Source organism: Narcine bancroftii, chromosome 7 (assembly GCF_036971445.1).
Source record: "Narcine bancroftii isolate sNarBan1 chromosome 7, sNarBan1.hap1, whole genome shotgun sequence".
Classification (NCBI taxonomy): Eukaryota; Metazoa; Chordata; class Chondrichthyes; order Torpediniformes; family Narcinidae; genus Narcine; species Narcine bancroftii.
In genome coordinates this window covers 65,907,798-66,051,976 of record NC_091475.1, presented here as the reverse complement: position 1 = coordinate 66,051,976, position 144,179 = coordinate 65,907,798, and positions in this window count along the sequence as shown.

The following is a 144,179-nucleotide window of genomic DNA, read 5'->3' as shown; positions in this document are numbered from 1 at the left end:
TATCCTGAGTTCAATTTTGAAAAGAATAATATAAATGGTAAAATGAAATGACAAACATCAAAATAAATGCCTTTTTGAGAAATGTTTGAAGCTGGTTTCACATCTATGAAACAGCACATGTAAAAAGAGTAGTTTTCTCCAGGAAAGCAAAAGAATAATATAAATGTTAAAATGAAACTACAAACATAAAAATAAATGCATTTTTGAGAAATGTTTAAAGATAGTTTCACATCTATGAATTTTTGTGTTTATATATTAAGACCACTTGTAAAAAGTTTAAAGAAGTTGGAAAATATACTTTACACACAGAAAGCAAAATGTAGATAAATAAATTCGCATTTAAATTTCCATCTCAAAACATATAAATAAATGCTAATATGAAGCTAGAAACATTGAATTAAATGCATTTTAGGAAAAAATTAAACAGTTTTCTCATCTATGAACTTCCTTGTTAATGCATAAACAGTACATGAAAAACGTTTTTCTGAGGTTGGAAAATACTTTTATACAAGCAACTAAAATGTAGACTGAAAATTCACATCCAGAGTTCAATTTTGAAAAGAATAATATAAATGGTAAAATGAAATGACAAACATCAAAATAAATGCTTTTTTGAGAAATGTTTAAAGATGGTTTCACATCTATTTAACAGCACATGTAAAAAAAAGTAGTTTTCTCCAAGACAGCAAAAGAATAATATAAATGTTAAAATGAAACTACAAACATAAAAATAAATGCATTTTTGAGAAATGTTTAAACATAGTTTCACATCTATGAATTTTCGTGTTTAAATATTAAGACCACTTGTAAAAAGTTTAAAGAAGTTGGAAAATGTACTTTACACACAGAAAGCAAAATGTAGATAAATAAATTCGCATTTAAATTTCCATCTCAAAACATATAAATAATTGCTAATATGATCCAAGAAACATTGAAATAAATGCATTTTATGAAAAGATTAAACATAGATTTCACATCTATGATCTTCCTTGTTAATATATAAACAGTACATGTAAAACGTTTTTCTGAGGTTGGAAAGTACTTTTCTACAACCAACTTAAATGTAGACTGGAAATTCATATCCAGAGTTCAATTTTGAAAAGAATAATATAAATGGTAAAATGAAATGACAAACATCAAAATAAATGCCTTTTTGAGAAATGTTTGAAGCTGGTTTCACATCTATGAAACAGCACATGTAAAAAGAGTAGTTTTCTCCAGGAAAGCAAAAGAATAACATAAATGTTAAAATGAAACTACAAACATAACAATAAATGCATTTTTGAGAAATGTTTAAACATAGTATCAGATCTATGAATTTTTGTGTTTATATATTAAGACCACTTGTAAAAAGTTTAAAGAAGTTGGAAAATATAGTTTACACACAGAAAGCAAAATGTAGATAAATAAATTCGCATTTAAATTTCCATCTCAAAACATATAAATAATTGCTAATATGATCCAAGAAACATTGAAATAAATGCATTTTAGGAAAAGATTAAACATAGTTTTCACATCTATGAACTTCCTTGTTAATGCATAAACAGTACATGTAAAACGTTTTTCTGAGGTTGGAAAGTACTTTTCTACAAGCAACTAAAATGTAGACTGGAAATTCATATCCTGAGTTCAATTTTGAAAAGAATAATATAAATGGTAAAATGAAATGACAAACATAAATGCTTTTTTGAGAAATGTTTAAAGCTGGTTTCACATCTATGAAACAGCACATGTAAAAAAAGTAGTTTTCTCCAGGAAAGCAAAAGAATAACATAAATGTTATAATGAAACTACCAACATAAAAATAAATGCATTTTTCAGAAATTTTTAAACATAGTATCAGATCTATGAATTATTGTGTTTATATATTAAGACCACTTGTAAAAAGTTTAAAGAAGTTGGAAAATATACTTTACACACAGAAAGCAAAATGTAGATAAATAAATTCGCATTTAAATTTCCATCTCAAAACATATAAATAAATGCTAATATGAAGCTAGAAACATTGAATTAAATGCATTTTAGGAAAAAATTAAACAGTTTTCTCATCTATGAACTTCCTTGTTAATGCATAAACAGTACATGAAAAACGTTTTTCTGAGGTTGGAAAGTACTTTTATACAAGCAACTAAAATGTAGACTGAAAATTCACATCCAGAGTTCAATTTTGAAAAGAATAATATAAATGGTAAAATGAAATGACAAACATCAAAATAAATGCTTTTTTGAGATATGTTTAAAGATGGTTTCACATCTATTTAACAGCACATGTAAAAAAAGTAGTTTTCTCCAAGACAGCAAAAGAATAATATAAATGTTAAAATGAAACTACAAACATAAAAATAAATGCATTTTTGAGAAATGTTTAAACATAGTTTCACATCTATGAATTTTCGTGTTTAAATATTAAGACCACTTGTAAAAAGTTTAAAGAAGTTGGAAAATGTACTTTACACACAGAAAGCAAAATGTAGATAAATAAATTCGCATTTAAATTTCCATCTCAAAACATATAAATAATTGCTAATATGATCCAAGAAACATTGAAATAAATGCATTTTATGAAAAGATTAAACATAGATTTCACATCTATGATCTTCCTTGTTAATATATAAACAGTACATGTAAAACGTTTTTCTGAGGTTGCAAAGTACTTTTATACAAGCAACTAAAATGTAGACTGAAAATTCACATCCAGAGTTCAATTTGGAAAAGAATAATATAAATGGTAAAATGAAATGACAAACATAAATGCTTTTTTGAGAAATGTTTAAAGCTGGTTTCACATCTATGAAACAGCACATGTAAAAAGAGTAGTTTTCTCCAGGAAAGCAAAAGAATAACATAAATGTTAAAATGAAACTACAAACATAACAATAAATGCATTTTTGAGAAATGTTTAAACATAGTATCAGATCTATGAATTTTTGTGTTTATATATTAAGACCACTTGTAAAAAGTTTAAAGAAGTTGGAAAATATAGTTTACACTCAGAAAGCAAAATGTAGATAAATAAATTCGCATTTAAATTTCCATCTCAAAACATATAAATAAATGCTAATATGAAGCTAGAAACATTGAATTAAATGCATTTTAGGAAAAAATTAAACATAGTTTTCTCATCTATGAACTTCCTTGTTAATATATAAACAGTACATGTAAAACGTTTTTCTCAGGCTGGAAAGTACTTTTCTACAAGCAACTAAAATGTAGACTGGAAATTCATATCCTGAGTTCAATTTTGAAAAGAATAATATAAATGGTAAAATGAAATGAGAAACATCAAAATAAATGCTTTTTTGAGAAATGTTTAAAGATGGTTTCACATCTATTTAACAGCACATGTTAAAAAAGTAGTTTTCTCCAAGACAGCAAAAGAATAATATAAATGTTAAAATGAAACTACAAACATAAAAATAAATGCATTTTTGAGAAATGTTTAAACATAGTATCAGATCTATGAATTTTTGTGTTTATATATTAAGACAACTTGTAAAAATTTTAGAGATGTTGGAAAATGTACTTTACACGCAGAAAGTAAAATGTAGATAAAGAAATTCGCATTTCAATTTCCATCTCAAAACATATAAATAATTGATACTATGAACATAGATACATTGAAATAAATGCATTTTAGGAAAAGATTAAACATAGTTTTCACATCTATGAACTTCCTTGTTAATGCATAAACAGTACATGTAAAACGTTTTTCTGAGGTTGCAAAGTACTTTTATACAAGCAACTAAAATGTAGACTGAAAATTCACATCCAGAGTTCAATTTTGAAAAGAATAATATAAATGGTAAAATGAAATGACAAACATAAATGCTTTTTTGAGAAATGTTTAAAGCTGGTTTCACATCTATGAAACTGCACATGTTAAAAAAAAGTAGTTTTCTCCAAGACAGCAAAAGAATAATATTAATGTTAAAATGAAACTACAAACATAAAAATAAATGCATTTTTGAGAAATGTTTAAACATAGTTTCACATCTATGAATTTTCGTGTTTAAATATTAAGACCACTTGTAAAAAGTTTAAAGAAGTTGGAAAATGTACTTTACACACAGAAAGCAAAATGTAGATAAATAAATTCGCATTTAAATTTCCATCTCAAAACATATAAATAATTGCTAATATCATCCAAGAAACATTGAAATAAATGCATTTTATGAAAAGATTAAACATAGATTTCACATCTATGAACTTCCTTGTTAATATATAAACAGTACATGTAAAACGTTTTTCTGAGGTTGGAAAGTACTTTTCTACAACCAACTAAAATGTAGACTGGAAATTCATATCCAGAGTTCAATTTTGAAAAGAATAATATAAATGGTAAAATGAAATGACAAACATCAAAATAAATGCCTTTTTGAGAAATGTTTGAAGCTGGTTTCACATCTATGAAACAGCACATGTAAAAAGAGTAGTTTTCTCCAGGAAAGCAAAAGAATAACATAAATGTTAAAATGAAACTACAAACATAACAATAAATGCATTTTTGAGAAATGTTTAAACATAGTATCAGATCTATGAATTTTTGTGTTTATATATTAAGACCACTTGTAAAAAGTTTAAAGAAGTTGGAAAATATAGTTTACACACAGAAAGCAAAATGTAGATAAATAAATTCGCATTTAAATTTCCATCTCAAAACATATAAATAAATGCTAATATGAAGCTAGAAACATTGAATTAAATGCATTTTAGGAAAAAATTAAACATAGTTTTCTCATCTATGAACTTCCTTGTTAATATATAAACAGTACATGTAAAACGTTTTTCTGAGGTTGCAAAGTACTTTTATACAAGCAACTAAAATGTAGACTGAAAATTCACATCCAGAGTTCAATTTTGAAAAGAATAATATAAATGGTAAAATGAAATGACAAACATAAATGCTTTTTTGAGAAATGTTTAAAGCTGGTTTCACATCTATGAAACTGCACATGTAAAAAAAAGTAGTTTTCTCCAAGACAGCAAAAGAATAATATAAATGTTAAAATGAAACTACAAACATAAAAATAAATGCATTTTTGAGAAATGTTTAAACATAGTTTCACATCTATGAATTTTCGTGTTTAAATATTAAGACCACTTGTAAAAAGTTTAAAGAAGTTGGAAAATGTACTTTACACACAGAAAGCAAAATGTAGATAAATAAATTCACATTTAAATTTCCATCTCAAAACATATAAATAATTGCTAATATGATCCAAGAAACATTGAAATAAATGCATTTTATGAAAAGATTAAACATAGATTTCACATCTATGATCTTCCTTGTTAATATATAAACAGTACATGTAAAACGTTTTTCTGAGGTTGGAAAGTACTTTTCTACAACCAACTTAAATGTAGACTGGAAATTGATATCCAGAGTTCAATTTTGAAAAGAATAATATAAATGGTAAAATGAAATGACAAACATCAAAATAAATGCCTTTTTGAGAAATGTTTGAAGCTGGTTTCACATCTATGAAACAGCACATGTAAAAAGAGTAGTTTTCTCCAGGAAAGCAAAAGAATAATATAAATGTTAAAATGAAACTACAAACATAAAAATAAATGCATTTTTGAGAAATGTTTAAAGATAGTTTCACATCTATGAATTTTTGTGTTTATATATTAAGACCACTTGTAAAAAGTTTAAAGAAGTTGGAAAATATACTTTACACACAGAAAGCAAAATGTAGATAAATAAATTCGCATTTAAATTTCCATCTCAAAACATATAAATAAATGCTAATATGAAGCTAGAAACATTGAATTAAATGCATTTTAGGAAAAAATTAAACAGTTTTCTCATCTATGAACTTCCTTGTTAATGCATAAACAGTACATGAAAAACGTTTTTCTGAGGTTGGAAAATACTTTTATACAAGCAACTAAAATGTAGACTGAAAATTCACATCCAGAGTTCAATTTTGAAAAGAATAATATAAATGGTAAAATGAAATGACAAACATCAAAATAAATGCTTTTTTGAGAAATGTTTAAAGATGGTTTCACATCTATTTAACAGCACATGTAAAAAAAAGTAGTTTTCTCCAAGACAGCAAAAGAATAATATAAATGTTAAAATGAAACTACAAACATAACAATAAATGCATTTTTGAGAAATGTTTAAACATAGTATCAGATCTATGAATTTTTGTGTTTATATATTAAGACCACTTGTAAAAAGTTTAAAGAAGTTGGAAAATATAGTTTACACACAGAAAGCAAAATGTAGATAAATAAATTCGCATTTAAATTTCCATCTCAAAACATATAAATAATTGCTAATATGATCCAAGAAACATTGAAATAAATGCATTTTATGAAAAGATTAAACATAGATTTCACATCTATGATCTTCCTTGTTAATATATAAACAGTACATGTAAAACGTTTTTCTGAGGTTGGAAAGTACTTTTCTACAACCAACTTAAATGTAGACTGGAAATTCATATCCAGAGTTCAATTTTGAAAAGAATAATATAAATGGTAAAATGAAATGACAAACATCAAAATAAATGCCTTTTTGAGAAATGTTTGAAGCTGGTTTCACATCTATGAAACAGCACATGTAAAAAGAGTAGTTTTCTCCAGGAAAGCAAAAGAATAATATAAATGTTAAAATGAAACTACAAACATAAAAATAAATGCATTTCTGAGAAATGTTTAAAGATAGTTTCACATCTATGAATTTTTGTGTTTATATATTAAGACCACTTGTAAAAAGTTTAAAGAAGTTGGAAAATATACTTTACACACAGAAAGCAAAATGTAGATAAATAAATTCGCATTTAAATTTCCATCTCAAAACATATAAATAAATGCTAATATGAAGCTAGAAACATTGAATTAAATGCATTTTAGGAAAAAATTAAACAGTTTTCTCATCTATGAACTTCCTTGTTAATGCATAAACAGTACATGAAAAACGTTTTTCTGAGGTTGGAAAATACTTTTATACAAGCAACTAAAATGTAGACTGAAAATTCACATCCAGAGTTCAATTTTGAAAAGAATAATATAAATGGTAAAATGAAATGACAAACATCAAAATAAATGCTTTTTTGAGATATGTTTAAAGATGGTTTCACATCTATTTAACAGCACATGTAAAAAAAGTAGTTTTCTCCAAGACAGCAAAAGAATAATATAAATGTTAAAATGAAACTACAAACATAAAAATAAATGCATTTTTGAGAAATGTTTAAACATAGTTTCACATCTATGAATTTTCGTGTTTAAATATTAAGACCACTTGTAAAAAGTTTAAAGAAGTTGGAAAATGTACTTTACACACAGAAAGCAAAATGTAGATAAATAAATTCGCATTTAAATTTCCATCTCAAAACATATAAATAATTGCTAATATGATCCAAGAAACATTGAAATAAATGCATTTTATGAAAAGATTAAACATAGATTTCACATCTATGATCTTCCTTGTTAATATATAAACAGTACATGTAAAACGTTTTTCTGAGGTTGCAAAGTACTTTTATACAAGCAACTAAAATGTAGACTGAAAATTCACATCCAGAGTTCAATTTGGAAAAGAATAATATAAATGGTAAAATGAAATGACAAACATAAATGCTTTTTTGAGAAATGTTTAAAGCTGGTTTCACATCTATGAAACAGCACATGTAAAAAGAGTAGTTTTCTCCAGGAAAGCAAAAGAATAACATAAATGTTAAAATGAAACTACAAACATAACAATAAATGCATTTTTGAGAAATGTTTAAACATAGTATCAGATCTATGAATTTTTGTGTTTATATATTAAGACCACTTGTAAAAAGTTTAAAGAAGTTGGAAAATATAGTTTACACTCAGAAAGCAAAATGTAGATAAATAAATTCGCATTTAAATTTCCATCTCAAAACATATAAATAAATGCTAATATGAAGCTAGAAACATTGAATTAAATGCATTTTAGGAAAAAATTAAACATAGTTTTCTCATCTATGAACTTCCTTGTTAATATATAAACAGTACATGTAAAACGTTTTTCTCAGGCTGGAAAGTACTTTTCTACAAGCAACTAAAATGTAGACTGGAAATTCATATCCTGAGTTCAATTTTGAAAAGAATAATATAAATGGTAAAATGAAATGAGAAACATCAAAATAAATGCTTTTTTGAGAAATGTTTAAAGATGGTTTCACATCTATTTAACAGCACATGTTAAAAAAGTAGTTTTCTCCAAGACAGCAAAAGAATAATATAAATGTTAAAATGAAACTACAAACATAAAAATAAATGCATTTTTGAGAAATGTTTAAACATAGTATCAGATCTATGAATTTTTGTGTTTATATATTAAGACAACTTGTAAAAATTTTAGAGATGTTGGAAAATGTACTTTACACGCAGAAAGTAAAATGTAGATAAAGAAATTCGCATTTCAATTTCCATCTCAAAACATATAAATAATTGATACTATGAACATAGATACATTGAAATAAATGCATTTTAGGAAAAGATTAAACATAGTTTTCACATCTATGAACTTCCTTGTTAATGCATAAACAGTACATGTAAAACGTTTTTCTGAGGTTGCAAAGTACTTTTATACAAGCAACTAAAATGTAGACTGAAAATTCACATCCAGAGTTCAATTTTGAAAAGAATAATATAAATGGTAAAATGAAATGACAAACATAAATGCTTTTTTGAGAAATGTTTAAAGCTGGTTTCACATCTATGAAACTGCACATGTTAAAAAAAAGTAGTTTTCTCCAAGACAGCAAAAGAATAATATTAATGTTAAAATGAAACTACAAACATAAAAATAAATGCATTTTTGAGAAATGTTTAAACATAGTTTCACATCTATGAATTTTCGTGTTTAAATATTAAGACCACTTGTAAAAAGTTTAAAGAAGTTGGAAAATGTACTTTACACACAGAAAGCAAAATGTAGATAAATAAATTCGCATTTAAATTTCCATCTCAAAACATATAAATAATTGCTAATATCATCCAAGAAACATTGAAATAAATGCATTTTATGAAAAGATTAAACATAGATTTCACATCTATGAACTTCCTTGTTAATATATAAACAGTACATGTAAAACGTTTTTCTGAGGTTGGAAAGTACTTTTCTACAACCAACTAAAATGTAGACTGGAAATTCATATCCAGAGTTCAATTTTGAAAAGAATAATATAAATGGTAAAATGAAATGACAAACATCAAAATAAATGCCTTTTTGAGAAATGTTTGAAGCTGGTTTCACATCTATGAAACAGCACATGTAAAAAGAGTAGTTTTCTCCAGGAAAGCAAAAGAATAACATAAATGTTAAAATGAAACTACAAACATAACAATAAATGCATTTTTGAGAAATGTTTAAACATAGTATCAGATCTATGAATTTTTGTGTTTATATATTAAGACCACTTGTAAAAAGTTTAAAGAAGTTGGAAAATATAGTTTACACACAGAAAGCAAAATGTAGATAAATAAATTCGCATTTAAATTTCCATCTCAAAACATATAAATAAATGCTAATATGAAGCTAGAAACATTGAATTAAATGCATTTTAGGAAAAAATTAAACATAGTTTTCTCATCTATGAACTTCCTTGTTAATATATAAACAGTACATGTAAAACGTTTTTCTGAGGTTGCAAAGTACTTTTATACAAGCAACTAAAATGTAGACTGAAAATTCACATCCAGAGTTCAATTTTGAAAAGAATAATATAAATGGTAAAATGAAATGACAAACATAAATGCTTTTTTGAGAAATGTTTAAAGCTGGTTTCACATCTATGAAACTGCACATGTAAAAAAAAGTAGTTTTCTCCAAGACAGCAAAAGAATAATATAAATGTTAAAATGAAACTACAAACATAAAAATAAATGCATTTTTGAGAAATGTTTAAACATAGTTTCACATCTATGAATTTTCGTGTTTAAATATTAAGACCACTTGTAAAAAGTTTAAAGAAGTTGGAAAATGTACTTTACACACAGAAAGCAAAATGTAGATAAATAAATTCACATTTAAATTTCCATCTCAAAACATATAAATAATTGCTAATATGATCCAAGAAACATTGAAATAAATGCATTTTATGAAAAGATTAAACATAGATTTCACATCTATGATCTTCCTTGTTAATATATAAACAGTACATGTAAAACGTTTTTCTGAGGTTGGAAAGTACTTTTCTACAACCAACTTAAATGTAGACTGGAAATTGATATCCAGAGTTCAATTTTGAAAAGAATAATATAAATGGTAAAATGAAATGACAAACATCAAAATAAATGCCTTTTTGAGAAATGTTTGAAGCTGGTTTCACATCTATGAAACAGCACATGTAAAAAGAGTAGTTTTCTCCAGGAAAGCAAAAGAATAATATAAATGTTAAAATGAAACTACAAACATAAAAATAAATGCATTTTTGAGAAATGTTTAAAGATAGTTTCACATCTATGAATTTTTGTGTTTATATATTAAGACCACTTGTAAAAAGTTTAAAGAAGTTGGAAAATATACTTTACACACAGAAAGCAAAATGTAGATAAATAAATTCGCATTTAAATTTCCATCTCAAAACATATAAATAAATGCTAATATGAAGCTAGAAACATTGAATTAAATGCATTTTAGGAAAAAATTAAACAGTTTTCTCATCTATGAACTTCCTTGTTAATGCATAAACAGTACATGAAAAACGTTTTTCTGAGGTTGGAAAATACTTTTATACAAGCAACTAAAATGTAGACTGAAAATTCACATCCAGAGTTCAATTTTGAAAAGAATAATATAAATGGTAAAATGAAATGACAAACATCAAAATAAATGCTTTTTTGAGAAATGTTTAAAGATGGTTTCACATCTATTTAACAGCACATGTAAAAAAAAGTAGTTTTCTCCAAGACAGCAAAAGAATAATATAAATGTTAAAATGAAACTACAAACATAACAATAAATGCATTTTTGAGAAATGTTTAAACATAGTATCAGATCTATGAATTTTTGTGTTTATATATTAAGACCACTTGTAAAAAGTTTAAAGAAGTTGGAAAATATAGTTTACACACAGAAAGCAAAATGTAGATAAATAAATTCGCATTTAAATTTCCATCTCAAAACATATAAATAATTGCTAATATGATCCAAGAAACATTGAAATAAATGCATTTTATGAAAAGATTAAACATAGATTTCACATCTATGATCTTCCTTGTTAATATATAAACAGTACATGTAAAACGTTTTTCTGAGGTTGGAAAGTACTTTTCTACAACCAACTTAAATGTAGACTGGAAATTCATATCCAGAGTTCAATTTTGAAAAGAATAATATAAATGGTAAAATGAAATGACAAACATCAAAATAAATGCCTTTTTGAGAAATGTTTGAAGCTGGTTTCACATCTATGAAACAGCACATGTAAAAAGAGTAGTTTTCTCCAGGAAAGCAAAAGAATAATATAAATGTTAAAATGAAACTACAAACATAAAAATAAATGCATTTCTGAGAAATGTTTAAAGATAGTTTCACATCTATGAATTTTTGTGTTTATATATTAAGACCACTTGTAAAAAGTTTAAAGAAGTTGGAAAATATACTTTACACACAGAAAGCAAAATGTAGATAAATAAATTCGCATTTAAATTTCCATCTCAAAACATATAAATAAATGCTAATATGAAGCTAGAAACATTGAATTAAATGCATTTTAGGAAAAAATTAAACAGTTTTCTCATCTATGAACTTCCTTGTTAATGCATAAACAGTACATGAAAAACGTTTTTCTGAGGTTGGAAAATACTTTTATACAAGCAACTAAAATGTAGACTGAAAATTCACATCCAGAGTTCAATTTTGAAAAGAATAATATAAATGGTAAAATGAAATGACAAACATCAAAATAAATGCTTTTTTGAGAAATGTTTAAAGATGGTTTCACATCTATTTAACAGCACATGTAAAAAAAAGTAGTTTTCTCCAAGACAGCAAAAGAATAATATAAATGTTAAAATGAAACTACAAACATAAAAATAAATGCATTTTTGAGAAATGTTTAAACATAGTTTCACATCTATGAATTTTCGTGTTTAAATATTAAGACCACTTGTAAAAAGTTTAAAGAAGTTGGAAAATGTACTTTACACACAGAAAGCAAAATGTAGATAAATAAATTCGCATTTAAATTTCCATCTCAAAACATATAAATAATTGCTAATATGATCCAAGAAACATTGAAATAAATACATTTTATGAAAAGATTAAACATAGATTTCACATCTATGATCTTCCTTGTTAATATATAAACAATACATGTAAAACGTTTTTCTGAGGTTGGAAAGTACTTTTCTACAACCAACTTAAATGTAGACTGGAAATTCATATCCAGAGTTCAATTTTGAAAAGAATAATATAAATGGTAAAATGAAATGACAAACATCAAAATAAATGCCTTTTTGAGAAATGTTTGAAGCTGGTTTCACATCTATGAAACAGCACATGTAAAAAGAGTAGTTTTCTCCAGGAAAGCAAAAGAATAACATAAATGTTAAAATGAAACTACAAACATAACAATAAATGCATTTTTGAGAAATGTTTAAACATAGTATCAGATCTATGAATTTTTGTGTTTATATATTAAGACCACTTGTAAAAAGTTTAAAGAAGTTGGAAAATATAGTTTACACACAGAAAGCAAAATGTAGATAAATAAATTCGCATTTAAATTTCCATCTCAAAACATATAAATAATTGATAATATGATCCAAGAAACATTGAAATAAATGCATTTTAGGAAAAGATTAAACATAGTTTTCACATCTATGAACTTCCTTGTTAATGCATAAACAGTACATGTAAAACGTTTTTCTGAGGTTGGAAAGTACTTTTCTACAAGCAACTAAAATGTAGACTGGAAATTCATATCCTGAGTTCAATTTTGAAAAGAATAATATAAATGGTAAAATGAAATGACAAACATCAAAATAAATGCCTTTTTGAGAAATGTTTGAAGCTGGTTTCACATCTATGAAACAGCACATGTAAAAAGAGTAGTTTTCTCCAGGAAAGCAAAAGAATAATATAAATGTTAAAATGAAACTACAAACATAAAAATAAATGCATTTTTGAGAAATGTTTAAAGATAGTTTCACATCTATGAATTTTTGTGTTTATATATTAAGACCACTTGTAAAAAGTTTAAAGAAGTTGGAAAATATACTTTACACACAGAAAGCAAAATGTAGATAAATAAATTCGCATTTAAATTTCCATCTCAAAACATATAAATAAATGCTAATATGAAGCTAGAAACATTGAATTAAATGCATTTTAGGAAAAAATTAAACAGTTTTCTCATCTATGAACTTCCTTGTTAATGCATAAACAGTACATGAAAAACGTTTTTCTGAGGTTGGAAAATACTTTTATACAAGCAACTAAAATGTAGACTGAAAATTCACATCCAGAGTTCAATTTTGAAAAGAATAATATAAATGGTAAAATGAAATGACAAACATCAAAATAAATGCTTTTTTGAGAAATGTTTAAAGATGGTTTCACATCTATTTAACAGCACATGTAAAAAAAAGTAGTTTTCTCCAAGACAGCAAAAGAATAATATAAATGTTAAAATGAAACTACAAACATAAAAATAAATGCATTTTTGAGAAATGTTTAAACATAGTTTCACATCTATGAATTTTCGTGTTTAAATATTAAGACCACTTGTAAAAAGTTTAAAGAAGTTGGAAAATGTACTTTACACACAGAAAGCAAAATGTAGATAAATAAATTCGCATTTAAATTTCCATCTCAAAACATATAAATAATTGCTAATATGATCCAAGAAACATTGAAATAAATGCATTTTATGAAAAGATTAAACATAGATTTCACATCTATGATCTTCCTTGTTAATATATAAACAGTACATGTAAAACGTTTTTCTGAGGTTGGAAAGTACTTTTCTACAACCAACTTAAATGTAGACTGGAAATTCATATCCAGAGTTCAATTTTGAAAAGAATAATATAAATGGTAAAATGAAATGACAAACATCAAAATAAATGCCTTTTTGAGAAATGTTTGAAGCTGGTTTCACATCTATGAAACAGCACATGTAAAAAGAGTAGTTTTCTCCAGGAAAGCAAAAGAATAACATAAATGTTAAAATGAAACTACAAACATAACAATAAATGCATTTTTGAGAAATGTTTAAACATAGTATCAGATCTATGAATTTTTGTGTTTATATATTAAGACCACTTGTAAAAAGTTTAAAGAAGTTGGAAAATATAGTTTACACTCAGAAAGCAAAATGTAGATAAATAAATTCGCATTTAAATTTCCATCTCAAAACATATAAATAAATGCTAATATGAAGCTAGAAACATTGAATTAAATGCATTTTAGGAAAAAATTAAACATAGTTTTCTCATCTATGAACTTCCTTGTTAATATATAAACAGTACATGTAAAACGTTTTTCTCAGGCTGGAAAGTACTTTTCTACAAGCAACTAAAATGTAGACTGGAAATTCATATCCTGAGTTCAATTTTGAAAAGAATAATATAAATGGTAAAATGAAATGAGAAACATCAAAATAAATGCTTTTTTGAGAAATGTTTAAAGATGGTTTCACATCTATTTAACAGCACATGTTAAAAAAGTAGTTTTCTCCAAGACAGCAAAAGAATAATATAAATGTTAAAATGAAACTACAAACATAAAAATAAATGCATTTTTGAGAAATGTTTAAACATAGTATCAGATCTATGAATTTTTGTGTTTATATATTAAGACAACTTGTAAAAATTTTAGAGATGTTGGAAAATGTACTTTACACGCAGAAAGTAAAATGTAGATAAAGAAATTCGCATTTCAATTTCCATCTCAAAACATATAAATAATTGATACTATGAACATAGATACATTGAAATAAATGCATTTTAGGAAAAGATTAAACATAGTTTTCACATCTATGAACTTCCTTGTTAATGCATAAACAGTACATGTAAAACGTTTTTCTGAGGTTGCAAAGTACTTTTATACAAGCAACTAAAATGTAGACTGAAAATTCACATCCAGAGTTCAATTTTGAAAAGAATAATATAAATGGTAAAATGAAATGACAAACATAAATGCTTTTTTGAGAAATGTTTAAAGCTGGTTTCACATCTATGAAACTGCACATGTTAAAAAAAAGTAGTTTTCTCCAAGACAGCAAAAGAATAATATTAATGTTAAAATGAAACTACAAACATAAAAATAAATGCATTTTTGAGAAATGTTTAAACATAGTTTCACATCTATGAATTTTCGTGTTTAAATATTAAGACCACTTGTAAAAAGTTTAAAGAAGTTGGAAAATGTACTTTACACACAGAAAGCAAAATGTAGATAAATAAATTCGCATTTAAATTTCCATCTCAAAACATATAAATAATTGATAATATCATCCAAGAAACATTGAAATAAATGCATTTTATGAAAAGATTAAACATAGATTTCACATCTATGAACTTCCTTGTTAATATATAAACAGTACATGTAAAACGTTTTTCTGAGGTTGGAAAGTACTTTTCTACAACCAACTAAAATGTAGACTGGAAATTCATATCCAGAGTTCAATTTTGAAAAGAATAATATAAATGGTAAAATGAAATGACAAACATCAAAATAAATGCCTTTTTGAGAAATGTTTGAAGCTGGTTTCACATCTATGAAACAGCACATGTAAAAAGAGTAGTTTTCTCCAGGAAAGCAAAAGAATAACATAAATGTTAAAATGAAACTACAAACATAACAATAAATGCATTTTTGAGAAATGTTTAAACATAGTATCAGATCTATGAATTTTTGTGTTTATATATTAAGACCACTTGTAAAAAGTTTAAAGAAGTTGGAAAATATAGTTTACACACAGAAAGCAAAATGTAGATAAATAAATTCGCATTTAAATTTCCATCTCAAAACATATAAATAAATGCTAATATGAAGCTAGAAACATTGAATTAAATGCATTTTAGGAAAAAATTAAACATAGTTTTCTCATCTATGAACTTCCTTGTTAATATATAAACAGTACATGTAAAACGTTTTTCTGAGGTTGCAAAGTACTTTTATACAAGCAACTAAAATGTAGACTGAAAATTCACATCCAGAGTTCAATTTTGAAAAGAATAATATAAATGGTAAAATGAAATGACAAACATAAATGCTTTTTTGAGAAATGTTTAAAGCTGGTTTCACATCTATGAAACTGCACATGTAAAAAAAAGTAGTTTTCTCCAAGACAGCAAAAGAATAATATAAATGTTAAAATGAAACTACAAACATAAAAATAAATGCATTTTTGAGAAATGTTTAAACATAGTTTCACATCTATGAATTTTCGTGTTTAAATATTAAGACCACTTGTAAAAAGTTTAAAGAAGTTGGAAAATGTACTTTACACACAGAAAGCAAAATGTAGATAAATAAATTCACATTTAAATTTCCATCTCAAAACATATAAATAATTGCTAATATGATCCAAGAAACATTGAAATAAATGCATTTTATGAAAAGATTAAACATAGATTTCACATCTATGATCTTCCTTGTTAATATATAAACAGTACATGTAAAACGTTTTTCTGAGGTTGGAAAGTACTTTTCTACAACCAACTTAATTGTAGACTGGAAATTGATATCCAGAGTTCAATTTTGAAAAGAATAATATAAATGGTAAAATGAAATGACAAACATCAAAATAAATGCCTTTTTGAGAAATGTTTGAAGCTGGTTTCACATCTATGAAACAGCACATGTAAAAAGAGTAGTTTTCTCCAGGAAAGCAAAAGAATAATATAAATGTTAAAATGAAACTACAAACATAAAAATAAATGCATTTTTGAGAAATGTTTAAAGATAGTTTCACATCTATGAATTTTTGTGTTTATATATTAAGACCACTTGTAAAAAGTTTAAAGAAGTTGGAAAATATACTTTACACACAGAAAGCAAAATGTAGATAAATAAATTCGCATTTAAATTTCCATCTCAAAACATATAAATAAATGCTAATATGAAGCTAGAAACATTGAATTAAATGCATTTTAGGAAAAAATTAAACAGTTTTCTCATCTATGAACTTCCTTGTTAATGCATAAACAGTACATGAAAAACGTTTTTCTGAGGTTGGAAAATACTTTTATACAAGCAACTAAAATGTAGACTGAAAATTCACATCCAGAGTTCAATTTTGAAAAGAATAATATAAATGGTAAAATGAAATGACAAACATCAAAATAAATGCTTTTTTGAGAAATGTTTAAAGATGGTTTCACATCTATTTAACAGCACATGTAAAAAAAAGTAGTTTTCTCCAAGACAGCAAAAGAATAATATAAATGTTAAAATGAAACTACAAACATAACAATAAATGCATTTTTGAGAAATGTTTAAACATAGTATCAGATCTATGAATTTTTGTGTTTATATATTAAGACCACTTGTAAAAAGTTTAAAGAAGTTGGAAAATATAGTTTACACACAGAAAGCAAAATGTAGATAAATAAATTCGCATTTAAATTTCCATCTCAAAACATATAAATAATTGCTAATATGATCCAAGAAACATTGAAATAAATGCATTTTATGAAAAGATTAAACATAGATTTCACATCTATGATCTTCCTTGTTAATATATAAACAGTACATGTAAAACGTTTTTCTGAGGTTGGAAAGTACTTTTCTACAACCAACTTAAATGTAGACTGGAAATTCATATCCAGAGTTCAATTTTGAAAAGAATAATATAAATGGTAAAATGAAATGACAAACATCAAAATAAATGCCTTTTTGAGAAATGTTTGAAGCTGGTTTCACATCTATGAAACAGCACATGTAAAAAGAGTAGTTTTCTCCAGGAAAGCAAAAGAATAATATAAATGTTAAAATGAAACTACAAACATAAAAATAAATGCATTTCTGAGAAATGTTTAAAGATAGTTTCACATCTATGAATTTTTGTGTTTATATATTAAGACCACTTGTAAAAAGTTTAAAGAAGTTGGAAAATATACTTTACACACAGAAAGCAAAATGTAGATAAATAAATTCGCATTTAAATTTCCATCTCAAAACATATAAATAAATGCTAATATGAAGCTAGAAACATTGAATTAAATGCATTTTAGGAAAAAATTAAACAGTTTTCTCATCTATGAACTTCCTTGTTAATGCATAAACAGTACATGAAAAACGTTTTTCTGAGGTTGGAAAATACTTTTATACAAGCAACTAAAATGTAGACTGAAAATTCACATCCAGAGTTCAATTTTGAAAAGAATAATATAAATGGTAAAATGAAATGACAAACATCAAAATAAATGCTTTTTTGAGAAATGTTTAAAGATGGTTTCACATCTATTTAACAGCACATGTAAAAAAAAGTAGTTTTCTCCAAGACAGCAAAAGAATAATATAAATGTTAAAATGAAACTACAAACATAAAAATAAATGCATTTTTGAGAAATGTTTAAACATAGTTTCACATCTATGAATTTTCGTGTTTAAATATTAAGACCACTTGTAAAAAGTTTAAAGAAGTTGGAAAATGTACTTTACACACAGAAAGCAAAATGTAGATAAATAAATTCGCATTTAAATTTCCATCTCAAAACATATAAATAATTGCTAATATGATCCAAGAAACATTGAAATAAATACATTTTATGAAAAGATTAAACATAGATTTCACATCTATGATCTTCCTTGTTAATATATAAACAATACATGTAAAACGTTTTTCTGAGGTTGGAAAGTACTTTTCTACAACCAACTTAAATGTAGACTGGAAATTCATATCCAGAGTTCAATTTTGAAAAGAATAATATAAATGGTAAAATGAAATGACAAACATCAAAATAAATGCCTTTTTGAGAAATGTTTGAAGCTGGTTTCACATCTATGAAACAGCACATGTAAAAAGAGTAGTTTTCTCCAGGAAAGCAAAAGAATAACATAAATGTTAAAATGAAACTACAAACATAACAATAAATGCATTTTTGAGAAATGTTTAAACATAGTATCAGATCTATGAATTTTTGTGTTTATATATTAAGACCACTTGTAAAAAGTTTAAAGAAGTTGGAAAATATAGTTTACACACAGAAAGCAAAATGTAGATAAATAAATTCGCATTTAAATTTCCATCTCAAAACATATAAATAATTGATAATATGATCCAAGAAACATTGAAATAAATGCATTTTAGGAAAAGATTAAACATAGTTTTCACATCTATGAACTTCCTTGTTAATGCATAAACAGTACATGTAAAACGTTTTTCTGAGGTTGGAAAGTACTTTTCTACAAGCAACTAAAATGTAGACTGGAAATTCATATCCTGAGTTCAATTTTGAAAAGAATAATATAAATGGTAAAATGAAATGACAAACATCAAAATAAATGCCTTTTTGAGAAATGTTTGAAGCTGGTTTCACATCTATGAAACAGCACATGTAAAAAGAGTAGTTTTCTCCAGGAAAGCAAAAGAATAATATAAATGTTAAAATGAAACTACAAACATAAAAATAAATGCATTTTTGAGAAATGTTTAAAGATAGTTTCACATCTATGAATTTTTGTGTTTATATATTAAGACCACTTGTAAAAAGTTTAAAGAAGTTGGAAAATATACTTTACACACAGAAAGCAAAATGTAGATAAATAAATTCGCATTTAAATTTCCATCTCAAAACATATAAATAAATGCTAATATGAAGCTAGAAACATTGAATTAAATGCATTTTAGGAAAAAATTAAACAGTTTTCTCATCTATGAACTTCCTTGTTAATGCATAAACAGTACATGAAAAACGTTTTTCTGAGGTTGGAAAATACTTTTATACAAGCAACTAAAATGTAGACTGAAAATTCACATCCAGAGTTCAATTTTGAAAAGAATAATATAAATGGTAAAATGAAATGACAAACATCAAAATAAATGCTTTTTTGAGAAATGTTTAAAGATGGTTTCACATCTATTTAACAGCACATGTAAAAAAAAGTAGTTTTCTCCAAGACAGCAAAAGAATAATATAAATGTTAAAATGAAACTACAAACATAAAAATAAATGCATTTTTGAGAAATGTTTAAACATAGTTTCACATCTATGAATTTTCGTGTTTAAATATTAAGACCACTTGTAAAAAGTTTAAAGAAGTTGGAAAATGTACTTTACACACAGAAAGCAAAATGTAGATAAATAAATTCGCATTTAAATTTCCATCTCAAAACATATAAATAATTGCTAATATGATCCAAGAAACATTGAAATAAATGCATTTTATGAAAAGATTAAACATAGATTTCACATCTATGATCTTCCTTGTTAATATATAAACAGTACATGTAAAACGTTTTTCTGAGGTTGGAAAGTACTTTTCTACAACCAACTTAAATGTAGACTGGAAATTCATATCCAGAGTTCAATTTTGAAAAGAATAATATAAATGGTAAAATGAAATGACAAACATCAAAATAAATGCCTTTTTGAGAAATGTTTGAAGCTGGTTTCACATCTATGAAACAGCACATGTAAAAAGAGTAGTTTTCTCCAGGAAAGCAAAAGAATAACATAAATGTTAAAATGAAACTACAAACATAACAATAAATGCATTTTTGAGAAATGTTTAAACATAGTATCAGATCTATGAATTTTTGTGTTTATATATTAAGACCACTTGTAAAAAGTTTAAAGAAGTTGGAAAATATAGTTTACACACAGAAAGCAAAATGTAGATAAATAAATTCGCATTTAAATTTCCATCTCAAAACATATAAATAATTGCTAATATGATCCAAGAAACATTGAAATAAATGCATTTTAGGAAAAGATTAAACATAGTTTTCACATCTATGAACTTCCTTGTTAATGCATAAACAGTACATGTAAAACGTTTTTCTGAGGTTGGAAAGTACTTTTCTACAAGCAACTAAAATGTAGACTGGAAATTCATATCCTGAGTTCAATTTTGAAAAGAATAATATAAATGGTAAAATGAAATGACAAACATAAATGCTTTTTTGAGAAATGTTTAAAGCTGGTTTCACATCTATGAAACAGCACATGTAAAAAAAGTAGTTTTCTCCAGGAAAGCAAAAGAATAACATAAATGTTATAATGAAACTACCAACATAAAAATAAATGCATTTTTCAGAAATTTTTAAACATAGTATCAGATCTATGAATTATTGTGTTTATATATTAAGACCACTTGTAAAAAGTTTAAAGAAGTTGGAAAATATACTTTACACACAGAAAGCAAAATGTAGATAAATAAATTCGCATTTAAATTTCCATCTCAAAACATATAAATAAATGCTAATATGAAGCTAGAAACATTGAATTAAATGCATTTTAGGAAAAAATTAAACAGTTTTCTCATCTATGAACTTCCTTGTTAATGCATAAACAGTACATGAAAAACGTTTTTCTGAGGTTGGAAAGTACTTTTATACAAGCAACTAAAATGTAGACTGAAAATTCACATCCAGAGTTCAATTTTGAAAAGAATAATATAAATGGTAAAATGAAATGACAAACATCAAAATAAATGCTTTTTTGAGATATGTTTAAAGATGGTTTCACATCTATTTAACAGCACATGTAAAAAAAGTAGTTTTCTCCAAGACAGCAAAAGAATAATATAAATGTTAAAATGAAACTACAAACATAAAAATAAATGCATTTTTGAGAAATGTTTAAACATAGTTTCACATCTATGAATTTTCGTGTTTAAATATTAAGACCACTTGTAAAAAGTTTAAAGAAGTTGGAAAATGTACTTTACACACAGAAAGCAAAATGTAGATAAATAAATTCGCATTTAAATTTCCATCTCAAAACATATAAATAATTGCTAATATGATCCAAGAAACATTGAAATAAATGCATTTTATGAAAAGATTAAACATAGATTTCACATCTATGATCTTCCTTGTTAATATATAAACAGTACATGTAAAACGTTTTTCTGAGGTTGCAAAGTACTTTTATACAAGCAACTAAAATGTAGACTGAAAATTCACATCCAGAGTTCAATTTGGAAAAGAATAATATAAATGGTAAAATGAAATGACAAACATAAATGCTTTTTTGAGAAATGTTTAAAGCTGGTTTCACATCTATGAAACAGCACATGTAAAAAGAGTAGTTTTCTCCAGGAAAGCAAAAGAATAACATAAATGTTAAAATGAAACTACAAACATAACAATAAATGCATTTTTGAGAAATGTTTAAACATAGTATCAGATCTATGAATTTTTGTGTTTATATATTAAGACCACTTGTAAAAAGTTTAAAGAAGTTGGAAAATATAGTTTACACTCAGAAAGCAAAATGTAGATAAATAAATTCGCATTTAAATTTCCATCTCAAAACATATAAATAAATGCTAATATGAAGCTAGAAACATTGAATTAAATGCATTTTAGGAAAAAATTAAACATAGTTTTCTCATCTATGAACTTCCTTGTTAATATATAAACAGTACATGTAAAACGTTTTTCTCAGGCTGGAAAGTACTTTTCTACAAGCAACTAAAATGTAGACTGGAAATTCATATCCTGAGTTCAATTTTGAAAAGAATAATATAAATGGTAAAATGAAATGAGAAACATCAAAATAAATGCTTTTTTGAGAAATGTTTAAAGATGGTTTCACATCTATTTAACAGCACATGTTAAAAAAGTAGTTTTCTCCAAGACAGCAAAAGAATAATATAAATGTTAAAATGAAACTACAAACATAAAAATAAATGCATTTTTGAGAAATGTTTAAACATAGTATCAGATCTATGAATTTTTGTGTTTATATATTAAGACAACTTGTAAAAATTTTAGAGATGTTGGAAAATGTACTTTACACGCAGAAAGTAAAATGTAGATAAAGAAATTCGCATTTCAATTTCCATCTCAAAACATATAAATAATTGATACTATGAACATAGATACATTGAAATAAATGCATTTTAGGAAAAGATTAAACATAGTTTTCACATCTATGAACTTCCTTGTTAATGCATAAACAGTACATGTAAAACGTTTTTCTGAGGTTGCAAAGTACTTTTATACAAGCAACTAAAATGTAGACTGAAAATTCACATCCAGAGTTCAATTTTGAAAAGAATAATATAAATGGTAAAATGAAATGACAAACATAAATGCTTTTTTGAGAAATGTTTAAAGCTGGTTTCACATCTATGAAACTGCACATGTTAAAAAAAAGTAGTTTTCTCCAAGACAGCAAAAGAATAATATTAATGTTAAAATGAAACTACAAACATAAAAATAAATGCATTTTTGAGAAATGTTTAAACATAGTTTCACATCTATGAATTTTCGTGTTTAAATATTAAGACCACTTGTAAAAAGTTTAAAGAAGTTGGAAAATGTACTTTACACACAGAAAGCAAAATGTAGATAAATAAATTCGCATTTAAATTTCCATCTCAAAACATATAAATAATTGCTAATATCATCCAAGAAACATTGAAATAAATGCATTTTATGAAAAGATTAAACATAGATTTCACATCTATGAACTTCCTTGTTAATATATAAACAGTACATGTAAAACGTTTTTCTGAGGTTGGAAAGTACTTTTCTACAACCAACTAAAATGTAGACTGGAAATTCATATCCAGAGTTCAATTTTGAAAAGAATAATATAAATGGTAAAATGAAATGACAAACATCAAAATAAATGCCTTTTTGAGAAATGTTTGAAGCTGGTTTCACATCTATGAAACAGCACATGTAAAAAGAGTAGTTTTCTCCAGGAAAGCAAAAGAATAACATAAATGTTAAAATGAAACTACAAACATAACAATAAATGCATTTTTGAGAAATGTTTAAACATAGTATCAGATCTATGAATTTTTGTGTTTATATATTAAGACCACTTGTAAAAAGTTTAAAGAAGTTGGAAAATATAGTTTACACACAGAAAGCAAAATGTAGATAAATAAATTCGCATTTAAATTTCCATCTCAAAACATATAAATAAATGCTAATATGAAGCTAGAAACATTGAATTAAATGCATTTTAGGAAAAAATTAAACATAGTTTTCTCATCTATGAACTTCCTTGTTAATATATAAACAGTACATGTAAAACGTTTTTCTGAGGTTGCAAAGTACTTTTATACAAGCAACTAAAATGTAGACTGAAAATTCACATCCAGAGTTCAATTTTGAAAAGAATAATATAAATGGTAAAATGAAATGACAAACATAAATGCTTTTTTGAGAAATGTTTAAAGCTGGTTTCACATCTATGAAACTGCACATGTAAAAAAAAGTAGTTTTCTCCAAGACAGCAAAAGAATAATATAAATGTTAAAATGAAACTACAAACATAAAAATAAATGCATTTTTGAGAAATGTTTAAACATAGTTTCACATCTATGAATTTTCGTGTTTAAATATTAAGACCACTTGTAAAAAGTTTAAAGAAGTTGGAAAATGTACTTTACACACAGAAAGCAAAATGTAGATAAATAAATTCACATTTAAATTTCCATCTCAAAACATATAAATAATTGCTAATATGATCCAAGAAACATTGAAATAAATGCATTTTATGAAAAGATTAAACATAGATTTCACATCTATGATCTTCCTTGTTAATATATAAACAGTACATGTAAAACGTTTTTCTGAGGTTGGAAAGTACTTTTCTACAACCAACTTAAATGTAGACTGGAAATTGATATCCAGAGTTCAATTTTGAAAAGAATAATATAAATGGTAAAATGAAATGACAAACATCAAAATAAATGCCTTTTTGAGAAATGTTTGAAGCTGGTTTCACATCTATGAAACAGCACATGTAAAAAGAGTAGTTTTCTCCAGGAAAGCAAAAGAATAATATAAATGTTAAAATGAAACTACAAACATAAAAATAAATGCATTTTTGAGAAATGTTTAAACATAGTTTCACATCTATGAATTTTTGTGTTTATATATTAAGACCACTTGTAAAAAGTTTAAAGAAGTTGGAAAATATACTTTACACACAGAAAGCAAAATGTAGATAAATAAATTCGCATTTAAATTTCCATCTCAAAACATATAAATAAATGCTAATATGAAGCTAGAAACATTGAATTAAATGCATTTTAGGAAAAAATTAAACAGTTTTCTCATCTATGAACTTCCTTGTTAATGCATAAACAGTACATGAAAAACGTTTTTCTGAGGTTGGAAAATACTTTTATACAAGCAACTAAAATGTAGACTGAAAATTCACATCCAGAGTTCAATTTTGAAAAGAATAATATAAATGGTAAAATGAAATGACAAACATCAAAATAAATGCTTTTTTGAGAAATGTTTAAAGATGGTTTCACATCTATTTAACAGCACATGTAAAAAAAAGTAGTTTTCTCCAAGACAGCAAAAGAATAATATAAATGTTAAAATGAAACTACAAACATAACAATAAATGCATTTTTGAGAAATGTTTAAACATAGTATCAGATCTATGAATTTTTGTGTTTATATATTAAGACCACTTGTAAAAAGTTTAAAGAAGTTGGAAAATATAGTTTACACACAGAAAGCAAAATGTAGATAAATAAATTCGCATTTAAATTTCCATCTCAAAACATATAAATAAATGCTAATATGAAGCTAGAAACATTGAATTAAATGCATTTTAGGAAAAAATTAAACATAGTTTTCTCATCTATGAACTTCCTTGTTAATATATAAACAGTACATGTAAAACGTTTTTCTGAGGTTGGAAAGTACTTTTCTACAAGCAACCAAAATGTAGACTGGAAATTCCTATCCTGAGTTCAATTTTGAAAAGAATAATATAAATGGTAAAATGAAATGACAAACATCAAAATAAATACTTTTTTGAGAAATGTTTAAAGATGGTTTCACATCTATTTAACAGCACATGTAAAAAAAGTAGTTTTCTCCAAGACAGCAAAAGAATAATATAAATGTTAAAATGAAACTACAAACATAAAAATAAATGCATTTTTGAGAAATGTTTAAACATAGTTTCACATCTATGAATTTTCGTGTTTAAATATTAAGACCACTTGTAAAAAGTTTAAAGAAGTTGGAAAATGTACTTTACACACAGAAAGCAAAATGTAGATAAATAAATTCGCATTTAAATTTCCATCTCAAAACATATAAATAATTGCTAATATGATCCAAGAAACATTGAAATAAATGCATTTTATGAAAAGATTAAACATAGATTTCACATCTATGATCTTCCTTGTTAATATATAAACAGTACATGTAAAACGTTTTTCTGAGGTTGGAAAGTACTTTTCTACAACCAACTTAAATGTAGACTGGAAATTCATATCCAGAGTTCAATTTTGAAAAGAATAATATAAATGGTAAAATGAAATGACAAACATAAATGCTTTTTTGAGAAATGTTTAAAGCTGGTTTCACATCTATGAAACTGCACATGTAAAAAAAAGTAGTTTTCTCCAAGACAGCAAAAGAATAATATAAATGTTAAAATGAAACTACAAACATAAAAATAAATGCATTTTTGAGAAATGTTTAAACATAGTTTCACATCTATGAATTTTCGTGTTTAAATATTAAGACCACTTGTAAAAAGTTTAAAGAAGTTGGAAAATGTACTTTACACACAGAAAGCAAAATGTAGATAAATAAATTCGCATTTAAATTTCCATCTCAAAACATATAAATAAATGCTAATATGAAGCTAGAAACATTGAATTAAATGCATTTTAGGAAAAAATTAAACATAGTTTTCTCATCTATGAACTTCCTTGTTAATATATAAACAGTACATGTAAAACGTTTTTCTCAGGCTGGAAAGTACTTTTCTACAAGCAACTAAAATGTAGACTGGAAATTCATATCCTGAGTTCAATTTTGAAAAGAATAATATAAATGGTAAAATGAAATGAGAAACATCAAAATAAATGCTTTTTTGAGAAATGTTTAAAGATGGTTTCACATCTATTTAACAGCACATGTTAAAAAAGTAGTTTTCTCCAAGACAGCAAAAGAATAATATAAATGTTAAAATGAAACTACAAACATAAAAATAAATGCATTTTTGAGAAATGTTTAAACATAGTATCAGATCTATGAATTTTTGTGTTTATATATTAAGACAACATGTAAAAATTTTAGAGATGTTGGAAAATGTACTTTACACGCAGAAAGTAAAATGTAGATAAAGAAATTCGCATTTCAATTTCCATCTCAAAACATATAAATAATTGATACTATGAACATAGATACATTGAAATAAATGCATTTTAGGAAAAGATTAAACATAGTTTTCACATCTATGAACTTCCTTGTTAATGCATAAACAGTACATGTAAAACGTTTTTCTGAGGTTGCAAAGTACTTTTATACAAGCAACTAAAATGTAGACTGAAAATTCACATCCAGAGTTCAATTTTGAAAAGAATAATATAAATGGTAAAATGAAATGACAAACATAAATGCTTTTTTGAGAAATGTTTAAAGCTGGTTTCACATCTATGAAACTGCACATGTTAAAAAAAAGTAGTTTTCTCCAAGACAGCAAAAGAATAATATTAATGTTAAAATGAAACTACAAACATAAAAATAAATGCATTTTTGAGAAATGTTTAAACATAGTTTCACATCTATGAATTTTCGTGTTTAAATATTAAGACCACTTGTAAAAAGTTTAAAGAAGTTGGAAAATGTACTTTACACACAGAAAGCAAAATGTAGATAAATAAATTCGCATTTAAATTTCCATCTCAAAACATATAAATAATTGCTAATATCATCCAAGAAACATTGAAATAAATGCATTTTATGAAAAGATTAAACATAGATTTCACATCTATGAACTTCCTTGTTAATATATAAACAGTACATGTAAAACGTTTTTCTGAGGTTGGAAAGTACTTTTCTACAACCAACTAAAATGTAGACTGGAAATTCATATCCAGAGTTCAATTTTGAAAAGAATAATATAAATGGTAAAATGAAATGACAAACATCAAAATAAATGCCTTTTTGAGAAATGTTTGAAGCTGGTTTCACATCTATGAAACAGCACATGTAAAAAGAGTAGTTTTCTCCAGGAAAGCAAAAGAATAACATAAATGTTAAAATGAAACTACAAACATAACAATAAATGCATTTTTGAGAAATGTTTAAACATAGTATCAGATCTATGAATTTTTGTGTTTATATATTAAGACCACTTGTAAAAAGTTTAAAGAAGTTGGAAAATATAGTTTACACACAGAAAGCAAAATGTAGATAAATAAATTCGCATTTAAATTTCCATCTCAAAACATATAAATAAATGCTAATATGAAGCTAGAAACATTGAATTAAATGCATTTTAGGAAAAAATTAAACATAGTTTTCTCATCTATGAACTTCCTTGTTAATATATAAACAGTACATGTAAAACGTTTTTCTGAGGTTGCAAAGTACTTTTATACAAGCAACTAAAATGTAGACTGAAAATTCACATCCAGAGTTCAATTTTGAAAAGAATAATATAAATGGTAAAATGAAATGACAAACATAAATGCTTTTTTGAGAAATGTTTAAAGCTGGTTTCACATCTATGAAACTGCACATGTAAAAAAAAGTAGTTTTCTCCAAGACAGCAAAAGAATAATATAAATGTTAAAATGAAACTACAAACATAAAAATAAATGCATTTTTGAGAAATGTTTAAACATAGTTTCACATCTATGAATTTTCGTGTTTAAATATTAAGACCACTTGTAAAAAGTTTAAAGAAGTTGGAAAATGTACTTTACACACAGAAAGCAAAATGTAGATAAATAAATTCACATTTAAATTTCCATCTCAAAACATATAAATAATTGCTAATATGATCCAAGAAACATTGAAATAAATGCATTTTATGAAAAGATTAAACATAGATTTCACATCTATGATCTTCCTTGTTAATATATAAACAGTACATGTAAAACGTTTTTCTGAGGTTGGAAAGTACTTTTCTACAACCAACTTAAATGTAGACTGGAAATTGATATCCAGAGTTCAATTTTGAAAAGAATAATATAAATGGTAAAATGAAATGACAAACATCAAAATAAATGCCTTTTTGAGAAATGTTTGAAGCTGGTTTCACATCTATGAAACAGCACATGTAAAAAGAGTAGTTTTCTCCAGGAAAGCAAAAGAATAATATAAATGTTAAAATGAAACTACAAACATAAAAATAAATGCATTTTTGAGAAATGTTTAAACATAGTTTCACATCTATGAATTTTTGTGTTTATATATTAAGACCACTTGTAAAAAGTTTAAAGAAGTTGGAAAATATACTTTACACACAGAAAGCAAAATGTAGATAAATAAATTCGCATTTAAATTTCCATCTCAAAACATATAAATAAATGCTAATATGAAGCTAGAAACATTGAATTAAATGCATTTTAGGAAAAAATTAAACAGTTTTCTCATCTATGAACTTCCTTGTTAATGCATAAACAGTACATGAAAAACGTTTTTCTGAGGTTGGAAAATACTTTTATACAAGCAACTAAAATGTAGACTGAAAATTCACATCCAGAGTTCAATTTTGAAAAGAATAATATAAATGGTAAAATGAAATGACAAACATCAAAATAAATGCTTTTTTGAGAAATGTTTAAAGATGGTTTCACATCTATTTAACAGCACATGTAAAAAAAAGTAGTTTTCTCCAAGACAGCAAAAGAATAATATAAATGTTAAAATGAAACTACAAACATAACAATAAATGCATTTTTGAGAAATGTTTAAACATAGTATCAGATCTATGAATTTTTGTGTTTATATATTAAGACCACTTGTAAAAAGTTTAAAGAAGTTGGAAAATATAGTTTACACACAGAAAGCAAAATGTAGATAAATAAATTCGCATTTAAATTTCCATCTCAAAACATATAAATAAATGCTAATATGAAGCTAGAAACATTGAATTAAATGCATTTTAGGAAAAAATTAAACATAGTTTTCTCATCTATGAACTTCCTTGTTAATATATAAACAGTACATGTAAAACGTTTTTCTGAGGTTGGAAAGTACTTTTCTACAAGCAACCAAAATGTAGACTGGAAATTCCTATCCTGAGTTCAATTTTGAAAAGAATAATATAAATGGTAAAATGAAATGACAAACATCAAAATAAATACTTTTTTGAGAAATGTTTAAAGATGGTTTCACATCTATTTAACAGCACATGTAAAAAAAGTAGTTTTCTCCAAGACAGCAAAAGAATAATATAAATGTTAAAATGAAACTACAAACATAAAAATAAATGCATTTTTGAGAAATGTTTAAACATAGTTTCACATCTATGAATTTTCGTGTTTAAATATTAAGACCACTTGTAAAAAGTTTAAAGAAGTTGGAAAATGTACTTTACACACAGAAAGCAAAATGTAGATAAATAAATTCGCATTTAAATTTCCATCTCAAAACATATAAATAATTGCTAATATGATCCAAGAAACATTGAAATAAATGCATTTTATGAAAAGATTAAACATAGATTTCACATCTATGATCTTCCTTGTTAATATATAAACAGTACATGTAAAACGTTTTTCTGAGGTTGGAAAGTACTTTTCTACAACCAACTTAAATGTAGACTGGAAATTCATATCCAGAGTTCAATTTTGAAAAGAATAATATAAATGGTAAAATGAAATGACAAACATAAATGCTTTTTTGAGAAATGTTTAAAGCTGGTTTCACATCTATGAAACTGCACATGTAAAAAAAAGTAGTTTTCTCCAAGACAGCAAAAGAATAATATAAATGTTAAAATGAAACTACAAACATAAAAATAAATGCATTTTTGAGAAATGTTTAAACATAGTTTCACATCTATGAATTTTCGTGTTTAAATATTAAGACCACTTGTAAAAAGTTTAAAGAAGTTGGAAAATGTACTTTACACACAGAAAGCAAAATGTAGATAAATAAATTCGCATTTAAATTTCCATCTCAAAACATATAAATAAATGCTAATATGAAGCTAGAAACATTGAATTAAATGCATTTTAGGAAAAAATTAAACATAGTTTTCTGATCTATGAACTTCCTTGTTAATATATAAACAGTACATGTAAAACGTTTTTCTGAGGTTGGAAAGTACTTTTCTACAAGCAACTAAAATGTAGACTGGAAATTCATATCCTGAGTTCAATTTTGAAAAGAATAATATAAATGGTAAAATGAAATGAGAAACATCAAAATAAATGCTTTTTTGAGAAATGTTTAAAGATGGTTTCACATCTATTTAACAGCACATGTAAAAAAAGTAGTTTTCTCCAAGACAGCAAAAGAATAATATAAATGTTAAAATGAAACTACAAACATAAAAATAAATGCATTTTTGAGAAATGTTTAAACATAGTATCAGATCTATGAATTTTTGTGTTTATATATTAAGACCACTTGTAAAAATTTTAGAGATGTTGGAAAATGTACTTTACACGCAGAAAGTAAAATGTAGATAAAGAAATTCGCATTTCAATTTCCATCTCAAAACATATAAATAATTGATACTATGAACATAGATACATTGAAATAAATGCATTTTAGGAAAAGATTAAACATAGTTTTCACATCTATGAACTTCCTTGTTAATGCATAAACAGTACATGTAAAACGTTTTTCTGAGGTTGCAAAGTACTTTTATACAAGCAACTAAAATGTAGACTGGAAATTCATATCCAGAGTTCAATTTTGAAAAGAATAATATAAATGGTAAAATGAAATGACAAACATAAATGCTTTTTTGAGAAATGTTTAAAGCTGGTTTCACATCTATGTAAAAAAAGTAGTTTTCTCCAGGAAAGCAAAAGAATAACATAAATGTTATAATGAAACTACAAACATAAAAATAAATGCATTTTTGAGAAATGTTTAAACATAGTATCAGATCTATGAATTTTTGTTTATATATTAAGACCACTTGTAAAAAGATTAAAGAAGTTGGAAAATATACTTTACACACAGAAAGCAAAATGTAGATAAATAAATTCGCATTTAAATTTCCATCTCAAAACATATAAATAAATGCTAATATGAAGCTAGAAACATTGAATTAAATGCATTTAAGGAAAAAATTAAACAGTTTTCTCATCTATGAACTTCCTTGTTAATATATAAACAGTACATGAAAAACGTTTTTCTGAGATTGGAAAGTACTTTTCTACAAGCAACTAAAATGTAGAATGAAAATTCACATTCAGATTTCAATTTTGAAAAGAATAATATAAATTGTAAAATGAAATGACAAACATCAAAATAAATGCTTTATTGATAAATGTTTAAACATAGTTTCACATCTATGAATTTTTGTGTTTAAATATTAAGACCACTTGTAAAAAGTTTAAAGAAGTTGGAAAATGTACTTTACACACAGAAAGCAAAATGTAGATAAATAAATTCGCATTTAAATTTCCATCTCAAAACATATAAATAATTGCTAATATGATCCAAGAAACATTGAAATAAATGCATTATATGAAAAGATTAAACATAGATTTCACATCTATGATCTTCCTTGTTAATATATAAACAGTACATGTAAAACGTTTTTCTGAGGTTGGAAAGTACTTTTCTACAACCAACTAAAATGTAGACTGGAAATTCATATCCAGAATTCAATTTTGAAAAGAATAATATAAATGGTAAAATGAAATGACAAACATCAAAATAAATGCCTTTTTGAGAAATGTTTGAAGCTGGTTTCACATCTATGAAACAGCACATGTAAAAAGAGTAGTTTTCTCCAGGAAAGCAAAAGAATAACATAAATGTTAAAATGAAACTACAAACATAACAATAAATGCATTTTTGAGAAATGTTTAAACATAGTATCAGATCTATGAATTTTTGTGTTTATATATTAAGACCACTTGTAAAAAGTTTAAAGAAGTTGGAAAATATAGTTTACACTCAGAAAGCAAAATGTAGATAAATAAATTCGCATTTAAATTTCCATCTCAAAACATATAAATAAATGCTAATATGAAGCTAGAAACATTGAATTAAATGCATTTTAGGAAAAAATTAAACATAGTTTTCTCATCTATGAACTTCCTTGTTAATATATAAACAGTACATTTAAAACGTTTTTCTCAGGTTGGAAAGTACTTTTCTACAAGCAACTAAAATGGAGACTGGAAATTCATATCCTGAGTTCAATTTTGAAAAGAATAATATAAATGGTAAAATGAAATGAGAAACATCAAAATAAATGCTTTTTTGAGAAATGTTTAAAGATGGTTTCACATCTATTTAACAGCACATGTAAAAAAAGTAGTTTTCTCCAAGACAGCAAAAGAATAATATAAATGTTAAAATGAAACTACAAACATAAAAATAAATGCATTTTTGAGAAATGTTTAAACATAGTATCAGATCTATGAATTTTTGTGTTTATATATTAAGACCACTTGTAAAAATTTTAGAGATGTTGGAAAATGTACTTTACACGCAGAAAGTAAAATGTAGATAAAGAAATTCGCATTTCAATTTCCATCTCAAAACATATAAATAATTGATACTATGAACATAGATACATTGAAATAAATGCATTTTAGGAAAAGATTAAACATAGTTTTCACATCTATGATCTTCCTTGTTAATGCATAAACAGTACATGTAAAACGTTTTTCTGAGGTTGCAAAGTACTTTTATACAAGCAACTAAAATGTAGACTGGAAATTCATATCCAGAGTTCAATTTTGAAAAGAATAATATAAATGGTAAAATGAAATGACAAACATAAATGCTTTTTTGAGAAATGTTTAAAGCTGGTTTCACATCTATGAAACAGCACATGTAAAAAAAGTAGTTTTCTCCAGGAAAGCAAAAGAATAACATAAATGTTATAATGAAACTACAAACATAAAAATAAATGCATTTTTGAGAAATGTTTAAACATAGTATCAGATCTATGAATTTTTGTGTTTATATATTAAGACCACTTGTAAAAAGTTTAAAGAAGTTGGAAAATATAGTTTACACTCAGAAAGCAAAATGTAGATAAATAAATTCGCATTTAAATTTCCATCTCAAAACATATAAATAAATGCTAATATGAAGCTAGAAACATTGAATTAAATGCATTTTAGGAAAAAATTAAACATAGTTTTCTCATCTATGAACTTCCTTGTTAATATATAAACAGTACATGTAAAACGTTTTTCTCAGGCTGGAAAGTACTTTTCTACAAGCAACTAAAATGTAGACTGAAAATTCACATCCAGAGTTCAATTTTGAAAAGAATAATATAAATGGTAAAATGAAATGACAAACATCAAAATAAATGCTTTTTTGAGAAATGTTTAAAGATGGTTTCACATCTATTTAACAGCACATGTAAAAAAAGTAGTTTTCTCCAAGACAGCAAAAGAATAATATAAATGTTAAAATGAAACTACAAACATAAAAATAAATGCATTTTTGAGAAATGTTTAAACATAGTTTCACATCTATGAATTTTCGTGTTTAAATATTAAGACCACTTGTAAAAAGTTTAAAGAAGTTGGAAAATGTACTTTACACACAGAAAGCAAAATGTAGATAAATAAATTCGCATTTAAATTTCCATCTCAAAACATATAAATAATTGCTAATATGATCCAAGAAACATTGAAATAAATGCATTTTATGAAAAGATTAAACATAGATTTCACATCTATGATCTTCCTTGTTAATATATAAACAGTACATGTAAAACTTTTTTCTGAGGTTGCAAAGTACTTTTATACAAGCAACTAAAATGTAGACTGAAAATTCACATCCAGAGTTCAATTTGGAAAAGAATAATATAAATGGTAAAATGAAATGACAAACATAAATGCTTTTTTGAGAAATGTTTAAAGCTGGTTTCACATCTATGAAACAGCACATGTAAAAAGAGTAGTTTTCTCCAGGAAAGCAAAAGAATAACATAAATGTTAAAATGAAACTACAAACATAACAATAAATGCATTTTTGAGAAATGTTTAAACATAGTATCAGATCTATGAATTTTTGTGTTTATATATTAAGACCACTTGTAAAAAGTTTAAAGAAGTTGGAAAATATAGTTTACACTCAGAAAGCAAAATGTAGATAAATAAATTCGCATTTAAATTTCCATCTCAAAACATATAAATAAATGCTAATATGAAGCTAGAAACATTGAATTAAATGCATTTTAGGAAAAAATTAAACATAGTTTTCTCATCTATGAACTTCCTTGTTAATATATAAACAGTACATGTAAAACGTTTTTCTCAGGCTGGAAAGTACTTTTCTACAAGCAACTAAAATGTAGACTGGAAATTCATATCCTGAGTTCAATTTTGAAAAGAATAATATAAATGGTAAAATGAAATGAGAAACATCAAAATAAATGCTTTTTTGAGAAATGTTTAAAGATGGTTTCACATCTATTTAACAGCACATGTTAAAAAAGTAGTTTTCTCCAAGACAGCAAAAGAATAATATAAATGTTAAAATGAAACTACAAACATAAAAATAAATGCATTTTTGAGAAATGTTTAAACATAGTATCAGATCTATGAATTTTTGTGTTTATATATTAAGACAACTTGTAAAAATTTTAGAGATGTTGGTAAATGTACTTTACACGCAGAAAGTAAAATGTAGATAAAGAAATTCGCATTTCAATTTCCATCTCAAAACATATAAATAATTGATACTATGAACATAGATACATTGAAATAAATGCATTTTAGGAAAAGATTAAACATAGTTTTCACATCTATGAACTTCCTTGTTAATGCATAAACAGTACATGTAAAACGTTTTTCTGAGGTTGCAAAGTACTTTTATACAAGCAACTAAAATGTAGACTGAAAATTCACATCCAGAGTTCAATTTTGAAAAGAATAATATAAATGGTAAAATGAAATGACAAACATAAATGCTTTTTTGAGAAATGTTTAAAGCTGGTTTCACATCTATGAAACTGCACATGTTAAAAAAAAGTAGTTTTCTCCAAGACAGCAAAAGAATAATATTAATGTTAAAATGAAACTACAAACATAAAAATAAATGCATTTTTGAGAAATGTTTAAACATAGTTTCACATCTATGAATTTTCGTGTTTAAATATTAAGACCACTTGTAAAAAGTTTAAAGAAGTTGGAAAATGTACTTTACACACAGAAAGCAAAATGTAGATAAATAAATTCGCATTTAAATTTCCATCTCAAAACATATAAATAATTGCTAATATCATCCAAGAAACATTGAAATAAATGCATTTTATGAAAAGATTAAACATAGATTTCACATCTATGAACTTCCTTGTTAATATATAAACAGTACATGTAAAACGTTTTTCTGAGGTTGGAAAGTACTTTTCTACAACCAACTAAAATGTAGACTGGAAATTCATATCCAGAGTTCAATTTTGAAAAGAATAATATAAATGGTAAAATGAAATGACAAACATCAAAATAAATGCCTTTTTGAGAAATGTTTGAAGCTGGTTTCACATCTATGAAACAGCACATGTAAAAAGAGTAGTTTTCTCCAGGAAAGCAAAAGAATAACATAAATGTTAAAATGAAACTACAAACATAACAATAAATGCATTTTTGAGAAATGTTTAAACATAGTATCAGATCTATGAATTTTTGTGTTTATATATTAAGACCACTTGTAAAAAGTTTAAAGAAGTTGGAAAATATAGTTTACACACAGAAAGCAAAATGTAGATAAATAAATTCGCATTTAAATTTCCATCTCAAAACATATAAATAAATGCTAATATGAAGCTAGAAACATTGAATTAAATGCATTTTAGGAAAAAATTAAACATAGTTTTCTCATCTATGAACTTCCTTGTTAATATATAAACAGTACATGTAAAACGTTTTTCTGAGGTTGCAAAGTACTTTTATACAAGCAACTAAAATGTAGACTGAAAATTCACATCCAGAGTTCAATTTTGAAAAGAATAATATAAATGGTAAAATGAAATGACAAACATAAATGCTTTTTTGAGAAATGTTTAAAGCTGGTTTCACATCTATGAAACTGCACATGTAAAAAAAAGTAGTTTTCTCCAAGACAGCAAAAGAATAATATAAATGTTAAAATGAAACTACAAACATAAAAATAAATGCATTTTTGAGAAATGTTTAAACATAGTTTCACATCTATGAATTTTCGTGTTTAAATATTAAGACCACTTGTAAAAAGTTTAAAGAAGTTGGAAAATGTACTTTACACACAGAAAGCAAAATGTAGATAAATAAATTCGCATTTAAATTTCCATCTCAAAACATATAAATAATTGCTAATATGATCCAAGAAACATTGAAATAAATGCATTTTATGAAAAGATTAAACATAGATTTCACATCTATGATCTTCCTTGTTAATATATAAACAGTACATGTAAAACGTTTTTCTGAGGTTGGAAAGTACTTTTCTACAACCAACTTAAATGTAGACTGGAAATTGATATCCAGAGTTCAATTTTGAAAAGAATAATATAAATGGTAAAATGAAATGACAAACATCAAAATAAATGCCTTTTTGAGAAATGTTTGAAGCTGGTTTCACATCTATGAAACAGCACATGTAAAAAGAGTAGTTTTCTCCAGGAAAGCAAAAGAATAATATAAATGTTAAAATGAAACTACAAACATAAAAATAAATGCATTTTTGAGAAATGTTTAAACATAGTTTCACATCTATGAATTTTTGTGTTTATATATTAAGACCACTTGTAAAAAGTTTAAAGAAGTTGGAAAATATACTTTACACACAGAAAGCAAAATGTAGATAAATAAATTCGCATTTAAATTTCCATCTCAAAACATATAAATAAATGCTAATATGAAGCTAGAAACATTGAATTAAATGCATTTTAGGAAAAAATTAAACAGTTTTCTCATCTATGAACTTCCTTGTTAATGCATAAACAGTACATGAAAAACGTTTTTCTGAGGTTGGAAAATACTTTTATACAAGCAACTAAAATGTAGACTGAAAATTCACATCCAGAGTTCAATTTTGAAAAGAATAATATAAATGGTAAAATGAAATGACAAACATCAAAATAAATGCTTTTTTGAGAAATGTTTAAAGATGGTTTCACATCTATTTAACAGCACATGTAAAAAAAAGTAGTTTTCTCCAAGACAGCAAAAGAATAATATAAATGTTAAAATGAAACTACAAACATAACAATAAATGCATTTTTGAGAAATGTTTAAACATAGTATCAGATCTATGAATTTTTGTGTTTATATATTAAGACCACTTGTAAAAAGTTTAAAGAAGTTGGAAAATATAGTTTACACACAGAAAGCAAAATGTAGATAAATAAATTCGCATTTAAATTTCCATCTCAAAACATATAAATAAATGCTAATATGAAGCTAGAAACATTGAATTAAATGCATTTTAGGAAAAAATTAAACATAGTTTTCTCATCTATGAACTTCCTTGTTAATATATAAACAGTACATGTAAAACGTTTTTCTGAGGTTGGAAAGTACTTTTCTACAAGCAACCAAAATGTAGACTGGAAATTCCTATCCTGAGTTCAATTTTGAAAAGAATAATATAAATGGTAAAATGAAATGACAAACATCAAAATAAATACTTTTTTGAGAAATGTTTAAAGATGGTTTCACATCTATTTAACAGCACATGTAAAAAAATTAGTTTTCTCCAAGACAGCAAAAGAATAATATAAATGTTAAAATGAAACTACAAACATAAAAATAAATGCATTTTTGAGAAATGTTTAAACATAGTTTCACATCTATGAATTTTCGTGTTTAAATATTAAGACCACTTGTAAAAAGTTTAAAGAAGTTGGAAAATGTACTTTACACACAGAAAGCAAAATGTAGATAAATAAATTCGCATTTAAATTTCCATCTCAAAACATATAAATAATTGCTAATATGATCCAAGAAACATTGAAATAAATGCATTTTATGAAAAGATTAAACATAGATTTCACATCTATGATCTTCCTTGTTAATATATAAACAGTACATGTAAAACGTTTTTCTGAGGTTGGAAAGTACTTTTCTACAACCAACTTAAATGTAGACTGGAAATTCACATCCAGAGTTCAATTTGGAAAAGAATAATATAAATGGTAAAATGAAATGACAAACATAAATGCTTTTTTGAGAAATGTTTAAAGCTGGTTTCACATCTATGAAACAGCACATGTAAAAAGAGTAGTTTTCTCCAGGAAAGCAAAAGAATAACATAAATGTTAAAATGAAACTACAAACATAACAATAAATGCATTTTTGAGAAATGTTTAAACATAGTATCAGATCTATGAATTTTTGTGTTTATATATTAAGACCACTTGTAAAAAGTTTAAAGAAGTTGGAAAATATAGTTTACACTCAGAAAGCAAAATGTAGATAAATAAATTCGCATTTAAATTTCCATCTCAAAACATATAAATAAATGCTAATATGAAGCTAGAAACATTGAATTAAATGCATTTTAGGAAAAAATTAAACATAGTTTTCTCATCTATGAACTTCCTTGTTAATATATAAACAGTACATGTAAAACGTTTTTCTCAGGCTGGAAAGTACTTTTCTACAAGCAACTAAAATGTAGACTGGAAATTCATATCCTGAGTTCAATTTTGAAAAGAATAATATAAATGGTAAAATGAAATGAGAAACATCAAAATAAATGCTTTTTTGAGAAATGTTTAAAGATGGTTTCACATCTATTTAACAGCACATGTTAAAAAAGTAGTTTTCTCCAAGACAGCAAAAGAATAATATAAATGTTAAAATGAAACTACAAACATAAAAATAAATGCATTTTTGAGAAATGTTTAAACATAGTATCAGATCTATGAATTTTTGTGTTTATATATTAAGACAACTTGTAAAAATTTTAGAGATGTTGGAAAATGTACTTTACACGCAGAAAGTAAAATGTAGATAAAGAAATTCGCATTTCAATTTCCATCTCAAAACATATAAATAATTGATACTATGAACATAGATACATTGAAATAAATGCATTTTAGGAAAAGATTAAACATAGTTTTCACATCTATGAACTTCCTTGTTAATGCATAAACAGTACATGTAAAACGTTTTTCTGAGGTTGCAAAGTACTTTTATACAAGCAACTAAAATGTAGACTGAAAATTCACATCCAGAGTTCAATTTTGAAAAGAATAATATAAATGGTAAAATGAAATGACAAACATAAATGCTTTTTTGAGAAATGTTTAAAGCTGGTTTCACATCTATGAAACTGCACATGTTAAAAAAAAGTAGTTTTCTCCAAGACAGCAAAAGAATAATATTAATGTTAAAATGAAACTACAAACATAAAAATAAATGCATTTTTGAGAAATGTTTAAACATAGTTTCACATCTATGAATTTTCGTGTTTAAATATTAAGACCACTTGTAAAAAGTTTAAAGAAGTTGGAAAATGTACTTTACACACAGAAAGCAAAATGTAGATAAATAAATTCGCATTTAAATTTCCATCTCAAAACATATAAATAATTGCTAATATGATCCAAGAAACATTGAAATAAATGCATTTTATGAAAAGATTAAACATAGATTTCACATCTATGAACTTCCTTGTTAATATATAAACAGTACATGTAAAACGTTTTTCTGAGGTTGGAAAGTACTTTTCTACAACCAACTAAAATGTAGACTGGAAATTCATATCCAGAGTTCAATTTTGAAAAGAATAATATAAATGGTAAAATGAAATGACAAACATCAAAATAAATGCCTTTTTGAGAAATGTTTGAAGCTGGTTTCACATCTATGAAACAGCACATGTAAAAAGAGTAGTTTTCTCCAGGAAAGCAAAAGAATAACATAAATGTTAAAATGAAACTACAAACATAACAATAAATGCATTTTTGAGAAATGTTTAAACATAGTATCAGATCTATGAATTTTTGTGTTTATATATTAAGACCACTTGTAAAAAGTTTAAAGAAGTTGGAAAATGTACTTTACACACAGAAAGCAAAATGTAGATAAATAAATTCGCATTTAAATTTCCATCTCAAAACATATAAATAATTGTTAATATGATCCAAGAAACATTGAAATAAATGCATTTTATGAAAAGATTAAACATAGATTTCACATCTATGATCTTCCTTGTTAATATATAAACAGTACATGTAAAACGTTTTTCTGAGGTTGGAAAGTACTTTTCTACAACCAACTTAAATGTAGACTGGAAATTGATATCCAGAGTTCAATTTTGAAAAGAATAATATAAATGGTAAAATGAAATGACAAACATCAAAATAAATGCCTTTTTGAGAAATGTTTGAAGCTGGTTTCACATCTATGAAACAGCACATGTAAAAAGAGTAGTTTTCTCCAGGAAAGCAAAAGAATAATATAAATGTTAAAATGAAACTACAAACATAAAAATAAATGCATTTTTGAGAAATGTTTAAACATAGTTTCACATCTATGAATTTTTGTGTTTATATATTAAGACCACTTGTAAAAAGTTTAAAGAAGTTGGAAAATATACTTTACACACAGAAAGCAAAATGTAGATAAATAAATTCGCATTTAAATTTCCATCTCAAAACATATAAATAAATGCTAATATGAAGCTAGAAACATTGAATTAAATGCATTTTAGGAAAAAATTAAACAGTTTTCTCATCTATGAACTTCCTTGTTAATGCATAAACAGTACATGAAAAACGTTTTTCTGAGGTTGGAAAATACTTTTATACAAGCAACTAAAATGTAGACTGAAAATTCACATCCAGAGTTCAATTTTGAAAAGAATAATATAAATGGTAAAATGAAATGACAAACATCAAAATAAATGCTTTTTTGAGAAATGTTTAAAGATGGTTTCACATCTATTTAACAGCACATGTAAAAAAAAGTAGTTTTCTCCAAGACAGCAAAAGAATAATATAAATGTTAAAATGAAACTACAAACATAACAATAAATGCATTTTTGAGAAATGTTTAAACATAGTATCAGATCTATGAATTTTTGTGTTTATATATTAAGACCACTTGTAAAAAGTTTAAAGAAGTTGGAAAATATAGTTTACACACAGAAAGCAAAATGTAGATAAATAAATTCGCATTTAAATTTCCATCTCAAAACATATAAATAAATGCTAATATGAAGCTAGAAACATTGAATTAAATGCATTTTAGGAAAAAATTAAACATAGTTTTCTCATCTATGAACTTCCTTGTTAATATATAAACAGTACATGTAAAACGTTTTTCTGAGGTTGGAAAGTACTTTTCTACAAGCAACCAAAATGTAGACTGGAAATTCCTATCCTGAGTTCAATTTTGAAAAGAATAATATAAATGGTAAAATGAAATGACAAACATCAAAATAAATACTTTTTTGAGAAATGTTTAAAGATGGTTTCACATCTATTTAACAGCACATGTAAAAAAAGTAGTTTTCTCCAAGACAGCAAAAGTATAATATAAATGTTAAAATGAAACTACAAACATAAAAATAAATGCATTTTTGAGAAATGTTTAAACATAGTTTCACATCTATGAATTTTCGTGTTTAAATATTAAGACCACTTGTAAAAAGTTTAAAGAAGTTGGAAAATGTACTTTACACACAGAAAGCAAAATGTAGATAAATAAATTCGCATTTAAATTTCCATCTCAAAACATATAAATAATTGCTAATATGATCCAAGAAACATTGAAATAAATGCATTTTATGAAAAGATTAAACATAGATTTCACATCTATGATCTTCCTTGTTAATATATAAACAGTACATGTAAAACGTTTTTCTGAGGTTGGAAAGTACTTTTCTACAACCAACTTAAATGTAGACTGGAAATTCATATCCAGAGTTCAATTTTGAAAAGAATAATATAAATGGTAAAATGAAATGACAAACATCAAAATAAATGCCTTTTTGAGAAATGTTTGAAGCTGGTTTCACATCTATGAAACAGCACATGTAAAAAGAGTAGTTTTCTCCAGGAAAGCAAAAGAATAATATAAATGTTAAAATGAAACTACAAACATAAAAATAAATGCATTTTTGAGAAATGTTTAAAGATGGTTTCACATCTATTTAACAGCACATGTAAAAAAAGTAGTTTTCTCCAAGACAGCAAAAGAATAATATAAATGTTAAAATGAAACTACAAACATAAAAATAAATGCATTTTTGAGAAATGTTTAAACATAGTTTCACATCTATGAATTTTCGTGTTTAAATATTAAGACCACTTGTAAAAAGTTTAAAGAAGTTGGAAAATGTACTTTACACACAGAAAGCAAAATGTAGATAAATAAATTCGCATTTAAATTTCCATCTCAAAACATATAAATAATTGCTAATATGATCCAAGAAACATTGAAATAAATGCATTTTATGAAAAGATTAAACATAGATTTCACATCTATGATCTTCCTTGTTAATATATAAACAGTACATGTAAAACTTTTTTCTGAGGTTGCAAAGTACTTTTATACAAGCAACTAAAATGTAGACTGAAAATTCACATCCAGAGTTCAATTTGGAAAAGAATAATATAAATGGTAAAATGAAATGACAAACATAAATGCTTTTTTGAGAAATGTTTAAAGCTGGTTTCACATCTATGAAACAGCACATGTAAAAAGAGTAGTTTTCTCCAGGAAAGCAAAAGAATAACATAAATGTTAAAATGAAACTACAAACATAACAATAAATGCATTTTTGAGAAATGTTTAAACATAGTATCAGATCTATGAATTTTTGTGTTTATATATTAAGACCACTTGTAAAAAGTTTAAAGAAGTTGGAAAATATAGTTTACACTCAGAAAGCAAAATGTAGATAAATAAATTCGCATTTAAATTTCCATCTCAAAACATATAAATAAATGCTAATATGAAGCTAGAAACATTGAATTAAATGCATTTTAGGAAAAAATTAAACATAGTTTTCTCATCTATGAACTTCCTTGTTAATATATAAACAGTACATGTAAAACGTTTTTCTCAGGCTGGAAAGTACTTTTCTACAAGCAACTAAAATGTAGACTGGAAATTCATATCCTGAGTTCAATTTTGAAAAGAATAATATAAATGGTAAAATGAAATGAGAAACATCAAAATAAATGCTTTTTTGAGAAATGTTTAAAGATGGTTTCACATCTATTTAACAGCACATGTTAAAAAAGTAGTTTTCTCCAAGACAGCAAAAGAATAATATAAATGTTAAAATGAAACTACAAACATAAAAATAAATGCATTTTTGAGAAATGTTTAAACATAGTATCAGATCTATGAATTTTTGTGTTTATATATTAAGACAACTTGTAAAAATTTTAGAGATGTTGGTAAATGTACTTTACACGCAGAAAGTAAAATGTAGATAAAGAAATTCGCATTTCAATTTCCATCTCAAAACATATAAATAATTGATACTATGAACATAGATACATTGAAATAAATGCATTTTAGGAAAAGATTAAACATAGTTTTCACATCTATGAACTTCCTTGTTAATGCATAAACAGTACATGTAAAACGTTTTTCTGAGGTTGCAAAGTACTTTTATACAAGCAACTAAAATGTAGACTGAAAATTCACATCCAGAGTTCAATTTTGAAAAGAATAATATAAATGGTAAAATGAAATGACAAACATAAATGCTTTTTTGAGAAATGTTTAAAGCTGGTTTCACATCTATGAAACTGCACATGTTAAAAAAAAGTAGTTTTCTCCAAGACAGCAAAAGAATAATATTAATGTTAAAATGAAACTACAAACATAAAAATAAATGCATTTTTGAGAAATGTTTAAACATAGTTTCACATCTATGAATTTTCGTGTTTAAATATTAAGACCACTTGTAAAAAGTTTAAAGAAGTTGGAAAATGTACTTTACACACAGAAAGCAAAATGTAGATAAATAAATTCGCATTTAAATTTCCATCTCAAAACATATAAATAATTGCTAATATCATCCAAGAAACATTGAAATAAATGCATTTTATGAAAAGATTAAACATAGATTTCACATCTATGAACTTCCTTGTTAATATATAAACAGTACATGTAAAACGTTTTTCTGAGGTTGGAAAGTACTTTTCTACAACCAACTAAAATGTAGACTGGAAATTCATATCCAGAGTTCAATTTTGAAAAGAATAATATAAATGGTAAAATGAAATGACAAACATCAAAATAAATGCCTTTTTGAGAAATGTTTGAAGCTGGTTTCACATCTATGAAACAGCACATGTAAAAAGAGTAGTTTTCTCCAGGAAAGCAAAAGAATAACATAAATGTTAAAATGAAACTACAAACATAACAATAAATGCATTTTTGAGAAATGTTTAAACATAGTATCAGATCTATGAATTTTTGTGTTTATATATTAAGACCACTTGTAAAAAGTTTAAAGAAGTTGGAAAATATAGTTTACACACAGAAAGCAAAATGTAGATAAATAAATTCGCATTTAAATTTCCATCTCAAAACATATAAATAAATGCTAATATGAAGCTAGAAACATTGAATTAAATGCATTTTAGGAAAAAATTAAACATAGTTTTCTCATCTATGAACTTCCTTGTTAATATATAAACAGTACATGTAAAACGTTTTTCTGAGGTTGCAAAGTACTTTTATACAAGCAACTAAAATGTAGACTGAAAATTCACATCCAGAGTTCAATTTTGAAAAGAATAATATAAATGGTAAAATGAAATGACAAACATAAATGCTTTTTTGAGAAATGTTTAAAGCTGGTTTCACATCTATGAAACTGCACATGTAAAAAAAAGTAGTTTTCTCCAAGACAGCAAAAGAATAATATAAATGTTAAAATGAAACTACAAACATAAAAATAAATGCATTTTTGAGAAATGTTTAAACATAGTTTCACATCTATGAATTTTCGTGTTTAAATATTAAGACCACTTGTAAAAAGTTTAAAGAAGTTGGAAAATGTACTTTACACACAGAAAGCAAAATGTAGATAAATAAATTCGCATTTAAATTTCCATCTCAAAACATATAAATAATTGCTAATATGATCCAAGAAACATTGAAATAAATGCATTTTATGAAAAGATTAAACATAGATTTCACATCTATGATCTTCCTTGTTAATATATAAACAGTACATGTAAAACGTTTTTCTGAGGTTGGAAAGTACTTTTCTACAACCAACTTAAATGTAGACTGGAAATTGATATCCAGAGTTCAATTTTGAAAAGAATAATATAAATGGTAAAATGAAATGACAAACATCAAAATAAATGCCTTTTTGAGAAATGTTTGAAGCTGGTTTCACATCTATGAAACAGCACATGTAAAAAGAGTAGTTTTCTCCAGGAAAGCAAAAGAATAATATAAATGTTAAAATGAAACTACAAACATAAAAATAAATGCATTTTTGAGAAATGTTTAAACATAGTTTCACATCTATGAATTTTTGTGTTTATATATTAAGACCACTTGTAAAAAGTTTAAAGAAGTTGGAAAATATACTTTACACACAGAAAGCAAAATGTAGATAAATAAATTCGCATTTAAATTTCCATCTCAAAACATATAAATAAATGCTAATATGAAGCTAGAAACATTGAATTAAATGCATTTTAGGAAAAAATTAAACAGTTTTCTCATCTATGAACTTCCTTGTTAATGCATAAACAGTACATGAAAAACGTTTTTCTGAGGTTGGAAAATACTTTTATACAAGCAACTAAAATGTAGACTGAAAATTCACATCCAGAGTTCAATTTTGAAAAGAATAATATAAATGGTAAAATGAAATGACAAACATCAAAATAAATGCTTTTTTGAGAAATGTTTAAAGATGGTTTCACATCTATTTAACAGCACATGTAAAAAAAAGTAGTTTTCTCCAAGACAGCAAAAGAATAATATAAATGTTAAAATGAAACTACAAACATAACAATAAATGCATTTTTGAGAAATGTTTAAACATAGTATCAGATCTATGAATTTTTGTGTTTATATATTAAGACCACTTGTAAAAAGTTTAAAGAAGTTGGAAAATATAGTTTACACACAGAAAGCAAAATGTAGATAAATAAATTCGCATTTAAATTTCCATCTCAAAACATATAAATAAATGCTAATATGAAGCTAGAAACATTGAATTAAATGCATTTTAGGAAAAAATTAAACATAGTTTTCTCATCTATGAACTTCCTTGTTAATATATAAACAGTACATGTAAAACGTTTTTCTGAGGTTGGAAAGTACTTTTCTACAAGCAACCAAAATGTAGACTGGAAATTCCTATCCTGAGTTCAATTTTGAAAAGAATAATATAAATGGTAAAATGAAATGACAAACATCAAAATAAATACTTTTTTGAGAAATGTTTAAAGATGGTTTCACATCTATTTAACAGCACATGTAAAAAAAGTAGTTTTCTCCAAGACAGCAAAAGAATAATATAAATGTTAAAATGAAACTACAAACATAAAAATAAATGCATTTTTGAGAAATGTTTAAACATAGTTTCACATCTATGAATTTTCGTGTTTAAATATTAAGACCACTTGTAAAAAGTTTAAAGAAGTTGGAAAATGTACTTTACACACAGAAAGCAAAATGTAGATAAATAAATTCGCATTTAAATTTCCATCTCAAAACATATAAATAATTGCTAATATGATCCAAGAAACATTGAAATAAATGCATTTTATGAAAAGATTAAACATAGATTTCACATCTATGATCTTCCTTGTTAATATATAAACAGTACATGTAAAACGTTTTTCTGAGGTTGGAAAGTACTTTTCTACAACCAACTTAAATGTAGACTGGAAATTCACATCCAGAGTTCAATTTGGAAAAGAATAATATAAATGGTAAAATGAAATGACAAACATAAATGCTTTTTTGAGAAATGTTTAAAGCTGGTTTCACATCTATGAAACAGCACATGTAAAAAGAGTAGTTTTCTCCAGGAAAGCAAAAGAATAACATAAATGTTAAAATGAAACTACAAACATAACAATAAATGCATTTTTGAGAAATGTTTAAACATAGTATCAGATCTATGAATTTTTGTGTTTATATATTAAGACCACTTGTAAAAAGTTTAAAGAAGTTGGAAAATATAGTTTACACTCAGAAAGCAAAATGTAGATAAATAAATTCGCATTTAAATTTCCATCTCAAAACATATAAATAAATGCTAATATGAAGCTAGAAACATTGAATTAAATGCATTTTAGGAAAAAATTAAACATAGTTTTCTCATCTATGAACTTCCTTGTTAATATATAAACAGTACATGTAAAACGTTTTTCTCAGGCTGGAAAGTACTTTTCTACAAGCAACTAAAATGTAGACTGGAAATTCATATCCTGAGTTCAATTTTGAAAAGAATAATATAAATGGTAAAATGAAATGAGAAACATCAAAATAAATGCTTTTTTGAGAAATGTTTAAAGATGGTTTCACATCTATTTAACAGCACATGTTAAAAAAGTAGTTTTCTCCAAGACAGCAAAAGAATAATATAAATGTTAAAATGAAACTACAAACATAAAAATAAATGCATTTTTGAGAAATGTTTAAACATAGTATCAGATCTATGAATTTTTGTGTTTATATATTAAGACAACTCGTAAAAATTTTAGAGATGTTGGAAAATGTACTTTACACGCAGAAAGTAAAATGTAGATAAAGAAATTCGCATTTCAATTTCCATCTCAAAACATATAAATAATTGATACTATGAACATAGATACATTGAAATAAATGCATTTTAGGAAAAGATTAAACATAGTTTTCACATCTATGAACTTCCTTGTTAATGCATAAACAGTACATGTAAAACGTTTTTCTGAGGTTGCAAAGTACTTTTATACAAGCAACTAAAATGTAGACTGAAAATTCACATCCAGAGTTCAATTTTGAAAAGAATAATATAAATGGTAAAATGAAATGACAAACATAAATGCTTTTTTGAGAAATGTTTAAAGCTGGTTTCACATCTATGAAACTGCACATGTTAAAAAAAAGTAGTTTTCTCCAAGACAGCAAAAGAATAATATTAATGTTAAAATGAAACTACAAACATAAAAATAAATGCATTTTTGAGAAATGTTTAAACATAGTTTCACATCTATGAATTTTCGTGTTTAAATATTAAGACCACTTGTAAAAAGTTTAAAGAAGTTGGAAAATGTACTTTACACACAGAAAGCAAAATGTAGATAAATAAATTCGCATTTAAATTTCCATCTCAAAACATATAAATAATTGCTAATATCATCCAAGAAACATTGAAATAAATGCATTTTATGAAAAGATTAAACATAGATTTCACATCTATGAACTTCCTTGTTAATATATAAACAGTACATGTAAAACGTTTTTCTGAGGTTGGAAAGTACTTTTCTACAACCAACTAAAATGTAGACTGGAAATTCATATCCAGAGTTCAATTTTGAAAAGAATAATATAAATGGTAAAATGAAATGACAAACATCAAAATAAATGCCTTTTTGAGAAATGTTTGAAGCTGGTTTCACATCTATGAAACAGCACATGTAAAAAGAGTAGTTTTCTCCAGGAAAGCAAAAGAATAACATAAATGTTAAAATGAAACTACAAACATAACAATAAATGCATTTTTGAGAAATGTTTAAACATAGTATCAGATCTATGAATTTTTGTGTTTATATATTAAGACCACTTGTAAAAAGTTTAAAGAAGTTGGAAAATATAGTTTACACACAGAAAGCAAAATGTAGATAAATAAATTCGCATTTATATTTCCATCTCAAAACATATAAATAAATGCTAATATGAAGCTAGAAACATTGAATTAAATGCATTTTAGGAAAAAATTAAACATAGTTTTCTCATCTATGAACTTCCTTGTTAATATATAAACAGTACATGTAAAACGTTTTTCTGAGGTTGCAAAGTACTTTTATACAAGCAACTAAAATGTAGACTGAAAATTCACATCCAGAGTTCAATTTTGAAAAGAATAATATAAATGGTAAAATGAAATGACAAACATAAATGCTTTTTTGAGAAATGTTTAAAGCTGGTTTCACATCTATGAAACTGCACATGTAAAAAAAAGTAGTTTTCTCCAAGACAGCAAAAGAATAATATAAATGTTAAAATGAAACTACAAACATAAAAATAAATGCATTTTTGAGAAATGTTTAAACATAGTTTCACATCTATGAATTTTCGTGTTTAAATATTAAGACCACTTGTTAAAAGTTTAAAGAAGTTGGAAAATGTACTTTACACACAGAAAGCAAAATGTAGATAAATAAATTCGCATTTAAATTTCCATCTCAAAACATATAAATAATTGCTAATATGATCCAAGAAACATTGAAATAAATGCATTTTATGAAAAGATTAAACATAGATTTCACATCTATGATCTTCCTTGTTAATATATAAACAGTACATGTAAAACGTTTTTCTGAGGTTGGAAAGTACTTTTCTACAACCAACTTAAATGTAGACTGGAAATTGATATCCAGAGTTCAATTTTGAAAAGAATAATATAAATGGTAAAATGAAATGACAAACATCAAAATAAATGCCTTTTTGAGAAATGTTTGAAGCTGGTTTCACATCTATGAAACAGCACATGTAAAAAGAGTAGTTTTCTCCAGGAAAGCAAAAGAATAATATAAATGTTAAAATGAAACTACAAACATAAAAATAAATGCATTTTTGAGAAATGTTTAAACATAGTTTCACATCTATGAATTTTTGTGTTTATATATTAAGACCACTTGTAAAAAGTTTAAAGAAGTTGGAAAATATACTTTACACACAGAAAGCAAAATGTAGATAAATAAATTCGCATTGAAATTTCCATCTCAAAACATATAAATAAATGCTAATATGAAGCTAGAAACATTGAATTAAATGCATTTTAGGAAAAAATTAAACAGTTTTCTCATCTATGAACTTCCTTGTTAATGCATAAACAGTACATGAAAAACGTTTTTCTGAGGTTGGAAAATACTTTTATACAAGCAACTAAAATGTAGACTGAAAATTCACATCCAGAGTTCAATTTTGAAAAGAATAATATAAATGGTAAAATGAAATGACAAACATCAAAATAAATGCTTTTTTGAGAAATGTTTAAAGATGGTTTCACATCTATTTAACAGCACATGTAAAAAAAAGTAGTTTTCTCCAAGACAGCAAAAGAATAATATAAATGTTAAAATGAAACTACAAACATAACAATAAATGCATTTTTGAGAAATGTTTAAACATAGTATCAGATCTATGAATTTTTGTGTTTATATATTAAGACCACTTGTAAAAAGTTTAAAGAAGTTGGAAAATATAGTTTACACACAGAAAGCAAAATGTAGATAAATAAATTCGCATTTAAATTTCCATCTCAAAACATATAAATAAATGCTAATATGAAGCTAGAAACATTGAATTAAATGCATTTTAGGAAAAAATTAAACATAGTTTTCTCATCTATGAACTTCCTTGTTAATATATAAACAGTACATGTAAAACGTTTTTCTGAGGTTGGAAAGTACTTTTCGACAAGCAACCAAAATGTAGACTGGAAATTCCTATCCTGAGTTCAATTTTGAAAAGAATAATATAAATGGTAAAATGAAATGACAAACATCAAAATAAATACTTTTTTGAGAAATGTTTAAAGATGGTTTCACATCTATTTAACAGCACATGTAAAAAAAGTAGTTTTCTCCAAGACAGCAAAAGAATAATATAAATGTTAAAATGAAACTACAAACATAAAAATAAATGCATTTTTGAGAAATGTTTAAACATAGTTTCACATCTATGAATTTTCGTGTTTAAATATTAAGACCACTTGTAAAAAGTTTAAAGAAGTTGGAAAATGTACTTTACACACAGAAAGCAAAATGTAGATAAATAAATTCGCATTTAAATTTCCATCTCAAAACATATAAATAATTGCTAATATGATCCAAGAAACATTGAAATAAATGCATTTTATGAAAAGATTAAACATAGATTTCACATCTATGATCTTCCTTGTTAATATATAAACAGTACATGTAAAACGTTTTTCTGAGGTTGGAAAGTACTTTTCTACAACCAACTTAAATGTAGACTGGAAATTCATATCCAGAGTTCAATTTTGAAAAGAATAATATAAATGGTAAAATGAAATGACAAACATAAATGCTTTTTTGAGAAATGTTTAAAGCTGGTTTCACATCTATGAAACTGCACATGTAAAAAAAAGTAGTTTTCTCCAAGACAGCAAAAGAATAATATAAATGTTAAAATGAAACTACAAACATAAAAATAAATGCATTTTTGAGAAATGTTTAAACATAGTTTCACATCTATGAATTTTCGTGTTTAAATATTAAGACCACTTGTAAAAAGTTTAAAGAAGTTGGAAAATGTACTTTACACACAGAAAGCAAAATGTAGATAAATAAATTCGCATTTAAATTTCCATCTCAAAACATATAAATAAATGCTAATATGAAGCTAGAAACATTGAATTAAATGCATTTTAGGAAAAAATTAAACATAGTTTTCTGATCTATGAACTTCCTTGTTAATATATAAACAGTACATGTAAAACGTTTTTCTGAGGTTGGAAAGTACTTTTCTACAAGCAACTAAAATGTAGACTGGAAATTCATATCCTGAGTTCAATTTTGAAAAGAATAATATAAATGGTAAAATGAAATGAGAAACATCAAAATAAATGCTTTTTTGAGAAATGTTTAAAGATGGTTTCACATCTATTTAACAGCACATGTAAAAAAAGTAGTTTTCTCCAAGACAGCAAAAGAATAATATAAATGTTAAAATGAAACTACAAACATAAAAATAAATGCATTTTTGAGAAATGTTTAAACATAGTATCAGATCTATGAATTTTTGTGTTTATATATTAAGACCACTTGTAAAAATTTTAGAGATGTTGGAAAATGTACTTTACACGCAGAAAGTAAAATGTAGATAAAGAAATTCGCATTTCAATTTCCATCTCAAAACATATAAATAATTGATACTATGAACATAGATACATTGAAATAAATGCATTTTAGGAAAAGATTAAACATAGTTTTCACATCTATGAACTTCCTTGTTAATGCATAAACAGTACATGTAAAACGTTTTTCTGAGGTTGCAAAGTACTTTTATACAAGCAACTAAAATGTAGACTGGAAATTCATATCCAGAGTTCAATTTTGAAAAGAATAATATAAATGGTAAAATGAAATGACAAACATAAATGCTTTTTTGAGAAATGTTTAAAGCTGGTTTCACATCTATGTAAAAAAAGTAGTTTTCTCCAGGAAAGCAAAAGAATAACATAAATGTTATAATGAAACTACAAACATAAAAATAAATGCATTTTTGAGAAATGTTTAAACATAGTATCAGATCTATGAATTTTTGTTTATATATTAAGACCACTTGTAAAAAGATTAAAGAAGTTGGAAAATATACTTTACACACAGAAAGCAAAATGTAGATAAATAAATTCGCATTTAAATTTCCATCTCAAAACATATAAATAAATGCTAATATGAAGCTAGAAACATTGAATTAAATGCATTTAAGGAAAAAATTAAACAGTTTTCTCATCTATGAACTTCCTTGTTAATATATAAACAGTACATGAAAAACGTTTTTCTGAGATTGGAAAGTACTTTTCTACAAGCAACTAAAATGTAGAATGAAAATTCACATTCAGATTTCAATTTTGAAAAGAATAATATAAATTGTAAAATGAAATGACAAACATCAAAATAAATGCTTTATTGATAAATGTTTAAACATAGTTTCACATCTATGAATTTTTGTGTTTAAATATTAAGACCACTTGTAAAAAGTTTAAAGAAGTTGGAAAATGTACTTTACACACAGAAAGCAAAATGTAGATAAATAAATTCGCATTTAAATTTCCATCTCAAAACATATAAATAATTGCTAATATGATCCAAGAAACATTGAAATAAATGCATTATATGAAAAGATTAAACATAGATTTCACATCTATGATCTTCCTTGTTAATATATAAACAGTACATGTAAAACGTTTTTCTGAGGTTGGAAAGTACTTTTCTACAACCAACTAAAATGTAGACTGGAAATTCATATCCAGAATTCAATTTTGAAAAGAATAATATAAATGGTAAAATGAAATGACAAACATCAAAATAAATGCCTTTTTGAGAAATGTTTGAAGCTGGTTTCACATCTATGAAACAGCACATGTAAAAAGAGTAGTTTTCTCCAGGAAAGCAAAAGAATAACATAAATGTTAAAATGAAACTACAAACATAAAAATAAATGCATTTTTGAGAAATGTTTAAACATAGTATCAGATCTATGAATTTTTGTGTTTATATATTAAGACCACTTGTAAAAAGTTTAAAGAAGTTGGAAAATATAGTTTACACTCAGAAAGCAAAATGTAGATAAATAAATTCGCATTTAAATTTCCATCTCAAAACATATAAATAAATGCTAATATGAAGCTAGAAACATTGAATTAAATGCATTTTAGGAAAAAATTAAACATAGTTTTCTCATCTATGAACTTCCTTGTTAATATATAAACAGTACATTTAAAACGTTTTTCTCAGGTTGGAAAGTACTTTTCTACAAGCAACTAAAATGGAGACTGGAAATTCATATCCTGAGTTCAATTTTGAAAAGAATAATATAAATGGTAAAATGAAATGAGAAACATCAAAATAAATGCTTTTTTGAGAAATGTTTAAAGATGGTTTCACATCTATTTAACAGCACATGTAAAAAAAGTAGTTTTCTCCAAGACAGCAAAAGAATAATATAAATGTTAAAATGAAACTACAAACATAAAAATAAATGCATTTTTGAGAAATGTTTAAACATAGTATCAGATCTATGAATTTTTGTGTTTATATATTAAGACCACTTGTAAAAATTTTAGAGATGTTGGAAAATGTACTTTACACGCAGAAAGTAAAATGTAGATAAAGAAATTCGCATTTCAATTTCCATCTCAAAACATATAAATAATTGATACTATGAACATAGATACATTGAAATAAATGCATTTTAGGAAAAGATTAAACATAGTTTTCACATCTATGATCTTCCTTGTTAATGCATAAACAGTACATGTAAAACGTTTTTCTGAGGTTGCAAAGTACTTTTATACAAGCAACTAAAATGTAGACTGGAAATTCATATCCAGAGTTCAATTTTGAAAAGAATAATATAAATGGTAAAATGAAATGACAAACATAAATGCTTTTTTGAGAAATGTTTAAAGCTGGTTTCACATCTATGAAACAGCACATGTAAAAAAAGTAGTTTTCTCCAGGAAAGCAAAAGAATAACATAAATGTTATAATGAAACTACAAACATAAAAATAAATGCATTTTTGAGAAATGTTTAAACATAGTATCAGATCTATGAATTTTTGTGTTTATATATTAAGACCACTTGTAAAAAGTTTAAAGAAGTTGGAAAATATAGTTTACACTCAGAAAGCAAAATGTAGATAAATAAATTCGCATTTAAATTTCCATCTCAAAACATATAAATAAATGCTAATATGAAGCTAGAAACATTGAATTAAATGCATTTTAGGAAAAAATTAAACATAGTTTTCTCATCTATGAACTTCCTTGTTAATATATAAACAGTACATGTAAAACGTTTTTCTCAGGCTGGAAAGTACTTTTCTACAAGCAACTAAAATGTAGACTGGAAATTCATATCCTGAGTTCAATTTTGAAAAGAATAATATAAATGGTAAAATGAAATGAGAAACATCAAAATAAATGCTTTTTTGAGAAATGTTTAAAGATGGTTTCACATCTATTTAACAGCACATGTTAAAAAAGTAGTTTTCTCCAAGACAGCAAAAGAATAATATAAATGTTAAAATGAAACTACAAACATAAAAATAAATGCATTTTTGAGAAATGTTTAAACATAGTATCAGATCTATGAATTTTTGTGTTTATATATTAAGACAACTTGTAAAAATTTTAGAGATGTTGGAAAATGTACTTTACACGCAGAAAGTAAAATGTAGATAAAGAAATTCGCATTTCAATTTCCATCTCAAAACATATAAATAATTGATACTATGAACATAGATACATTGAAATAAATGCATTTTAGGAAAAGATTAAACATAGTTTTCACATCTATGAACTTCCTTGTTAATGCATAAACAGTACATGTAAAACGTTTTTCTGAGGTTGCAAAGTACTTTTATACAAGCAACTAAAATGTAGACTGAAAATTCACATCCAGAGTTCAATTTTGAAAAGAATAATATAAATGGTAAAATGAAATGACAAACATAAATGCTTTTTTGAGAAATGTTTAAAGCTGGTTTCACATCTATGAAACTGCACATGTTAAAAAAAAGTAGTTTTCTCCAAGACAGCAAAAGAATAATATTAATGTTAAAATGAAACTACAAACATAAAAATAAATGCATTTTTGAGAAATGTTTAAACATAGTTTCACATCTATGAATTTTCGTGTTTAAATATTAAGACCACTTGTAAAAAGTTTAAAGAAGTTGGAAAATGTACTTTACACACAGAAAGCAAAATGTAGATAAATAAATTCGCATTTAAATTTCCATCTCAAAACATATAAATAATTGCTAATATCATCCAAGAAACATTGAAATAAATGCATTTTATGAAAAGATTAAACATAGATTTCACATCTATGAACTTCCTTGTTAATATATAAACAGTACATGTAAAACGTTTTTCTGAGGTTGGAAAGTACTTTTCTACAACCAACTAAAATGTAGACTGGAAATTCATATCCAGAGTTCAATTTTGAAAAGAATAATATAAATGGTAAAATGAAATGACAAACATAAATGCTTTTTTAAGAAATGTTTAAAGCTGGTTTCACATCTATGAAACTGCACATGTAAAAAAAAGTAGTTTTCTCCAAGACAGCAAAAGAATAATATAAATGTTAAAATGAAACTACAAACATAAAAATAAATGCATTTTTGAGAAATGTTTAAACATAGTATCAGATCTATGAATTTTTGTGTTTATATATTAAGACCACTTGTAAAAATTTTAGAGATGTTGGAAAATGTACTTTACATGCAGAAAGTAAAATGTAGATAAAGAAATTCGCATTTCAATTTCCATCTCAAAACATATAAATAATTGATACTATGAACATAGATACATTGAAATAAATGCATTTTAGGAAAAGATTAAACATAGTTTTCACATCTATGAACTTCCTTGTTAATGCATAAACAGTACATGTAAAACGTTTTTCTGAGGTTGCAAAGTACTTTTATACAAGCAACTAAAATGTAGACTGGAAATTCATATCCAGAGTTCAATTTTGAAAAGAATAATATAAATGGTAAAATGAAATGACAAACATAAATGCTTTTTTGAGAAATGTTTAAAGCTGGTTTCACATCTATGTAAAAAAAGTAGTTTTCTCCAGGAAAGCAAAAGAATAACATAAATGTTATAATGAAACTACAAACATAAAAATAAATGCATTTTTGAGAAATGTTTAAACATAGTATCAGATCTATGAATTTTTGTGTTTATATATTAAGACCACTTGTAAAAAGATTAAAGAAGTTGGAAAATATACTTTACACACAGAAAGCAAAATGTAGATAAATAAATTCGCATTTAAATTTCCATCTCAAAACATATAAATAAATGCTAATATGAAGCTAGAAACATTGAATTAAATGCATTTTAGGAAAAAATTAAACAGTTTTCTCATCTATGAACTTCCTTGTTAATATATAAACAGTACATGAAAAACGTTTTTCTGAGATTGGAAAGTACTTTTCTACAAGCAACTAAAATGTAGAATGAAAATTCACATTCAGATTTCAATTTTGAAAAGAATAATATAAATTGTAAAATGAAATGACAAACATCAAAATAAATGCTTTTTTGATAAATGTTTAAACATAGTTTCACATCTATGAATTTTTGTGTTTAAATATTAAGACCACTTGTAAAAAGTTTAAAGAAGTTGGAAAATGTACTTTACACACAGAAAGCAAAATGTAGATAAATAAATTCGCATTTAAATTTCCATCTCAAAACATATAAATAATTGCTAATATGATCCAAGAAACATTGAAATAAATGCATTTTATGAAAAGATTAAACATAGATTTCACATCTATGATCTTCCTTGTTAATATATAAACAGTACATGTAAAACGTTTTTCTGAGGTTGGAAAGTACTTTTCTACAACCAACTAAAATGTAGACTGGAAATTCATATCCAGAATTCAATTTTGAAAAGAATAATATAAATGGTAAAATGAAATGACAAACATCAAAATAAATGCCTTTTTGAGAAATGTTTCAAGCTGGTTTCACATCTATGAAACAGCACATGTAAAAAGAGTAGTTTTCTCCAGGAAAGCAAAAGAATAACATAAATGTTAAAATGAAACTACAAACATAACAATAAATGCATTTTTGAGAAATGTTTAAACATAGTATCAGATCTATGAATTTTTGTGTTTATATATTAAGACCACTTGTAAAAAGTTTAAAGAAGTTGGAAAATATAGTTTACACTCAGAAAGCAAAATGTAGATAAATAAATTCGCATTTAAATTTCCATCTCAAAACATAAATAAATGCTAATATGAAGCTAGAAACATTGAATTAAATGCATTTTTGGAAAAAATTAAACATAGTTTTCTCATCTATGAACTTCCTTGTTAATATATAAACAGTACATGTAAAACGTTTTTCTCAGGTTGGAAAGTACTTTTCTACAAGCAACTAAAATGGAGACTGGAAATTCATATCCTGAGTTCAATTTTGAAAAGAATAATATAAATGGTAAAATGAAATGAGAAACATCAAAATAAATGCTTTTTTGAGAAATGTTTAAAGATGGTTTCACATCTATTTAACAGCACATGTAAAAAAAGTAGTTTTCTCCAAGACAGCAAAAGAATAATATAAATGTTAAAATGAAACTACAAACATAAAAATAAATGCATTTTTGAGAAATGTTTAAACATAGTTTCACATCTATGAATTTTCGTGTTTAAATATTAAGACCACTTGTAAAAAGTTTAAAGAAGTTGGAAAATGTACTTTACACACAGAAAGCAAAATGTAGATAAATAAATTCGCATTTAAATTTCCATCTCAAAACATATAAATAATTGATACTATGAACATAGATACATTGAAATAAATGCATTTTAGGAAAAGATTAAACATAGTTTTCACATCTATGAACTTCCTTGTTAATGCATAAACAGTACATGTAAAACGTTTTTCTGAGGTTGCAAAGTACTTTTATACAAGCAACTAAAATGTAGACTGAAAATTCACATCCAGAGTTCAATTTTGAAAAGAATAATATAAATGGTAAAATGAAATGACAAACATAAATGCTTTTTTGAGAAATGTTTAAAGCTGGTTTCACATCTATTTAACAGCACATGTAAAAAAAGTAGTTTTCTCCAAGACAGCAAAAGAATAATATAAATGTTAAAATGAAACTACAAACATAAAAATAAATGCATTTTTGAGAAATGTTTAAACATAGTTTCACATCTATGAATTTTCGTGTTTAAATATTAAGACCACTTGTAAAAAGTTTAAAGAAGTTGGAAAATGTACTTTACACACAGAAAGCAAAATGTAGATAAATAAATTCGCATTTAAATTTCCATCTCAAAACATATAAATAAATGCTAATATGAAGCTAGAAACATTGAATTAAATGCATTTTAGGAAAAAATTAAACATAGTTTTCTGATCTATGAACTTCCTTGTTAATATATAAACAGTACATGTAAAACGTTTTTCTGAGGTTGGAAAGTACTTTTCTACAAGCAACTAAAATGTAGACTGGAAATTCATATCCTGAGTTCAATTTTGAAAAGAATAATATAAATGGTAAAATGAAATGAGAAACATCAAAATAAATGCTTTTTTGAGAAATGTTTAAAGATGGTTTCACATCTATTTAACAGCACATGTAAAAAAAGTAGTTTTCTCCAAGACAGCAAAAGAATAATATAAATGTTAAAATGAAACTACAAACATAAAAATAAATGCATTTTTGAGAAATGTTTAAACATAGTATCAGATCTATGAATTTTTGTGTTTATATATTAAGACCACTTGTAAAAATTTTAGAGATGTTGGAAAATGTACTTTACACGCAGAAAGTAAAATGTAGATAAAGAAATTCGCATTTCAATTTCCATCTCAAAACATATAAATAATTGATACTATGAACATAGATACATTGAAATAAATGCATTTTAGGAAAAGATTAAACATAGTTTTCACATCTATGAACTTCCTTGTTAATGCATAAACAGTACATGTAAAACGTTTTTCTGAGGTTGCAAAGTACTTTTATACAAGCAACTAAAATGTAGACTGGAAATTCATATCCAGAGTTCAATTTTGAAAAGAATAATATAAATGGTAAAATGAAATGACAAACATAAATGCTTTTTTGAGAAATGTTTAAAGCTGGTTTCACATCTATGTAAAAAAAGTAGTTTTCTCCAGGAAAGCAAAAGAATAACATAAATGTTATAATGAAACTACAAACATAAAAATAAATGCATTTTTGAGAAATGTTTAAACATAGTATCAGATCTATGAATTTTTGTGTTTATATATTAAGACCACTTGTAAAAAGATTAAAGAAGTTGGAAAATATACTTTACACACAGAAAGCAAAATGTAGATAAATAAATTCGCATTTAAATTTCCATCTCAAAACATATAAATAAATGCTAATATGAAGCTAGAAACATTGAATTAAATGCATTTTAGGAAAAAATTAAACAGTTTTCTCATCTATGAACTTCCTTGTTAATATATAAACAGTACATGAAAAACGTTTTTCTGAGATTGGAAAGTACTTTTCTACAAGCAACTAAAATGTAGAATGAAAATTCACATTCAGATTTCAATTTTGAAAAGAATAATATAAATTGTAAAATGAAATGACAAACATCAAAATAAATGCTTTTTTGATAAATGTTTAAACATAGTTTCACATCTATGAATTTTTGTGTTTAAATATTAAGACCACTTGTAAAAAGTTTAAAGAAGTTGGAAAATGTACTTTACACACAGAAAGCAAAATGTAGATAAATAAATTCGCATTTAAATTTCCATCTCAAAACATATAAATAATTGCTAATATGATCCATGAAACATTGAAATAAATGCATTTTATGAAAAGATTAAACATAGATTTCACATCTATGATCTTCCTTGTTAATATATAAACAGTACATGTAAAACGTTTTTCTGAGGTTGGAAAGTACTTTTCTACAACCAACTAAAATGTAGACTGGAAATTCATATCCAGAATTCAATTTTGAAAAGAATAATATAAATGGTAAAATGAAATGACAAACATCAAAATAAATGCCTTTTTGAGAAATGTTTGAAGCTGGTTTCACATCTATGAAACAGCACATGTAAAAAGAGTAGTTTTCTCCAGGAAAGCAAAAGAATAACATAAATGTTAAAATGAAACTACAAACATAACAATAAATGCATTTTTGAGAAATGTTTAAACATAGTATCAGATCTATGAATTTTTGTGTTTATATATTAAGACCACTTGTAAAAAGTTTAAAGAAGTTGGAAAATATAGTTTACACTCAGAAAGCAAAATGTAGATAAATAAATTCGCATTTAAATTTCCATCTCAAAACATATAAATAAATGCTAATATGAAGCTAGAAACATTGAATTAAATGCATTTTAGGAAAAAATTAAACATAGTTTTCTCATCTATGAACTTCCTTGTTAATATATAAACAGTACATGTAAAACGTTTTTCTCAGGTTGGAAAGTACTTTTCTACAAGCAACTAAAATGGAGACTGGAAATTCATATCCTGAGTTCAATTTTGAAAAGAATAATATAAATGGTAAAATGAAATGAGAAACATCAAAATAAATGCTTTTTTGAGAAATGTTTAAAGATGGTTTCACATCTATTTAACAGCACATGTAAAAAAAGTAGTTTTCTCCAAGACAGCAAAAGAATAATATAAATGTTAAAATGAAACTACAAACATAAAAATAAATGCATTTTTGAGAAATGTTTAAACATAGTATCAGATCTATGAATTTTTGTGTTTATATATTAAGACCACTTGTAAAAATTTTAGAGATGTTGGAAAATGTACTTTACACGCAGAAAGTAAAATGTAGATAAAGAAATTCGCATTTCAATTTCCATCTCAAAACATATAAATAATTGATACTATGAACATAGATACATTGAAATAAATGCATTTTAGGAAAAGATTAAACATAGTTTTCACATCTATGAACTTCCTTGTTAATGCATAAACAGTACATGTAAAACGTTTTTCTGAGGTTGCAAAGTACTTTTATACAAGCAACTAAAATGTAGACTGAAAATTCACATCCAGAGTTCAATTTTGAAAAGAATAATATAAATGGTAAAATGAAATGACAAACATAAATGCTTTTTTGAGAAATGTTTAAAGCTGGTTTCACATCTATGAAACTGCACATGTTAAAAAAAAGTAGTTTTCTCAAGACAGCAAAAGAATAATATAAATGTTAAAATGAAACTACAAACATAAAAATAAATGCATTTTTGAGAAATGTTTAAACATAGTTTCACATCTATGAATTTTCGTGTTTAAATATTAAGACCACTTGTAAAAAGTTTAAAGAAGTTGGAAAATGTACTTTACACACAGAAAGCAAAATGTAGATAAATAAATTCGCATTTAAATTTCCATCTCAAAACATATAAATAATTGCTAATATGATCCAAGAAACATTGAAATAAATGCATTTTAGGAAAAGATTAAACATAGATTTCACATCTATGATCTTCCTTGTTAATATATAAACAGTACATGTAAAACGTTTTTCTGAGGTTGGAAAGTACTTTTCTACAACCAACTTAAATGTAGACTGGAAATTCATATCCAGAGTTCAATTTTGAAAAGAATAATATAAATGGTAAAATGAAATGACAAACATAAATGCTTTTTTGAGAAATGTTTAAAGCTGGTTTCACATCTATGAAACAGCACATGTAAAAAAATTAGTTTTCTCCAGGAAAGCAAAAGAATAACATAAATGTTATAATGAAACTACAAACATAAAAATAAATGCATTTTTGAGAAATGTTTAAACATAGTTTCAGATCTATGAATTTTTGTGTTTATATATTAAGACCACTTGTAAAAAGTTTAAAGAAGTTGGAAAATATACTTTACACACAGAAAGCAAAATGTAGATAAATAAATTCGCATTTAAATTTCCATCTCAAAACATATAAATAAATGCTAATATGAAGCTAGAAACATTGAATTAAATGCATTTTAGGAAAAAATTAAACAGTTTTCTCATCTATGAACTTCCTTGTTAATGCATAAACAGTACATGAAAAACGTTTTTCTGAGGTTGGAAAGTACTTTTATACAAGCAACTAAAATGTAGACTGAAAATTCACATCCAGAGTTCAATTTTGAAAAGAATAATATAAATGGTAAAATGAAATGAGAAACATCAAAATAAATGCTTTTTTGAGAAATGTTTGAAGATGGTTTCACATCTATTTAACAGCACATGTAAAAAAAGTAGTTTTCTCCAAGACAGCAAAAGAATAATATAAATGTTAAAATGAAACTACAAACATAAAAATAAATGCATTTTTGAGAAATGTTTAAACATAGTATCAGATCTATGAATTTTTGTGTTTATATATTAAGACCACTTGTAAAAATTTTAGATATGTTGGAAAATGTACTTTACACGCAGAAAGTAAAATGTAGATAAAGAAATTCGCATTTAAATTTCCATCTCAAAACATATAAATAATTGATACTATGAACATAGATACATTGAAATAAATGCATTTTAGGAAAAGATTAAACATAGTTTTCACATCTATGAACTTCCTTGTTAATGCATAAACAGTACATGTAAAACGTTTTTCTGAGGTTGCAAAGTACTTTTATACAAGCAACTAAAATGTAGACTGAAAATTCACATCCAGAGTTCAATTTTGAAAAGAATAATATAAATGGTAAAATGAAATGACAAACATAAATGCTTTTTTGAGAAATGTTTAAAGCTGGTTTCACATCTATGAAACTGCACATGTTAAAAAAAAGTAGTTTTCTCCAAGACAGCAAAAGAATAATATAAATGTTAAAATGAAACTACAAACATAAAAATAAATGCATTTTTGAGAAATGTTTAAACATAGTTTCACATCTATGAATTTTCGTGTTTAAATACTAAGACCACTTGTAAAAAGTTTAAAGAAGTTGGAAAATGTACCTTACACACAGAAAGCAAAATGTAGATAAATAAATTCGCATTTAAATTTCCATCTCAAAACATATAAATAATTGCTAATATGATCCAAGAAACATTGAAATAAATGCATTTTATGAAAAGATTAAACATAGATTTCACATCTATGATCTTCCTTGTTAATATATAAACAGTACATGTAAAACGTTTTTCTGAGGTTGGAAAGTACTTTTCTACAACCAACTTAAATGTAGACTGGAAATTCATATCCAGAGTTCAATTTTGAAAAGAATAATATAAATGGTAAAATGAAATGACAAACATCAAAATAAATGCCTTTTTGAGAAATGTTTGAAGCTGGTTTCACATCTATGAAACAGCACATATAAATAGAGTAGTTTTCTCCAGGAAAGCAAAAGAATAACAAAAGTGTTAAAATGAAACTACAAACATAACAATAAATGCATTTTTGAGAAATGTTTAAACATAGTATCAGATCTATGAATTTTTGTGTTTATATATTAAGACCACTTGTAAAAAGTTTAAAGAAGTTGGAAAATATAGTTTACACACAGCAAGCAAAATGTAGATAAATAAATTCGCATTTAAATTTCCATCTCAAAACATATAAATAAATGCTAATATGAAGCTAGAAACATTGAATTAAATGCATTTTAGGAAAAAATTAAACATAGTTTTCTCATCTATGAACTTCCTTGTTAATATATAAACAGTACATGTAAAACGTTTTTCTGAGGTTGGAAGTACTTTTCTACAACCAACTAAAATGTAGACTGGAAATTCATATCCAGAGTTCAATTTTGAAAAGAATAATATAAATTGTAAAATGAAATGACAAACATCAAAATAAATGCTTTTTTGATAAATGTTTAAACATAGTTTCACATCTATGAATTTTTGTGTTTAAATATTAAGACCACTTGTAAAAAGTTTAGAGATGTTGGAAAATGTACTTTACACGCAGAAAGTAAAATGTAGATAAAGAAATTCGCATTTAAATTTCCATCTCAAAACATATAAATAATTGATACTATGAACATAGATACATTGAAATAAATGCATATTAGGAAAAGATTAAACATAGTTTTCACATCTATGAACTTCCTTGTTAATGCATAAACAGTGCATGTAAAACGTTTTTCTGAGGTTCGAAACTACTTTTCTACAAGCAACTAAAATGTAGACTGAAAATTCACATCCAGAGTTCAATTTTGAAAAGAATAATATAAATGGTAAAATGAAATGACAAACATAAATGCTTTTTTGAGAAATGTTTAAAGATGGTTTCACATCTATTTAACAGCACATGTAAAAAAAGTAGTTTTCTCCAAGACAGCAAAAGAATAATATAAATGTTAAAATGAAACTACAAACATAAAAATAAATGCATTTTTGAGAAATGTTTAAACATAGTATCAGATCTATGAATTTTTGTCTTTATATATTAAGACCACTTGTAAAAATTTTAGAGATGTTGGAAAATGTACTTTACACGCAGAAAGTAAAATGTAGATAAAGAAATTCGCATTTAAATTTCAATCTCAAAACATATAAATAATTGATACTATGAACATAGATACATTGAAATAAATGCATTTTAGGAAAAGATTAAACATAGTTTTCACATCTATGAACTTCCTTGTTAATGCATAAACAGTACATGTAAAACGTTTTTCTGAGGTTGGAAAGTACTTTTCTACAAGCAACTAAAATGTAGACTGGAAATTCATATCCTGAGTTCAATTTTGAAAAGAATAATATAAATGGTAAAATGAAATGAGAAACATCAAAATAAATGCTTTTTTGAGAAATGTTTAAAGATGGTTTCACATCTATTTAACAGCACATGTAAAAAAAGTAGTTTTCTCCAAGACAGCAAAAGAATAATATAAATGTTAAAATGAAACTACAAACATAAAAATAAATGCATTTTTGAGAAATGTTTAAACATAGTATCAGATCTATGAATTTTTGTGTTTATATATTAAGACCACTTGTAAAAATTTTAGAGATGTTGGAAAATGTACTTTACACGCAGAAAGTAAAATGTAGATAAAGAAATTCGCATTTAAATTTCCATCTCAAAACATATAAATAATTGCTAATATGATCCAAGAAACATTGAAATAAATGCATTTTATGAAAAGATTAAACATAGATTTCACATCTATGATCTTCCGTGTTAATATATAAACAGTACATGTAAAACGTTTTTCTGAGGTTGGAAAGTACTTTTCTACAACCAACTTAAATGTAGACTGGAAATTCATATCCAGAGTTGAATTTTGAAAAGAATAATATAAATGGTAAAATGAAATGACAAACATAAATGCTTTTTTAAGAAATGTTTAAAGCTGGTTTCACATCTATGAAACTGCACATGTAAAAAAAAGTAGTTTTCTCCAAGACAGCAAAAGAATAATATAAATGTTAAAATGAAACTACAAACATAACAATAAATGCATTTTTGAGAAATGTTTAAACATAGTATCAGATCTATGAATTTTTGTGTTTATATATTAAGACCACTTGTAAAAAGTTTAAAGAAGTTGGAAAATATAGTTTACACTCAGAAAGCAAAATGTAGATAAATAAATTCGCATTTAAATTTCCATCTCAAAACATATAAATAAATGCTAATATGAAGCTAGAAACATTGAATTAAATGCATTTTAGGAAAAAATTAAACATAGTTTTCTCATCTATGAACTTCCTTGTTAATATATAAACAGTACATGTAAAACGTTTTTCTCAGGTTGGAAAGTACTTTTCTACAAGCAACTAAAATGGAGACTGGAAATTCATATCCTGAGTTCAATTTTGAAAAGAATAATATAAATGGTAAAATGAAATGAGAAACATCAAAATAAATGCTTTTTTGAGAAATGTTTAAAGATGGTTTCACATCTATTTAACAGCACATGTAAAAAAAGTAGTTTTCTCCAAGACAGCAAAAGAATAATATAAATGTTAAAATGAAACTACAAACATAAAAATAAATGCATTTTTGAGAAATGTTTAAACATAGTTTCACATCTATGAATTTTCGTGTTTAAATATTAAGACCACTTGTAAAAAGTTTAAAGAAGTTGGAAAATGTACTTTACACACAGAAAGCAAAATGTAGATAAATAAATTCGCATTTAAATTTCCATCTCAAAACATATAAATAATTGATACTATGAACATAGATACATTGAAATAAATGCATTTTAGGAAAAGATTAAACATAGTTTTCACATCTATGTACTTCCTTGTTAATGCATAAACAGTACATGTAAAACGTTTTTCTGAGGTTGCAAAGTACTTTTATACAAGCAACTAAAATGTAGACTGAAAATTCACATCCAGAGTTCAATTTTGAAAAGAATAATATAAATTGTAAAATGAAATGACAAACATAAATGCTTTTTTGAGAAATGTTTAAAGCTGGTTTCACATCTATGAAACTGCACATGTAAAAAAAAGTAGTTTTCTCCAAGACAGCAAAAGAATAATATAAATGTTAAAATGAAACTACAAACATAAAAATAAATGCATTTTTGAGAAATGTTTAAACATAGTTTCACATCTATGAATTTTCGTGTTTAAATATTAAGACCACTTGTAAAAAGTTTAAAGAAGTTGGAAAATGTACTTTACACACAGAAAGCAAAATGTAGATAAATAAATTCGCATTTAAATTTCCATCTCAAAACATATAAATAAATGCTAATATGAAGCTAGAAACATTGAATTAAATGCATTTTAGGAAAAAATTAAACATAGTTTTCTGATCTATGAACTTCCTTGTTAATATATAAACAGTACATGTAAAACGTTTTTCTGAGGTTGGAAAGTACTTTTCTACAAGCAACTAAAATGTAGACTGGAAATTCATATCCTGAGTTCAATTTTGAAAAGAATAATATAAATGGTAAAATGAAATGAGAAACATCAAAATAAATGCTTTTTTGAGAAATGTTTAAAGATGGTTTCACATCTATTTAACAGCACATGTAAAAAAAGTAGTTTTCTCCAAGACAGCAAAAGAATAATATAAATGTTAAAATGAAACTACAAACATAAAAATAAATGCATTTTTGAGAAATGTTTAAACATAGTATCAGATCTATGAATTTTTGTGTTTATATATTAAGACCACTTGTAAAAATTTTAGAGATGTTGGAAAATGTACTTTACACGCAGAAAGTAAAATGTAGATAAAGAAATTCGCATTTCAATTTCCATCTCAAAACATATAAATAATTGATACTATGAACATAGATACATTGAAATAAATGCATTTTAGGAAAAGATTAAACATAGTTTTCACATCTATGAACTTCCTTGTTAATGCATAAACAGTACATGTAAAACGTTTTTCTGAGGTTGCAAAGTACTTTTATACAAGCAACTAAAATGTAGACTGGAAATTCAAATCCAGAGTTCAATTTTGAAAAGAATAATATAAATGGTAAAATGAAATGACAAACATAAATGCTTTTTTGAGAAATGTTTAAAGCTGGTTTCACATCTATGTAAAAAAAGTAGTTTTCTCCAGGAAAGCAAAAGAATAACATAAATGTTATAATGAAACTACAAACATAAAAATAAATGCATTTTTGAGAAATGTTTAAACATAGTATCAGATCTATGAATTTTTGTGTTTATATATTAAGACCACTTGTAAAAAGATTAAAGAAGTTGGAAAATATACTTTACACACAGAAAGCAAAATGTAGATAAATAAATTCGCATTTAAATTTCCATCTCAAAACATATAAATAAATGCTAATATGAAGCTAGAAACATTGAATTAAATGCATTTTAGGAAAAAATTAAACAGTTTTCTCATCTATGAACTTCCTTGTTAATATATAAACAGTACATGAAAAACGTTTTTCTGAGATTGGAAAGTACTTTTCTACAAGCAACTAAAATGTAGAATGAAAATTCACATTCAGATTTCAATTTTGAAAAGAATAATATAAATTGTAAAATGAAATGACAAACATCAAAATAAATGCTTTTTTGATAAATGTTTAAACATAGTTTCACATCTATGAATTTTTGTGTTTAAATATTAAGACCACTTGTAAAAAGTTTAAAGAAGTTGGAAAATGTACTTTACACACAGAAAGCAAAATGTAGATAAATAAATTCGCATTTAAATTTCCATCTCAAAACATATAAATAATTGCTAATATGATCCAAGAAACATTGAAATAAATGCATTTTATGAAAAGATTAAACATAGATTTCACATCTATGATCTTCCTTGTTAATATATAAACAGTACATGTAAAACGTTTTTCTGAGGTTGGAAAGTACTTTTCTACAACCAACTAAAATGTAGACTGGAAATTCATATCCAGAATTCAATTTTGAAAAGAATAATATAAATGGTAAAATGAAATGACAAACATCAAAATAAATGCCTTTTTGAGAAATGTTTGAAGCTGGTTTCACATCTATGAAACAGCACATGTAAAAAGAGTAGTTTTCTCCAGGAAAGCAAAAGAATAACATAAATGTTAAAATGAAACTACAAACATAACAATAAATGCATTTTTGAGAAATGTTTAAACATAGTATCAGATCTATGAATTTTTGTGTTTATATATTAAGACCACTTGTAAAAAGTTTAAAGAAGTTGGAAAATATAGTTTACACTCAGAAAGCAAAATGTAGATAAATAAATTCGCATTTAAATTTCCATCTCAAAACATATAAATAAATGCTAATATGAAGCTAGAAACATTGAATTAAATGCATTTTAGGAAAAAATTAAACATAGTTTTCTCATCTATGAACTTCCTTGTTAATATATAAACAGTACATGTAAAACGTTTTTCTGAGGTTGGAAAGTACTTTTCTACAAGCAACCAAAATGTAGACTGGAAATTCATATCCTGAGTTCAATTTTGAAAAGAATAATATAAATGGTAAAATGAAATGACAAACATCAAAATAAATACTTTTTTGAGAAATGTTTAAAGATGGTTTCACATCTGTTTAACAGCACATGTAAAAAAAGTAGTTTTCTCCAAGACAGCAAAAGAATAATATAAATGTTAAAATGAAACTACAAACATAAAAATAAATGCATTTTTGAGAAATGTTTAAACATAGTTTCACATCTATGAATTTTCGTGTTTAAATATTAAGACCACTTGTAAAAAGTTTAAAGAAGTTGGAAAATGTACTTTACACACAGAAAGCAAAATGTAGATAAATAAATTCGCATTTAAATTTCCATCTCAAAACATATAAATAATTGATACTATGAACATAGATACATTGAAATAAATGCATTTTAGGAAAAGATTAAACATAGTTTTCACATCTATGAACTTCCTTGTTAATGCATAAACAGTACATGTAAAACGTTTTTCTGAGGTTGCAAAGTACTTTTATACAAGCAACTAAAATGTAGACTGAAAATTCACATCCAGAGTTCAATTTTGAAAAGAATAATATAAATGGTAAAATGAAATGACAAACATAAATGCTTTTTTGAGAATTGTTTAAAGCTGGTTTCACATCTATGAAACTGCACATGTAAAAAAAAGTAGTTTTCTCCAAGACAGCAAAAGAATAATATAAATGTTAAAATGAAACTACAAACATAAAAATAAATGCATTTTTGAGAAATGTTTAAACATAGTTTCACATCTATGAATTTTTGTGTTTATATATTAAGACCACTTGTAAAAAGTTTAAAGAAGTTGGAAAATATAGTTTACACTCAGAAAGCAAAATGTAGATAAATAAATTCGCATTTAAATTTCCATCTCAAAACATATAAATAAATGCTAATATGAAGCTAGAAACATTGAATTAAATGCATTTTAGGAAAAAATTAAACATAGTTTTCTCATCTATGAACTTCCTTGTTAATATATAAACAGTACATGTAAAACGTTTTTCTCAGGTTGGAAAGTACTTTTCTACAAGCAACTAAAATGGAGACTGGAAATTCATATCCTGAGTTCAATTTTGAAAAGAATAATATAAATGGTAAAATGAAATGAGAAACATCAAAATAAATGCTTTTTTGAGAAATGTTTAAAGATGGTTCCACATCTATTTAACAGCACATGTAAAAAAAGTAGTTTTCTCCAAGACAGCAAAAGAATAATATAAATGTTAAAATGAAACTACAAACATAAAAATAAATGCATTTTTGAGAAATGTTTAAACATAGTTTCACATCTATGAATTTTCGTGTTTAAATATTAAGACCACTTGTAAAAAGTTTAAAGAAGTTGGAAAATGTACTTTACACACAGAAAGCAAAATGTAGATAAATAAATTTGCATTTAAATTTCCATCTCAAAACATATAAATAATTGATACTATGAACATAGATACATTGAAATAAATGCATTTTAGGAAAAGATTAAACATAGTTTTCACATCTATGAACTTCCTTGTTAATGCATAAACAGTACATGTAAAACGTTTTTCTGAGGTTGCAAAGTACTTTTATACAAGCAACTAAAATGTAGACTGAAAATTCACATCCAGAGTTCAATTTTGAAAAGAATAATATAAATGGTAAAATGAAATGACAAACATAAATGCTTTTTTGAGAAATGTTTAAAGCTGGTTTCACATCTATGAAACTGCACATGTAAAAAAAAGTAGTTTTCTCCAAGACAGCAAAAGAATAATATAAATGTTAAAATGAAACTACAAACATAAAAATAAATGCATTTTTGAGAAATGTTTAAACATAGTTTCACATCTATGAATTTTCGTGTTTAAATATTAAGACCACTTGTAAAAAGTTTAAAGAAGTTGGAAAATGTACTTTACACACAGAAAGCAAAATGTAGATAAATAAATTCGCATTTAAATTTCCATCTCAAAACATATAAATAATTGCTAATATGATCCAAGAAACATTGAAATAAATGCATTTTATGAAAAGATTAAACATAGATTTCACATCTATGATCTTCCTTGTTAATATATAAACAGTACATGTAAAACGTTTTTCTGAGGTTGGAAAGTACTTTTCTACAACCAACTTAAATGTAGACTGGAAATTCATATCCAGAGTTCAATTTTGAAAAGAATAATATAAATGGTAAAATGAAATGACAAACATAAATGCTTTTTTGAGAAATGTTTAAAGCTGGTTTCACATCTATGAAACTGCACATGTAAAAAAAAGTAGTTTTCTCCAAGACAGCAAAAGAATAATATAAATGTTAAAATGAAACTACAAACATAAAAATAAATGCATTTTTGAGAAATGTTTAAACATAGTTTCACATCTATGAATTTTCGTGTTTAAATATTAAGACCACTTGTAAAAAGTTTAAAGAAGTTGGAAAATGTACTTTACACACATAAAGCAAAATGTAGATAAATAAATTCGCATTTAAATTTCCATCTCAAAACATATAAATAAATGCTAATATGAAGCTAGAAACATTGAATTAAATGCATTTTAGGAAAAAATTAAACATAGTTTTCTGATCTATGAACTTCCTTGTTAATATATAAACAGTACATGTAAAACGTTTTTCTGAGGTTGGAAAGTACTTTTCTACAAGCAACTAAAATGTAGACTGGAAATTCATATCCTGAGTTCAATTTTGAAAAGAATAATATAAATGGTAAAATGAAATGAGAAACATCAAAATAAATGCTTTTTTGAGAAATGTTTAAAGATGGTTTCACATCTATTTAACAGCACATGTAAAAAAAGTAGTTTTCTCCAAGACAGCAAAAGAATAATATAAATGTTAAAATGAAACTACAAACATAAAAATAAATGCATTTTTGAGAAATGTTTAAACATAGTATCAGATCTATGAATTTTTGTGTTTATATATTAAGACCACTTGTAAAAATTTTAGAGATGTTGGAAAATGTACTTTACACGCAGAAAGTAAAATGTAGATAAAGAAATTCGCATTTAAATTTCCATCTCAAAACATATAAATAATTGCTAATATGATCCAAGAAACATTGAAATAAATGCATTTTATGAAAAGATTAAACATAGATTTCACATCTATGATCTTCCTTGTTAATATATAAACAGTACATGTAAAACGTTTTTCTGAGGTTGGAAAGTACTTTTCTAAAACCAACTTAAATGTAGACTGGAAATTCATATCCAGAGTTCAATTTTGAAAAGAATAATATAAATGGTAAAATGAAATGACAAACATAAATGCTTTTTTAAGAAATGTTTAAAGCTGGTTTCACATCTATGAAACTGCACATGTAAAAAAAAGTAGTTTTCTCCAAGACAGCAAAAGAATAATATAAATGTTAAAATGAAACTACAAACATAAAAATAAATGCATTTTTGAGAAATGTTTAAACATAGTTTCACATCTATGAATTTTCGTGTTTAAATATTAAGACCACTTGTAAAAAGTTTAAAGAAGTTGGAAAATGTACTTTACACACAGAAAGCAAAATGTAGATAAATAAATTCGCATTTAAATTTCCATCTCAAAACATATAAATAAATGCTAATATGAAGCTAGAAACATTGAATTAAATGCATTTTAGGAAAAAATTAAACATAGTTTTCTGATCTATGAACTTCCTTGTTAATATATAAACAGTACATGTAAAACGTTTTTCTGAGGTTGGAAAGTACTTTTCTACAAGCAACTAAAATGTAGACTGGAAATTCATATCCTGAGTTCAATTTTGAAAAGAATAATATAAATGGTAAAATGAAATGAGAAACATCAAAATAAATGCTTTTTTGAGAAATGTTTAAAGATGGTTTCACATCTATTTAACAGCACATGTAAAAAAAGTAGTTTTCTCCAAGACAGCAAAAGAATAATATAAATGTTAAAATGAAACTACAAACATAAAAATAAATGCATTTTTGAGAAATGTTTAAACATAGTATCAGATCTATGAATTTTTGTGTTTATATATTAAGACCACTTGTAAAAATTTTAGAGATGTTGGAAAATGTACTTTACACGCAGAAAGTAAAATGTAGATAAAGAAATTCGCATTTCAATTTCCATCTCAAAACATATAAATAATTGATACTATGAACATAGATACATTGAAATAAATGCATTTTAGGAAAAGATTAAACATAGTTTTCACATCTATGAACTTCCTTGTTAATGCATAAACAGTACATGTAAAACGTTTTTCTGAGGTTGCAAAGTACTTTTATACAAGCAACTAAAATGTAGACTGGAAATTCATATCCAGAGTTCAATTTTGAAAAGAATAATATAAATGGTAAAATGAAATGACAAACATAAATGCTTTTTTGAGAAATGTTTAAAGCTGGTTTCACATCTATGTAAAAAAAGTAGTTTTCTCCAGGAAAGCAAAAGAATAACATAAATGTTATAATGAAACTACAAACATAAAAATAAATGCATTTTTGAGAAATGTTTAAACATAGTATCAGATCTATGAATTTTTGTGTTTATATATTAAGACCACTTGTAAAAAGATTAAAGAAGTTGGAAAATATACTTTACACACAGAAAGCAAAATGTAGATAAATAAATTCGCATTTAAATTTCCATCTCAAAACATATAAATAAATGCTAATATGAAGCTAGAAACATTGAATTAAATGCATTTTAGGAAAAAATTAAACATAGATTTCACATCTATGATCTTCCTTGTTAATATATAAACAGTACATGTAAAACGTTTTTCTGAGGTTGGAAAGTACTTTTCTACAAGCAACTAAAATGTAGAATGAAAATTCACATTCAGATTTCAATTTTGAAAAGAATAATATAAATTGTAAAATGAAATGACAAACATCAAAATAAATGCTTTTTTGATAAATGTTTAAACATAGTTTCACATCTATGAATTTTTGTGTTTAAATATTAAGACCACTTGTAAAAAGTTTAAAGAAGTTGGAAAATGTACTTTACACACAGAAAGCAAAATGTAGATAAATAAATTCGCATTTAAATTTCCATCTCAAAACATATAAATAATTGCTAATATGATCCAAGAAACATTGAAATAAATGCATTTTATGAAAAGATTAAACATAGATTTCACATCTATGATCTTCCTTGTTAATATATAAACAGTACATGTAAAACGTTTTTCTGAGGTTGGAAAGTACTTTTCTACAACCAACTAAAATGTAGACTGGAAATTCATATCCAGAATTCAATTTTGAAAAGAATAATATAAATGGTAAAATGAAATGACAAACATCAAAATAAATGCCTTTTTGAGAAATGTTTGAAGCTGGTTTCACATCTATGAAACAGCACATGTAAAAAGAGTAGTTTTCTCCAGGAAAGCAAAAGAATAACGTAAATGTTAAAATGAAACTACAAACATAACAATAAATGCATTTTTGAGAAATGTTTAAACATAGTATCAGATCTATGAATTTTTGTGTTTATATATTAAGACCACTTGTAAAAAGTTTAAAGAAGTTGGAAAATATAGTTTACACTCAGAAAGCAAAATGTAGATAAATAAATTCGCATTTAAATTTCCATCTCAAAACATATAAATAAATGCTAATATGAAGCTAGAAACATTGAATTAAATGCATTTTTGGAAAAAATTAAACATAGTTTTCTCATCTATGAACTTCCTTGTTAATATATAAACAGTACATGTAAAACGTTTTTCTCAGGTTGGAAAGTACTTTTCTACAAGCAACTAAAATGGAGACTGGAAATTCATATCCTGAGTTCAATTTTGAAAAGAATAATATAAATGGTAAAATGAAATGAGAAACATCAAAATAAATGCTTTTTTGAGAAATGTTTAAAGATGGTTTCACATCTATTTAACAGCACATGTAAAAAAAGTAGTTTTCTACAAGACAGCAAAAGAATAATATAAATGTTAAAATGAAACTACAAACATAAAAATAAATGCATTTTTGAGAAATGTTTAAACATAGTTTCACATCTATGAATTTTCGTGTTTAAATATTAAGACCACTTGTAAAAAGTTTAAAGAAGTTGGAAAATGTACTTTACACACAGAAAGCAAAATGTAGATAAATAAATTCGCATTTAAATTTCCATCTCAAAACATATAAATAATTGATACTATGAACATAGATACATTGAAATAAATGCATTTTAGGAAAAGATTAAACATAGTTTTCACATCTATGAACTTCCTTGTTAATGCATAAACAGTACATGTAAAACGTTTTTCTGAGGTTGCAAAGTACTTTTATACAAGCAACTAAAATGTAGACTGAAAATTCACATCCAGAGTTCAATTTTGAAAAGAATAATATAAATGGTAAAATGAAATGACAAACATAAATGCTTTTTTGAGAAATGTTTAAAGCTGGTTTCACATCTATTTAACAGCACATGTAAAAAAAGTAGTTTTCTCCAAGACAGCAAAAGAATAATATAAATGTTAAAATGAAACTACAAACATAAAAATAAATGCATTTTTGAGAAATGTTTAAACATAGTTTCACATCTATGAATTTTCGTGTTTAAATATTAAGACCACTTGTAAAAAGTTTAAAGAAGTTGGAAAATGTACTTTACACACAGAAAGCAAAATGTAGATAAATAAATTCGCATTTAAATTTCCATCTCAAAACATATAAATAATTGCTAATATGATCCAAGAAACATTGAAATAAATGCATTTTATGAAAAGATTAAACATAGATTTCACATCTATGATCTTCCTTGTTAATATATAAACAGTACATGTAAAACGTTTTTCTGAGGTTGGAAAGTACTTTTCTACAACCAACTTAAATGTAGACTGGAAATTCATATCCAGAGTTCAATTTTGAAAAGAATAATATAAATGGTAAAATGAAATGACAAACATAAATGCTTTTTTGAGAAATGTTTAAAGCTGGTTTCACATCTATGAAACTGCACATGTAAAAAAAAGTAGTTTTCTCCAAGACAGCAAAAGAATAATATAAATGTTAAAATGAAACTACAAACATAAAAATAAATGCATTTTTGAGAAATGTTTAAACATAGTTTCACATCTATGAATTTTCGTGTTTAAATATTAAGACCACTTGTAAAAAGTTTAAAGAAGTTGGAAAATGTACTTTACACACAGAAAGCAAAATGTAGATAAATAAATTCGCATTTAAATTTCCATCTCAAAACATATAAATAAATGCTAATATGAAGCTAGAAACATTGAATTAAATGCATTTTAGGAAAAAATTAAACATAGTTTTCTGATCTATGAACTTCCTTGTTAATATATAAACAGTACATGTAAAACGTTTTTCTGAGGTTGGAAAGTACTTTTCTACAAGCAACTAAAATGTAGACTGGAAATTCATATCCTGAGTTCAATTTTGAAAAGAATAATATAAATGGTAAAATGAAATGAGAAACATCAAAATAAATGCTTTTTTGAGAAATGTTTAAAGATGGTTTCACATCTATTTAACAGCACATGTAAAAAAAGTAGTTTTCTCCAAGACAGCAAAAGAATAATATAAATGTTAAAATGAAACTACAAACATAAAAATAAATGCATTTTTGAGAAATGTTTAAACATAGTATCAGATCTATGAATTTTTGTGTTTATATATTAAGACCACTTGTAAAAATTTTAGAGATGTTGGAAAATGTACTTTACACGCAGAAAGTAAAATGTAGATAAAGAAATTCGCATTTAAATTTCCATCTCAAAACATATAAATAATTGCTAATATGATACAAGAAACATTGAAATAAATGCATTTTATGAAAAGATTAAACATAGATTTCACATCTATGATCTTCCTTGTTAATATATAAACAGTACATGTAAAACGTATTTCTGAGGTTGGAAAGTACTTTTCTACAACCAACTTAAATGTAGACTGGAAATTCATATCCAGAGTTCAATTTTGAAAAGAATAATATAAATGGTAAAATGAAATGACAAACATAAATGCTTTTTTAAGAAATGTTTAAAGCTGGTTTCACATCTATGAAACTGCACATGTAAAAAAAAGTAGTTTTCTCCAAGACAGCAAAAGAATAATATAAATGTTAAAATGAAACTACAAACATAAAAATAAATGCATTTTTGAGAAATGTTTAAACATAGTTTCACATCTATGAATTTTCGTGTTTAAATATTAAGACCACTTGTAAAAAGTTTAAAGAAGTTGGAAAATGTACTTTACACACAGAAAGCAAAATGTAGATAAATAAATTCGCATTTAAATTTCCATCTCAAAACATATAAATAAATGCTAATATGAAGCTAGAAACATTGAATTAAATGCATTTTAGGAAAAAATTAAACATAGTTTTCTGATCTATGAACTTCCTTGTTAATATATAAACAGTACATGTAAAACGTTTTTCTGAGGTTGGAAAGTACTTTTCTACAAGCAACTAAAATGTAGACTGGAAATTCATATCCTGAGTTCAATTTTGAAAAGAATAATATAAATGGTAAAATGAAATGAGAAACATCAAAATAAATGCTTTTTTGAGAAATGTTTAAAGATGGTTTCACATCTATTTAACAGCACATGTAAAAAAAGTAGTTTTCTCCAAGACAGCAAAAGAATAATATAAATGTTAAAATGAAACTACAAACATAAAAATAAATGCATTTTTGAGAAATGTTTAAACATAGTATCAGATCTATGAATTTTTGTGTTTATATATTAAGACCACTTGTAAAAATTTTAGAGATGTTGGAAAATGTACTTTACACGCAGAAAGTAAAATGTAGATAAAGAAATTCGCATTTCAATTTCCATCTCAAAACATATAAATAATTGATACTATGAACATAGATACATTGAAATAAATGCATTTTAGGAAAAGATTAAACATAGTTTTCACATCTATGAACTTCCTTGTTAATGCATAAACAGTACATGTAAAACGTTTTTCTGAGGTTGCAATGTACTTTTATACAAGCAACTAAAATGTAGACTGAAAATTCACATCCAGAGTTCAATTTTGAAAAGAATAATATAAATGGTAAAATGAAATGACAAACATCAAAATAAATGCTTTTTTGATAAATGTTTAAACATAGTTTCACATCTATGAATTTTTGTGTTTAAATATTAAGACCACTTGTAAAAAGTTTAGAGATGTTGGAAAATGTACTTTACACGCAGAAAGTAAAATGTAGATAAAGAAATTCGCATTTAAATTTCCATCTCAAAACATAAATAATTGATACTATGAACATAGATACATTGAAATAAATGCATATTAGGAAAAGATTAAACATAGTTTTCACATCTATGAACTTCCTTGTTAATGCATAAACAGTGCATGTAAAACGTTTTTCTGAGGTTCGAAACTACTTTTCTACAAGCAACTAAAATGTAGACTGAAAATTCACATCCAGAGTTCAATTTTGAAAAGAATAATATAAATGGTAAAATGAAATGACAAACATAAATGCTTTTTTGAGAAATGTTTAAAGATGGTTTCACATCTATTTAACAGCACATGTAAAAAAAGTAGTTTTCTCCAAGACAGCAAAAGAATAATATAAATGTTAAAATGAAACTACAAACATAAAAATAAATGCATTTTTGAGAAATGTTGAAACATAGTATCAGATCTATGAATTTTTGTCTTTATATATTAAGACCACTTGTAAAAATTTTAGAGATGTTGGAAAATGTACTTTACACGCAGAAAGTAAAATGTAGATAAAGAAATTCGCATTTAAATTTCCATCTCAAAACATATAAATAATTGATACTATGAACATAGATACATTGAAATAAATGCATTTTAGGAAAAGATTAAACATAGTTTTCACATCTATGAACTTCCTTGTTAATGCATAAACAGTACATGTAAAACGTTTTTCTGAGGTTGCAATGTACTTTTATACAAGCAACTAAAATGTAGACTGAAAATTCACATCCAGAGTTCAATTTTGAAAAGAATAATATAAATGGTAAAATGAAATGACAAACATAAATGCTTTTTTGAGAAATGTTTAAAGCTGGTTTCACATCTATGAAACTGCACATGTTAAAAAAAAGTAGTTTTCTCCAAGACAGCAAAAGAATAATATAAATGTTAAAATGAAACTACAAACATAAAAATAAATGCATTTTTGAGAAATGTTTAAACATAGTTTCACATCTATGAATTTTCGTGTTTAAATATTAAGACCACTTGTAAAAAGTTTAAAGAAGTTGGAAAATGTACTTTACACACAGAAAGCAAAATGTAGATAAATAAATTCGCATTTAAATTTCCATCTCAAAACATATAAATAATTGCTAATATCATCCAAGAAACATTGAAATAAATGCATTTTAGGAAAAGATTCAACATAGATTTCACATCTATGATCTTCCTTGTTAATATATAAACAGTACATGTAAAACGTTTTTCTGAGGTTGGAAAGTACTTTTCTACAACCAACTAAAATGTAGACTGGAAATTCATATCCAGAGTTCAATTTTGAAAAGAATAATATAAATGGTAAAATGAAATGACAAACATAAATGCTTTTTTGAGAAATGTTTAAAGCTGGTTTCACATCTACGAAACAGCACATGTAAAAAAAGTAGTTTTCTCCAGGAAAGCAAAAGAATAACATAAATGTTAAAATGAAACTACAAACATAAAAATAAATGCATTGTTGAGAAATGTTTAAACATAGTTTCACATCGATGAATTTTCGTGTTTAAATATTAAGACCACTTGTAAAAAGTTTAAAGAAGTTGGAAAATGTACTTTACACACAGAAAGCAAAATGTAGATAAATAAATTCGCATTTAAATTTCCATCTCAAAACATATAAATAATTGCTAATATGATCCAAGAAACATTGAAATAAATGCATTTTATGAAAAGATTAAACATAGATTTCACATCTATGATCTTCCTTGTTAATATATAAACAGTACATGTAAAACGTTTTTCTGAGGTTGGAAAGTACTTTTCTACAACCAACTTAAATGTAGACTGGAAATTCATATCCAGAGTTCAATTTTGAAAAGAATAATATAAATGGTAAAATGAAATGACAAACATCAAAATAAATGCCTTTTTGAGAAATGTTTGAAGCTGGTTTCACATCTATGAAACAGCACATGTAAAAAGAGTAGTTTTCTCCAGGAAAGCAAAAGAATAATATAAATGTTAAAATGAAACTACAAACATAAAAATAAATGCATTTTTGAGAAATGTTTAAACATAGTTTCACATCTATTAATTTTTGTGTTTATATATTAAGGCCACTTGTAAAAAGTTTAAAGAAGTTGGAAAATATACTTTACACACAGAAAGCAAAATGTAGATAAATAAATTCGCATTTAAATTTCCATCTCAAAACATATAAATAAATGCTAATATGAAGCTAGAAACATTGAATTAAATGCATTTTAGGAAAAAATTAAACAGTTTTCTCATCTATGAACTTCCTTGTTAATGCATAAACAGTACATGAAAAACGTTTTTCTGAGGTTGGAAAATACTTTTATACAAGCAACTAAAATGTAGACTGAAAATTCACATCCAGAGTTCAATTTTGAAAAGAATAATATAAATGGTAAAATGAAATGACAAACATCAAAATAAATGCTTTTTTGAGAAATGTTTAAAGATGGTTTCACATCTATTTAACAGCACATATAAAAAAAAGTAGTTTTCTCCAAGACAGCAAAAGAATAATATAAATGTTAAAATGAAACTACAAACATAAAAATAAATGCATTTTTGAGAAATGTTTAAACATGGTTTCACATCTATGAATTTTCGTGTTTCAATATATAGACCACTTGCAAAAAGTTTAAAGAAGTTGGAAAATGTACTTTACACACAGAAAGCAAAATGTAGATAAATAAATTCGCATTTAAATTTCCATCTCAAAACATATAAATAATTGCTAATATGATCCAAGAAACATTGAAATAAATGCATTTTATGAAAAGATTAAACATAGATTTCACATCTATGATCTTCCTTGTTAATATATAAACAGTACATGTAAAACGTTTTTCTGAGGTTGGAAAGTACTTTTCTACAACCAACTTAAATGTAGACTGGAAATTCATATCCTGAGTTCAATTTTGAAAAGAATAATATAAATGGTAAAATGAAATGACAAACATCAAAATAAATACTTTTTTGAGAAATGTTTAAAGATGGTTTCACATCTATTTAACAGCACATGTAAAAAAAGTAGTTTTCTCCAAGACAGCAAAAGAATAATATAAATGTTAAAATGAAACTACAAACATAAAAATAAATGCATTTTTGAGAAATGTTTAAACATAGTTTCACATCTATGAATTTTCGTGTTTAAATATTAAGACCACTTGTAAAAAGTTTAAAGAAGTTGGAAAATGTACTTTACACACAGAAAGCAAAATGTAGATAAATAAATTCGCATTTAAATTTCCATCTCAAAACATATAAATAAATGCTAATATGAAGCTAGAAACATTGAATTAAATGCATTTTAGGAAAAAATTAAACATAGTTTTCTGATCTATGAACTTCCTTGTTAATATATAAACAGTACATGTAAAACGTTTTTCTGAGGTTGGAAAGTACTTTTCTACAAGCAACTAAAATGTAGACTGGAAATTCATATCCTGAGTTCAATTTTGAAAAGAATAATATAAATGGTAAAATGAAATGAGAAACATCAAAATAAATGCTTTTTTGAGAAATGTTTAAAGATGGTTTCACATCTATTTAACAGCACATGTAAAAAAAGTAGTTTTCTCCAAGACAGCAAAAGAATAATATAAATGTTAAAATGAAACTACAAACATAAAAATAAATGCATTTTTGAGAAATGTTTAAACATAGTATCAGATCTATGAATTTTTGTGTTTATATATTAAGACCACTTGTAAAAATTTTAGAGATGTTGGAAAATGTACTTTACACGCAGAAAGTAAAATGTAGATAAAGAAATTCGCATTTAAATTTCCATCTCAAAACATATAAATAATTGCTAATATGATACAAGAAACATTGAAATAAATGCATTTTATGAAAAGATTAAACATAGATTTCACATCTATGATCTTCCTTGTTAATATATAAACAGTACATGTAAAACGTATTTCTGAGGTTGGAAAGTACTTTTCTACAACCAACTTAAATGTAGACTGGAAATTCATATCCAGAGTTCAATTTTGAAAAGAATAATATAAATGGTAAAATGAAATGACAAACATAAATGCTTTTTTAAGAAATGTTTAAAGCTGGTTTCACATCTATGAAACTGCACATGTAAAAAAAAGTAGTTTTCTCCAAGACAGCAAAAGAATAATATAAATGTTAAAATGAAACTACAAACATAAAAATAAATGCATTTTTGAGAAATGTTTAAACATAGTTTCACATCTATGAATTTTCGTGTTTAAATATTAAGACCACTTGTAAAAAGTTTAAAGAAGTTGGAAAATGTACTTTACACACAGAAAGCAAAATGTAGATAAATAAATTCGCATTTAAATTTCCATCTCAAAACATATAAATAAATGCTAATATGAAGCTAGAAACATTGAATTAAATGCATTTTAGGAAAAAATTAAACATAGTTTTCTGATCTATGAACTTCCTTGTTAATATATAAACAGTACATGTAAAACGTTTTTCTGAGGTTGGAAAGTACTTTTCTACAAGCAACTAAAATGTAGACTGGAAATTCATATCCTGAGTTCAATTTTGAAAAGAATAATATAAATGGTAAAATGAAATGAGAAACATCAAAATAAATGCTTTTTTGAGAAATGTTTAAAGATGGTTTCACATCTATTTAACAGCACATGTAAAAAAAGTAGTTTTCTCCAAGACAGCAAAAGAATAATATAAATGTTAAAATGAAACTACAAACATAAAAATAAATGCATTTTTGAGAAATGTTTAAACATAGTATCAGATCTATGAATTTTTGTGTTTATATATTAAGACCACTTGTAAAAATTTTAGAGATGTTGGAAAATGTACTTTACACGCAGAAAGTAAAATGTAGATAAAGAAATTCGCATTTCAATTTCCATCTCAAAACATATAAATAATTGATACTATGAACATAGATACATTGAAATAAATGCATTTTAGGAAAAGATTAAACATAGTTTTCACATCTATGAACTTCCTTGTTAATGCATAAACAGTACATGTAAAACGTTTTTCTGAGGTTGCAATGTACTTTTATACAAGCAACTAAAATGTAGACTGAAAATTCACATCCAGAGTTCAATTTTGAAAAGAATAATATAAATGGTAAAATGAAATGACAAACATCAAAATAAATGCTTTTTTGATAAATGTTTAAACATAGTTTCACATCTATGAATTTTTGTGTTTAAATATTAAGACCACTTGTAAAAAGTTTAGAGATGTTGGAAAATGTACTTTACACGCAGAAAGTAAAATGTAGATAAAGAAATTCGCATTTAAATTTCCATCTCAAAACATAAATAATTGATACTATGAACATAGATACATTGAAATAAATGCATATTAGGAAAAGATTAAACATAGTTTTCACATCTATGAACTTCCTTGTTAATGCATAAACAGTGCATGTAAAACGTTTTTCTGAGGTTCGAAACTACTTTTCTACAAGCAACTAAAATGTAGACTGAAAATTCACATCCAGAGTTCAATTTTGAAAAGAATAATATAAATGGTAAAATGAAATGACAAACATAAATGCTTTTTTGAGAAATGTTTAAAGATGGTTTCACATCTATTTAACAGCACATGTAAAAAAAGTAGTTTTCTCCAAGACAGCAAAAGAATAATATAAATGTTAAAATGAAACTACAAACATAAAAATAAATGCATTTTTGAGAAATGTTGAAACATAGTATCAGATCTATGAATTTTTGTCTTTATATATTAAGACCACTTGTAAAAATTTTAGAGATGTTGGAAAATGTACTTTACACGCAGAAAGTAAAATGTAGATAAAGAAATTCGCATTTAAATTTCCATCTCAAAACATATAAATAATTGATACTATGAACATAGATACATTGAAATAAATGCATTTTAGGAAAAGATTAAACATAGTTTTCACATCTATGAACTTCCTTGTTAATGCATAAACAGTACATGTAAAACGTTTTTCTGAGGTTGCAATGTACTTTTATACAAGCAACTAAAATGTAGACTGAAAATTCACATCCAGAGTTCAATTTTGAAAAGAATAATATAAATGGTAAAATGAAATGACAAACATAAATGCTTTTTTGAGAAATGTTTAAAGCTGGTTTCACATCTATGAAACTGCACATGTTAAAAAAAAGTAGTTTTCTCCAAGACAGCAAAAGAATAATATAAATGTTAAAATGAAACTACAAACATAAAAATAAATGCATTTTTGAGAAATGTTTAAACATAGTTTCACATCTATGAATTTTCGTGTTTAAATATTAAGACCACTTGTAAAAAGTTTAAAGAAGTTGGAAAATGTACTTTACACACAGAAAGCAAAATGTAGATAAATAAATTCGCATTTAAATTTCCATCTCAAAACATATAAATAATTGCTAATATCATCCAAGAAACATTGAAATAAATGCATTTTAGGAAAAGATTCAACATAGATTTCACATCTATGATCTTCCTTGTTAATATATAAACAGTACATGTAAAACGTTTTTCTGAGGTTGGAAAGTACTTTTCTACAACCAACTAAAATGTAGACTGGAAATTCATATCCAGAGTTCAATTTTGAAAAGAATAATATAAATGGTAAAATGAAATGACAAACATAAATGCTTTTTTGAGAAATGTTTAAAGCTGGTTTCACATCTACGAAACAGCACATGTAAAAAAAGTAGTTTTCTCCAGGAAAGCAAAAGAATAACATAAATGTTAAAATGAAACTACAAACATAAAAATAAATGCATTGTTGAGAAATGTTTAAACATAGTTTCACATCGATGAATTTTCGTGTTTAAATATTAAGACCACTTGTAAAAAGTTTAAAGAAGTTGGAAAATGTACTTTACACACAGAAAGCAAAATGTAGATAAATAAATTCGCATTTAAATTTCCATCTCAAAACATATAAATAATTGCTAATATGATCCAAGAAACATTGAAATAAATGCATTTTATGAAAAGATTAAACATAGATTTCACATCTATGATCTTCCTTGTTAATATATAAACAGTACATGTAAAACGTTTTTCTGAGGTTGGAAAGTACTTTTCTACAACCAACTTAAATGTAGACTGGAAATTCATATCCAGAGTTCAATTTTGAAAAGAATAATATAAATGGTAAAATGAAATGACAAACATCAAAATAAATGCCTTTTTGAGAAATGTTTGAAGCTGGTTTCACATCTATGAAACAGCACATGTAAAAAGAGTAGTTTTCTCCAGGAAAGCAAAAGAATAATATAAATGTTAAAATGAAACTACAAACATAAAAATAAATGCATTTTTGAGAAATGTTTAAACATAGTTTCACATCTATTAATTTTTGTGTTTATATATTAAGGCCACTTGTAAAAAGTTTAAAGAAGTTGGAAAATATACTTTACACACAGAAAGCAAAATGTAGATAAATAAATTCGCATTTAAATTTCCATCTCAAAACATATAAATAAATGCTAATATGAAGCTAGAAACATTGAATTAAATGCATTTTAGGAAAAAATTAAACAGTTTTCTCATCTATGAACTTCCTTGTTAATGCATAAACAGTACATGAAAAACGTTTTTCTGAGGTTGGAAAATACTTTTATACAAGCAACTAAAATGTAGACTGAAAATTCACATCCAGAGTTCAATTTTGAAAAGAATAATATAAATGGTAAAATGAAATGACAAACATCAAAATAAATGCTTTTTTGAGAAATGTTTAAAGATGGTTTCACATCTATTTAACAGCACATATAAAAAAAAGTAGTTTTCTCCAAGACAGCAAAAGAATAATATAAATGTTAAAATGAAACTACAAACATAAAAATAAATGCATTTTTGAGAAATGTTTAAACATGGTTTCACATCTATGAATTTTCGTGTTTCAATATATAGACCACTTGCAAAAAGTTTAAAGAAGTTGGAAAATGTACTTTACACACAGAAAGCAAAATGTAGATAAATAAATTCGCATTTAAATTTCCATCTCAAAACATATAAATAATTGCTAATATGATCCAAGAAACATTGAAATAAATGCATTTTATGAAAAGATTAAACATAGATTTCACATCTATGATCTTCCTTGTTAATATATAAACAGTACATGTAAAACGTTTTTCTGAGGTTGGAAAGTACTTTTCTACAACCAACTTAAATGTAGACTGGAAATTCATATCCTGAGTTCAATTTTGAAAAGAATAATATAAATGGTAAAATGAAATGACAAACATCAAAATAAATACTTTTTTGAGAAATGTTTAAAGATGGTTTCACATCTATTTAACAGCACATGTAAAAAAAGTAGTTTTCTCCAAGACAGCAAAAGAATAATATAAATGTTAAAATGAAACTACAAACATAAAAATAAATGCATTTTTGAGAAATGTTTAAACATAGTTTCACATCTATGAATTTTCGTGTTTAAATATTAAGACCACTTGTAAAAAGTTTAAAGAAGTTGGAAAATGTACTTTACACACAGAAAGCAAAATGTAGATAAATAAATTCGCATTTAAATTTCCATCTCAAAACATATAAATAATTGATACTATGAACATAGATACATTGAAATAAATGCATTTTAGGAAAAGATTAAACATAGTTTTCACATCTATGAACTTCCTTGTTAATGCATAAACAGTACATGTAAAACGTTTTTCTGAGGTTGCAAAGTACTTTTATACAAGCAACTAAAATGTAGACTGAAAATTCACATCCAGAGTTCAATTTTGAAAAGAATAATATAAATGGTAAAATGAAATGACAAACATAAATGCTTTTTTGAGAATTGTTTAAAGCTGGTTTCACATCTATGAAACTGCACATGTAAAAAAAAGTAGTTTTCTCCAAGACAGCAAAAGAATAATATAAATGTTAAAATGAAACTACAAACATAAAAATAAATGCATTTTTGAGAAATGTTTAAACATAGTTTCACATCTATGAATTTTCGTGTTTAAATATTAAGACCACTTGTAAAAAGTTTAAAGAAGTTGGAAAATGTACTTTACACACAGAAAGCAAAATGTAGATAAATAAATTCGCATTTAAATTTCCATCTCAAAACATATAAATAAATGCTAATATGAAGCTAGAAACATTGAATTAAATGCATTTTAGGAAAAAATTAAACATAGTTTTCTGATCTATGAACTTCCTTGTTAATATATAAACAGTACATGTAAAACGTTTTTCTGAGGTTGGAAAGTACTTTTCTACAAGCAACTAAAATGTAGACTGGAAATTCATATCCTGAGTTCAATTTTGAAAAGAATAATATAAATGGTAAAATGAAATGAGAAACATCAAAATAAATGCTTTTTTGAGAAATGTTTAAAGATGGTTTCACATCTATTTAACAGCACATGTAAAAAAAGTAGTTTTCTCCAAGACAGCAAAAGAATAATATAAATGTTAAAATGAAACTACAAACATAAAAATAAATGCATTTTTTAGAAATGTTTAAACATAGTATCAGATCTATGAATTTTTGTGTTTATATATTAAGACCACTTGTAAAAATTTTAGAGATGTTGGAAAATGTACTTTACACGCAGAAAGTAAAATGTAGATAAAGAAATTCGCATTTAAATTTCCATCTCAAAACATATAAATAATTGATACTATGAACATTGAAATAAATGCATTTTAGGAAAAGATTAAACATAGTTTTCACATCTATGAACTTCCTTGTTAATGCATAAACAGTACATGTAAAACGTTTTTCTGAGGTTGCAAAGTACTTTTATACAAGCAACTAAAATGTAGACTGGAAATTCATATCCAGAGTTCAATTTTGAAAAGAATAATATAAATGGTAAAATGAAATGACAAACATAAATGCTTTTTTGAGAAATGTTTAAAGCTGGTTTCACATCTATGAAACAGCACATGTAAAAAAAGTAGTTTTCTCCAGTAAATCAAAAGAATAACATAAATGTTATAATGAAACTAGAAACATAAAAATAAATGCATTTTTCAGAAATTTTTAAACATAGTATTAGATCTATGAATTTTTGTGTTTATATATTAAGACCACTTGTAAAAAGTTTAAAGAAGTTGGAAAATATACTTTACACGCAGAAAGCAAAATGTAGATAAATAAATTCGCATTTAAATTTCCATCTCAAAACATATAAATAAATGCTAATATGAAGCTAGAAACATTGAATTAAATGCATTTTAGGAAAAAATTAAACAGTTTTCTCATCTATGAACTTCCTTGTTAATGCATAAACAGTACATGAAAAACGTTTTTCTGAGGTTGGAAAGTACTTTTATACAAGCAACTAAAATGTAGACTGAAAATTCACATCCAGAGTTCAATTTTGAAAAGAATAATATAAATGGTAAAATGAAATGACAAACATCAAAATAAATGCTTTTTTGAGAAATGTTTAAAGATGGTTTCACATCTATTTAACAGCACATGTAAAAAAAGTAGTTTTCTCCAAGACAGCAAAAGAATAATATAAATGTTAAAATGAAACTACAAACATAAAAATAAATGCATTTTTGAGAAATGTTTAAACATAGTATCAGATCTATGAATTTTTGTGTTTATATATTAAGACCACTTGTAAAAATTTTAGAGATGTTGGAAAATGTACTTTACACGCAGAAAGTAAAATGTAGATAAAGAAATTCGCATTTCAATTTCCATCTCAAAACATATAAATAATTGATACTATGAACATAGATACATTGAAATAAATGCATTTTAGGAAAAGATTAAACATAGTTTTCACATCTATGAACTTCCTTGTTAATGCATAAACAGTACATGTAAAACGTTTTTCTGAGGTTGCAAAGTTCTTTTATACAAGCAACTAAAATGTAGACTGAAAATTCGCATCCAGAGTTCAATTTTGAAACGAATAATATAAATGGTAAAATGAAATGACAAACATAAATGCTTTTTTGAGAAATGTTTAAAGTTGGTTTCACATCTATGAAACTGCACATGTTAAAAAAAAGTAGTTTTCTCCAAGACAGCAAAAGAATAATATAAATGTTAAAATGAAACTACAAACATAAAAATAAATGCATTTTTGAGAACTGTTTAAACATAGTTTCACATCTATGAATTTTCGTGTTTAAATGTTAAGACCACTTGTAAAAAGTTTAAAGAAGTTGGAAAATGTACTTTACACACAGAAAGCAAAATGTAGATAAATAAATTCGCATTTAAATTTCCATCTCAAAACATATAAATAATTGCTAATATCATCAAAGAAACATTGAAATAAATGCATTTTAGGAAAAGATTAAACATAGATTTCACATCTATTAACTTCCTTGTTAATATATAAACAGTACATGTAAAACGTTTTTCTGAGGTTGGAAAGTACTTTTCTACAACCAACTAAAATGTAGACTGGAAATTCATATCCAGAGTTCAATTTTGAAAAGAATAATATAAATGGTAAAATGAAATGACAAACATAAATGCTTTTTTGAGAAATGTTTAAAGCTGGTTTCACATCTATGAAACAGCACATGTAAAAAAAGTAGTTTTCTCCAGGAAAGCAAAAGAATAACATAAATGTTATAATGAAACTACAAACATAAAAATAAATGCATTTTTGAGAAATGTTTAAACATAGTATCAGATCTATGAATTTTTGTGTTTATATATTAAGACCACTTGTAAAAAGTTTAAAGAAGTTGGAAAATATACTTTACACACAGAAAGCAAAATGTAGATAAATAAATTCGCATTTAAATTTCCATCTCAAAACATATAAATAAATGCTAATATGAAGCTAGAAACATTGAATTAAATGCATTTTAGGAAAAAATTAAACAGTTTTCTCATCTATGAACTTCCTTGTTAATGCATAAACAGTACATGAAAAACGTTTTTCTGAGGTTGGAAAATACTTTTATACAAGCAACTAAAATGTAGACTGAAAATTCACATCCAGAGTTCAATTTTGAAAAGAATAATATAAATGGTAAAATGAAATGACAAACATCAAAATAAATGCCTTTTTGAGAAATGTTTGAAGCTGGTTTCACATCTATGAAACAGCACATGTAAAAAGAGTAGTTTTCTCCAGGAAAGCAAAAGAATAATATAAATGTTAAAATGAAACTACAAACATAAAAATAAATGCATTTTTGAGAAATGTTTAAACATAGTTTCACATCTATGAATTTTTGTGTTTATATATTAAGACCACTTGTAAAAAGTTTAAAGAAGTTGGAAAATATACTTTACACACAGAAAGCAAAATGTAGATAAATAAATTCGCATTTAAATTTCCATCTCAAAACATATAAATAATTGCTAATATCATCCAAGAAACATTGAAATAAATGCATTTTATGAAAAGATTAAACATAGATTTCACATCTATGATCTTCCTTGTTAATATATAAACAGTACATGTAAAACGTTTTTCTGAGGTTGGAAAGTACTTTTCTACAACCAACTTAAATGTAGACTGGAAATTCATATCCAGAGTTCAATTTTGAAAAGAATAATATAAATGGTAAAATGAAATGACAAACATAAATGCTTTTTTGAGAAATGTTTGAAGCTGGTTTCACATCTATGAAACAGCACATGTAAAAAGAGTAGTTTTCTCCAGGAAAGCAAAAGAATAACATAAATGTTAAAATGAAACTACAAACATAACAATAAATGCATTTTTGAGAAATGTTTAAACATAGTATCAGATCTATGAATTTTTGTGTTTATATATTATGACCACTTGTAAAAAGTTTAAAGAAGTTGGAAAATATAGTTTACACACAGAAAGCAAAATGTAGATAAATAAATTCGCATTTAAATTTCCATCTCAAAACATATAAATAAATGCTAATATGAAGCTAGAAACATTGAATTAAATGCATTTTAGGAAAAAATTAAACATAGTTTTCTCATCTATGAACTTCCTTGTTAATATATAAACAGTACATGTAAAACGTTTTTCTGAGGTTGGAAAGTACTTTTCTACAAGCAACCAAAATGTAGACTGGAAATTCATATCCTGAGTTCAATTTTGAAAAGAATAATATAAATGGTAAAATGAAATGACAAACATCAAAATAAATACTTTTTTGAGAAATGTTTAAAGATGGTTTCACATCTATTTAACAGCACATGTAAAAAAAGTAGTTTTCTCCAAGACAGCAAAAGAATAATATAAATGTTAAAATGAAACTACAAACATAAAAATAAATGCATTTTTGAGAAATGTTTAAACATAGTTTCACATCTATGAATTTTCGTGTTTAAATATTAAGACCACTTGTAAAAAGTTTAAAGAAGTTGGAAAATGTACTTTACACACAGAAAGCAAAATGTAGATAAATAAATTCGCATTTAAATTTCCATCTCAAAACATATAAATAATTGATACTATGAACATAGATACATTGAAATAAATGCATTTTAGGAAAAGATTAAACATAGTTTTCACATCTATGAACTTCCTTGTTAATGCATAAACAGTACATGTAAAACGTTTTTCTGAGGTTGCAAAGTACTTTTATACAAGCAACTAAAATGTAGACTGAAAATTCACATCCAGAGTTCAATTTTGAAAAGAATAATATAAATGGTAAAATGAAATGACAAACATAAATGCTTTTTTGAGAATTGTTTAAAGCTGGTTTCACATCTATGAAACTGCACATGTAAAAAAAAGTAGTTTTCTCCAAGACAGCAAAAGAATAATATAAATGTTAAAATGAAACTACAAACATAAAAATAAATGCATTTTTGAGAAATGTTTAAACATAGTTTCACATCTATGAATTTTCGTGTTTAAATATTAAGACCACTTGTAAAAAGTTTAAAGAAGTTGGAAAATGTACTTTACACACAGAAAGCAAAATGTAGATAAATAAATTCGCATTTAAATTTCCATCTCAAAACATATAAATAAATGCTAATATGAAGCTAGAAACATTGAATTAAATGCATTTTAGGAAAAAATTAAACATAGTTTTCTGATATATGAACTTCCTTGTTAATATATAAACAGTACATGTAAAACGTTTTTCTGAGGTTGGAAAGTACTTTTCTACAAGCAACTAAAATGTAGACTGGAAATTCATATCCTGAGTTCAATTTTGAAAAGAATAATATAAATGGTAAAATGAAATGAGAAACATCAAAATAAATGCTTTTTTGAGAAATGTTTAAAGATGGTTTCACATCTATTTAACAGCACATGTAAAAAAAGTAGTTTTCTCCAAGACAGCAAAAGAATAATATAAATGTTAAAATGAAACTACAAACATAAAAATAAATGCATTTTTGAGAAATGTTTAAACATAGTATCAGATCTATGAATTTTTGTGTTTATATATTAAGACCACTTGAAAAATTTTAGAGATGTTGGAAAATGTACTTTACACGCAGAAAGTAAAATGTAGATAAAGAAATTCACATTTCAATTTCCATCTCAAAACATATAAATAATTGATACTATGAACATAGATACATTGAAATAAATGCATTTTAGGAAAAGATTAAACATAGTTTTCACATCTATGAACTTCCTTGTTAATGCATAAACAGTACATGTAAAACGTTTTTCTGAGGTTGCAAAGTACTTTTATACAAGCAACTAAAATGTAGACTGGAAATTCATATCCAGAGTTCAATTTTGAAAAGAATAATATAAATGGTAAAATGAAATGAGAAACATCAAAATAAATGCTTTTTTGAGAAATGTTTAAAGATGGTTTCACATCTATTTAACAGCACATGTAAAAAAAGTAGTTTTCTCCAAGACAGCAAAAGAATAATATAAATGTTAAAATGAAACTACAAACATAAAAATAAATGCATTTTTGAGAAATGTTTAAACATAGTTTCACATCTATGAATTTTCGTGTTTAAATATTAAGACCACTTGTAAAAAGTTTAAAGAAGTTGGAAAATGTACTTTACACACAGAAAGCAAAATGTAGATAAATAAATTCGCATTTAAATTTCCATCTCAAAACATATAAATAATTGATACTATGAACATAGATACATTGAAATAAATGCATTTTAGGAAAAGATTAAACATAGTTTTCACATCTATGAACTTCCTTGTTAATGCATAAACAGTACATGTAAAACGTTTTTCTGAGGTTGCAAAGTACTTTTATACAAGCAACTAAAATGTAGACTGAAAATTCACATCCAGAGTTCAATTTTGAAAAGAATAATATAAATGGTAAAATGAAATGACAAACATAAATGCTTTTTTGAGAAATGTTTAAAGCTGGTTTCACATCTATGAAACTGCACATGTAAAAAAAAGTAGTTTTCTCCAAGACAGCAAAAGAATAATATAAATGTTAAAATGAAACTACAAACATAAAAATAAATGCATTTTTGAGAAATGTTTAAACATAGTTTCACATCTATGAATTTTCGTGTTTAAATATTAAGACCACTTGTAAAAAGTTTAAAGAAGTTGGAAAATGTACTTTACACTCAGAAAGCAAAATGTAGATAAATAAATTCGCATTTAAATTTCCATCTCAAAACATATAAATAAATGCTAATATGAAGCTAGAAACATTGAATTAAATGCATTTTAGGAAAAAATTAAACAGTTTTCTCATCTATGAACTTCCTTGTTAATGCATAAACAGTACATGTAAAACGTTTTTCTGAGGTTGCAAAGTACTTTTATACAAGCAACTAAAATGTAGACTGAAAATTCACATCCAGAGTTCAATTTTGAAAAGAATAATATAAATGGTAAAATGAAATGACAAACATAAATGCTTTTTTGAGAATTGTTTAAAGCTGGTTTCACATCTATGAAACTGCACATGTAAAAAAAAGTAGTTTTCTCCAAGACAGCAAAAGAATAATATAAATGTTAAAATGAAACTACAAACATAAAAATAAATGCATTTTTGAGAAATGTTTAAACATAGTTTCACATCTATGAATTTTCGTGTTTAAATATTAAGACCACTTGTAAAAAGTTTAAAGAAGTTGGAAAATGTACTTTACACACAGAAAGCAAAATGTAGATAAATAAATTCGCATTTAAATTTCCATCTCAAAACATATACATAAATGCTAATATGAAGCTAGAAACATTGAATTAAATGCATTTTAGGAAAAAATTAAACATAGTTTTCTGATCTATGAACTTCCTTGTTAATATATAAACAGTACATGTAAAACGTTTTTCTGAGGTTGGAAAGTACTTTTCTACAAGCAACTAAAATGTAGACTGGAAATTCATATCCTGAGTTCAATTTTGAAAAGAATAATATAAATGGTAAAATGAAATGAGAAACATCAAAATAAATGCTTTTTTGAGAAATGTTTAAAGATGGTTTCACATCTATTTAACAGCACATGTAAAAAAAGTAGTTTTCTCCAAGACAGCAAAAGAATAATATAAATGTTAAAATGAAACTACAAACATAAAAATAAATGCATTTTTGAGAAATGTTTAAACATAGTATCAGATCTATGAATTTTTGTGTTTATATATTAAGACCACTTGTAAAAATTTTAGAGATGTTGGAAAATGTACTTTACACGCAGAAAGTAAAATGTAGATAAAGAAATTCGCATTTCAATTTCCATCTCAAAACATATAAATAATTGATACTATGAACATAGATACATTGAAATAAATGCATTTTAGGAAAAGATTAAACATAGTTTTCACATCTATGAACTTCCTTGTTAATGCATAAACAGTACATGTAAAACGTTTTTCTGAGGTTGCAAAGTACTTTTATACAAGCAACTAAAATGTAGACTGGAAATTCAAATCCAGAGTTCAATTTTGAAAAGAATAATATAAATGGTAAAATGAAATGACAAACATAAATGCTTTTTTGAGAAATGTTTAAAGCTGGTTTCACATCTATGTAAAAAAAGTAGTTTTCTCCAGGAAAGCAAAAGAATAACATAAATGTTATAATGAAACTACAAACATAAAAATAAATGCATTTTTGAGAAATGTTTAAACATAGTATCAGATCTATGAATTTTTGTGTTTATATATTAAGACCACTTGTAAAAAGATTAAAGAAGTTGGAAAATATACTTTACACACAGAAAGCAAAATGTAGATAAATAAATTCGCATTTAAATTTCCATCTCAAAACATATAAATAAATGCTAATATGAAGCTAGAAACATTGAATTAAATGCATTTTAGGAAAAAATTAAACAGTTTTCTCATCTATGAACTTCCTTGTTAATATATAAACAGTACATGAAAAACGTTTTTCTGAGATTGGAAAGTACTTTTCTACAAGCAACTAAAATGTAGAATGAAAATTCACATTCAGATTTCAATTTTGAAAAGAATAATATAAATTGTAAAATGAAATGACAAACATCAAAATAAATGCTTTTTTGATAAATGTTTAAACATAGTTTCACATCTATGAATTTTTGTGTTTAAATATTAAGACCACTTGTAAAAAGTTTAAAGAAGTTGGAAAATGTACTTTACACACAGAAAGCAAAATGTAGATAAATAAATTCGCATTTAAATTTCCATCTCAAAACATATAAATAATTGCTAATATGATCCAAGAAACATTGAAATAAATGCATTTTATGAAAAGATTAAACATAGATTTCACATCTATGATCTTCCTTGTTAATATATAAACAGTACATGTAAAACGTTTTTCTGAGGTTGGAAAGTACTTTTCTACAACCAACTAAAATGTAGACTGGAAATTCATATCCAGAATTCAATTTTGAAAAGAATAATATAAATGGTAAAATGAAATGACAAACATCAAAATAAATGCCTTTTTGAGAAATGTTTCAAGCTGGTTTCACATCTATGAAACAGCACATGTAAAAAGAGTAGTTTTCTCCAGGAAAGCAAAAGAATAACATAAATGTTAAAATGAAACTACAAACATAACAATAAATGCATTTTTGAGAAATGTTTAAACATAGTATCAGATCTATGAATTTTTGTGTTTATATATTAAGACCACTTGTAAAAAGTTTAAAGGAGTTGGAAATTATAGTTTACACTCATAAAGCAAAATGTAGATAAATAAATTCGCATTTAAATTTCCATCTCAAAACATATAAATAAATGCTAATATGAAGCTAGAAACATTGAATTAAATGCATTTTAGGAAAAAATTAAACATAGTTTTCTCATCTATGAACTTCCTTGTTAATATATAAACAGTACATGTAAAACGTTTTTCTGAGGTTGGAAAGTACTTTTCTACAAGCAACCAAAATGTAGACTGGAAATTCATATCCTGAGTTCAATTTTGAAAAGAATAATATAAATGGTAAAATGAAATGACAAACATCAAAATAAATACTTTTTTGAGAAATGTTTAAAGATGGTTTCACATCTATTTAACAGCACATGTAAAAAAAGTAGTTTTCTCCAAGACAGCAAAAGAATAATATAAATGTTAAAATGAAACTACAAACATAAAAATAAATGCATTTTTGAGAAATGTTTAAACATAGTTTCACATCTATGAATTTTCGTGTTTAAATATTAAGACCACTTGTAAAAAGTTTAAAGAAGTTGGAAAATGTACTTTACACACAGAAAGCAAAATGTAGATAAATAAATTCGCATTTAAATTTCCATCTCAAAACATATAAATAATTGATACTATGAACATAGATACATTGAAATAAATGCATTTTAGGAAAAGATTAAACATAGTTTTCACATCTATGAACTTCCTTGTTAATGCATAAACAGTACATGTAAAACGTTTTTCTGAGGTTGCAAAGTACTTTTATACAAGCAACTAAAATGTAGACTGAAAATTCACATCCAGAGTTCAATTTTGAAAAGAATAATATAAATGGTAAAATGAAATGACAAACATAAATGCTTTTTTGAGAATTGTTTAAAGCTGGTTTCACATCTATGAAACTGCACATGTAAAAAAAAGTAGTTTTCTCCAAGACAGCAAAAGAATAATATAAATGTTAAAATGAAACTACAAACATAAAAATAAATGCATTTTTGAGAAATGTTTAAACATAGTTTCACATCTATGAATTTTCGTGTTTAAATATTAAGACCACTTGTAAAAAGTTTAAAGAAGTTGGAAAATGTACTTTACACACAGAAAGCAAAATGTAGATAAATAAATTCGCATTTAAATTTCCATCTCAAAACATATAAATAATTGCTAATATGATCCAAGAAACATTGAAATAAATGCATTTTATGAAAAGATTAAACATAGATTTCACATCTATGATCTTCCTTGTTAATATATAAACAGTACATGTAAAACGTTTTTCTGAGGTTGGAAAGTACTTTTCTACAACCAACTTAAATGTAGACTGGAAATTCATATCCAGAGTTCAATTTTGAAAAGAATAATATAAATGGTAAAATGAAATGACAAACATAAATGCTGTTTTGAGAAATGTTTAAAGCTGGTTTCACATCTATGAAACTGCACATGTAAAAAAAAGTAGTTTTCTCCAAGACAGCAAAAGAATAATATAAATGTTAAAATGAAACTACAAACATAAAAATAAATGCATTTTTGAGAAATGTTTAAACATAGTATCAGATCTATGAATTTTTGTGTTTATATATTAAGACCACTTGTAAAAATTTTAGAGATGTTGGAAAATGTACTTTACACGCAGAAAGTAAAATGTAGATAAAGAAATTCGCATTTAAATTTCCATCTCAAAACATATAAATAATTGCTAATATGATCCAAGAAACATTGAAATAAATGCATTTTATGAAAAGATTAAACATAGATTTCACATCTATGATCTTCCTTGTTAATATATAAACAGTACATGTAAAACGTTTTTCTGAGGTTGGAAAGTACTTTTCTAAAACCAACTTAAATGTAGACTGGAAATTCATATCCAGAGTTCAATTTTGAAAAGAATAATATAAATGGTAAAATGAAATGACAAACATAAATGCTTTTTTAAGAAATGTTTAAAGCTGGTTTCACATCTATGAAACTGCACATGTAAAAAAAAGTAGTTTTCTCCAAGACAGCAAAAGAATAATATAAATGTTAAAATGAAACTACAAACATAAAAATAAATGCATTTTTGAGAAATGTTTAAACATAGTTTCACATCTATGAATTTTCGTGTTTAAATATTAAGACCACTTGTAAAAAGTTTAAAGAAGTTGGAAAATGTACTTTACACACAGAAAGCAAAATGTAGATAAATAAATTCGCATTTAAATTTCCATCTCAAAACATATAAATAAATGCTAATATGAAGCTAGAAACATTGAATTAAATGCATTTTAGGAAAAAATTAAACATAGTTTTCTGATCTATGAACTTCCTTGTTAATATATAAACAGTACATGTAAAACGTTTTTCTGAGGTTGGAAAGTACTTTTCTACAAGCAACTAAAATGTAGACTGGAAATTCATATCCTGAGTTCAATTTTGAAAAGAATAATATAAATGGTAAAATGAAATGAGAAACATCAAAATAAATGCTTTTTTGAGAAATGTTTAAAGATGGTTTCACATCTATTTAACAGCACATGTAAAAAAAGTAGTTTTCTCCAAGACAGCAAAAGAATAATATAAATGTTAAAATGAAACTACAAACATAAAAATAAATGCATTTTTGAGAAATGTTTAAACATAGTATCAGATCTATGAATTTTTGTGTTTATATATTAAGACCACTTGTAAAAATTTTAGAGATGTTGGAAAATGTACTTTACACGCAGAAAGTAAAATGTAGATAAAGAAATTCGCATTTCAATTTCCATCTCAAAACATATAAATAATTGATACTATGAACATAGATACATTGAAATAAATGCATTTTAGGAAAAGATTAAACATAGTTTTCACATCTATGAACTTCCTTGTTAATGCATAAACAGTACATGTAAAACGTTTTTCTGAGGTTGCAAAGTACTTTTATACAAGCAACTAAAATGTAGACTGGAAATTCATATCCAGAGTTCAATTTTGAAAAGAATAATATAAATGGTAAAATGAAATGACAAACATAAATGCTTTTTTGAGAAATGTTTAAAGCTGGTTTCACATCTATGTAAAAAAAGTAGTTTTCTCCAGGAAAGCAAAAGAATAACATAAATGTTATAATGAAACTACAAACATAAAAATAAATGCATTTTTGAGAAATGTTTAAACATAGTATCAGATCTATGAATTTTTGTGTTTATATATTAAGACCACTTGTAAAAAGATTAAAGAAGTTGGAAAATATACTTTACACACAGAAAGCAAAATGTAGATAAATAAATTCGCATTTAAATTTCCATCTCAAAACATATAAATAAATGCTAATATGAAGCTAGAAACATTGAATTAAATGCATTTTAGGAAAAAATTAAACAGTTTTCTCATCTATGAACTTCCTTGTTAATATATAAACAGTACATGAAAAACGTTTTTCTGAGATTGGAAAGTACTTTTCTACAAGCAACTAAAATGTAGAATGAAAATTCACATTCAGATTTCAATTTTGAAAAGAATAATATAAATTGTAAAATGAAATGACAAACATCAAAATAAATGCTTTTTTGATAAATGTTTAAACATAGTTTCACATCTATGAATTTTTGTGTTTAAATATTAAGACCACTTGTAAAAAGTTTAAAGAAGTTGGAAAATGTACTTTACACACAGAAAACAAAATGTAGATAAATAAATTCGCATTTAAATTTCCATCTCAAATCATATAAATAATTGCTAATATGATCCAAGAAACATTGAAATAAATGCATTTTATGAAAAGATTAAACATAGATTTCACATCTATGATCTTCCTTGTTAATATATAAACAGTACATGTAAAACGTTTTTCTGAGGTTGGAAAGTACTTTTCTACAACCAACTAAAATGTAGACTGGAAATTCATATCCAGAATTCAATTTTGAAAAGAATAATATAAATGGTAAAATGAAATGACAAACATCAAAATAAATGCCTTTTTGAGAAATGTTTGAAGCTGGTTTCACATCTATGAAACAGCACATGTAAAAAGAGTAGTTTTCTCCAGGAAAGCAAAAGAATAACATAAATGTTAAAATGAAACTACAAACATAACAATAAATGCATTTTTGAGAAATGTTTAAACATAGTATCAGATCTATGAATTTTTGTGTTTATATATTAAGACCACTTGTAAAAAGTTTAAAGAAGTTGGAAAATATAGTTTACACTCAGAAAGCAAAATGTAGATAAATAAATTCGCATTTAAATTTCCATCTCAAAACATATAAATAAATGCTAATATGAAGCTAGAAACATTGAATTAAATGCATTTTTGGAAAAAATTAAACATAGTTTTCTCATCTATGAACTTCCTTGTTAATATATAAACAGTACATGTAAAACGTTTTTCTCAGGTTGGAAAGTACTTTTCTACAAGCAACTAAAATGGAGACTGGAAATTCATATCCTGAGTTCAATTTTGAAAAGAATAATATAAATGGTAAAATGAAATGAGAAACATCAAAATAAATGCTTTTTTGAGAAATGTTTAAAGATGGTTTCACATCTATTTAACAGCACATGTAAAAAAAGTAGTTTTCTCCAAGACAGCAAAAGAATAATATAAATGTTAAAATGAAACTACAAACATAAAAATAAATGCATTTTTGAGAAATGTTTAAACATAGTTTCACATCTATGAATTTTCGTGTTTAAATATTAAGACAACTTGTAAAAAGTTTAAAGAAGTTGGAAAATGTACTTTACACACAGAAAGCAAAATGTAGATAAATAAATTCGCATTTAAATTTCCATCTCAAAACATATAAATAATTGATACTATGAACATAGATACATTGAAATAAATGCATTTTAGGAAAAGATTAAACATAGTTTTCACATCTATGAACTTCCTTGTTAATGCATAAACAGTACATGTAAAACGTTTTTCTGAGGTTGCAAAGTACTTTTATACAAGCAACTAAAATGTAGACTGAAAATTCACATCCAGAGTTCAATTTTGAAAAGAATAATATAAATGGTAAAATGAAATGACAAACATAAATGCTTTTTTGAGAAATGTTTAAAGCTGGTTTCACATCTATTTAACAGCACATGTAAAAAAAGTAGTTTTCTCCAAGACAGCAAAAGAATAATATAAATGTTAAAATGAAACTACAAACATAAAAATAAATGCATTTTTGAGAAATGTTTAAACATAGTTTCACATCTATGAATTTTCGTGTTTAAATATTAAGACCACTTGTAAAAAGTTTAAAGAAGTTGGAAAATGTACTTTACACACAGAAAGCAAAATGTAGATAAATAAATTCGCATTTAAATTTCCATCTCAAAACATATAAATAATTGCTAATATGATCCAAGAAACATTGAAATAAATGCATTTTATGAAAAGATTAAACATAGATTTCACATCTATGATCTTCCTTGTTAATATATAAACAGTACATGTAAAACGTTTTTCTGAGGTTGGAAAGTACTTTTCTACAACCAACTTAAATGTAGACTGGAAATTCATATCCAGATTTCAATTTTGAAAAGAATAATATAAATGGTAAAATGAAATGACAAACATAAATGCTTTTTTGAGAAATGTTTAAAGCTGGTTTCACATCTATGAAACTGCACATGTAAAAAAAAGTAGTTTTCTCCAAGACAGCAAAAGAATAATATAAATGTTAAAATGAAACTACAAACATAAAAATAAATGCATTTTTGAGAAATGTTTAAACATAGTTTCACATCTATGAATTTTCGTGTTTAAATATTAAGACCACTTGTAAAAAGTTTAAAGAAGTTGGAAAATGTACTTTACACACAGAAAGCAAAATGTAGATAAATAAATTCGCATTTAAATTTCCATCTCAAAACATATAAATAAATGCTAATATGAAGCTAGAAACATTGAATTAAATGCATTTTAGGAAAAAATTAAACATAGTTTTCTGATCTATGAACTTCCTTGTTAATATATAAACAGTACATGTAAAACGTTTTTCTGAGGTTGGAAAGTACTTTTCTACAAGCAACTAAAATGTAGACTGGAAATTCATATCCTGAGTTCAATTTTGAAAAGAATAATATAAATGGTAAAATGAAATGAGAAACATCAAAATAAATGCTTTTTTGAGAAATGTTTAAAGATGGTTTCACATCTATTTAACAGCACATGTAAAAAAAGTAGTTTTCTCCAAGACAGCAAAAGAATAATATAAATGTTAAAATGAAACTACAAACATAAAAATAAATGCATTTTTGAGAAATGTTTAAACATAGTATCAGATCTATGAATTTTTGTGTTTATATATTAAGACCACTTGTAAAAATTTTAGAGATGTTGGAAAATGTACTTTACACGCAGAAAGTAAAATGTAGATAAAGAAATTCGCATTTAAATTTCCATCTCAAAACATATAAATAATTGCTAATATGATCCAAGAAACATTGAAATAAATGCATTTTATGAAAAGATTAAACATAGATTTCACATCTATGATCTTCCTTGTTAATATATAAACAGTACATGTAAAACGTTTTTCTGAGGTTGGAAAGTACTTCTCTACAACCAACTTAAATGTAGACTGGAAATTCATATCCAGAATTCAATTTTGAAAAGAATAATATAAATGGTAAAATGAAATGACAAACATAAATGCTTTTTTAAGAAATGTTTAAAGCTGGTTTCACATCTATGAAACTGCACATGTAAAAAAAAGTAGTTTTCTCCAAGACAGCAAAAGAATAATATAAATGTTAAAATGAAACTACAAACATAAAAATAAATTCCTTTTTTAGAAATGTTTAAACATAGTTTCACATCTATGAATTTTCGTGTTTAAATATTAAGACCACTTGTAAAAAGTTTAAAGAAGTTGGAAAATGTACTTTACACACAGAAAGCAAAATGTAGATAAATAAATTCGCATTTAAATTTCCATCTCAAAACATATAAATAAATGCTAATATGAAGCTAGAAACATTGAATTAAATGCATTTTAGGAAAAAATTAAACATAGTTTTCTGATCTATGAACTTCCTTGTTAATATATAAACAGTACATGTAAAACGTTTTTCTGAGGTTGGAAAGTACTTTTCTACAAGCAACTAAAATGTAGACTGGAAATTCATATCCTGAGTTCAATTTTGAAAAGAATAATATAAATGGTAAAATGAAATGAGAAACATCAAAATAAATGCTTTTTTGAGAAATGTTTAAAGATGGTTTCACATCTATTTAACAGCACATGTAAAAAAAGTAGTTTTCTCCAAGACAGCAAAAGAATAATATAAATGTTAAAATGAAACTACAAACATAAAAATAAATGCATTTTTGAGAAATGTTTAAACATAGTATCAGATCTATGAATTTTTGTGTTTATATATTAAGACCACTTGTAAAAATTTTAGAGATGTTGGAAAATGTACTTTACACGCAGAAAGTAAAATGTAGATAAAGAAATTCGCATTTCAATTTCCATCTCAAAACATATAAATAATTGATACTATGAACATAGATACATTGAAATAAATGCATTTTAGGAAAAGATTAAACATAGTTTTCACATCTATGAACTTCCTTGTTAATGCATAAACAGTACATGTAAAACGTTTTTCTGAGGTTGGAAAGTACTTTTCTACAAGCAACTAAAATGTAGACTGGAAATTCATATCCAGAGTTCAATTTTGAAAAGAATAATATAAATGGTAAAATGAAATGACAAACATAAATGCTTTTTTGAGAAATGTTTAAAGCTGGTTTCACATCTATGTAAAAAAAGTAGTTTTCTCCAGGAAAGCAAAAGAATAACATAAATGTTATAATGAAACTACAAACATAAAAATAAATGCATTTTTGAGAAATGTTTAAACATAGTATCAGATCTATGAATTTTTGTGTTTATATATTAAGACCACTTGTAAAAAGATTAAAGAAGTTGGAAAATATACTTTACACACAGAAAGCAAAATGTAGATAAATAAATTCGCATTTAAATTTCCATCTCAAAACATATAAATAAATGCTAATATGAAGCTAGAAACATTGAATTAAATGCATTTTAGGAAAAAATTAAACAGTTTTCTCATCTATGAACTTCCTTGTTAATATATAAACAGTACATGAAAAACGTTTTTCTGAGATTGGAAAGTACTTTTCTACAAGCAACTAAAATGTAGAATGAAAATTCACATTCAGATTTCAATTTTGAAAAGAATAATATAAATTGTAAAATGAAATGACAAACATCAAAATAAATGCTTTTTTGATAAATGTTTAAACATAGTTTCACATCTATGAATTTTTGTGTTTAAATATTAAGACCACTTGTAAAAAGTTTAAAGAAGTTGGAAAATGTACTTTACACACAGAAAGCAAAATGTAGATAAATAAATTCGCATTTAAATTTCCATCTCAAAACATATAAATAATTGCTAATATGATCCAAGAAACATTGAAATAAATGCATTTTATGAAAAGATTAAACATAGATTTCACATCTATGATCTTCCTTGTTAATATATAAACAGTACATGTAAAACGTTTTTCTGAGGTTGGAAAGTACTTTTCTACAACCAACTAAAATGTAGACTGGAAATTCATATCCAGAATTCAATTTTGAAAAGAATAATATAAATGGTAAAATGAAATGACAAACATCAAAATAAATGCCTTTTTGAGAAATGTTTGAAGCTGGTTTCACATCTATGAAACAGCACATGTAAAAAGAGTAGTTTTCTCCAGGAAAGCAAAAGAATAACATAAATGTTAAAATGAAACTACAAACATAACAATAAATGCATTTTTGAGAAATGTTTAAACATAGTATCAGATCTATGAATTTTTGTGTTTATATATTAAGACCACTTGTAAAAAGTTTAAAGAAGTTGGAAAATATAGTTTACACTCAGAAAGCAAAATGTAGATAAATAAATTCGCATTTAAATTTCCATCTCAAAACATATAAATAAATGCTAATATGAAGCTAGAAACATTGAATTAAATGCATTTTAGGAAAAAATTAAACATAGTTTTCTCATCTATGAACTTCCTTGTTAATATATAAACAGTACATGTAAAACGTTTTTCTCAGGTTGGAAAGTACTTTTCTACAAGCAACTAAAATGGAGACTGGAAATTCATATCCTGAGTTCAATTTTGAAAAGAATAATATAAATGGTAAAATGAAATGAGAAACATCAAAATAAATGCTTTTTTGAGAAATGTTTAAAGATGGTTTCACATCTATTTAACAGCACATGTAAAAAAAGTAGTTTTCTCCAAGACAGCAAAAGAATAATATAAATGTTAAAATGAAACTACAAACATAAAAATAAATGCATTTTTGAGAAATGTTTAAACATAGTATCAGATCTATGAATTTTTGTGTTTATATATTAAGACCACTTGTAAAAATTTTAGAGATGTTGGAAAATGTACTTTACACGCAGAAAGTAAAATGTAGATAAAGAAATTCGCATTTCAATTTCCATCTCAAAACATATAAATAATTGATACTATGAACATAGATACATTGAAATAAATGCATTTTAGGAAAAGATTAAACATAGTTTTCACATCTATGAACTTCCTTGTTAATGCATAAACAGTACATGTAAAACGTTTTTCTGAGGTTGCAAAGTACTTTTATACAAGCAACTAAAATGTAGACTGAAAATTCACATCCAGAGTTCAATTTTGAAAAGAATAATATAAATGGTAAAATGAAATGACAAACATAAATGCTTTTTTGAGAAATGTTTAAAGCTGGTTTCACATCTATGAAACTGCACATGTTAAAAAAAAGTAGTTTTCTCAAGACAGCAAAAGAATAATATAAATGTTAAAATGAAACTACAAACATAAAAATAAATGCATTTTTGAGAAATGTTTAAACATAGTTTCACATCTATGAATTTTCGTGTTTAAATATTAAGACCACTTGTAAAAAGTTTAAAGAAGTTGGAAAATGTACTTTACACACAGAAAGCAAAATGTAGATAAATAAATTCGCATTTAAATTTCCATCTCAAAACATATAAATAATTGCTAATATGATCCAAGAAACATTGAAATAAATGCATTTTAGGAAAAGATTAAACATAGATTTCACATCTATGATCTTCCTTGTTAATATATAAACAGTACATGTAAAACGTTTTTCTGAGGTTGGAAAGTACTTTTCTACAACCAACTTAAATGTAGACTGGAAATTCATATCCAGAGTTCAATTTTGAAAAGAATAATATAAATGGTAAAATGAAATGACAAACATAAATGCTTTTTTGAGAAATGTTTAAAGCTGGTTTCACATCTATGAAACAGCACATGTAAAAAAAGTAGTTTTCTCCAGGAAAGCAAAAGAATAACATAAATGTTATAATGAAACTACAAACATAAAAATAAATGCATTTTTGAGAAATGTTTAAACATAGTTTCAGATCTATGAATTTTTGTGTTTATATATTAAGACCACTTGTAAAAAGTTTAAAGAAGTTGGAAAATATACTTTACACACAGAAAGCAAAATGTAGATAAATAAATTCGCATTTAAATTTCCATCTCAAAACATATAAATAAATGCTAATATGAAGCTAGAAACATTGAATTAAATGCATTTTAGGAAAAAATTAAACAGTTTTCTCATCTATGAACTTCCTTGTTAATGCATAAACAATACATGAAAAACGTTTTTCTGAGGTTGGAAAATACTTTTATACAAGCAACTAAAATGTAGACTGAAAATTCACATCCAGAGTTCAATTTTGAAAAGAATAATATAAATGGTAAAATGAAATGACAAACATCAAAATAAATGCTTTTTTGAGAAATGTTTAAAGATGGTTTCACATCTATTTAACAGCACATGTAAAAAAAAGTAGTTTTCTCCAAGACAGCAAAATAATAATATAAATGTTAAAATGAAACTACAAACATAAAAATAAATGCATTTTTTAGAAATGTTTAAACATAGTTTCACATCTATGAATTTTCGTGTTTAAATATTAAGACCACTTGTAAAAAGTTTAAAGAAGTTGGAAAATGTACTTTACACACAGAAAGCAAAATGTAGATAAATAAATTCGCATTTAAATTTCCATCTCAAAACATATAAATAATTGCTAATATGATCCAAGAAACATTGAAATAAATGCATTTTATGAAAAGATTAAACATAGATTTCACATCTATGATCTTCCTTGTTAATATATAAACAGTACATGTAAAACGTTTTTCTGAGGTTGGAAAGTACTTTTCTACAACCAACTTAAATGTAGACTGGAAATTCATATCCAGAGTTCAATTTTGAAAAGAATAATATAAATGGTAAAATGAAATGACAAACATCAAAATAAATGCCTTTTTGAGAAATGTTTGAAGCTGGTTTCACATCTATGAAACAGCACATGTAAAAAGAGTAGTTTTCTCCAGGAAAGCAAAAGAATAACATAAATGTTAAAATGAAACTACAAACATAACAATAAATGCATTTTTGAGAAATGTTTAAACATAGTATCAGATCTATGAATTTTTGTGTTTATATATTAAGACCACTTGTAAAAAGTTTAAAGAAGTTGGAAAATATAGTTTACACACAGAAAGCAAAATGTAGATAAATAAATTCGCATTTAAATTTCCATCTCAAAACATATAAATAAATGCTAATATGAAGCTAGAAACATTGAATTAAATGCATTTTAGGAAAAAATTAAACATAGTTTTCTCATCTATGAACTTCCTTGTTAATATATAAACAGTACATGTAAAACGTTTTTCTGAGGTTGGAAAGTACTTTTCTACAAGCAACTAAAATGTAGACTGGAAATTCATATCCTGAGTTCAATTTTGAAAAGAATAATATAAATGGTAAAATGAAATGAGAAACATCAAAATAAATGCTTTTTTGAGAAATGTTTAAAGATGGTTTCACATCTATTTAACAGCACATGTAAAAAAAGTAGTTTTCTCCAAGACAGCAAAAGAATAATATAAATGTTAAAATGAAACTACAAACATAAAAATAAATGCATTTTTGAGAAATGTTTAAACATAGTATCAGATCTATGAATTTTTGTGTTTATATATTAAGACCACTTGTAAAAATTTTAGAGATGTTGGAAAATGTACTTTACACGCAGAAAGTAAAATGTAGATAAAGAAATTCGCATTTAAATTTCCATCTCAAAACATATAAATAATTGCTAATATGATCCAAGAAACATTGAAATAAATGCATTTTATGAAAAGATTAAACATAGATTTCACATCTATGATCTTCCTTGTTAATATATAAACAGTACATGTAAAACGTTTTTCTGAGGTTGGAAAGTACTTCTCTACAACCAACTTAAATGTAGACTGGAAATTCATATCCAGAGTTCAATTTTGAAAAGAATAATATAAATGGTAAAATGAAATGACAAACATAAATGCTTTTTTAAGAAATGTTTAAAGCTGGTTTCACATCTATGAAACTGCACATGTAAAAAAAAGTAGTTTTCTCCAAGACAGCAAAAGAATAATATAAATGTTAAAATGAAACTACAAACATAAAAATAAATTCCTTTTTTAGAAATGTTTAAACATAGTTTCACATCTATGAATTTTCGTGTTTAAATATTAAGACCACTTGTAAAAAGTTTAAAGAAGTTGGAAAATGTACTTTACACACAGAAAGCAAAATGTAGATAAATAAATTCGCATTTAAATTTCCATCTCAAAACATATAAATAAATGCTAATATGAAGCTAGAAACATTGAATTAAATGCATTTTAGGAAAAAATTAAACATAGTTTTCTGATCTATGAACTTCCTTGTTAATATATAAACAGTACATGTAAAACGTTTTTCTGAGGTTGGAAAGTACTTTTCTACAAGCAACTAAAATGTAGACTGGAAATTCATATCCTGAGTTCAATTTTGAAAAGAATAATATAAATGGTAAAATGAAATGAGAAACATCAAAATAAATGCTTTTTTGAGAAATGTTTAAAGATGGTTTCACATCTATTTAACAGCACATGTAAAAAAAGTAGTTTTCTCCAAGACAGCAAAAGAATAATATAAATGTTAAAATGAAACTACAAACATAAAAATAAATGCATTTTTGAGAAATGTTTAAACATAGTATCAGATCTATGAATTTTTGTGTTTATATATTAAGACCACTTGTAAAAATTTTAGAGATGTTGGAAAATGTACTTTACACGCAGAAAGTAAAATGTAGATAAAGAAATTCGCATTTCAATTTCCATCTCAAAACATATAAATAATTGATACTATGAACATAGATACATTGAAATAAATGCATTTTAGGAAAAGATTAAACATAGTTTTCACATCTATGAACTTCCTTGTTAATGCATAAACAGTACATGTAAAACGTTTTTCTGAGGTTGGAAAGTACTTTTCTACAAGCAACTAAAATGTAGACTGGAAATTCATATCCAGAGTTCAATTTTGAAAAGAATAATATAAATGGTAAAATGAAATGACAAACATAAATGCTTTTTTGAGAAATGTTTAAAGCTGGTTTCACATCTATGTAAAAAAAGTAGTTTTCTCCAGGAAAGCAAAAGAATAACATAAATGTTATAATGAAACTACAAACATAAAAATAAATGCATTTTTGAGAAATGTTTAAACATAGTATCAGATCTATGAATTTTTGTGTTTATATATTAAGACCACTTGTAAAAAGATTAAAGAAGTTGGAAAATATACTTTACACACAGAAAGCAAAATGTAGATAAATAAATTCGCATTTAAATTTCCATCTCAAAACATATAAATAAATGCTAATATGAAGCTAGAAACATTGAATTAAATGCATTTTAGGAAAAAATTAAACAGTTTTCTCATCTATGAACTTCCTTGTTAATATATAAACAGTACATGAAAAACGTTTTTCTGAGATTGGAAAGTACTTTTCTACAAGCAACTAAAATGTAGAATGAAAATTCACATTCAGATTTCAATTTTGAAAAGAATAATATAAATTGTAAAATGAAATGACAAACATCAAAATAAATGCTTTTTTGATAAATGTTTAAACATAGTTTCACATCTATGAATTTTTGTGTTTAAATATTAAGACCACTTGTAAAAAGTTTAAAGAAGTTGGAAAATGTACTTTACACACAGAAAGCAAAATGTAGATAAATAAATTCGCATTTAAATTTCCATCTCAAAACATATAAATAATTGCTAATATGATCCAAGAAACATTGAAATAAATGCATTTTATGAAAAGATTAAACATAGATTTCACATCTATGATCTTCCTTGTTAATATATAAACAGTACATGTAAAACGTTTTTCTGAGGTTGGAAAGTACTTTTCTACAACCAACTAAAATGTAGACTGGAAATTCATATCCAGAATTCAATTTTGAAAAGAATAATATAAATGGTAAAATGAAATGACAAACATCAAAATAAATGCCTTTTTGAGAAATGTTTGAAGCTGGTTTCACATCTATGAAACAGCACATGTAAAAAGAGTAGTTTTCTCCAGGAAAGCAAAAGAATAACATAAATGTTAAAATGAAACTACAAACATAACAATAAATGCATTTTTGAGAAATGTTTAAACATAGTATCAGATCTATGAATTTTTGTGTTTATATATTAAGACCACTTGTAAAAAGTTTAAAGAAGTTGGAAAATATAGTTTACACTCAGAAAGCAAAATGTAGATAAATAAATTCGCATTTAAATTTCCATCTCAAAACATATAAATAAATGCTAATATGAAGCTAGAAACATTGAATTAAATGCATTTTAGGAAAAAATTAAACATAGTTTTCTCATCTATGAACTTCCTTGTTAATATATAAACAGTACATGTAAAACGTTTTTCTCAGGTTGGAAAGTACTTTTCTACAAGCAACTAAAATGGAGACTGGAAATTCATATCCTGAGTTCAATTTTGAAAAGAATAATATAAATGGTAAAATGAAATGAGAAACATCAAAATAAATGCTTTTTTGAGAAATGTTTAAAGATGGTTTCACATCTATTTAACAGCACATGTAAAAAAAGTAGTTTTCTCCAAGACAGCAAAAGAATAATATAAATGTTAAAATGAAACTACAAACATAAAAATAAATGCATTTTTGAGAAATGTTTAAACATAGTATCAGATCTATGAATTTTTGTGTTTATATATTAAGACCACTTGTAAAAATTTTAGAGATGTTGGAAAATGTACTTTACACGCAGAAAGTAAAATGTAGATAAAGAAATTCGCATTTCAATTTCCATCTCAAAACATATAAATAATTGATACTATGAACATAGATACATTGAAATAAATGCATTTTAGGAAAAGATTAAACATAGTTTTCACATCTATGAACTTCCTTGTTAATGCATAAACAGTACATGTAAAACGTTTTTCTGAGGTTGCAAAGTACTTTTATACAAGCAACTAAAATGTAGACTGAAAATTCACATCCAGAGTTCAATTTTGAAAAGAATAATATAAATGGTAAAATGAAATGACAAACATAAATGCTTTTTTGAGAAATGTTTAAAGCTGGTTTCACATCTATGAAACTGCACATGTTAAAAAAAAGTAGTTTTCTCAAGACAGCAAAAGAATAATATAAATGTTAAAATGAAACTACAAACATAAAAATAAATGCATTTTTGAGAAATGTTTAAACATAGTTTCACATCTATGAATTTTCGTGTTTAAATATTAAGACCACTTGTAAAAAGTTTAAAGAAGTTGGAAAATGTACTTTACACACAGAAAGCAAAATGTAGATAAATAAATTCGCATTTAAATTTCCATCTCAAAACATATAAATAATTGCTAATATGATCCAAGAAACATTGAAATAAATGCATTTTAGGAAAAGATTAAACATAGATTTCACATCTATGATCTTCCTTGTTAATATATAAACAGTACATGTAAAACGTTTTTCTGAGGTTGGAAAGTACTTTTCTACAACCAACTTAAATGTAGACTGGAAATTCATATCCAGAGTTCAATTTTGAAAAGAATAATATAAATGGTAAAATGAAATGACAAACATAAATGCTTTTTTGAGAAATGTTTAAAGCTGGTTTCACATCTATGAAACAGCACATGTAAAAAAAGTAGTTTTCTCCAGGAAAGCAAAAGAATAACATAAATGTTATAATGAAACTACAAACATAAAAATAAATGCATTTTTGAGAAATGTTTAAACATAGTTTCAGATCTATGAATTTTTGTGTTTATATATTAAGACCACTTGTAAAAAGTTTAAAGAAGTTGGAAAATATACTTTACACACAGAAAGCAAAATGTAGATAAATAAATTCGCATTTAAATTTCCATCTCAAAACATATAAATAAATGCTAATATGAAGCTAGAAACATTGAATTAAATGCATTTTAGGAAAAAATTAAACAGTTTTCTCATCTATGAACTTCCTTGTTAATGCATAAACAATACATGAAAAACGTTTTTCTGAGGTTGGAAAATACTTTTATACAAGCAACTAAAATGTAGACTGAAAATTCACATCCAGAGTTCAATTTTGAAAAGAATAATATAAATGGTAAAATGAAATGACAAACATCAAAATAAATGCTTTTTTGAGAAATGTTTAAAGATGGTTTCACATCTATTTAACAGCACATGTAAAAAAAAGTAGTTTTCTCCAAGACAGCAAAATAATAATATAAATGTTAAAATGAAACTACAAACATAAAAATAAATGCATTTTTTAGAAATGTTTAAACATAGTTTCACATCTATGAATTTTCGTGTTTAAATATTAAGACCACTTGTAAAAAGTTTAAAGAAGTTGGAAAATGTACTTTACACACAGAAAGCAAAATGTAGATAAATAAATTCGCATTTAAATTTCCATCTCAAAACATATAAATAATTGCTAATATGATCCAAGAAACATTGAAATAAATGCATTTTATGAAAAGATTAAACATAGATTTCACATCTATGATCTTCCTTGTTAATATATAAACAGTACATGTAAAACGTTTTTCTGAGGTTGGAAAGTACTTTTCTACAACCAACTTAAATGTAGACTGGAAATTCATATCCAGAGTTCAATTTTGAAAAGAATAATATAAATGGTAAAATGAAATGACAAACATCAAAATAAATGCCTTTTTGAGAAATGTTTGAAGCTGGTTTCACATCTATGAAACAGCACATGTAAAAAGAGTAGTTTTCTCCAGGAAAGCAAAAGAATAACATAAATGTTAAAATGAAACTACAAACATAACAATAAATGCATTTTTGAGAAATGTTTAAACATAGTATCAGATCTATGAATTTTTGTGTTTATATATTAAGACCACTTGTAAAAAGTTTAAAGAAGTTGGAAAATATAGTTTACACACAGAAAGCAAAATGTAGATAAATAAATTCGCATTTAAATTTCCATCTCAAAACATATAAATAAATGCTAATATGAAGCTAGAAACATTGAATTAAATGCATTTTAGGAAAAAATTAAACATAGTTTTCTCATCTATGAACTTCCTTGTTAATATATAAACAGTACATGTAAAACGTTTTTCTGAGGTTGGAAAGTACTTTTCTACAAGCAACCAAAATGTAGACTGGAAATTCATATCCTGAGTTCAATTTTGAAAAGAATAATATAAATGGTAAAATGAAATGACAAACATCAAAATAAATACTTTTTTGAGAAATGTTTAAAGATTGTTTCACATCTATTTAACAGCACATGTAAAAAAAGTAGTTTTCTCCAAGACAGCAAAAGAATAATATAAATGTTAAAATGAAACTACAAACATAAAAATAAATGCATTTTTGAGAAATGTTTAAACATAGTTTCACATCTATGAATTTTCGTGTTTAAATATTAAGACCACTTGTAAAAAGTTTAAAGAAGTTGGAAAATGTACTTTACACACAGAAAGCAAAATGTAGATAAATAAATTCGCATTTAAATTTCCATCTCAAAACATATAAATAATTGCTAATATGATCCAAGAAACATTGAAATAAATGCATTTTATGAAAAGATTAAACATAGATTTCACATCTATGATCTTCCTTGTTAATATATAAACAGTACATGTAAATCGTTTTTCTGAGGTTGGAAAGAACTTTTCTACAACCAACTTAAATGTAGACTGGAAATTCATATCAGAGTTAAATTTTGAAAAGAATAATATAAATGGTAAAATGAAATGACAAACATCAAAATAAATGCCTTTTTGAGATATGTTTAAAGATGGTTTCACATCTATTTAACAGCACATGTAAAAAAAGTAGTTTTCTCCAAGACAGCAAAAGAATAATATAAATGTTAAAATGAAACTACAAACATAAAAATAAATGCACTTTTGAGAAATGTTTAAACATAGTTTCACATCTATGAATTTTCGTGTTTAAATATTAAGACCACTTGCAAAAAGTTTAAAGAAGTTGGAAAATGTACTTTACACACAGAAAGCAAAATGTAGATAAATAAATTCGCATTTAAATTTCCATCTCAAAACATATAAATAATTGATACTATGAACATAGATACATTGAAATAAATGCATTTTAGGAAAAGATTAAACATAGTTTTCACATCTATGAACTTCCTTGTTAATGCATAAACAGTACATGTAAAACGTTTTTCTGAGGTTGCAAAGTACTTTTATACAAGCAACTAAAATGTAGACTGAAAATTCACATCCAGAGTTCAATTTTGAAAAGAATAATATAAATGGTAAAATGAAATGACAAACATAAATGCTTTTTTGAGAATTGTTTAAAGCTGGTTTCACATCTATGAAACTGCACATGTAAAAAAAAGTAGTTTTCTCCAAGACAGCAAAAGAATAATATAAATGTTAAAATGAAACTACAAACATAAAAATAAATGCATTTTTGAGAAATGTTTAAACATAGTTTCACATCTATGAATTTTCGTGTTTAAATATTAAGACCACTTGTAAAAAGTTTAAAGAAGTTGGAAAATGTACTTTACACACAGAAAGCAAAATGTAGATAAATAAATTCGCATTTAAATTTCCATCTCAAAACATATAAATAAATGCTAATATGAAGCTAGAAACATTGAATTAAATGCATTTTAGGAAAAAATTAAACATAGTTTTCTCATCTATGAACTTCCTTGTTAATATATAAACAGTACATGTAAAACGTTTTTCTGAGGTTGGAAAGTACTTTTCTACAACCAACTTAAATGTAGACTGGAAATTCATATCCAGAGTTCAATTTTGAAAAGAATAATATAAATGGTAAAATGAAATGACAAACATCAAAATAAATGCCTTTTTGAGAAATGTTTGAAGCTGGTTTCACATCTATGAAACAGCACATGTAAAAAGAGTAGTTTTCTCCAGGAAAGCAAAAGAATAACATAAATGTTAAAATGAAACTACAAACATAACAATAAATGCATTTTTGAGAAATGTTTAAACATAGTATCAGATCTATGAATTTTTGTGTTTATATATTAAGACCACTTGTAAAAAGTTTAAAGAAGTTGGAAAATATAGTTTACACACAGAAAGCAAAATGTAGATAAATAAATTCGCATTTAAATTTCCATCTCAAAACATATAAATAAATGCTAATATGAAGCTAGAAACATTGAATTAAATGCATTTTAGGAAAAAATTAAACATAGTTTTCTCATCTATGAACTTCCTTGTTAATATATAAACAGTACATGTAAAACGTTTTTCTGAGGTTGGAAAGAACTTTTCTACAAGCAACCAAAATGTAGACTGGAAATTCATATCCTGAGTTCAATTTTGAAAAGAATAATATAAATGGTAAAATGAAATGACAAACATCAAAATAAATACTTTTTTGAGAAATGTTTAAAGATGGTTTCACATCTATTTAACAGCACATGTAAAAAAAGTAGTTTTCTCCAAGACAGCAAAAGAATAATATAAATGTTAAAATGAAACTACAAACATAAAAATAAATGCATTTTTGAGAAATGTTTAAACATAGTTTCACATCTATGAATTTTCGTGTTTAAATATTAAGACCACTTGTAAAAAGTTTAAAGAAGTTGGAAAATGTACTTTACACACAGAAAGCAAAATGTAGATAAATAAATTCGCATTTAAATTTCCATCTCAAAACATATAAATAATTGCTAATATGATCCAAGAAACATTGAAATAAATGCATTTTATGAAAAGATTAAACATAGATTTCACATCTATGATCTTCCTTGTTAATATATAAACAGTACATGTAAAACGTTTTTCTGAGGTTGGAAAGTACTTTTCTACAACCAACTTAAATGTAGACTGGAAATTCATATCAGAGTTAAATTTTGAAAAGAATAATATAAATGGTAAAATGAAATGACAAACATCAAAATAAATGCCTTTTTGAGATATGTTTAAAGATGGTTTCACATCTATTTAACAGCACATGTAAAAAAAGTAGTTTTCTCCAAGACAGCAAAAGAATAATATAAATGTTAAAATGAAACTACAAACATAAAAATAAATGCATTTTTGAGAAATGTTTAAACATAGTTTCACATCTATGAATTTTCGTGTTTAAATATTAAGACCACTTGTAAAAAGTTTAAAGAAGTTGGAAAATGTACTTTACACACAGAAAGCAAAATGTAGATAAATAAATTCGCATTTAAATTTCCATCTCAAAACATATAAATAATTGATACTATGAACATAGATACATTGAAATAAATGCATTTTAGGAAAAGATAAAACATAGTTTTCACATCTATGAACTTCCTTGTTAATGCATAAACAGTACATGTAAAACGTTTTTCTGAGGTTGCAAAGTACTTTTATACAAGCAACTAAAATGTAGACTGAAAATTCACATCCAGAGTTCAATTTTGAAAAGAATAATATAAATGGTAAAATGAAATGACAAACATAAATGCTTTTTTGAGAAATGTTTAAAGCTGGTTTCACATCTATGAAACTGCACATGTAAAAAAAAGTAGTTTTCTCCAAGACAGCAAAAGAATAATATAAATGTTAAAATGAAACTACAAACATAAAAATAAATGCATTTTTGAGATATGTTTAAACATAGTTTCACATCTATGAATTTTCGTGTTTAAATATTAAGACCACTTGTAAAAAGTTTAAAGAAGTTGGAAAATGTACTTTACACACAGAAAGCAAAATGTAGATAAATAAATTCGCATTTAAATTTCCATCTCAAAACATATAAATAATTGCTAATATGATCCAAGAAACATTGAAATAAATGCATTTTATGAAAAGATTAAACATAGATTTCACATCTATGATCTTCCTTGTTAATATATAAACAGTACATGTAAAACGTTTTTCTGAGGTTGGAAAGTACTTTTCTACAACCAACTTAAATGTAGACTGGAAATTCATATCCAGAGTTCAATTTTGAAAAGAATAATATAAATGGTAAAATGAAATGACAAACATAAATGCTTTTTTGAGAAATGTTTAAAGCTGGTTTCACATCTATGAAACTGCACATGTAAAAAAAAGTAGTTTTCTCCAAGACAGCAAAAGAATAATATAAATGTTAAAATGAAACTACAAACATAAAAATAAATGCATTTTTGAGAAATGTTTAAACATAGTTTCACATCTATGAATTTTCGTGTTTAAATATTAAGACCACTTGTAAAAAGTTTAAAGAAGTTGGAAAATGTACTTTACACACAGAAAGCAAAATGTAGATAAATAAATTCGCATTTAAATTTCCATCTCAAAACATATAAATAAATGCTAATATGAAGCTAGAAACATTGAATTAAATGCATTTTAGGAAAAAATTAAACATAGTTTTCTGATCTATGAACTTCCTTGTTAATGCATAAACAGTACATGTAAAACGTTTTTCTGAGGTTGGAAAGTACTTTTCTACAAGCAACTAAAATGTAGACTGGAAATTCATATCCAGAGTTCAATTTTGAAAAGAATAATATAAATGGTAAAATGAAATGACAAACATAAATGCTTTTTTGAGAAATGTTTAAAGCTGGTTTCACATCTATGAAACTGCACATGTTAAAAAAAAGTAGTTTTCTCAAGACAGCAAAAGAATAATATAAATGTTAAAATGAAACTACAAACATAAAAATAAATGCATTTTTGAGAAATGTTTAAACATAGTTTCACATCTATGAATTTTCGTGTTTAAATATTAAGACCACTTGTAAAAAGTTTAAAGAAGTTGGAAAATGTACTTTACACACAGAAAGCAAAATGTAGATAAATAAATTCGCATTTAAATTTCCATCTCAAAACATATAAATAATTGCTAATATGATCCAAGAAACATTGAAATAAATGCATTTTAGGAAAAGATTAAACATAGATTTCACATCTATGATCTTCCTTGTTAATATATAAACAGTACATGTAAAACGTTTTTCTGAGGTTGGAAAGTACTTTTCTACAACCAACTTAAATGTAGACTGGAAATTCATATCCAGAGTTCAATTTTGAAAAGAATAATATAAATGGTAAAATGAAATGACAAACATAAATGCTTTTTTGAGAAATGTTTAAAGCTGGTTTCACATCTATGAAACAGCACATGTAAAAAAAGTAGTTTTCTCCAGGAAAGCAAAAGAATAACATAAATGTTATAATGAAACTACAAACATAAAAATAAATGCATTTTTGAGAAATGTTTAAACATAGTTTCAGATCTATGAATTTTTGTGTTTATATATTAAGACCACTTGTAAAAAGTTTAAAGAAGTTGGAAAATATACTTTACACACAGAAAGCAAAATGTAGATAAATAAATTCGCATTTAAATTTCCATCTCAAAACATATAAATAAATGCTAATATGAAGCTAGAAACATTGAATTAAATGCATTTTAGGAAAAAATTAAACAGTTTTCTCATCTATGAACTTCCTTGTTAATGCATAAACAATACATGAAAAACGTTTTTCTGAGGTTGGAAAATACTTTTATACAAGCAACTAAAATGTAGACTGAAAATTCACATCCAGAGTTCAATTTTGAAAAGAATAATATAAATGGTAAAATGAAATGACAAACATCAAAATAAATGCTTTTTTGAGAAATGTTTAAAGATGGTTTCACATCTATTTAACAGCACATGTAAAAAAAAGTAGTTTTCTCCAAGACAGCAAAATAATAATATAAATGTTAAAATGAAACTACAAACATAAAAATAAATGCATTTTTTAGAAATGTTTAAACATAGTTTCACATCTATGAATTTTCGTGTTTAAATATTAAGACCACTTGTAAAAAGTTTAAAGAAGTTGGAAAATGTACTTTACACACAGAAAGCAAAATGTAGATAAATAAATTCGCATTTAAATTTCCATCTCAAAACATATAAATAATTGCTAATATGATCCAAGAAACATTGAAATAAATGCATTTTATGAAAAGATTAAACATAGATTTCACATCTATGATCTTCCTTGTTAATATATAAACAGTACATGTAAAACGTTTTTCTGAGGTTGGAAAGTACTTTTCTACAACCAACTTAAATGTAGACTGGAAATTCATATCCAGAGTTCAATTTTGAAAAGAATAATATAAATGGTAAAATGAAATGACAAACATCAAAATAAATGCCTTTTTGAGAAATGTTTGAAGCTGGTTTCACATCTATGAAACAGCACATGTAAAAAGAGTAGTTTTCTCCAGGAAAGCAAAAGAATAACATAAATGTTAAAATGAAACTACAAACATAACAATAAATGCATTTTTGAGAAATGTTTAAACATAGTATCAGATCTATGAATTTTTGTGTTTATATATTAAGACCACTTGTAAAAAGTTTAAAGAAGTTGGAAAATATAGTTTACACACAGAAAGCAAAATGTAGATAAATAAATTCGCATTTAAATTTCCATCTCAAAACATATAAATAAATGCTAATATGAAGCTAGAAACATTGAATTAAATGCATTTTAGGAAAAAATTAAACATAGTTTTCTCATCTATGAACTTCCTTGTTAATATATAAACAGTACATGTAAAACGTTTTTCTGAGGTTGGAAAGTACTTTTCTACAAGCAACCAAAATGTAGACTGGAAATTCATATCCTGAGTTCAATTTTGAAAAGAATAATATAAATGGTAAAATGAAATGACAAACATCAAAATAAATACTTTTTTGAGAAATGTTTAAAGATTGTTTCACATCTATTTAACAGCACATGTAAAAAAAGTAGTTTTCTCCAAGACAGCAAAAGAATAATATAAATGTTAAAATGAAACTACAAACATAAAAATAAATGCATTTTTGAGAAATGTTTAAACATAGTTTCACATCTATGAATTTTCGTGTTTAAATATTAAGACCACTTGTAAAAAGTTTAAAGAAGTTGGAAAATGTACTTTACACACAGAAAGCAAAATGTAGATAAATAAATTCGCATTTAAATTTCCATCTCAAAACATATAAATAATTGCTAATATGATCCAAGAAACATTGAAATAAATGCATTTTATGAAAAGATTAAACATAGATTTCACATCTATGATCTTCCTTGTTAATATATAAACAGTACATGTAAATCGTTTTTCTGAGGTTGGAAAGAACTTTTCTACAACCAACTTAAATGTAGACTGGAAATTCATATCAGAGTTAAATTTTGAAAAGAATAATATAAATGGTAAAATGAAATGACAAACATCAAAATAAATGCCTTTTTGAGATATGTTTAAAGATGGTTTCACATCTATTTAACAGCACATGTAAAAAAAGTAGTTTTCTCCAAGACAGCAAAAGAATAATATAAATGTTAAAATGAAACTACAAACATAAAAATAAATGCACTTTTGAGAAATGTTTAAACATAGTTTCACATCTATGAATTTTCGTGTTTAAATATTAAGACCACTTGCAAAAAGTTTAAAGAAGTTGGAAAATGTACTTTACACACAGAAAGCAAAATGTAGATAAATAAATTCGCATTTAAATTTCCATCTCAAAACATATAAATAATTGATACTATGAACATAGATACATTGAAATAAATGCATTTTAGGAAAAGATTAAACATAGTTTTCACATCTATGAACTTCCTTGTTAATGCATAAACAGTACATGTAAAACGTTTTTCTGAGGTTGCAAAGTACTTTTATACAAGCAACTAAAATGTAGACTGAAAATTCACATCCAGAGTTCAATTTTGAAAAGAATAATATAAATGGTAAAATGAAATGACAAACATAAATGCTTTTTTGAGAATTGTTTAAAGCTGGTTTCACATCTATGAAACTGCACATGTAAAAAAAAGTAGTTTTCTCCAAGACAGCAAAAGAATAATATAAATGTTAAAATGAAACTACAAACATAAAAATAAATGCATTTTTGAGAAATGTTTAAACATAGTTTCACATCTATGAATTTTCGTGTTTAAATATTAAGACCACTTGTAAAAAGTTTAAAGAAGTTGGAAAATGTACTTTACACACAGAAAGCAAAATGTAGATAAATAAATTCGCATTTAAATTTCCATCTCAAAACATATAAATAAATGCTAATATGAAGCTAGAAACATTGAATTAAATGCATTTTAGGAAAAAATTAAACATAGTTTTCTCATCTATGAACTTCCTTGTTAATATATAAACAGTACATGTAAAACGTTTTTCTGAGGTTGGAAAGTACTTTTCTACAACCAACTTAAATGTAGACTGGAAATTCATATCCAGAGTTCAATTTTGAAAAGAATAATATAAATGGTAAAATGAAATGACAAACATCAAAATAAATGCCTTTTTGAGAAATGTTTGAAGCTGGTTTCACATCTATGAAACAGCACATGTAAAAAGAGTAGTTTTCTCCAGGAAAGCAAAAGAATAACATAAATGTTAAAATGAAACTACAAACATAACAATAAATGCATTTTTGAGAAATGTTTAAACATAGTATCAGATCTATGAATTTTTGTGTTTATATATTAAGACCACTTGTAAAAAGTTTAAAGAAGTTGGAAAATATAGTTTACACACAGAAAGCAAAATGTAGATAAATAAATTCGCATTTAAATTTCCATCTCAAAACATATAAATAAATGCTAATATGAAGCTAGAAACATTGAATTAAATGCATTTTAGGAAAAAATTAAACATAGTTTTCTCATCTATGAACTTCCTTGTTAATATATAAACAGTACATGTAAAACGTTTTTCTGAGGTTGGAAAGAACTTTTCTACAAGCAACCAAAATGTAGACTGGAAATTCATATCCTGAGTTCAATTTTGAAAAGAATAATATAAATGGTAAAATGAAATGACAAACATCAAAATAAATACTTTTTTGAGAAATGTTTAAAGATGGTTTCACATCTATTTAACAGCACATGTAAAAAAAGTAGTTTTCTCCAAGACAGCAAAAGAATAATATAAATGTTAAAATGAAACTACAAACATAAAAATAAATGCATTTTTGAGAAATGTTTAAACATAGTTTCACATCTATGAATTTTCGTGTTTAAATATTAAGACCACTTGTAAAAAGTTTAAAGAAGTTGGAAAATGTACTTTACACACAGAAAGCAAAATGTAGATAAATAAATTCGCATTTAAATTTCCATCTCAAAACATATAAATAATTGCTAATATGATCCAAGAAACATTGAAATAAATGCATTTTATGAAAAGATTAAACATAGATTTCACATCTATGATCTTCCTTGTTAATATATAAACAGTACATGTAAAACGTTTTTCTGAGGTTGGAAAGTACTTTTCTACAACCAACTTAAATGTAGACTGGAAATTCATATCAGAGTTAAATTTTGAAAAGAATAATATAAATGGTAAAATGAAATGACAAACATCAAAATAAATGCCTTTTTGAGATATGTTTAAAGATGGTTTCACATCTATTTAACAGCACATGTAAAAAAAGTAGTTTTCTCCAAGACAGCAAAAGAATAATATAAATGTTAAAATGAAACTACAAACATAAAAATAAATGCATTTTTGAGAAATGTTTAAACATAGTTTCACATCTATGAATTTTCGTGTTTAAATATTAAGACCACTTGTAAAAAGTTTAAAGAAGTTGGAAAATGTACTTTACACACAGAAAGCAAAATGTAGATAAATAAATTCGCATTTAAATTTCCATCTCAAAACATATAAATAATTGATACTATGAACATAGATACATTGAAATAAATGCATTTTAGGAAAAGATAAAACATAGTTTTCACATCTATGAACTTCCTTGTTAATGCATAAACAGTACATGTAAAACGTTTTTCTGAGGTTGCAAAGTACTTTTATACAAGCAACTAAAATGTAGACTGAAAATTCACATCCAGAGTTCAATTTTGAAAAGAATAATATAAATGGTAAAATGAAATGACAAACATAAATGCTTTTTTGAGAAATGTTTAAAGCTGGTTTCACATCTATGAAACTGCACATGTAAAAAAAAGTAGTTTTCTCCAAGACAGCAAAAGAATAATATAAATGTTAAAATGAAACTACAAACATAAAAATAAATGCATTTTTGAGATATGTTTAAACATAGTTTCACATCTATGAATTTTCGTGTTTAAATATTAAGACCACTTGTAAAAAGTTTAAAGAAGTTGGAAAATGTACTTTACACACAGAAAGCAAAATGTAGATAAATAAATTCGCATTTAAATTTCCATCTCAAAACATATAAATAATTGCTAATATGATCCAAGAAACATTGAAATAAATGCATTTTATGAAAAGATTAAACATAGATTTCACATCTATGATCTTCCTTGTTAATATATAAACAGTACATGTAAAACGTTTTTCTGAGGTTGGAAAGTACTTTTCTACAACCAACTTAAATGTAGACTGGAAATTCATATCCAGAGTTCAATTTTGAAAAGAATAATATAAATGGTAAAATGAAATGACAAACATAAATGCTTTTTTGAGAAATGTTTAAAGCTGGTTTCACATCTATGAAACTGCACATGTAAAAAAAAGTAGTTTTCTCCAAGACAGCAAAAGAATAATATAAATGTTAAAATGAAACTACAAACATAAAAATAAATGCATTTTTGAGAAATGTTTAAACATAGTTTCACATCTATGAATTTTCGTGTTTAAATATTAAGACCACTTGTAAAAAGTTTAAAGAAGTTGGAAAATGTACTTTACACACAGAAAGCAAAATGTAGATAAATAAATTCGCATTTAAATTTCCATCTCAAAACATATAAATAAATGCTAATATGAAGCTAGAAACATTGAATTAAATGCATTTTAGGAAAAAATTAAACATAGTTTTCTGATCTATGAACTTCCTTGTTAATGCATAAACAGTACATGTAAAACGTTTTTCTGAGGTTGGAAAGTACTTTTCTACAAGCAACTAAAATGTAGACTGGAAATTCATATCCAGAGTTCAATTTTGAAAAGAATAATATAAATGGTAAAATGAAATGACAAACATAAATGCTTTTTTGAGAAATGTTTAAAGCTGGTTTCACATCTATGTAAAAAAAGTAGTTTTCTCCAGGAAAGCAAAAGAATAACATAAATGTTATAATGAAACTACAAACATAAAAATAAATGCATTTTTGAGAAATGTTTAAACATAGTATCAGATCTATGAATTTTTGTGTTTATATATTAAGACCACTTGTAAAAAGATTAAAGAAGTTGGAAAATATACTTTACACACAGAAAGCAAAATGTAGATAAATAAATTCGCATTTAAATTTCCATCTCAAAACATATAAATAAATGCTAATATGAAGCTAGAAACATTGAATTAAATGCATTTTAGGAAAAAATTAAACAGTTTTCTCATCTATGAACTTCCTTGTTAATATATAAACAGTACATGAAAAACGTTTTTCTGAGATTGGAAAGTACTTTTCTACAAGCAACTAAAGTGTAGAATGAAAATTCACATTCAGATTTCAATTTTGAAAAGAATAATATAAATTGTAAAATGAAATGACAAACATCAAAATAAATGCTTTTTTGATAAATGTTTAAACATAGTTTCACATCTATGAATTTTTGTGTTTAAATATTAAGACCACTTGTAAAAAGTTTAAAGAAGTTGGAAAATGTACTTTACACACAGAAAGCAAAATGTAGATAAATAAATTCGCATTTAAATTTCCATCTCAAAACATATAAATAATTGCTAATATGATCCAAGAAACATTGAAATAAATGCATTTTATGAAAAGATTAAACATAGATTTCACATCTATGATCTTCCTTGTTAATATATAAACAGTACATGAAAAACGTTTTTCTGAGGTTGGAAAGTACTTTTCTACAACCAACTAAAATGTAGACTGGAAATTCATATCCAGAATTCAATTTTGAAAAGAATAATATAAATGGTAAAATGAAATGACAAACATCAAAATAAATGCCTTTTTGAGAAATGTTTGAAGCTGGTTTCACATCTATGAAACAGCACATGTAAAAAGAGTAGTTTTCTCCAGGAAAGCAAAAGAATAACATAAATGTTAAAATGAAACTACAAACATAACAATAAATGCATTTTTGAGAAATGTTTAAACATAGTATCAGATCTATGAATTTTTGTGTTTATATATTAAGACCACTTGTAAAAAGTTTAAAGAAGTTGGAAAATATAGTTTACACTCAGAAAGCAAAATGTAGATAAATAAATTCGCATTTAAATTTCCATCTCAAAACATATAAATAAATGCTAATATGAAGCTAGAAACATTGAATTAAATGCATTTTAGGAAAAAATTAAACATAGTTTTCTCATCTATGAACTTCCTTGTTAATATATAAACAGTACATGTAAAATGTTTTTCTCAGGTTGGAAAATACTTTTATACAAGCAACTAAAATGTAGACTGAAAATTCACATCCAGAGTTCAATTTTGAAAAGAATAATATAAATGGTAAAATGAAATGACAAACATCAAAATAAATGCTTTTTTGAGAAATGTTTAAAGATGGTTTCACATCTATTTAACAGCACATGTAAAAAAAAGTAGTTTTCTCCAAGACAGCAAAAGAATAATATAAATGTTAAAATGAAACTACAAACATAAAAATAAATGCATTTTTGAGAAATGTTTAAACATAGTATCAGATCTATGAATTTTTGTGTTTATATATTAAGACCACGTAAAAATTTTAGAGATGTTGGAAAATGTACTTTACACGCAGAAAGTAAAATGTAGATAAAGAAATTCGCATTTCAATTTCCATCTCAAAACATATAAATAATTGATACTATGAACATAGATACATTGAAATAAATGCATTTTAGGAAAAGATTAAACATAGTTTTCACATCTATGAACTTCCTTGTTAATGCATAAACAGTACATGTAAAACGTTTTTCTGAGGTTGCAAAGTACTTTTATACAAGCAACTAAAATGTAGACTGAAAATTCACATCCAGAGTTCAATTTTGAAAAGAATAATATAAATGGTAAAATGAAATGACAAACATAAATGCTTTTTTGAGAAATGTTTAAAGCTGGTTTCACATCTATGAAACTGCACATGTTAAAAAAAAGTAGTTTTCTCAAGACAGCAAAAGAATAATATAAATGTTAAAATGAAACTACAAACATAAAAATAAATGCATTTTTGAGAAATGTTTAAACATAGTTTCACATCTATGAATTTTCGTGTTTAAATATTAAGACCACTTGTAAAAAGTTTAAAGAAGTTGGAAAATGTACTTTACACACAGAAAGCAAAATGTAGATAAATAAATTCGCATTTAAATTTCCATCTCAAAACATATAAATAATTGCTAATATGATCCAAGAAACATTGAAATAAATGCATTTTAGGAAAAGATTAAACATAGATTTCACATCTATGATCTTCCTTGTTAATATATAAACAGTACATGTAAAACGTTTTTCTGAGGTTGGAAAGTACTTTTCTACAACCAACTAAAATGTAGACTGGAAATTCATATCCAGAGTTCAATTTTGAAAAGAATAATATAAATGGTAAAATGAAATGACAAACATAAATGCTTTTTTGAGAAATGTTTAAAGCTGGTTTCACATCTATGAAACAGCACATGTAAAAAAAGTAGTTTTCTCCAGGAAAGCAAAAGAATAACATAAATGTTATAATGAAACTACAAACATAAAAATAAATGCATTTTTGAGAAATGTTTAAACATAGTATCAGATCTATGAATTTTTGTGTTTATATATTAAGACCACTTGTAAAAAGTTTAAAGAAGTTGGAAAATATACTTTACACACAGAAAGCAAAATGTAGATAAATAAATTCGCATTTAAATTTCCATCTCAAAACATATAAATAAATGCTAATATGAAGCTAGAAACATTGAATTAAATGCATTTTAGGAAAAAATTAAACAGTTTTCTCATCTATGAACTTCCTTGTTAATGCATAAACAGTACATGAAAAACGTTTTTCTGAGGTTGGAAAATACTTTTATACAAGCAACTAAAATGTAGACTGAAAATTCACATCCAGAGTTCAATTTTGAAAAGAATAATATAAATGGTAAAATGAAATGACAAACATCAAAATAAATGCTTTTTTGAGAAATGTTTAAAGATGGTTTCACATCTATTTAACAGCACATGTAAAAAAAAGTAGTTTTCTCCAAGACAGCAAAAGAATAATATAAATGTTAAAATGAAACTACAAACATAAAAATAAATGCATTTTTGAGAAATGTTTAAACATAGTTTCACATCTATGAATTTTCGTGTTTAAATATTAAGACCACTTGTAAAAAGTTTAAAGAAGTTGGAAAATGTACTTTACACACAGAAAGCAAAATGTAGATAAATAAATTCGCATTTAAATTTCCATCTCAAAACATATAAATAATTGCTAATATGATCCAAGAAACATTGAAATAAATGCATTTTATGAAAAGATTAAACATAGATTTCACATCTATGATCTTCCTTGTTAATATATAAACAGTACATGTAAATCGTTTTTCTGAGGTTGGAAAGAACTTTTCTACAACCAACTTAAATGTAGACTGGAAATTCATATCAGAGTTAAATTTTGAAAAGAATAATATAAATGGTAAAATGAAATGACAAACATCAAAATAAATGCCTTTTTGAGAAATGTTTGAAGCTGGTTTCACATCTATGAAACAGCACATGTAAAAAGAGTAGTTTTCTCCAGGAAAGCAAAAGAATAACATAAATGTTAAAATGAAACTACAAACATAACAATAAATGCATTTTTGAGAAATGTTTAAACATAGTATCAGATCTATGAATTTTTGTGTTTATATATTAAGACCACTTGTAAAAAGTTTAAAGAAGTTGGAAAATATAGTTTACACACAGAAAGCAAAATGTAGATAAATAAATTCGCATTTAAATTTCCATCTCAAAACATATAAATAAATGCTAATATGAAGCTAGAAACATTGAATTAAATGCATTTTAGGAAAAAATTAAACATAGTTTTCTCATCTATGAACTTCCTTGTTAATATATAAACAGTACATGTAAAACGTTTTTCTGAGGTTGGAAAGTACTTTTCTACAAGCAACCAAAATGTAGACTGGAAATTCATATCCTGAGTTCAATTTTGAAAAGAATAATATAAATGGTAAAATGAAATGACAAACATCAAAATAAATACTTTTTTGAGAAATGTTTAAAGATTGTTTCACATCTATTTAACAGCACATGTAAAAAAAGTAGTTTTCTCCAAGACAGCAAAAGAATAATATAAATGTTAAAATGAAACTACAAACATAAAAATAAATGCATTTTTGAGAAATGTTTAAACATAGTTTCACATCTATGAATTTTCGTGTTTAAATATTAAGACCACTTGTAAAAAGTTTAAAGAAGTTGGAAAATGTACTTTACACACAGAAAGCAAAATGTAGATAAATAAATTCGCATTTAAATTTCCATCTCAAAACATATAAATAATTGCTAATATGATCCAAGAAACATTGAAATAAATGCATTTTATGAAAAGATTAAACATAGATTTCACATCTATGATCTTCCTTGTTAATATATAAACAGTACATGTAAAACGTTTTTCTGAGGTTGGAAAGTACTTTTCTACAACCAACTTAAATGTAGACTGGAAATTCATATCAGAGTTAAATTTTGAAAAGAATAATATAAATGGTAAAATGAAATGACAAACATCAAAATAAATGCCTTTTTGAGATATGTTTGAAGCTGGTTTCACATCTATGAAACAGCACATGTAAAAAGAGTAGTTTTCTCCAGGAAAGCAAAAGAATAACATAAATGTTAAAATGAAACTACAAACATAACAATAAATGCATTTTTGAGAAATGTTTAAACATAGTATCAGATCTATGAATTTTTGTGTTTATATATTAAGACCACTTGTAAAAAGTTTAAAGAAGTTGGAAAATATAGTTTACACACAGAAAGCAAAATGTAGATAAATAAATTCGCATTTAAATTTCCATCTCAAAACATATAAATAAATGCTAATATGAAGCTAGAAACATTGAATTAAATGCATTTTAGGAAAAAATTAAACATAGTTTTCTCATCTATGAACTTCCTTGTTAATATATAAACAGTACATGTAAAACGTTTTTCTGAGGTTGGAAAGTACTTTTCTACAAGCAACCAAAATGTAGACTGGAAATTCATATCCTGAGTGCAATTTTGAAAAGAATAATATAAATGGTAAAATGAAATGACAAACATCAAAATAAATACTTTTTTGAGAAATGTTTAAAGATGGTTTCACATCTATTTAACAGCACATGTAAAAAAAGTAGTTTTCTCCAAGACAGCAAAAGAATAATATAAATGTTAAAATGAAACTACAAACATAAAAATAAATGCATTTTTGAGAAATGTTTGAACATAGTTTCACATCTATGAATTTTCGTGTTTAAATATTAAGACCACTTGTAAAAAGTTTAAAGAAGTTGGAAAATGTACTTTACACACAGAAAGCAAAATGTAGATAAATAAATTCACATTTAAATTTCCATCTCAAAACATATAAATAATTGCTAATATGATCCAAGAAACATTGAAATAAATGCATTTTAGGAAAAGATTAAACATAGTTTTCACATCTATGAACTTATTTGTTAATGCATAAACAGTACATGTAAAACGTTTTTCTGAGGTTGCAAAGTACTTTTCTACAACCAACTAAAATGTAGACTGGAAATTCATATCCAGAGTTCAATTTTGAAAAGAATAATATAAATGGTAAATTGAAATGACAAACATAAATGCTTTTTTGAGAAATGTTTAAAGCTGGTTTTACATCTATTTAACAGCACATGTTAAAAAAATAGTTTTCTCCAAGACAGCAAAAGAATAATATAAATGTTAAAATGAAACTACAAACATAAAAATAAATGCATTTTTGAGAAATGTTTAAACATAGTTTCACATCTATGTATTTTCGTGTTTAAATATTAAGACCACTTGTAAAAAGTTTAAAGAAGTTGGAAAATGTACTTTACACACAGAAAGCAAAATGTAGATAAATAAATTCGCATTTAAATTTCCATCTCAAAACATATAAATAATTGCTAATATGATCCAAGAAACATTGAAATAAATGCATTTTATGAAAAGATTAAACATAGATTTCACATCTATGATCTTCCTTGTTAATATATAAACAGTACATGTAAAACGTTTTTCTGAGGTTGGAAAGTACTTTTCTACAACCAACTTAAATGTAGACTGGAAATTCATATCCAGAGTTCAATTTTGAAAAGAATAATATAAATGGTAAAATGAAATGACAAACATAAATGCTTTTTTGAGAAATGTTTAAAGCTGGTTTCACATCTATGAAACTGCACATGTAAAAAAAAGTAGTTTTCTCCAAGACAGCAAAAGAATAATATAAATGTTAAAATGAAACTACAAACATAAAAATAAATGCATTTTTGAGAAATGTTTAAACATAGTTTCACATCTATGAATTTTCGTGTTTAAATATTAAGACCACTTGTAAAAAGTTTAAAGAAGTTGGAAAATGTACTTTACACACAGAAAGCAAAATGTAGATAAATAAATTCGCATTTAAATTTCCATCTCAAAACATATAAATAAATGCTAATATGAAGCTAGAAACATTGAATTAAATGCATTTTAGGAAAAAATTAAACAGTTTTCTCATCTATGAACTTCCTTGTTAATGCATAAACAGTACATGAAAAACGTTTTTCTGAGGTTGGAAAGTACTTTTATACAAGCAACTAAAATGTAGACTGAAAATTCACATCCAGAGTTCAATTTTGAAAAGAATAATATAAATGGTAAAATGAAATGACAAACATCAAAATAAATGCTTTTTTGAGAAATGTTTAAAGATGGTTTCACATCTATTTAACAGCACATGTAAAAAAAAGTAGTTTTCTCCAAGACAGCAAAAGAATAATATAAATGTTAAAATGAATCTACAAACATAAAAATAAATGCATTTTTGAGAAATGTTTAAACATAGTATCAGATCTATGAATTTTTGTGTTTATATATTAAGACCACTTGTAAAAATTTTAGAGATGTTGGAAAATGTACTTTACACGCAGAAAGTAAAATGTAGATAAAGAAATTCGCATTTCAATTTCCATCTCAAAACATATAAATAATTGATACTATGAACATAGATACATTGAAATAAATGCATTTTAGGAAAAGATTAAACAGTTTTCTCATCTATGAACTTCCTTGTTAATGCATAAACAGTACATGAAAAACGTTTTTCTGAGGTTGGAAAATACTTTTATACAAGCAACTAAAATGTAGACTGAAAATTCACATCCAGAGTTCAATTTTGAAAAGAATAATATAAATGGTAAAATGAAATGACAAACATAAATGCTTTTTTGATAAATGTTTAAAGCTGGTTTCACATCTATGAAACTGCACATGTAAAAAAAAGTAGTTTTCTCCAAGACAGCAAAAGAATAATATAAATGTTAAAATGAAACTACAAACATAAAAATAAATGCATTTTTGAGAAATGTTTAAACATAGTTTCACATCTATGAATTTTCGTGTTTAAATATTAAGACCACTTGTAAAAAGTTTAAAGAAGTTGGAAAATGTACTTTACACACAGAAAGCAAAATGTAGATAAATAAATTCGCATTTAAATTTCCATCTCAAAACATATAAATAATTGCTAATATGATCCAAGAAACATTGAAATAAATGCATTTTATGAAAAGATTAAACATAGATTTCACATCTATGATCTTCCTTGTTAATATATAAACAGTACATGTAAAACGTTTTTCTGAGGTTGGAAAGTACTTTTCTACAACCAACTTAAATGTAGACTGGAAATTCATATCCAGAGTTCAATTTTGAAAAGAATAATATAAATAGTAAAATGAAATGACAAACATCAAAATAAATGCCTTTTTGAGAAATGTTTGAAGCTGGTTTCACATCTATGAAACAGCACATGTAAAAAGAGTAGTTTTCTCCAGGAAAGCAAAAGAATAACATAAATGTTAAAATGAAACTACAAACATAACAATAAATGCATTTTTGAGAAATGTTTAAACATAGTATCAGATCTATGAATTTTTGTGTTTATATATTAAGACCACTTGTAAAAAGTTTAAAGAAGTTGGAAAATATAGTTTACACACAGAAAGCAAAATGTAGATAAATAAATTCGCATTTAAATTTCCATCTCAAAACATATAAATAAATGCTAATATGAAGCTAGAAACATTGAATTAAATGCATTTTAGGAAAAAATTAAACATAGTTTTCTCATCTATGAACTTCCTTGTTAATATATAAACAGTACATGTAAAACGTTTTTCTGAGGTTGGAAAGTACTTTTCTACAAGCAACCAAAATGTAGACTGGAAATTCATATCCTGAGTTCAATTTTGAAAAGAATAATATAAATGGTAAAATGATATGACAAACATAAAAATAAATACTTTTTTGAGAAATGTTTAAAGATGGTTTCACATCTATTTAACAGCACATGTAAAAAAAGTAGTTTTCTCCAAGACAGCAAAAGAATAATATAAATGTTAAAATGAAACTACAAACATAAAAATAAATGCATTTTTGAGAAATGTTTAAACATAGTTTCACCTCTATGAATTTTCGTGTTTAAATATTAAGACCACTTGTAAAAAGTTTAAAGAAGTTGGAAAATGTACTTTACACACAGAAAGCAAAATGTAGATAAATAAATTCGCATTTAAATTTCCATCTCAAAACATATAAATAATTGATACTATGAACATAGATACATTGAAATAAATGCATTTTAGGAAAAGATTAAACATAGTTTTCACATCTATGAACTTCCTTGTTAATGCATAAACAGTACATGTAAAACGTTTTTCTGAGGTTGCAAAGTACTTTTATACAAGCAACTAAAATGTAGACTGAAAATTCACATCCAGAGTTCAATTTTGAAAAGAATAATATAAATGGTAAAATGAAATGACAAACATAAATGCTTTTTTGAGAAATGTTTAAAGCTGGTTTCACATCTATGAAACTGCACATGTAAAAAAAAGTAGTTTTCTCCAAGACAGCAAAAGAATAATATAAATGTTAAAATGAAACTACAAACATAAAAATAAATGCATTTTTGAGAAATGTTTAAACATAGTTTCACATCTATGAATTTTCGTGTTTAAATATTAAGACCACTTGTAAAAAGTTTAAAGAAGTTGGAAAATGTACTTTACACACAGAAAGCAAAATGTAGATAAATAAATTCGCATTTAAATTTCCATCTCAAAACATATAAATAATTGCTAATATGATCCAAGAAACATTGAAATAAATGCATTTTATGAAAAGATTAAACATAGATTTCACATCTATGATCTTCCTTGTTAATATATAAACAGTACATGTAAAACGTTTTTCTGAGGTTGGAAAGTACTTTTCTACAACCAACTTAAATGTAGACTGGAAATTCATATCCAGAGTTCAATTTTGAAAAGAATAATATAAATGGTAAAATGAAATGACAAACATAAATGCTTTTTTGAGAAATGTTTAAAGCTGGTTTCACATCTATGAAACTGCACATGTAAAAAAAAGTAGTTTTCTCCAAGACAGCAAAAGAATAATATAAATGTTAAAATGAAACTACAAACATAAAAATAAATGCATTTTTGAGAAATGTTTAAACATAGTATCAGATCTATGAATTTTTGTGTTTATATATTAAGACCACTTGTAAAAATTTTAGAGATGTTGGAAAATGTACTTTACACGCAGAAAGTAAAATGTAGATAAAGAAATTCGCATTTCAATTTCCATCTCAAAACATATAAATAATTGATACTATGAACATAGATACATTGAAATAAATGCATTTTAGGAAAAGATTAAACATAGTTTTCACATCTATGAACTTCCTTGTTAATGCATAAACAGTACATGTAAAACGTTTTTCTGAGGTTGCAAAGTACTTTTATACAAGCAACTAAAATGTAGACTGGAAATTCATATCCAGAGTTCAATTTTGAAAAGAATAATATAAATGGTAAAATGAAATGACAAACATAAATGCTTTTTTGAGAAATGTTTAAAGCTGGTTTCACATCTATGTAAAAAAAGTAGTTTTCTCCAGGAAAGCAAAAGAATAACATAAATGTTATAATGAAACTACAAACATAAAAATAAATGCATTTTTGAGAAATGTTTAAACATAGTTTCACATCTATGAATTTTTGTGTTTATATATTAAGACCACTTGTAAAAAGATTAAAGAAGTTGGAAAATATACTTTACACACAGAAAGCAAAATGTAGATAAATAAATTCGCATTTAAATTTCCATCTCAAAACATATAAATAAATGCTAATATGAAGCTAGAAACATTGAATTAAATGCATTTTAGGAAAAAATTAAACAGTTTTCTCATCTATGAACTTCCTTGTTAATATATAAACAGTACATGAAAAACGTTTTTCTGAGATTGGAAAGTACTTTTCTACAAGCAACTAAAATGTAGAATGAAAATTCACATTCAGATTTCAATTTTGAAAAGAATAATATAAATTGTAAAATGAAATGACAAACATCAAAATAAATGCTTTTTTGATAAATGTTTAAACATAGTTTCACATCTATGAATTTTTGTGTTTAAATATTAAGACCACTTGTAAAAAGTTTAAAGAAGTTGGAAAATGTACTTTACACACAGAAAGCAAAATGTAGATAAATAAATTCGCATTTAAATTTCCATCTCAAAACATATAAATAATTGCTAATATGATCCAAGAAACATTGAAATAAATGCATTTTATGAAAAGATTAAACATAGATTTCACATCTATGATCTTCCTTGTTAATATATAAACAGTACATGTAAAACGTTTTTCTGAGGTTGGAAAGTACTTTTCTACAACCAACTAAAATGTAGACTGGAAATTCATATCCAGAATTCAATTTTGAAAAGAATAATATAAATGGTAAAATGAAATGACAAACATCAAAATAAATGCCTTTTTGAGAAATGTTTGAAGCTGGTTTCACATCTATGAAACAGCACATGTAAAAAGAGTAGTTTTCTCCAGGAAAGGAAAAGAATAACATAAATGTTAAAATGAAACTACAAACATAACAATAAATGCATTTTTGAGAAATGTTTAAACATAGTATCAGATCTATGAATTTTTGTGTTTATATATTAAGACCACTTGTAAAAAGTTTAAAGAAGTTGGAAAATATAGTTTACACTCAGAAAGCAAAATGTAGATAAATAAATTCGCATTTAAATTTCCATCTCAAAACATATAAATAAATGCTAATATGAAGCTAGAAACATTGAATTAAATGCATTTTAGGAAAAAATTAAACATAGTTTTCTCATCTATGAACTTCCTTGTTAATATATAAACAGTACATGTAAAACGTTTTTCTGAGGTTGGAAAGTACTTTTCTACAAGCAACTAAAATGGAGACTGGAAATTCATATCCTGAGTTCAATTTTGAAAAGAATAATATAAATGGTAAAATGAAATGAGAAACATCAAAATAAATGCTTTTTTGAGAAATGTTTAAAGATGGTTTCACATCTATTTAACAGCACATGTAAAAAAAGTAGTTTTCTCCAAGACAGCAAAAGAATAATATAAATGTTAAAATGAAACTACAAACATAAAAATAAATGCATTTTTGAGAAATGTTTAAACATAGTTTCACATCTATGAATTTTCGTGTTTAAATATTAAGACCACTTGTAAAAAGTTTAAAGAAGTTGGAAAATGTACTTTACACACAGAAAGCAAAATGTAGATAAATAAATTCGCATTTAAATTTCCATCTCAAAACATATAAATAATTGCTAATATGATCCAAGAAACATTGAAATAAATGCATTTTATGAAAAGATTAAACATAGATTTCACATCTATGATCTTCCTTGTTAATATATAAACAGTACATGTAAAACGTTTTTCTGAGGTTGGAAAGTACTTTTCTACAACCAACTTAAATGTAGACTGGAAATTCATATCCAGAGTTCAATTTTGAAAAGAATAATATAAATGGTAAAATGAAATGACAAACATAAATGCTTTTTTGAGAAATGTTTAAAGCTGGTTTCACATCTATGAAACTGCACATGTAAAAAAAAGTAGTTTTCTCCAAGACAGCAAAAGAATAATATAAATGTTAAAATGAAACTACAAACATAAAAATAAATGCATTTTTGAGAAATGTTTAAACATAGTTTCACATCTATGATATTTCGTGTTTAAATATTAAGACCACTTGTAAAAAGTTTAAAGAAGTTGGAAAATGTACTTTACACACAGAAAGGAAAATGTAGATAAATAAATTCGCATTTAAATTTCCATCTCAAAACATATAAATAAATGCTAATATGAAGCGAGAAACATTGAATTAAATGCATTTTAGGAAAAAATTAAACATAGTTTTCTGATCTATGAACTTCCTTGTTAATATATAAACAGTACATGTAAAACGTTTTTCTGAGGTTGGAAAGTACTTTTCTACAAGCAACTAAAATGTAGACTGGAAATTCATATCCTGAGTTCAATTTTGAAAAGAATAATATAAATGGTAAAATGAAATGAGAAACATCAAAATAAATGCTTTTTTGAGAAATGTTTAAAGATGGTTTCACATCTATTTAACAGCACATGTAAAAAAAGTAGTTTTCTCCAAGACAGCAAAAGAATAATATAAATGTTAAAATGAAACTACAAACATAAAAATAAATGCATTTTTGAGAAATGTTTAAACATAGTATCAGATCTATGAATTTTTGTGTTTATATATTAAGACCACTTGTAAAAATTTTAGAGATGTTGGAAAATGTACTTTACACGCAGAAAGTAAAATGTAGATAAAGAAATTCGCATTTAAATTTCCATCTCAAAACATATAAATAATTGCTAATATGATCCAAGAAACATTGAAATAAATGCATTTTATGAAAAGATTAAACATAGATTTCACATCTATGATCTTCCTTGTTAATATATAAACAGTACATGTAAAACGTTTTTCTGAGGTTGGAAAGTACTTTTCTACACCAACTTAAATGTAGACTGGAAATTCATATCCAGAGTTCAATTTTGAAAAGAATAATATAAATGGTAAAATGAAATGACAAACATAAATGCTTTTTTAAGAAATGTTTAAAGCTGGTTTCACATCTATGAAACTGCACATGTAAAAAAAAGTAGTTTTCTCCAAGACAGCAAAAGAATAATATAAATGTTAAAATGAAACTACAAACATAAAAATAAATGCATTTTTGAGAAATGTTTAAACATAGTTTCACATCTATGAATTTTCGTGTTTAAATATTAAGACCACTTGTAAAAAGTTTAAAGAAGTTGGAAAATGTACTTTACACACAGAAATCAAAATGTAGATAAATAAATTCGCATTTAAATTTCCATCTCAAAACATATAAATAAATGCTAATATGAAGCTAGAAACATTGAATTAAATGCATTTTAGGAAAAAATTAAACATAGTTTTCTGATCTATGAACTTCCTTGTTAATATATAAACAGTACATGTAAAACGTTTTTCTGAGGTTGGAAAGTACTTTTCTACAAGCAACTAAAATGTAGACTGGAAATTCATATCCTGAGTTCAATTTTGAAAAGAATAATATAAATGGTAAAATGAAATGAGAAACATCAAAATAAATGCTTTTTTGAGAAATGTTTAAAGATGGTTTCACATCTATTTAACAGCACATGTAAAAAAAGTAGTTTTCTCCAAGACAGCAAAAGAATAATATAAATGTTAAAATGAAACTACAAACATAAAAATAAATGCATTTTTGAGAAATGTTTAAACATAGTATCAGATCTATGAATTTTTGTGTTTATATATTAAGACCACTTGTAAAAATTTTAGAGATGTTGGAAAATGTACTTTACACGCAGAAAGTAAAATGTAGATAAAGAAATTCGCATTTCAATTTCCATCTCAAAACATATAAATAATTGATACTATGAACATAGATACATTGAAATAAATGCATTTTAGGAAAAGATTAAACATAGTTTTCACATCTATGAACTTCCTTGTTAATGCATAAACAGTACATGTAAAACGTTTTTCTGAGGTTGCAAAGTACTTTTATACAAGCAACTAAAATGTAGACTGGAAATTCATATCCAGAGTTCAATTTTGAAAAGAATAATATAAATGGTAAAATGAAATGACAAACATAAATGCTTTTTTGAGAAATGTTTAAAGCTGGTTTCACATCTATGTAAAAAAAGTAGTTTTCTCCAGGAAAGCAAAAGAATAACATAAATGTTATAATGAAACTACAAACATAAAAATAAATGCATTTTTGAGAAATGTTTAAACATAGTATCAGATCTATGAATTTTTGTGTTTATATATTAAGACCACTTGTAAAAAGATTAAAGAAGTTGGAAAATATACTTTACACACAGAAAGCAAAATGTAGATAAATAAATTCGCATTTAAATTTCCATCTCAAAACATATAAATAAATGCTAATATGAAGCTAGAAACATTGAATTAAATGCATTTTAGGAAAAAATTAAACAGTTTTCTCATCTATGAACTTCCTTGTTAATATATAAACAGTACATGAAAAACGTTTTTCTGAGATTGGAAAGTACTTTTCTACAAGCAACTAAAATGTAGAATGAAAATTCACATTCAGATTTCAATTTTGAAAAGAATAATATAAATTGTAAAATGAAATGACAAACATCAAAATAAATGCTTTTTTGATAAATGTTTAAACATAGTTTCACATCTATGAATTTTTGTGTTTAAATATTAAGACCACTTGTAAAAAGTTTAAAGAAGTTGGAAAATGTACTTTACACACAGAAAGCAAAATGTAGATAAATAAATTCGCATTTAAATTTCCATCTCAAAACATATAAATAATTGCTAATATGATCCAAGAAACATTGAAATAAATGCATTTTATGAAAAGATTAAACATAGATTTCACATCTATGATCTTCCTTGTTAATATATAAACAGTACATGTAAAACGTTTTTCTGAGGTTGGAAAGTACTTTTCTACAACCAACTAAAATGTAGACTGGAAATTCATATCCAGAATTCAATTTTGAAAAGAATAATATAAATGGTAAAATGAAATGACAAACATCAAAATAAATGCCTTTTTGAGAAATGTTTGAAGCTGGTTTCACATCTATGAAACAGCACATGTAAAAAGAGTAGTTTTCTCCAGGAAAGCAAAAGAATAACATAAATGTTAAAATGAAACTACAAACATAACAATAAATGCATTTTTGAGAAATGTTTAAACATAGTATCAGATCTATGAATTTTTGTGTTTATATATTAAGACCACTTGTAAAAAGTTTAAAGAAGTTGGAAAATATAGTTTACACTCAGAAAGCAAAATGTAGATAAATAAATTCGCATTTAAATTTCCATCTCAAAACATATAAATAAATGCTAATATGAAGCTAGAAACATTGAATTAAATGCATTTTAGGAAAAAATTAAACATAGTTTTCTCATCTATGAACTTCCTTGTTAATATATAAACAGTACATGTAAAACGTTTTTCTGAGGTTGGAAAGTACTTTTCTACAAGCAACTAAAATGGAGACTGGAAATTCATATCCTGAGTTCAATTTTGAAAAGAATAATATAAATGGTAAAATTAAATGAGAAACATCAAAATAAATGCTTTTTTGAGAAATGTTTAAAGATGGTTTCACATCTATTTAACAGCACATGTAAAAAAAGTAGTTTTCTCCAAGACAGCAAAAGAATAATATAAATGTTAAAATGAAACTACAAACATAAAAATAAATGCATTTTTGAGAAATGTTTGAACATAGTATCAGATCTATGAATTTTTGTGTTTATATATTAAGACCACTTGTAAAAATTTTAGAGATGTTGGAAAATGTACTTTACACGCAGAAAGTAAAATGTAGATAAAGAAATTCGCATTTCAATTTCCATCTCAAAACATATAAATAATTGATACTATGAACATAGATACATTGAAATAAATGCATTTTAGGAAAAGATTAAACATAGTTTTCACATCTATGAACTTCCTTGTTAATGCATAAACAGTACATGTAAAACGTTTTTCTGAGGTTGCAAAGTACTTTTATACAAGCAACTAAAATGTAGACTGAAAATTCACATCCAGAGTTCAATTTTGAAAAGAATAATATAAATGGTAAAATGAAATGACAAACATAAATGCTTTTTTGAGAAATGTTTAAAGCTGGTTTCACATCTATGAAACTGCACATGTTAAAAAAAAGTAGTTTTCTCCAAGACAGCAAAAGAATAATATAAATGTTAAAATGAAACTACAAACATAAAAATAAATGCATTTTTGAGAAATGTTTAAACATAGTTTCACATCTATGAATTTTCGTGTTTAAATATTAAGAGCACTTGTAAAAAGTTTAAAGAAGTTGGAAAATGTACTTTACACACAGAAAGCAAAATGTAGATAAATAAATTCGCATTTAAATTTCCATCTCAAAACATATAAATAATTGCTAATATGATCCAAGAAACATTGAAATAAATGCATTTTAGGAAAAGATTAAACATAGATTTCACATCTATGATCTTCCTTGTTAATATATAAACAGTACATGTAAAACGTTTTTCTGAGGTTGGAAAGTACTTTTCTACAACCAACTAAAATGTAGACTGGAAATTCATATCCAGAGTTCAATTTTGAAAAGAATAATATAAATGGTAAAATGAAATGACAAACATAAATGCTTTTTTGAGAAATGTTTAAAGCTGGTTTCACATCTATGAAACAGCACATGTAAAAAAAGTAGTTTTCTCCAGGAAAGCAAAAGAATAACATAAATGTTATAATGAAACTACAAACATAAAAATAAATGCATTTTTGAGAAATGTTTAAACATAGTATCAGATCTATGAATTTTTGTGTTTATATATTAAGACCACTTGTAAAAAGTTTAAAGAAGTTGGAAAATATACTTTACACACAGAAAGCAAAATGTAGATAAATAAATTCGCATTTAAATTTCCATCTCAAAACATATAAATAAATGCTAATATGAAGCTAGAAACATTGAATTAAATGCATTTTAGGAAAAAATTAAACAGTTTTCTCATCTATGAACTTCCTTGTTAATGCATAAACAGTACATGAAAAACGTTTTTCTGAGGTTGGAAAATACTTTTATACAAGCAACTAAAATGTAGACTGAAAATTCACATCCAGAGTTCAATTTTGAAAAGAATAATATAAATGGTAAAATGAAATGACAAACATCAAAATAAATGCTTTTTTGAGAAATGTTTAAAGATGGTTTCACATCTATATAACAGCACATTTAAAAAAAAGTAGTTTTCTCCAAGACAGCAAAAGAATAATATAAATGTTAAAATGAAACTACAAACATAAAAATAAATGCATTTTTGAGAAATGTTTAAACATAGTTTCACATCTATGAATTTTCGTGTTTAAATATTAAGACCACTTGTAAAAAGTTTAAAGAAGTTGGAAAATGTACTTTACACACAGAAAGCAAAATGTAGATAAATAAATTCGCATTTAAATTTCCATCTCAAAACATATAAATAATTGCTAATATGATCCAAGAAACATTGAAATAAATGCATTTTAGGAAAAGATTAAACATAGATTTCACATCTATGATCTTCCTTGTTAATATATAAACAGTACATGTAAAACGTTTTTCTGAGGTTGGAAAGTACTTTTCTACAACCAACTTAAATGTAGACTGGAAATTCATATCCTGAGTTCAATTTTGAAAAGAATAATGGTAAAATGAAATGACAAACATCAAAATAAATGCTTTTTTGAGAAATGTTTAAAGATGGTTTCACATCTATTTAACAGCACATGTAAAAAGAGTAGTTTTCTCCAGGAAAGCAAAAGAATAACATAAATGTTAAAATGAAATGACAAACATCAAAATAAATGCTTTTTTGAGAAATGTTTAAAGATGGTTTCACATCTATTTAACAGCACATGTAAAAAAAGTAGTTTTCTCCAAGACAGCAAAAGAATAATATAAATGTTAAAATGAAACTACAAACATAAAAATAAATGCATTTTTGAGAAATGTTTAAACATAGTATCAGATCTATGAATTTTTGTGTTTATATATTAAGACCACTTGTAAAAATTTTAGAGATGTTGGAAAATGTACTTTACACGCAGAAAGTAAAATGTAGATAAAGAAATTCGCATTTCAATTTCCATCTCAAAACATATAAATAATTGATACTATGAACATAGATACATTGAAATAAATGCATTTTAGGAAAAGATTAAACATAGTTTTCACATCTATGAACTTC